This window comes from Protopterus annectens, chromosome 4.part0 (assembly GCF_019279795.1).
Source record: "Protopterus annectens isolate FY-2018-M chromosome 4.part0, PAN1.0, whole genome shotgun sequence".
NCBI lineage: Eukaryota > Metazoa > Chordata > Ceratodontiformes > Protopteridae > Protopterus > Protopterus annectens.
The window spans coordinates 141,465,794-141,609,972 of NC_056733.1; positions in this window are offsets into that span (position 1 = coordinate 141,465,794).

Genomic DNA, 144,179 nt, shown 5'->3' on the forward strand with positions numbered 1-144,179 from the left:
CATACACAGACATACTACATGTTATATATACTGTCTTAGTAATCAGAGGTGTTATTAACTAGTGTAATACGCGTTTTCAGTTAGTCTTTCAGTATTTTGTACTGTCCTACAGGTAGATACAGATGGTTTGAATGTGTGACAAAGCAACCTTTTATAGTTACAGATCAGTAACATGTGCTATCCCAATGGCCAATTGGTGTTCCTAAGTAGCTAATTACATGCACATCAGCTGAGCTGCTACTGCCTTAGCCAATACCATGGCTACATTGGAGTATAATTGAGTACTCCACTTGGGCGTTGTCCCTTTGCCTTACTTGTGAGGAAGACAGAGAGGAAGTTTTATTTGGAATCTATTGCAACAGCTGTATGGAGATGAACAGTAATATATTGTGTGTAATGTCTAGAGGAGTTGGTCTAAATGTGAGCACTGCTGTTATAGTTCTGAACATTTCGACTTGTGCAGGGTTTGTCTGTACCTAATACTTCTGCATATGTGTCAGTCTGGCCAGGTTGTTTGACAAGCTCAAGGCTGCATAGCTGTGCATATAATGTTAGGGGTTACAGTGTGCTTACCAGACATATTTAGTTTGGTGTTACTGTGTATCATACTGGGCTAATAATCAGTACTCGGTAAAACTTCCTGGTGTACGAATCTTTCAACCCTCTGAAAAGGGATTAGTTCATACAAATCCTGTTACATCAGCAGCTGTTCAATTGTATAATGGCAACTATTTCACATAGGGCCATGTTAGTGTGTCTGTGTCCAGGTATGTTAAGGTTTCAGAAGATGTTGTACAGTAGTTGCATAATTAGTTAGACAGTATGTATTGATGTAATTATTTCGGTTGTGGGGTAGATGTTGGTGGGTGTACATAACACATGCAGGTGTGTAGGAACCCCTTTTATACAACGTCTATATGTGTGTGGGTGTTCTTTCCCTATGTGAACACCTATATATATATATGTATATATATATACATATATATCAATAGGCTCTGGTGCCACTATCAGCATGATCAGGATATAATCAGATAGTGTGAGTCATCACCTACGATGCAATTATTACACATGGGCAGCTGTCTCCTACATCTTACACTCCTACTGCAGATGTTACTTGAAGCAAACACGAAGAGGCCAGCAAAAAGGTTCCACCATTTATTGAGAGGTACAAAAATGGACCAAAAGGTACCGTAAATTAACCAAAAATACTCATACTAGTTTCGGCACCCACCTTCTTCAGTGAGTATAAACAAGCTGATTCATTAAGGCACTATGAAATTGTTCCTGTATAGTATGCAGGCACTGTTAGTCCTTGAATCTTTTTGGCAATACATCGGAATGTAATAAATATTTGCAAAATGAAAGCTGTCTGTGTAATTCTGTCATGGATATTTGCAGTCAATGCAGTTGTGTTGGTGACTGTGTCCATAGAACATATTTGTAATAGTGTATTGGCATATACTCTTCATATGTTATGTTCATATTGTTTGGGGGGGGGTGAAATGTGTGATTGCTATGGACCACTTCGGATGCTGTCTACAGACATGTATGTCTGTGTATATATAGAAATATATCTATATATATATATATATATATATATATATATATATATATATATATATATGAGCATACACCTTTAATTGGGTACATGGCGGGTTGTCCTAGTTCAACACATTCCTCCCTTTTGTGTTTTAACCTGTTTGCATACACAACTGGGATAGGTACATCCCAGGTAGCTTAGTGTTAGGTTACTCTGAGGATGGAGTACATGGTTGCGGGTTCTACTCCTGGAAGGTGTTATTATTTTACCTCTCAGAGTAGGCACTGGTAGGGAAAGTGTGAATAACGCATATTTACACGGTCATGAGCAGGTTTGCCCGTGGTCTGCGCGATGTTAAGCAAAGGTCAAATGTGTAAAGCGCTTCCCCGTGCAAACATGTGGAAACCTGCTTACAACTGCTTAAGAGTGCTTTAATCCACCTGCATCCAAAAGCCCTTATTCTGCCCCTTAAAATAACCTAACAGACATTGCAGGGCTTGAACCCAAGACCATGAACACCACAGTCACTGACCTTACCACTAAGGCATCTGAGATATGCACAAATGTTATGGTGTTTAGAATATGTATTGTTCTACAGACATTCCTCACTACTGAAAACAAATGTGACAATCAGTTGGTGTACATATGTCTTATACATGTTAATGTTCATATGTTTGTAAAAGTAGGTGTTGCAATGTGACATGACAGGGTGTATTATGAATGAGTAAGGTTCTTGCTTTGTGTCCTTTTTATATTGTCCCCAACTCCATGTATGCCCCTCCAGTTCACTTATTGGACATCCGACCCAGGCCCTCTTTGATGCATGATTGCATTACCCATCATTCCTCCCCCAACCCAATCTTCACATACAGAACAACCACCCCTTCTATGGTGAATTAGGTTAATATTAATTGTTATAATACCAGAGCTGTATGTGTTTTGTGTACACTCCAATTCCTTTGGAGTGCTTCTGTGTCATGAAATGTGTTCATGGATGCTTATATATATATGGCTATTGATGTAACTGTATAATATGTATATATAAATATATATATATATATATATATATATATATATATATATATATATATATATGTGCAGACATCACTGACAAATATATACATATATATATATATATATATATATATATATATATATATATATACATTTTGTATTAGTTTGTAACAGTAATAGATCTGTTGACTGAAATGTGTTGGTTCACAAACTGCAGTACATTACGATGTACTGTACATATGTACACAAAGCCACTGTCTCATTTGTGATCATTACAGTGAAATGCATATGGTATAATGTTTAGTCTCAGGACCATGAAACATGTGTACACCTTGGATGGCTTAGTGGTACGTCCCATGACTATAGTGTGTTTGGTCCAGGGTTTGACACCTGCGATGCTTTGCGAATGTTTTTTACTTCAGAATAAGGTTCATGTAAGCAGTTGTAAGCATGTTTAAAAGGGTTTGTGTGACATTATAGCAGTGGTTAAATACAGTTAAACAAACGTTGCAACGTATAACCTGTGCGTGCAAACATGGCCACATCTGCCAACTACTTCGGATATATACCTGTCAGTGACATAACATCTCACTATGTGCTGACATGACATTACATTCTCTGTTGACTGTACTCTCCTGCACACATGGGTTTATATGGGTGATTCAAATGTTTATTATACAGACGATTACTACCTATATATGCAAGCTGTGGTTAAGGTATACTTTTGCACATGATAAACATCCCTGCCTTTATCAGGAATGTAACCTCGAATGCACAGATACTATGCAGATGCTGTAACCATTACACTGTTGACATTAATGTTGCTTCTGCCTATTTCCTATTTGGATGATTTTTATGTGTAAGCTAGGCTAAGCAAAGGGCGGGAGCCCCCAAACTCACTGAGCTTCACATACTCTTGACATAACAACATATAACAATGGTACTGTGAGACAATACATTACATTCCTAACTACATTAGGCATAGCCCCTCACTGACATACTTCAAGAGAAACCTTGCTGTGTGAATGGGTAACAGACTATACACCCCTGGGATCATGTGTCCCAGAACCATACAGCCAGAGGGTGAGGGAGCCTGTCCAGTTTGATAGCTGCAAGCCCTGTTGGGGGAATTGAATGGTGTTTAATTGTCACATTAAAATGCCCTCTTTGGATCACTAAGTAACCCTATCACCCTCCACAATCCCAGTCTTCAACAGCTTTCAGCAACTCTGCCTGGAATTGCTTCATTGGCTATGTTTGACAGAGGCTCAGTTACTTCATCAATGGTGCGGGGAAGGCTAACACACTGTTGCTATGCTTCTAATTGCACTTGGGCAGATAGATAGTAGGCTATCTGTGAACCTCTAATGTGCAGGCCATCACAGCCATAATATGTGAATAAACAGACCTGATCACAATATGCAGTGTGAACTCACCATGTAGTCAGGAAACAGTTGAGTACAGCAAGAACATACAGAACACTGATACTTAATCACTCCAAAAGCCTATCTTGGAAGCTAGAAGACTTGTATAAGTTTAAGGCTTTCGATTGCTTACCACTAGGTTACCTACAGGGGAGATGTAAAACAAGCACAGATGGGGAACATGTATGCAATGATACCATACCGGCCTATGTGTCAGCCTTACTTTATGGAATACTGGCCAAGGCTATTGGTGCCTCCATGGTGCCTTATTTAGGAGAGTCTTTAAGGTGAATACCAGCTCCGTAAACAGCATAATAGCAGATTCAATGAGGTTTATGCTACTCAACACCATGGGTTGTGATCACAACATGCAAGCACTCACAGCACTCCTCAGGATGGACAACAACAACATCTGTGCATTAACTGAAATCTGTCTTAAGGCTCCTGAGAGCACACTAGCACTACCAGACTTCAACCCATACCACACATTTCAGCCACAGAACATGGACAGACAGACATGGAGGGGGCTGTATCCATATTCATCAGGGATACCTACACCTCCAGGTTAGTGTGGCATCATGATACCTCTGTGATCATCCATGTGCAGCTAACATCAGCCACAACTGCAATGTAGAATGTGGCCTGCTATGGATCACCCTCCATGACCCAGGACCTCCGCTTCCCCTACCTGGAGACAGTGGAGAACATGACAGTCCTAACATACACCCTGGCATTGGTCAATATAAACTACCATACCATTAACTGGGAAACGTACTCCGGTACTCACTTCCAGGACCAGTGCTTCCTGGAATGTATCACCTCATATGCCCTGTATCAGGTGGTAACCTCCCTAACATGGGTTGGAAACTACTAGATGTGGTCATCACCAACATGGGCAACAGGTGCACCACAGTGGAGGTTACCAGTCACTGGTTAGATCTGACCATGAACTATTCACTGTTTCCACACCCTAGTATCTCCCCCACCCACAGATACCACAGTGTATACCTCTCCTACAGTTAAATGTACACGACTAGTGACAAGGGTGGGGGGGTTTCACAGCGCTCAAGCTAAGGGGAAACACTGCTCAAGATACAGACAGATTTACAAATGCAGTCTATAAGCACCTACATGGATGTATGGATCGTGCCATCACTGGTAAACCAAAACTCACTCCTCCTAGACAAGGACACCGGTCTGGTGGACCTCTACAATAAACAGGCTATACTACAGATGTAGGGCAGTGTTCCAGACACACAGCAAATCCCATGAAGGGCAGACATCCATGACCACTATTAGTATGATACGTAGGTCCCTCATGACATCATCCAAGGCTAACATCAGCAGGAGAATACGCAAGGATTCGAAAGATAACCACAAAACCCTTCTTTGGCTATGTCAGGGATCGACGTGGTGACACACAGATTTGCACTGTGCCAGTGAAATATAGCACAAACTATGTGGACCCTACTCATATCACCAATATCCTTGCAGATACATTCGGTGCATACTTCACCCCCTAAAGAGCCCAACAACACTACCCGAATGGTACAGTATCCCAACCATTAGAGACACACAGGTAGAAATGGCCCTCTCTAAAAGCAGAACACAGCGTCAATGGAGGCAGATGTTGACTCAGACTGCATCTTGCAAACTGTACAAGACAACTTGTCCCCCACCTAATTAAGCGTTCCTACCTCGGCCTTTCCACAGGCTACATGCCCATACAATGGCACGTGGCAATGGTTATTCCACTGCATCACAGAGAAATCACAACTGACCATGGTAACTACCACCCCATAAGCCTGACTAGCCTGGACTGCAATGGTATGGTTCGCATCCTCATGGCACTCATTAACAATGACATTGGTAACCTTTGAACATGTGACCCAACCCAGGTCAGCTTGGTTGAGTGCAGTTCATGCCTACTGAACCTGTTTGACGTCTTACATACAGTCACCAAGACATTAGATGACAGGGGAGGTGGTTCACACATACTACCTGGACCTCACCAAGGCTTTTGACACTATGGCCCACTCAGGTATTATTGATAAACACACAAGCCTGTACATCACAGGATGGGTTGCCAACAGGCTTACACACAGAACCCACATGATACAACTAGCAGTCTCCAGGTCCAACTCTTAAACAGTCACGACTGGTGTCCCACAGGACTCAGTCCTGTGAGCCCTACTGTTTGGCATATACGTCTCAGATGTACAGGCAAACATGGGTGGACTACGGTAGACCATGTTTGGCAATGACTGCAAACTGGGAGCCATGATTGATAGTCCAGCTGACACAGACATTCCTCAGGGGGCCTCACAGAGAACATCACAGGGTGCCAACAACATGGCCTCTAGCCAAGTTCCACTAACTGCATGGTCATTCCATTGTGGAATTGGCACCCACATATTAACACATGAGCGGCAGCCACTTTAATACAGATGAGGTAATGGGGTATCCGGGGACTAAGGTAGATAATGATCTCCCCTGTGACAATCATATCTCCACAGTAGTTAGGACATCCTTCTATGTAGGCCATCTGACTACTAAAGGATTCCCATCTAGACATACTGGGGTTATAGTGCCCCTTTACTCATCACTTCTCAATCCCATCATAGGGTATAATAACCCATGTGGGATGTACCTCAGAGGACACATCCAACAGGTGGGAGATCAATGACTGTACCTCACCAAGGGGAATACTGGCCTTCAACATATGGCCTATGCAGCCGGACTGAATAAACTCCTGCTTTACTCAGTGGCATCTCATTTACCCAGAGATGATCTCCACTGACCAACACAGCCATGTCAAACTCAGGCTTGATGGATATGCTCCACCTATGGGAATCCATGTCACAGTGAGCCACACAATTGTAGTGAGCTGACCTTGCCACAACAATAACTGGAAGATACTGGAGGGTCAGCTTGCTGTCACAGACACTCCCCATACTGTGGAACAACATCCCTAACTACATTATACAGAGCCCCTCACTAACACTCTGCAAGAGAAACCCTGAAGGGTGGATGGGAACAGTAGATGCACCCCAGGGATCCCACCATTGGCTCTGCTCCACAGAGGGATGGTTAATGAATCAATGGGGTGGAAAATGCTGACACATTTTGACTGGCCTTATGAATGGCCTCTGGCAGTTGGCCAAGTACCTACCTATGAATCTGTACATATAGTATCTGCATATGCTGATAGCTTAATTTACTGTTCAAGTATTGACTTACCTTGTGCCAGTGGCTGTTGTGTGTGCAATAGTTGAGGGCTGCCTATGTTGGAGGCACACAATAGACTGCCTATACATGACAATTTACAGGTAGTCTTGTATGTGTGCCATCCATTTTTAGTGTGCGTACAGGTGGAGAAAGGTGTCAGTCCCTAGGTGCCTACACTGTCAGCGTGTGTGCTATATGTTCCCTCTTTGCCAAGGCATGGGCATACTGGGCATGCCTCCATCTGCCTACTGGGGCTGGCTCAGGGTGTTCATGGTCTGAGTACCTCTGTGCCTGTGGGGCCCTTGGCAATGGTGGTGGGCTGTGAGGGCCTTCACCATTCTGTCCCTGCTGCAGCTGTTTCTGCAGGACCATATTGCGTAGCATGGCACACACTATAAAGATGTGGGCACACGTGCCTGGAGAGTACTGCAAGTCTCCACCAGATATGTCCGAGCACCGGAACCATGATTTCAGCATCCCAAACATGTTCTATGATGATTCTGGTTTGTGCGTGTGCCTTATTATGGCGTTCCTGCATGGGTGTGTGTGCATTTATGATGGGAGTCATCATCCACGGTTCCAGTGCATAGCCAGCATCCCCACCAGGTGGCCATTTGGGATGTCCCCCCTGGCAAATAACCAATACAGCTGTGAGGCATGTCAAATGTGGGAGTCATGATAGCTTCCAGGGCTGCCAGCACATACATCCATGATAATGCCCTAGGCATTGCACACAACCTGGCAGTTGATGGAGGGGTATCCCTTGCGGTTTATGTAGCGCCTACCTGCTCACTGGAATTGATGTGTATGTGCGTGCAGTCTATTGCACCCAGTACCTCTGGGTATTCTGCCACATGGTGGTAGAGACGCATATTGCTGGACAACTCCTCCTGCATTCGGGGGAAGTATATGTGCTCATTGGCATGTGGTAACATGGCATCCAGGAACTGTTGTAGTACCCTGGATGCTGATACCTGTGAGATACACATGATATCACCAGTTGATCTTTGAAAGGTACCTGTAGCTAGTATTCTCAGGCTTACACATACCTTCGTATCCACTGGGATGGGTTCCTCTCTGTTTGTTCTGGCTCTGAGGCATGGCCGGCATAGATCCACAAGTTGCTGTAGGGCGTCCCTCTCCACCCTGTAATGCTCTATTATCTCCAGATCATGTAGCCCCTGGTAGGTTAGCCTGGGTCTGAACACTCCCCTCCTCCTCTGGTGTCTAAGGTGGTCGTGTACATCATCCTCCACACCACCTTCAGTCTCCAACACATGCTGGTGGATCAAAGCTATGGCAGCCCCTAACATGTACATAATAAAAGCTCCCCGTCTGTATATACCACTGGTGCAGAGTTTATGGGAATACACAAATGTATGTGAGGTGCTTTCACACTTTATAGTATTGTGCTATGGATGCTGCTGATGTAAGTGGGTGTATATGAACTACTCCAGCTGCTGTGTGTCTTAATTATGGGTTTTGAAATGAGTACTGCAAGTGTGGAGCCTTTACTGAGGAGATCTACTTGCCTGCCTTGATTAATCTGTTGCCCTTTAATTCACTTTTAGACCTGGATCCCCTCCCATTATCAGGCATGCATCCACCTGCTGTCTTTCTTGTTTTGTACTTTCTCTACCCAGTCATGGCGAAATGTGCCTTTTAGCTGATATACTGCATATCGCCTTTGTTCTGTTTTGACACTTTGCTGTTTACTTTGCAGTACAGCCCCTCCACTTCCCTGTTCTGCAGGTAGCTGCTTGCAGCCTTGTTAGCTGTTGTCAATGGCCCATTGTAGGCTCCTAGGTGTTAATTAGTCATTTGTACTCCAATTTCACCACTGCAGCATTTCCTTACTTCTTTCCTATATCCTTCCTGTTTTGGCTGCAGTGTGCAACACTCATACCCATTTACCAAGTTTATGCGCATTTTCATCTCCATTCATATGCATACTTGGTTGCCTTGTGTACCCTCAGCTAAGCATAGCTATGGGCGATTTGACATACCTCTATCCTGCAGCTTTGCCTAGCTAGGGACAGACTGGTTTAGCAATGCTCCAATGTGCTTACAGCAATGACGACACACCCCTCTCTTGATGTCATCTTATCTCAAGGGCTCACCTCAGTGTTATAACGCTACACTGTGAGGTGCATCCTTACACCAGCGGGGAGTCTGCGATTCACTATTACTCCTCTCATTAGCATGGCATTGCCTACTAATTCCTAGCTACTGCGCATAACACTGTCACTGCCCCTTAGCAACCCTTGCACCATGAGTATGGTGTAGCATGCCTGCCATTGACTATTATGGGGAAATCATGATATGTGTTTCATTGCAGTTTTATTCTATAGTTTTATATATTCCTTGCTATCCTCTTTGTGCACCGCTGCCCTGCGCTTCCGCGTTGCGATAGTGCGACTATATATTGTAAATGTTAATTTTATATTTTGTATATTTTTTTATACCAATGGCTATGTATTTAGCCTTTGGCATATATTAACATTATAATACATGTGTTTGGTTGGCTGTCATCGCTCCGATTTTATGTTTTCAAAAATGTAAATCGTTTTCTATGGTTTACATTTCTGCATGCTTACACTATGCCTGCACCACTTCCTGAATCGCTACATACCTTCATTTGCATGCTACACTGCTGCAAATGGGGTAATTAGTATACATGGCTCAGGAGTTGTGTGGGCGTAGAGTACGCAGGTAGTGCACGTAGAAACAGCTTGTACCTGAATCGCCATATTTGGTGTTAGAACGCCGATGCTATGCCTGCACCTGGCGCAAGCTTCATGAATCCTGGGGATAGTCTTGCATGATCTGTTCTTGAGAAACCAACAACATTTAAGAAAGGAGACTCCAGAAACTAAAAGCAGGGAGAATATCAAAGTAACTGCAGCTGCAATTTGAACTATCTAAGGAGCTTAGTTTGCTGGCAATTTTTGAACAATGTACTTGCTGTAAAAGTCTCTAGTAAACTTGCAATGTCAGTAAAATTAGGCCTAACCTAAGGAGAGTGCTTTTAATTCCTGTATTCCCTCAGCCTAACCATACTTCTGCTTATCCTCTGACTGAATATTCCCCCTGCACAAGACCCATTCCAAAGGCTATAGTTTGTGACAACTAATCAGACTACTGCTGCCTTTTAAAAAAATCTACTTACTTTGCAGTAGCCTTTCATTTGTGACACAGTATTAGAATATTTCTGGGAACATCCTCTTGCTGTGTGGAAAGCATAGGAAAACATTATCCCACATTCTCACCCCCTCTGTAGCACTTCATGTACGTCAACATAGCAACCTATTCCCCACTCTCTGAGGATTTGTTCACACAAGGTAACATTTGAAAATAATTTAGCTTTACAAAAACAGCACAGCTCCTTAGACAGTAACCTGTTAATACTTTCTTTAAATACATGTTTGAAACAATTGTCTCTACTTTGCAATGGTTAAACTCTTCTGATCCTTCTGCTGTTGTCTGTGACTTAATGGCATGCACAGGCTGATTATCTACCAACACAGACTCACTAGAGACCTGCTTCACTGCCCTCCCAACCCTACGTCTTCAGCTGCTTCCATCTCCTCAAGTATATTCCAAACCACACCTCCCTTTGCCAACAACCACACACCTCCTTAAAGGTACACTCATCATCATTGTACCACTACCTTTCTACCAGTTTAGGCTGTTCAACAAGTACAAAGCAACTAGAAAAAATTACCTCCATAAACTAAACTACAACTTCTTAAACTTTAGCACATATAGTATATGACATGTTATACAGAAATGAGGCACATTCCCTCTACCATAACCTTTCTTGAAACACACACATACTAACCTCTAACTAATTCCTTAACACAGACAAAACACTATGTTCAACTATGAACACATCTACACATCACAAACTGAATGGTGACCCAGCTACTCTACACCTGCTGTAGTTACTATAAAAACATAATATGCATCACAGAATTTGCCTGTTAACTCTTACAAAATCCCAACTAAACAAAACCCCATCTCTAACAATCTTAATGTAACTATACCTGATCAACTCAGACAATAATGAGCTCAACCTAGATCCAGCCACAACACCCCATATCCAAAATTTCAATATGCACTCAAAGCATCACAATTTCAGTGTAGCCTTAGCCCACCTAAGAAGCATTACCAACAGATGGTTACTCCTAGAAAGTTAGGTAATGCAGCACAATCTTACTATATTGTCAAGCACTGAATCTTGGCTAAAGGACCAACATTGCACCCCAGGTTTCTTATATACAAACTGCCACTGCTTCTGCAATAACAGACCAAGACATACAGTGAGAGTTGGGGTCTTTTTCCTGTCAAAAGTAAAACCTCAATACAAGCCAACTTATTGCAGCAAATACATCCACTAACAAAAATGACCCAAATTGTCTCACAGATCAAGAAACTTATGGGAATTCCCTAAAGATCAATATTGTTGTTATTTACGGGTCTATATTATATTTTCAAAAGTTTCAAACGTCGAACATCATATGGTCGACACCATATGAGCGATGTTTGAAATTTCGAAAATATAATAAAAAATAAAAATAAAAAACTATACTCACCTAAACGCTGTAGGCAGGGGGGCAAGCCACCCTGCACCCCCACACCCCTGCTACTTAAATATTACTACTCTGAGATCGCACTGCATTGAAGTAAAGGGAAAATATTCCCTATGGCGATTTCCTTGTCATGTGTGTGACGTTTCGACCAATCATGTTCGCTCAATACATGTTCACCATTTACAATTTTCGATCACACGATAGGAACCCATTATTTACATTACCCCATCTGCCATGCTCATCCTTTATGGCTATTGCAGAGATCTTTTTACCACAATATCTGGTAAATCTAAACTAATTATTCTTGGAGATATCACACTGAACTGGTAAGGAGCACAAAAGAAACACCTATATAAATCCTTTTAAAAAAAATAACAAACTCAGTCAAAGAACCCATTACAATAGTACCTCAAACAAGATTTATTATATTAATAGACATTATTATGACAAACATCCCAGAAAAATGCCAGAACACAATAATGCAAGCAAACATACCAAGATACCACAATTCCATCTTACTGTCATTCAAAAAACTAAAAAATACACCACAAGTGACTACCATAAGACTCATCACAGACCAGTCACAACAGATTACAAGCAGAGAACTTGAATCTATCAATTGGGATATAACTTATAATGACAACATCTCCATTACAGCACTTTTCTATGCTAAATAAATGCACATCAATATAAAAATGACTTTTCCCAGAAAGAAATGTAGGACTAAAAGTTACATTATGCCTTTGGCTTACTGCAAACATGGAAAAGCCTCTTAAAACAATGTGATGATGTCTGGAAACTAAAAAGTAAACAAATTTAATGTTAACAAAAAATAAATCATTTTTTACAACCTCAAACAACAGGCATGGCTTACCACTAGTACAGTAAAAACAGCTTACATAAAGCTTAGACAATTGGCAAACAAAGCCCCCCCCAAACACTTCTAGATGATCCTTAAATTGATGACAAATAGCATCCAGCCCATTTCAGATAGACAGATCATCCTTATACTTCATAGTATAAAATCACTAATACCTACTACTCCCACTCCTCACTATTCATCACACCCACAGATAACAAATACCACTATAGCAGACATAGGATTTCCTATTTGTGATCGTCCACCTTTCTACTTCAAATCTGTATCTCCTAAACAAGCATTGAGGGAACTTGAAACTATAGACACAAGTAAGACAGTAAAACACTCAGTATTGTTTCTGCAGTTTAACCAAATGATGGCAAAGCACATCTGCAAGCCACTACAAGACATTAATGTTACACTTACAACAGAAATAATTTCTTACTCTGGAAACTCAATACCATAGTCCCAATTCCCCAAAGTAAAAAAAAAAATGTCTCCTTCTAACTACTGGACAATCTCAGTTATTTTTCATCTAAGTAAGGTAATAGAAAAAAAAAATGTGTATGCAAATAACAGAAATTATTTCCAGATATGACCCCCTAGCTAACAGACAATATGCTTTTTACACTATATATAGCAGATAAACCACTATTAATTGTAATTAACTTTATCTTTGAGGCTATGAAAAAAGGTCAGGTAATTGGCACTCTCTTTGTTTACCTAAAGTAATCTTTTTATTAATCATACTCTTCAGCTTAAAACACCAGCCACCTTCGGTATAAATGACACCACTACATTGGACAATCTGTACCTAACTAATAGAACCTTCACTTTAACACATGGGCCCAGTGTATCTAACAATCAAATCTTTTCAGCAGGAGTACCATTAGGGCTCAATCCTGGGTCCAATACTTTTTCCATATTCATTAACAGCCTATTTTGTGATATCCCTACTCTATAGATTAAAAAATCCACAATAGTAATCCAACAAAGCAGAAGGACTTTGTAATCTCTTCACCACAGGTTAATTCAAAAGATTTTAAGATTTTATTTAGTTGAGTGCCTTTGTTCCTTTTAATATATTAGGACTTCATCAGATCTAAACTATTCATAATTCCTCACATCGTTTAAACAAAACAGTCATAATCATGTGACATAGATGTTTAATTTAATTGACTATCTAAAATGTAATGCTGTTGGTTAATATACACATAAATACCTACATTTGTAAAAATATATGCTTTTGTATATAAATTATTACTTAAAAAATCAATGAATTCTAAATTTATATTAAAATCAATACATGTATAACAGCATAAAACAGTTCAACCATTTGAAAATTCTTCTTTTTCTTTTGGCTGTTCTCATTAGGGGTCGCCACAGCGGATCATCTCTTTCCATTTCTTCCTGTCCTCTGCATCTTTCTCTGTCACACCAACCACCTGCATGTCTTCTCTCACCACATCCATAAACCTTAACTTCCTCTTTTCCTCTTACCTGGCAAATTCATCCTTAGCATTCTTTTCCCAATATATTGAGCATCCCTCCTCAGCACATGTCCAAACCAACATAATCTCGCCTCTCTGGCTTTTTCTTCAAACTGTCCAACCTGGGCTGACCCCCTAATATACTTATTCCTAATCCTGTCCACCCTCATCACACCCAGTGCAAATCTTAACATCTTTAACTCTGCCACATCCAGCTCTGACTCCTGCCTTTTTGTCATTTCCACTGTCTCCAACCCATATAACATAGCTGGTCTCACTACACTTTTGAAGACCTACCCTTTCACTCTTATTGGTACTTGTCTGTCACAAATCACTCCTGACACTCTTCTGCACCCACCCCATCCTGCCTGTACGCTCTTCTTCACTTCCCTTCCACACTCACCATTACTCCAAACTGTTGAGCCCAAGTATTTAAACTCATCCACCTTCACCAACTCTACTCTCTGCATCCTCACCATTCCTCTATCCTCCCTCTCAGTCACACACATATATTCTGTCTTAGTCTTGCTGACTTTCATTCCTCTCCTCTCTAGAGCATATCTCCACTTCTCCAGGGTCTCCTCAACCTGCTCCCTACTCTCACTAGCACATAATATTTCCTGACATACATAATTTCCTTACTCTCTCACTTATATTATATTCTTTCATTATTACTCATAAGATTTAATGTCCAGTTGTCCTAAATATCTTATGATTTTGGCTTCTTTTTTCTGTTCTTAATATCATTCACAGTTTCTCTATCACTAACAATTCTTGACAACACTTTAACTTTATATGATATATGCTGTGTTCCATAATATTTTCCATTGTAGTTTCAAATCTCTTTTTATTATTTAATGCTATCAGTCTCCAGTTTAATTGTCTTTTGTCTTACTTCTTCGATATGAATTTAAGTATTCCAATACATAATTCATTATACATAAAACCTTCATTTAACCATTCACTCAAAATCTTTAAATAATATTTATTTTTCCAATCCCTAATTTTTTTATAAATTTCATAACATATCCCATCTGGACCTGCAGCTGAATCTACATTTACTTGTCCTAATACATTATCTAGCTCATTTAAAAAAATCTCCTTTTCCAACTCTTATTCCCTTTTTCTGTTAACTTTTGCTTTCCATGTTTTTCTCACTGCTTTCTTTTTCTTTAAACATTCTTACATATTATACTGCATTATTCATAATACTTTCCTGTCTCCTTTTCCATTTTTTATTTCTCTCATTACACTGCCATCTTTCTTTACTAATCTGTTTAAGTAACATGGTACTTATTTTTTTTTCTTCTAAAAATATCTTTGTTTATATAACAAATTTTGTATTTTTTCAATTAATTTTCCATAATTCTTTTTCTTTGACAAAGTACTTTCTACAACCATGGGCTAAATCTTCCACTTCATTATATTCTTTTATATTTTTTCTTTCTAAACTTTTCTCACATCATATTGCCACTGTAAAACATTTTTTATAATTTCTTTAAATATCGTCCATCATTCAGACCAATTTTAATAACATATTCTCATAGTAATATAATCATTATCTCCTATAACTAAACATTCTGATATGATAAAATAATCTATTTGAGTTCTAAACATACCCCTTCTATACGTCCATGAATTTTTGCCCCAAAGCTTTAACTTACCATATCTCATGACTTTCACGTTTTTCTTATATCATTTCCTTTCTTTTTATGCTTGCCTTTTAAATCACAGTTAAAGTGTCCTGTTATTATAATATTCACATTTATCTGTACATAGGCTAAAATCTGGTAAAATATTTCCCTTTCTTTACAATTAGTATAAGCATATAATGCTATAATTCTTGGTACTTGTTCTTTCAATTTTAAATCTACAATAGTTAATTTTTCCATTTTTGCCAAAGTTAAATCGAATATCTTTTTTTGTATTTTTACAGAATTTGGCTATACCAGAACATCTCTCATTTTCCAAATTCCAGGTAATCTTTCTTCACCATAGTTTCTCCATTTGTAATCATTCTTCATTTGTTAAAAATCTTGTGCCTTCTAATAAAATTACATCTACATCACATATATTACACCACCCCTAAATACCTATTCTTCTTACTATACCGTTAATACTATTTGCATTTACAGAAAGCACTCAAAAGTTTTCATTTTCCCTTTTTCTTAAATTCATGGTTTTATAAGTTCATACCTAGTTACTAACTAGCTTTATTAACAGGATATTCTAAGCCTAGCCAATTTCCTTCCACAAAGTAAGAATCAAAGTCTCTACCTTGTGTCTGCGAGTGAGACACATTAACCATTATACCAAGTCCCTTTCTTTTTTATTTTATATTTATCCCTTTTACATTTTCTTTTTCTGTCTTTTACTCTGTTACCAATAGATTTTTTTCCTTTTCCTACCTCCCAATGCATATCTTCTTCCTCATTTATTTCAGAAACCGCTTTTGTCTTCTTTATTATTTTTTTCTCATCTATTTTTTCTTTTATTTCTACTACCTCTAAAATGCCTTCTTTTTTCATTTTCTTTTTCCTTACTCTTAGTTTTATTTTTTACAATCCACCCATAAATGTCTAATTTTGTTACATTTATAGCATATCAGTTCGCATTTTTTGCATCATGTCTCATTTCCCCACAAATATAATACAATCTCACAATTCCAGCCACCAGTTCATGAACACCTTTTGTCATAAACTTTTGCAATGTCTGCTACTTCTTTACATAAAGCTTTCAAATGCCATTTCAAAGTCTCTCTTTCTGCCTCTGTTTGAAATTATACATGAATGTTCTTTTTTGTTAACCTGTTAAAAGCTTTTATCACATAAAGATTCCATAGTTTACAGTCTTTTTCTCATATACTCCAAGAAAATGTTCCATCGAAAAAAAAATAGTCTTAAATATAATGTCACAAAATGTCTCTGTTAATAAGAATGAATACTCTTACCTCATGTGTTTTTACACACAGAGGAGCTATTACATCTTCCCACACTTCATACCTGTCCATTTCTTTGTCTTCTTTACTTTGACTCCTTACCACATACTTCCTTTTTTTCATTTTCTTATACCTTCTTTTCTGCTACTCCACTCTTGCCTTATTTTACGTCCTCTGCATATGTTTTCCATCTTACTACTATCCTTCAGGATTGTCTCTGCATCCTCTTTTTCTATTTTCTCCATGATGTCCCTGCAGGAAACATCTTCATTTTCTGGATTACTCTGCACCACCATTTCTTTAAGTAAATCATCCTGCAAGCCTTCCAACTGGAGGATTGTAATTATACATCCATCATTTGCTGACTCATCTCCATCAAGCAGGGCTCTTTGAAACATTTCTTCAGAATCCTGCAGACATTCATCAGTCTCAATATTTGCTGTCTTCTTCATCTTCATTTCTTTCACCACTACATTATCTCATTTTCTCTCCATCTGCCTCCCTGATTGTGTGGTCCACCTCTGTGCCTGGAATGGAAACGGGAAGTCCTCCTCCAAAATGGATCCCACTCACAACAATGATGAGCCTGGTCATATTTCTCCTAGTAATATAAATACCACTACATGTCTGCCCTGAAATGAGGCTACTAGCTTAATGGGATTAACCCAGTCAACAAAGAATAAATAAAATAAAATAAAAATCTTCCATGTGACTCGTTGACATTCAAACTAATTCACTGCTCATACTGCCCATCTCTTGTACATACAATGTGGTACAGGCAGACAAACTATTCCTTATGCTCCTCTACGGAGAATCCTATTTGTTTGCCAAGACCTCATTCCAATAAGGTAATATGTGAAAAAGCCTTTTCAAAACTTGCATCTACAGTGTGGAACTCATTACCTCAAGATATGCAAAATCAACATGAATTACGTATGTTTAGAAATGAGCTACGTTTGTTTCTCAATAATGAATACTTCTTCTTCTTTCGGCTTTTTCCCAGTTAGGGGTCGCCACAGCGGATCACTGCCCGCTCATGAATGGCAATGGAGTTTTATGGTGTCGAGTTGCCAGCCCAGCACCCAACCTTCCACAGAAGGCACACACACACGCACACACTCACACCTAGGGCCAATTTAGAGTGTCCAATCCACCTACAGCATGTCTTTGGGATGTGGGAGGAAATCGGAGCACCTGGAGGAAACCCACGCGAACACAGGGAGGACATGCAGACTCTACACAGAAGGCACCCCAGCCGAGGATCGAACCGGAGAACCTCTTGCTGTGAGGCAGCAACGCTAACTGCTGCACCACCGTGGCTGCCAATTTCTCAATAAAGAATACAAGTGCCAATATTTCAACACTTACTAAATGAGGCCTATGGCAACTAGTTTGTATTTGCACAGCTAAACACTATTTTATTTATAAACTGCATTACTACAGTTGTTTGATACACATTGTGAATTTGCCAATACTACTTTCTATTCCTTATTTAATCTCTTCTAGCTCCTCTTTCTATAAATGTATAAACTGCTGCCTTAAAAGTGCAAACTAGTTCATACTGTATCATTATAGTCAGTATTTATCTTCCAAATGCCACTCCACTGTGTTTCTGCAAATGAGCTGTCACTCAGTTTGAATTGTACAAATGATACAGAATTGTAACTATCCATTGAAACTTGTGAATTTCAAACTAGCCTGGGAAGTGGCTGAAAATAGTATGTGGCCTAGACCAACTACCCACTCAACAAAGTTAGTAAATGAATGAATGAATGAATGAATGAATGAATGAATAATTGAATGAATAATTGAATGAATGAATAAATAAAGCAACATCCAAGCAGCTGAACTACCCAGATGAGCCATTGCATGACCAAAAAAGGATGGATATCTCACACTGTAGCCAAAGAAGTACTCAAGACATTAGGCTGAGGTGTAGCCAGAAAAGACCAGAATTCAAGTTACATCATTAGGCACTTTCAGTATAATTTGAGTTTTAGTGATATTGTCAGGCAATTTCAATATGAAAGAGTGTGAATCCTAAGCAGACTTAGCAACATACTATGACTGTGGCATGTAACAACACTATGGGCACAAGCTTAAGCAGAGAGATTTATATATAAGATGGTGGATGAATAGTTTAGATTTAGATCAGGATGCTGCACAACTGACCCACTCTTCTCAGTGGACAAATAACAGTGAAATAATTGAAGATAAGAAAAGAGTCCACATGAACATTCCTACACTTGGAGAAAGTATATGACAGGGTTCCAAGAAAGCTAATTCAGGCAATCCTGTAATTGTTTAAAGTCTTGAATATACTGGTGAAATTAGTACAGACTATGTTAAAGGACACAATAACATAATTATGAACAGTGTTCAGTCTCACAGAGGGTTTCCCAGTGGTAGTGGGTTTGCATCAAGGTTCAACTCTGAGCCGACTGCTGTTCATATTGGTGATGGACTACATCAGCAAATAGGATGTGGGGAACAGATCAATAAAGCTGCTGTATGCAGATAGGGCTGCATGACAAGCAGACTCTGAAAAGGGCTTTTGTAAATGATAGGGGAATCGAATGCAAAAATGAAGGCACGTGGGATGAAACTGAGTACAGATAAAATAGTTGTTAAGGCAGCAAATTGAGGAGTCAAAAGAAGAAAAAAATTGCAATTGAAAGGAAAGCATGGAACAGGTTAATCATTTCAAGTATCTGGTAGGGGTGGCTAAAGAAAGGGGAAGTCTGAATGAGCAAGTCAAAGCTAGAATCAGAGTTTACAGGCAAGTGGCACAGAGTGTGAGGGTTACTGTGCGACAGAATAATGTCAAAGAAAGTGCAACGTAAGGTGTACAAAACAGTGGTGTGATTAGTACTTCTGTATGATACAGAAACCTGGGCAGTTGAGGTGATGGAGATAAGGTGCCTGAGATCGGTGGTAGGATGCACACTGTAAGAGAAATGAAGAAATTCTGACATCAAAGCAGAATCTAAAATAGCTCCATTTACAGAGAAGGTCAAAGAGAACCGATTATGGTGGTTCAACCATATGTAAGAAAGCAGAAGGCAATCTTGTAAGAAGATTTGGGAGAGACAGGAAAAATGCAAAATGAAATGGGGATCTCCGGCAAAGAGATGGATGGATTGTGTGAAAGAAGACGTGTGACAGTTTGGCGTGACTGCCAAAGTAGGTGGAAGAGTAGCATTGAATTGACAGAAGTAGTGTCAGTTGATGAAACATCCCGACCCCACATAGAAAAAATGTGAAACAGGGGTCGATGATGATGATGTCTTGCTCTCATTGTTTTAAAATGTACCCTGCTTCAAATTAAATTATTTTATTTATTTATTTATTTATTGACAATTGGCATTTGTTTACCAGGAATGTCCACTGGGCCACGATAGCCCATTTTCAGTGGTGGCCTGGGGGCGAGGGGGGAGAGCTCCAACAGAGAAAGAAGTACAAAAGTCCAAAGAAATAAAAAAAAATGAGTACAATATATTTGCTTACGACTTATACCACATAAAATTCCAAGAAAGAGCATACAGAGAATAATATACCAAACTCAAAGATAACACAGGAATTATATAACATGATTTGGGCTGAGATGCAAACAGAGAGTGCTAAAGGCAGAACTGAAGTCGAAGTATATAAAAACGATGATGGGATGTCAAAAAAATGCGAAGACACATGAAAGGGAAAGTTTGATGGTAGAGTAATAGGAGTTTCAAGGAAGGAGCAAGTCTTAAACAGAACAAACACTCAGAAACATAGGAATATGACATTGTGATAAGCGGATGTAACATGTTACATTGTAAATGTAGGAAAGCGGAGGGAAGAAAAGGGAAGTAGGAGAGAAAGAAAGGGAGACAGACAAGGATAAGAAAATAATAAAGACTGTGACTAGAGAGAGGAGAGAGGGGTGTATGGAAGAAGAAGGGAGAGAGGAGGGTTTGGTTAGTTATAGAACAAGAGAGGAGTGGGGGAGGAGGGAATGAAGGAAAAAGGAAATGGAGAAAGGGGAGAGGAGAAGATAGTAAGTTACAGGACTCTGGGTAGAATTATGTGATGTCAACTTGAGTAACACAACAATTACATAGCCACTTGGAGAGAAGGTGGTTATGCAAAGCACTTTTAATGTTGGACAGGCATTGCTGTAGACAGACATAGGGAAGTAAGTTGTTTCAGATCTTGGCAACATTCCAGGAGTACAAGAATTTGCCTGCTAATAGTTTGGGTTTATGAATTTGGAGAAGAAATTGCTGTTCGGATCATAGAGTTCTAACCGGGTTATAAAGGGTGAGAAGGGAGCTGAGTGCAGAGCAGTCATGAGGCTTATAAATCAGTTTATGTGTGGCAGTGAGCTGTAGGAGAAGTAGATAGTGTGGGAATTCCAGCCATTCTAGTTCTTTTAGGGCTATACAATGGTGTGCAGAGTGGCGGCTATTAGTAGCAAATTTAGCAGTCTTGTTATAGTATGAGTCTAGTTTTGTTATCAGTGATAATTGAAGGTTGGTTAGGATGGGAGCACTGTAAGTTAGAGATGGCAAAAGGTAAGATAGAGATATAGTTTGTTTAGAGGGGTGAGAGAGGAACTTGTTATGCCTGTAGAGTAACCCATGTTTTTTGTGAGTTTTGTTGATATAATTTTGAATGTGAAGATCAAATTTGAGGTTCTCATCAATTATTACTCCCAGCAGTTTTGTATGTATTGCTAACTCAATCTTAGTTGAGTTGAGAGAAAAGATTTCAAAAGTATCATTATTAATACGTGTATTTTTCTTGGGACTAAGGGAGTTTGGTCTTTTTGGTATTTAAAGAAAGGTAATTTTTTTAAGTCATTTTTCTACAGTGAAAAATGCTGCTTGGGTGGATTGCATTAGAATATTTGAGTTAAGGGCCAAGCAGACTATGGTAGAGTCATCCACGTACTGGACTAGGGATCCCTGCATGATAATTTAGTGGAGATTTTTAATGAAAATATTGAACAACAGAGGGCCTAAAATAGGGTTTTGGGGCATACCTGGAGGGTTGAGAATATAAGTGGAAATGGAGTTCTGCCATTTAACGGCATGCTCCCTGTTGGAAAGATAGCTCTTGAACTAGTTAACGGACTGGGAAGATAGACTTATGCTGGGACTAAAGGGTGAGAGATAGTGTCAAAAGCTTGCTTTTGATAAGCCTAAATAAAGGGCAGAGACAATGTTTCCTGAGTCACGGGCCTTATTTACTATGTCTAAAAAAGAAACTAATGCTGAATATGTACTATGTCCTGGGCAGAACTCATGCTGTGTAGGGGATAGAATATTGTATTTTAGTAAGTAGTCTAACAGTTATTTTTGCACACATTTTTCTAGAATTTTAGAGATAGGGGAAAGTATAGTGATGGGACAGAAGTTTGAGATGTCGGTAGAGGTGCCACCTTTGTGAAGTGGTAGGATGAGTGCTTTTTTCCAGTGGTTAGGGACATGAGATTCTTGAATAGATCTGTTTATTAGGATGCTAATGGGATATGCCACTGAGTCTGCAGCAAGTTTTAGAAACATGGGAGGAATTTTTTCAGCTGAGTTGGAGCAAGGCTTTAATTTCAGAAGAAGTTTTTTGATGTAGGTGGTAGGGATAGGAAAGAGAGTGAGTTGTATTAGGGAAGTCTGTCATATGTTGTGAAGAGGGGGAGTGTGAGTGTAAGGAGAGGAAAGAGGAATAACGTTATTTGAAAGTGGGAATAATTCTGAGAGGGAGTGAGTTGAGGGGAGAGTGAGATGCAGAAATAGAGTTATTAGAGAGTGGATGAAAAAAATATGCAGTAATATTGGCAATGGTGTCAATAAAGTAGGAGTTGAATATGCTAGCTATTTGTTCAGGAGGCTTGTAAGGATGTGGGCAGGGGTTGGGTTCAGTGCCGGCATTCGGGAGTTTATTGATAGAAGACCAGAAAGATTTGTGGTTATTTGTTCTATATATTAAGAAAGATCAGGAACTTTGTGAATGTATTAAAAGGTTAAAATGGCAGAATGACTATTTTTGGATAACTATGGATGTGTCGTCCCTTTATATTAATATCGGTTTGTGATGGGGTCTGGAAGCTGTAGTGAAAATTTTAAGGGAAGGTTCATGAACCACTTACATTTTGGAATTGTTGGAATTTTGTCTCTGCCATAATTATTTTATTTTTGATGGTAACATTTATTTGCAGAAGTGGGATACAGCAATGGGTGCTGCATATGCTCCCTCATGTGCCATATTATATATGGATGAATTTGAGAGACAACTCATTTATGTGACTAAATATGTCAGGAACAGTGTGGTTATTTTTAAACGGTTTATTGATGGCTTGTTTTTCATTTATAAGGGCACTATTGGTGAATTTATGGAATTTTTTTGATTGCCTGAATAAGAATCCCCATGGTTTGAGTTTTAGTTATCAGATTGAGCAGATTGAGCCCAGGGCCATTAATTTTTGGATCTTTGTTTTTTTTTGTGGATTAGAAGGAAAGGGTACTATTTAATCCTTATTGGAAGCCTACAACAGTTAATAATGTTTTGCATGCTTCGAGTATGCATCTTTCCCATCTTATTGAATCTCTACCTTTTGGGAAGTTTAAACATGCTTATGAATGCCTCTGATATTAAGCTTCATGATCAGTTTTTGTCAGAGGTAGAGGTCCGACTCATGAACAGAGGTTATTGTAGAGAGATTCTAAATAAAGCTAGAAAAAAGTGGTGAATGGGGATGACGATGGGAAGTCTGTTCGTAAGTCTGTTCACAGCTCTTTTGGTAGGGACATTTGGAGTGGTACAAGGGAAGTTGATAGGTTGTTTTGTGTTACTAGGTGTAGCCCTTTTTCAGATTGTTTAGTGAAAATAGTTAAGGAGTTGTGGTCTATGGTTATTTCAGATGTTTTTTTAAGTACAATCTTCCCCAACGAGTGACCTTTTCCTTTAGTCGCTATTGTAACTTAAAGGAGCTTTTGAATAGACCTGCTAAATTCATGCAGTCTAGTGGCCAACAAGTGGAATTATTTGTGTGCGGTAATTGCACTGTTTGTAATAGAATAGACAACCTTTCAAATTCTGTCATTAATGGCCAGAGATATGTGGCAAATGAAAGATTTAATTCTAAGTCTTGTGGGTTGATTTATATTTTGGGGTGTGGATGTGAAAATGCCTGTTGGTATATAGGGCAAACAAAAAGAAAGTTGAGAATCAGGGTGTTGGAACACATTGCTGATATTAACAATCAGAGAAGGGAAAGCCCTGTTGCCGAGCATTTTTCTAAGAAACATTATGACAGTGGAGCATCTCTGTTTGTTAGTATTTTGGCTCAACCAGTAGGTTCTAAAGGGGATTTTCGCTTTGCATTAAATCAATTGGAAACTACTTATATTTTGAATTATGGAACCCTTTTCCCTGGTGGGCTGAATTTAGAATTTTCTTTGAATTTTTAAAGTGTATTTATATTTTGTAGTGCATTTTTATGTATTAAATATATTATGTGTATGTTATTTACATTGTATTAATGTTCAGTGGGGTTGGAATGCAATGGAATTTCTGGGGTGTGCATTGTTATTTCACTGGAGTGCAAGTCATTATAATATTTAATTGATTGAGTGAATGATTAATCAGTTAACACATGTATTTAAGACTGCTGGCTCTTTGTGTGAGCTATCCCTTGAAGGCGAAAGGCCGAGGTACCAGGAGAATAAAGTGGTACACTGGCTTCATTGTTGTTTGTTTATTATTTGTTCTATTAGTTTGCTGGTTCCAAAAGAAATGCTCTTTATCCTTGACGATGAGTTTCTTAACTTGGTTATGAAGCTGTTTATAATGAATAAGGTCTGAGCTATTGATAGATTTAAGCCAAAGTTTCCATGCTTTGTCTCTACTATTCAAGATATCATTAGTGGCTTTTGTTAACCAGGGGGCATGGTTAGTTTTGATCCTTTTGGTTCTAGTGGGGCCTAGGCTATCTAATTTTATTAGAAAGGTATTATTCAAATAGAATAGAGCCTCATCTAAAGGAAAGGACTTGAGAATAGTCCAATTAATATTTGACAGGATGTTATTAAATAAGATGGGATTAAATTTAGAGAGTTTTCAGGCTAGTTTGATCTTGTGATTTTTTAGATTTTTTTAAGTATGGATTAGCAGACTCAAACTGTAAAGGCAGGAAGATGATCCATAAGAGAGTTGGGCAAGGTCACTGAAGTTATGAACTTAAAGGGATCTGAGATTAAAATCCAGTCTAGGTTGGATCCACCATTGGTTTCATTGTTGTACCTGGTGGTGGTTGTAATAAGCTGGGTAAAGTGAAACAGGTTCATGTTGGTGGATGACTGTTTGGAAGATATTGAGGTCCAGTCTATTTCATTTTTTATGGTATAGGAGATCCAAGACAGAATATCTTCTAGAACAGGGATATTATTTCCAGGAGGGATATATAGGACAATTATATATAGTTTCTTGGAGCAGCTGATATCTAGAAAGGAGCTCAAATGACAGTATTTTGGAATTGAGGGATGTGGTCATTGAATGTAGCTAGATTGAGGGTATTGGGGTAAATTATGGCTACACCCCCTCCATTTTTATATAACCTGTCTGCCCTAAGTATACTAAAGTTTGGATGGAGAAGCTCATATCCCAAATAGATGGTTTTAACCAAGTTTCTGTGGTGGCAAGGATGGCAGTTTCACTTTGGCGTGCAGCTCAGTGGTTTTATGACACAAACTTTGGAAATTTAGAGTGGATAAGCAAAGTGACTTAGACTTTTTGGAGAAGTTGGAGGTATTATGGCAGTAGGTGGTAGCGGGTCCAGGACTGGGATGGATGTCACTGGAGCGAATAAGATTGGTAAGTGTGTGAGAAAGGCAAAGGCTGATGTAAACAATTTTAGAGTACATATAGTGTATTAATAGGAATTTGGAGAATAGTGTAGAGGAGAATTTGTGTGGAGGATGTAAGTCTTAGAACATAGGATTTCATTATGAATTATGTTCATTATGTTTGAGGAAGAATTGAGAAGGGGAGCAGGTTAAGGAATTTACTTTGGGAGAGGGAGATTGGGGGTTTATTGTTGGGTTATGTGAGAAGGTGAGAAAGAGTAATGTAGTAGTGAACAGGAATTATGATTGACTTATAAGAGGTGATATGGTAGGGAGTAGGAAAAAAAATGTCAGATAGGAAGTGATGTCAAGGAGGAGGTTAAGAAGAGAGGCAGATGGGAAGGGGGAGCGGTTAGAAGAGTGCAGGTTAGACTCAAGATGGAGCTACAGGGGCACTAAGAAAACAATCTGTTTGAAGTGCGTGGAAGCTGAGGTAAGAGCTTGGCAGTGAGGGGGTTCTAAGAAGAAGGCTCCTGCTATCAGGGCACTATTGGTTTGACCAAGAAATCTTTGTTGAATACCAGAATAAGGCACAAGGCAGAGAGGGTAACTAGTTACAAAAGGGGACAGATCTAAGTTTGGAGACTGGAGCTGTTGAGAAAGCTGAAACAGTGTATCAATGGGGGGGTCAGAGAGTGCTTTCTAGTGATGTGTGGTCACTATACAGTCCTATTGCAATAATAAACTAAGAACCTTTAATGAGCTTATAAAGGAACGTACAGGTTATTTAAGGTATGAAATGCAGAGGAAGGCAGCAGAGGCTTCGTGAGTCATTGCAGCAGGTTCCAGGCTGGCAATTTAGAGCAGTGGAGAGACAAGAGGCTGTTACCTATAAAAAGAAGATGGTAAGATATCAAAGTTAGGGTTTACTAGATAGGGGATAAAAGAGGTGTCAGTTATTAAAGTGAGTTAAAAATTAGAAACAGGTCAATCAAAAGACTGTAATAAGATAGATATGTAATAGAAGCATATGCAGTCACAATAAATTCAGAAATCAACTCCAACAAAATAATGTGGTGCAGCGTGCCAGCAGCATTTTAAGGTCGTACCATTGGCTGTATGTAAGAGAATGTTTTTGAAACATAGAATCCCTCTTTATACAAGGACTGTGACGGAGCAAAACCACCACAATTTGGTATACAAAGATGGATGGGAGAGAAATTAATCTTTTTGAAAATATAAAATTAAATTATAAAAAACAAATATGGCAACAGTCATGCAGTGCTGTCACAGACAACAATGCTAAATACAGATAAATAGATACAGAAATGGAGGTATAATATTATGTAGTGGTAAGCTTGTCTGGGAGGGTTTTATTATTATTTGCTTTTCAATGCATATTAGGCGCGTGCTCAATACAATAATACCACACCAGACATGTAAATGAAAGCATGTAAAATTGTGCAAACAACATTTTTGTGTAATTAATCCACAGTCAGTCAAGGAATTTGAACCCAGAATTTCACTGACCATCTTGGTGGACAAAGACTTATTAGAATTTCTGAGAGTGCCCACATAAAAGGCTTTAGCAAGACTAAACCCAGCTATGTATACTTATACAGAAGCTTCCCAGAGTGGTCATAACATGTACACTTTAGGAAGTAAAAGCAACCTTCCACTGTTGCTCAGTAAACACCATTGTTTTAGCTGCTTGACCTTCAGTTTGGAAATGCCTTAATTGTTTTCTTGCTAAACACAATGACTTCTGAAGTATGGTACATAAAATAAATCTTTGTCCTGGATATTTGGAGAAAGAACATGTCTAGTTCCACTTCCAGATGTGAACATACAGAATCAATAGCTGGCAAACAATTGTCTTGCAAAATACCACGTAATTATACTTCAGACAAAAGCACACTACATTACCTCCTGAATAATCTCCATCACTGAAATCCCTAGCCTTTATAAGGCACCTACCATTAGCACTGCCACAGTTACAGCTACAATAATTCTTTGCACTGTCATATTTTCTTGCACAGCCCCCATCTGCATTCCTTAAATACATTTATAGACATCAAAGGTTCCATGATCCAGCTCGGCCCCTTCCATGAACAAACGTTTACAAAATAAATAGTAAGTGAACAAAACACGTAACAGAATTATGAAGATACAAAGGATTTACAGAAAACATAACCTGCCTTCTAATAATGATGCTTCCATTTTGATGTTTAGCTTACTATATATAGTTGCATGATGCATATACGTTAAATGCCTCACACTTTGCAAATTCTCCCAAAACAAATTGTTGTGTCAGATAACAATAAAACCATTCAAATTATGTCTGCTTCTTACTAAATTAGCCTCTTCCCTCTCAAGTCAAGAAATACTAAAGATGCTTAATAATATTCTCATGCAAAATGTATGTATATGGCTTTTCTGGTTTCATCTCTATATTGGCTTTGTTTTTGTTGTTAATTATGTAAAATGTTATTTTTCTTATTCTCTGTATTGGAGCTTTTCCTGCTGAAAATGGGTTTCTTACCCAGCCGGACTTTCCTAGCAACCAAATGTCAAATAAATAACTAACTAAATAAATAAATACATACAATACTACTTACGACAAATTATTCCTAGTAACAATTTAGAAAGGGCATAATCCATCCATATATGTAATTAAGTTAACTAATGATACCACTGTTAACCCCAAATCAGGACCCCATACTATAACCACTGAAGTATCCTATCCATGACAACTATATACTCTAAAAACAACAGCATCCATGCAATGCTATGAAAAGCACAACAAACGCTGTTACATGAACATTAACAGCTTTAATAATACATAAGATGCACTAGAAACATTTCCCAATAACATAAATCCAGATGCTCTTGTATTAAGTGCAACATATTTTCAGGACACTACCTCCCCTTTCATTGTTCTGGAATAACCAGCTAGGTCTAAAACAGAAAACAGCCATTATTGTATTGATTTAAAGCAGTCCGAAAATATGAACCAGACAACTTCTACTACGATGTTCAATTCAAATTTGACAATTGTTAACCTAGATCCCCATTTTTACTAAAGTCCTACACTTACTCTGCTCTTCAACTGTTTCAGTAATGAATAAGGTTTCCATAACAGCCTAGACAGCCTTTGGCTAACTTCAGATCCCAATAAGTAAACCAAATGAGGAGACAAAACCTGGCACAGATTTGACTACAACACCTTCCTTAAACTTTGCAATTATATAAGTTAAATAAATCCAGCAATATATATATATATATATATATATATATATATATATATATATATATATATATACATATCCATCCTTCCACAACCCCTTTTCCATTTTTACAAATGGATAGAGTGCTGCTTCAACAGTGACAATCATTTAGAACTGAGACTCGCACAGCCAGGTGGCTAATCCTGACAGAGCTGCTATTCCATACCACATACCTATAGACAGTTCAGTGTGCCCAATCCACCTACTCTGTCTTTGGAATGTGGGAAGAAACTGCAGCACCCAGAAGAAACCCACACAAACACAGAGAGGACATGCACACTCCACACAGAAGGCACCCCAGCAGAGAATCGAACCAGAGAACCACTTGCTGTAAAGCAACAATTCTATCTGCTGTGCCACTGCACTACTCCCAAGGTCATAAAATCACAAAATAGGGAAAGTAAATCAGAACATAAACTTACAGACAAATTATAGATTTAAAAAAATAAATAAATATATATATATATATATATATATATATATATATATATATATATATTTCTGAAGCACTACTCAGTTTGTGTTTTATATAGTCTTAGAAAATAGTGATTTACGTATTTTTTTACACTTCATTATTCTGCAACTGTGTTTGTGAAAAATTATTCTATTTTTTGTTCCAGACTAAAACAATCTATTAATGCTAACATAACCTTAAAAGGTTTGCATCAAAAGTTAAAAGAGGAAGTGTAAAAATGCAGCACTTAAGACCTGCCTAAAACAGCAGCCATCCAGATTAGCTGTTTTAAACAACTGAATGCAAAGCACATTTTCTCATCTGAGAGTATATTTCTTCCTGCAGAATGGCCTTCATGCACTGCTACATATAAATAAACCAGAACTTGGCATTTATTCATGTATCACTTCTACATTACTCACCCTCTTCAGTGAGCACAAAGGTAGGTTTGCATGAAATTCAAAAGTTATGGGTACCTTCCCAAAACAAAGCTGCAAGAATGTGTTTCATCTTTAATAACCACTAGGACTTGTGCTGCAGGTGTTAGAACTGCTTTCCAGTGCTATCAAACTCCCATCTTCCCATGACGGACTAAACAGCAATCCTTCTTTAGTTCTTATATCAGTGAAAAAGCCAAAGAAAATGAGGAATAGAAAAGAGAGGGTGTAAAGAGAGGGTATCATATTCAACATGGATCTCCTTAAACAACGGTAATTATGAAGTACCCGTAACTATATAAGTATCCATAAAAAATCATGTCTGGAATAAAGAGATCTGTCTTCAGAAACCTCTAGGATAAAGTCACTAGCTAATCCTCCTGGGTGATCATTCTTATGGGCACATATTCCTGATGACAGCAGCCAAAGCAGAAGACTTTTTTTTTTTGATTGAAAAGAGAACATAATGTAGAATGATACTGTACAAGGCTTCCCAGGTGAGATCCCAGTGCATGGAGCACCATATTATCCATTCTTTATATATACAATACATGAACCAAAAATAAATCAGTTCTAATGGCAAAGGAGAAGAGCATGTGACCATTTAACTACTCTATGACAAAAGTGTATATCTCGACAGTTTCAACTAGTATATCAACAAGTTGCATGTTCCTTAAACTCTGTTTAAAAGTGATAGAATCTTTGTTGATCCCCATCTAAAACACTGGCATACCTGAAATAAAGAACAATGATGCTCCTTAGTTGTCCCCCCCATTGTCAATATATATATATTTTTTACCCTGCTCCCCAGCTTCATTTTCCCTTTATTTGTTTCCAACTCTTTCATTCCATCTATTATCACTATGACCTCTCTGAGGCAGGGAGTTGCTTCACTTTTCTAGCCTCTAGTTAGCACCTTTTTGACCACCAATAACATCAGTTTAATCAACGTGTCCTGGGGTCTTCATCTTCCCGCTCCATCTGAGATATAACCTACCTATTAACCTCTTTGGTTTGTGTTGCTAGATCTTGCATTTATCAATAGCCCATGCATCTCAGGTATAGTATCCCCAGCACTAAATAATGATCTATTGTGTTGGTCCAAATTAAAGCCATGGATCTACTGTGCTGGTCCAAACTGAAGCCATGGCTATTATTTATTTAGATTTATTTACTGGGAAATTCCAACTTGGAACAAGCCAATTTTTAGCAAATGTCTGGGGAGAAACACTCCAGACACATGTCTTTTTAACATGGGAGGAAACTGGATCACCCAGAGGAAACCCACATAAATGCAGGGAGGACATTAAGACTCCACATAGAAGGCACCCCAGCCGAGAATTGAAACAGAGAACCTCTTGCTATGAGGTGATAATGCAAACTGCTGCACCAATGTGCCACTAATGAAATCAAGTTATCTTCTTCTTGTAATTGGAGAACCTGTTTGGCCATATCCGACAGTATTAAGCTTTTCTTCCTCACTTATTTCTTCCCATTAGGCTGGTTATATTTTCTTAAGTGCTCAGTTACTTACTAATGGGCCCATCCTGGTGATCATGGGGTGTATTCAGATAGGTAGAAGATCTAATTCCAATCTATCCATTACACTGGCCACTATGTTTCTCTCACAGTCTAGCATAATCTCCCTTAAGCAAGGTTTTCACCAGTTTCCCTCGAGAACTGTGCCCACATATACAGCCTTTTCAGTTTTTGATTATGGGGACCCTGCAAAATTGCCATGGGCTTTCATCTGGCCTTGTATATCAGACCCTGAATGAGGTAGGCCTATCTTGTCTTCGTTGCCCTATGATAGTTTCTGAAATCCAGTAGAGCAAAGACCCTCTAATTCTTCAGGATGACATATTTTCTCTCAACTATCCTTACATTTATTACTCACTCCCTGATAAATATACTTCATGTTCTTTTCAAGTGCAGACCAAAAATGTAATCTTTGGTCATATATAAAGACTTGCTCTGTATATACAATCTGTAGTAATATACATATCTTTATAGCTCTAATTTTATTATGTAGATCAAGGCATAATAATTCCCACTTCTTGATCAGGGCTAAGCATCTGTTCAAGATCCTCTCGCATGTTACCTAGAGGATTTCTTATTTTGGTCAGCTACCCAGATATCCAGGTACTTCACTGAGAAATGACCCCACAAGAATGGATACTGTTGAACCAAATTGAAAGTTAGGACAAAATTGATGAGAATGGCCACTGTCTTAGTCTTCCTGATTTCATAACCTAAAATCGATTCATTCTTGTACAAGATGATCAACAGGAGAAGGAGGTCTTCTTGAGGGCAAGTCAAGTATATGATAACATGGTCAGCATAAGAGCAATCTTCTTTTGTCTTGACCTCATTAATAACCCTGGATAGCACTCTGTTCACACCAATCGTTCTACCCAAAAGGCAAAAAGAAAGGGGAAGCATTAAAAACCCTGCCTAGTACCTCTCTGCTATTCCATAGGCTCCATAAGTCTACCGCCAATCTTTAATTGTGCAAGGGAACCACTGTATAGTTGCCTAATCATATCTACAAAGGTTGCTAGAAACCCAGATTTGCTGAGAAGAGTGGTGGTTGTATCTTTAGCTTCTTTTTGCATCATGTGGCTTCTCACTATATTTTCACTATCTGCTAAGTTGGTACAAAGCCATACTCATCTATGTTAAGAAATTGGGGAGCTAACTGGGCTAGATTGGTTAGCAATGATTGTCATGAAAACATTGTAGTCAGGACTTAAACAGATATAGATCTATAAGAAGAGATCCTTGTGGGATCCTTGTCTTCTTTGGGTATAATTGTGACCACAGCTTCTTTTCCAGGAGCATGGCTAATGCTTATCCCCAAATACCTTGTTAAATTATATAATCCATAAGCTTAGCAGAGTCTCTTCCCTCAACACCAAAGCTCAACTGGAAAGCCGTCCTGGTCAAAGGTCTTACCACTTGGCTGTTTTGCTATACTAGCCTTAACATCATTCATAGTTATGGAGGAAATCAGACCAGTCATCTTGGACTTAGTCAAACTCGAATCCTCTTACTGTGATAGAAAGTCTTCTGTGTTCCTGTCCCACTGAGCTGCCATGTCTTGTGCACTATATATCTTCATACTAAAGGACCTTAGCATCTTTTGCTATCTCTCTGCTCAGGGCTGTAGGCCTCATCCTTTAATTGTGTGATCATTCCTTGTGTTTTTTGAGATCTATGCCAGTGTGCCAACACCTATTACCTTCTGGGAGTTGTCTCCAAGTAGAAGTGCCTGATACAAGCATTCTTCAATTCACTTAACACATTCTAATATAGTTTGATACTGTCGTGCAGCTCCCTTCCCTCCTCTTCCTGCTGCTGCAGTTCCTTAAGCTGTTTAGATTATCTAATTACTGCTACATTAATTTCTATTTTTATTGCCTCCCTACACTTAAACAGATTCACTATCTCTATCTCGCCATATGCCAGTCATTTAAAAAGGAATCTGGATTCTTATCTAGCTTCTCCAGTATGCCTTGTAGGGTACTTACAAAATAATATCCATACAGCTTAGAGGACGATCAATAGATAGAGTATCTCCAATGTCTCAGATAGCTAGTGTTATCACATACTTGAAGTGTGACTTTGCTTGTGAATGGTCAGATGGTATAACAGGGTGGATAATTACCTCATGAACAGTGTATAAGTGCTTTGGAGTGATAAATATCTGGTCTACCCTAGTGCAAGCCTGATGATGGTGAGAATGAAAAGTGAAAACCCTACTTGAAAAGGTCTGTGTCATCATGTCTGTTAGACAAAAAAACTTTACAATGACTTTTCAATTGTCTGTTTTTCTTAGTGATCTTCAAATGCCTAGGTACCCTACCTACCTCTTGCCAGTCTGCAATTACAGCAGATATAAAAAGTGTACACACCCCTGTTAAAATGCCAGGTTTTTGTGATATAAAAAAAATATACAACAATAAATCATATCAAAACTTTTCCCACCTTTAATGTGACCAATAACCTGTACAATTCAATTGAAAAACAAACAAATCTGTTAGGGGAAAAAATATAACAAATGCATACAATAAGATGGTTGTATAAGTGTGCACACCCTTAAACTAATACTTTGTTGAAACACCTTCTGATTTAATTACAGCATTAGGTCTTCTTGGGTAGGAGTCTATCAGCATGGCACATCTTGACTTGGCAATATTTGCCCACTTTTCCTTGCAAAAGCTCTCCAAATTTGTCAGATTGCGACTGCATCTCTTGTGCACAGCCCTCTTCAGGTTACCCCACACATTTTCTATTGGATTTAGGTCTGGGCTCTGGCTGGACCATTCCAAAACTTTAATTTTCTTCTAGTGAAGTCATTCTTTTGTTGATTTGGATATATGCTTGGGGTCATTATCATGTTGAAAAATGAAATTCCTCTACATCTTCAGCTTTCTAACAGACACCTGAAGGTTCTGGGACAAAAGTGACTGGTATTTGGAACTGTTCATAATTCCCTCCACCTTGACTAAAGCCCCAGTTCCAGTGAAGAAAAGCAACCCCAAAGCCTGATACTGCCACCACGATGCTTCACTGTGGAGATGGTGCTCTTTTAGTGATGCAAAGTGTTGTTTTTGTGCCAAACATACCTTTTCAAATTGTGTCCAGAAAGTTCAACCTTGGTCTCATCAGACCATAACACATTTTCCCACATGCTTTTGGGAGACTTGATGTATTGTTTTGCAAATTTTAGCTGGGCCTGGATGTTTTTCTCTGTAAGAAATGGCTTCCATCTTGCAACCCTACCCCATAGTCCAGACATATGGAGAATGTGGGAGATTGTTGTCACATGTAATACACAACTAGTACTTACCAGAAATTCCTGCAACTCCTTCAGTGTTGCTGTAGGTCTCTTGGCACCCTCCCTGATCAGTATTCGTCTTGTCTTTTCATCAATTTTGGAGGGACGTCCAGTTCTTTGCAACGTCACTGTTGTCCCATATTTTCTCCACTTTTTGATGACTGTCTTCACTGTGTTCCATGGTATATCCAATGCTGTGGACATTTTTTTGTACCCTTCTCCTGACTGATACCTTTCAACAATGAGATCCCTTTGATGCTTTGTAAACTCTCTGTGAACCATGGCTTTTGGTGTACCAGGCAACTGAGTAAATGTCAGGAAAACATACTAGGACAGCTGAGCTTTATTTGGGGTTAATCAGAGTCTCTTTAATTGATGGCAGGTGTGTACCCAAGAAGACTGAGTGTTGTAATTAAATCAAAAGGTGCTTCAATAAAGTATTAGCTTAAGGGCATGCTGCAACCAGCTTATGGTACATATTTTTTGTATTTTTTCCCCTAACAGATTTCTTTTTCAATTGAATTGTACAGGTTATAGGTTGCATTAAAGGTGGGAAAAGTTTTGAAATGATTTATTGTGGTCTCATTTTTTTTATATCACAAAAACCTGGCATTTCAGCAGGGGCATGTACACTTTTTATATCCATTGTATATTCCAGTCCCCTGCCAGGACCAACATACCTTGTTGGAAGCTAAGAATTTCATTCTTCATTTGTCTCATACATCCCAATGAAGCCATTTGGTGGTGTGTACATAGATTCTAAAGTTATTCTTGTGCCTTGAAAGTGGCTTTATATTGCCATATATCTACCAAACTCATCCTTTTCCTCTTTCATCATCAGGGTACTACCCCTTTGGGTGTATATGCCTACCGCTCTCTTACTAGCTTTATTAGAGAAAATAAACATAGCCTCAACTAAATCCCTTCCCCTGGAGTGTTAGGTGCTTCTGCTGATTTGGGAGGGTTTTCTGGAGCATGACTACCTGGGGGGTTAGTACTCTTATATGATCTAATGTATTTTGAAGTTTTTGACATCAGTTAACCTGTTAATATTCTGTGTAAGAATGGATATGCTTATTATTGCCAAAATAGTTCTATTTTTATCCCATTGCATTTCATCTGCTTACTACTATATGATGGGGATGTAACATAAATGAACTATTTGCTGTCAGTGTCAATAACAGTATAATCAGAACTTGAAAAAAATACAAAACAAGATAACTATGTCAAAAAATATCTTAGGATGAGAAATGATTATTGGGAAGTCTATATATTCCATGCAAAGCAAAAGACATGTTACCCACCCCCCCAGCCAAGTAACCAAACAGATATCCTGGCCAAGCATGTGTGCTACAGAAACAACTCAGCTACACAGCTCCATGGACATTGTCTCACATACCAGTACTGAGTAAAAAATGACTGCCATGCTTCAGGTCTTCTGCCATGCATACAACACCAGGAACTAGTTATTTTTCTGCAACTCTGGATATTTTATTCCCCCATGATTGCCCTACTCCAATTGCACCAGAGGGTCATGAAATTAAAAAATCACCATTCTTCAAATCTCATAAGCTCATTCAGCCCATTGAGAAAATATCATTCTGACTATGAACTTTGTTCAGCCAGTTTAAGAAAAGATAGCTCAATGTTAATAGCTTACCAAAGCCTCTACATCAGTGAGGTCCCTCGGGGTCACACCTGAGGGTGTGTGACCAGTCACCTGCCATTCCTGTTATCCTGATGGCATTCCACAGGAGACTCTGCAGGCACAGCATTCAAATTTATCTCTCATCATCGAGACGCCAAACAAAGGTTTACTACCTCCTCCAATTATGTCCCAAATCAAGCCAAAAGTAAGATGAGTTGTTCAATCCCATGTCTCAGAGTTCTTCAACTATCAGACCACACCAAGCTAATAAAAGTTATGCCTGGTATCTATACAGATAGCCAAAGAAGGTTATCTGTTGCTACACTTCTCTCTACCCAACTGCTACCACTTAGCATCTCCAAAAGCTTCACTCTTCTTGTATCTTTTCTAGACAGCACTGTACCCATTTTTGAATACACTCTCCCTCTTTCACCAGCTGATAAGAATCCTTCTACATGTACTTTATCTTGGCCTTCACTTTTCTTTTAAAAACTGGGAAGAACTTCTTTGGGATCCTTTCCTCTCCTCTAGTGGGCCTTATTCCAGACATCATGCTCTGATCAGTAGGGCAATTCTCCAGCTCACCTGTTTGTTTTAGTTACTGATCAGAGTAAAAAAAAGCTTTAGTTCCTATGGGGAAGACAATTTGATGTATAGCTGGGTACAAAGGCTTGAATTTCAGACCAGCTTGGCTGCATTTTCAGAAAATGGAAAGAAATCTGTTTCTTTTAAGTCTCATAGTAAGGGAGATGCTGTTATCAACATATACTCTTGATCTGCCTTTTGAATGGATTTTTCCCTTACCCTATAAATGGGTTAGAAGCTACTATTTCATTTCAAGAGACTGACATTACATTAAGAATGGTTGTGACAGTTTTTCCTTGCCCCTTCTCACAGTCTGGACCCGGTGCACTTTATCCAAGAGTATCTTGGATAAATCCATGCCTGTCCAGATGCTAAGTACCTCTTCACGAAAGACAAGTAGTCAGATCCTTCTGACTCTGGGTGAGGGTGATGTTGACAAATCAGAGCTTCTCCCTTCTGACTCTATTCTTAAGCTCTATCAACTTGTGTGAGATTTCTCCCTAAAGGGCAACTAACTCCACTATCCTAGTTGCATGATCCTCCTGGTTGTTGGTGGGGGTGCAAAGACACTTCATGACTATTTAAGGATTTCTCCATGTCCTCCAGGTGTTTATTATTGGATGAATGTATCAGCAAGTGTACAGCTAAATTTAAGGATTAATGTTATGCAACCTCTGAGTCACTGAGCTTAGATTTTCTTCACCAACCATTTCGGCAGCAAGATTAAGTCAGTGGCAATGGACGCCACGTGGTGGATCAGCCCAGAGTTGTTGGATCCCTTATTAAGTTATTGTTTGATTATTCACTATCTGAATAGCTTCCCTTTGGCTGACATTTGCAACAGAATAACTCCTCATCACTATTTTTGGCTTTACAGCTGCATGCTCACCTAGTTTTCACCAACTGCTTAATCTGGGGAAGAGGGAAAGGAATTCCCTCCAAATGAGCCACTGCCATACTGGAAGTCCCTGGAACAATCAGCTCCTTAAGCATAAAATGAGCTATTGTAGAAATGGTTCACTAAATGGGGATTTGAGATGAAAGGTACCTTTTAGTATTTCAGAGATGCCAGAGAAACCGAATCATGGCAATCATGAAAGTTACACGACTGCCAAATGGACATTTATGGAGAAGCAACTTCATCCCAGCATTGGAGACTCCTAACAAAACAACAATGAACCTACAAAACAGAGGCAGAAAAAAGGACATAAACCTCAAACGACTTCTAAATGGCAAAAAATTTGTCCACTTTTCTCAGCAAGCTTTCTGAACAGACAGCTTTGAGTTAACAAGAAATGTATCTCTATTTAAGAAACCTTGTCCCTTAGCCATCATCACAACTGAGTCAGTCAAGGAGATAGTCTTATGGAATGTAAGCCTGGGTAAGGCCTGCCAAAAGAAGGAGACAACTGTATCCTGGAACATGGAGCCTCATAGGTTTGTGGATGATGCAGAGCTGAAGAAGATCAAAGTATATCTGCAGACTCAATTAGAATCTATCCTTGAATAGCCAGAATCAAAATTATGAGAATAATATACCAGAAGAACGTAGAAAAAGCATAAAGGAAACCACATACTGGGCAAAGGACATCCTATGGCAGTAGAGTGGCACAGCTGTGAAATTACTGCTTCAGAGCTACAGGATCCAGGGATCAGTACTGACCTCCAGTTCCAGTTTGTTTATCCTTTGTTGACCAAGTTAGTCCCACTAGGCTGGAAGCCTCTTTTCAGGGGAGACCCGCATACTCACAATTACACATACACACACACACAGACACACACACACACACACACACACACACACACACACACACACACACACACACACACACACACACATATATTTATACATACACACACACACACACACACTTATATACTTATATATGTATACTGTATATACAGCAAACAAGACTGCTGAGTGATGTGTCAACAGAGCTGCATACTTGACACATATATTAACTGTGTTCTCAATCCTTATCTGTAAACTTGGAACAGGTCTGGAAATGGGTATTTTCATCTATTTTCTTATTTTCACCATTATGATATGGTAGCCAAACTTGGTCTTGACTGGAGGGTCAGTGTATACAGTTTCCCTTGCTGAGGTTTTCTATGGGTACTCAGGATTCCTCAGAAAAACATGCTGCTTAACTGGATATTAAGTGTCCATATTTGTCCTTATGGCCCGAGTTATGGCTGAAAACAATCCATGATACCAAATGTGATGACAAATTCACTAATCAGTTAACAAATGAATGCACAACAATAAATCTTTAGCACAAACTCCTAAAAGCAGAATCAAGGAAAAGAAACTTGGACATGATGGTAGAAAGGCAAAATAAGTCACATACCAGGAAAACCTAAAAGTGAAAGATTTCTTGGCTGAATAACCATTCTTGAGCTGGTTGAAACTAGACTGAAAAAATGTAAACAAAAAAAAAATCACTAAATATTGAGTGGAAAAAACAAGAATGAGGGACAGGACACTTTAAATGTTTCCTAATGCCACAATTCAACTGTGTTTTCAACCTCTTTTCAGTTATGCTCTTAATCAGAAGACCCATTGGGGCAAGACCTTTAATTAAGGAAGAAAGAACAAAGTGATAAAGCATAAATGTATGAAGGACTGTCAAACTCAAATGATTTCTAGCCTAAGCCTAGTTAGATTGCAAGCAAATTATTCAAAGAAGACAACTTTCTAATGAAAGCAAGATCACAGAGCTGAAGTTAGGCAGGAAAAGTAGAAGCTTAACAGATGGACCCACTTATATGGTTGTCCTGACAAAAAGATGCACTGAGTATCAGGCAGGTGTGTCTAGTGATGTCTTCAAGAGCTCCAAGTGTAGCTGTAGCTGAACAGATTTAATGACATTCTCAGAAGTCCTCAGTGGAGTTGTAGCAGATTTCCTTCTCCTTCTCTTGTTTGGGGAATCCACTGAACACATCTTCATGTCTCAAGTGCTCACAAAGTTCACATCTAGATCAATTTATGACATGTGTTAACTTGTTGTCTACCAAACAATAATCCCTGACTATGAAACATTCTGGCATAGTATCTTTATTTGCATTCCAGACATATCCCCACACCAGCTCTAAGTACACTCCATACTGTTTGATGTATTAAAGTAATCTGATGTGAAATGGTCTTGTCCTGGGTCTTTGTTGATAAATTTATTCTTCACATCCTAGTGATAAGCAATGCAAGTTTATTATACTGGTACTTAACTGATGTTGTTAATCTTACAACAATTTGTTCTTTTTTCACAATCTATTTTAATCACTTTTTCCAAACAGGATGTGAAACAGATTTTTAACCTTTCAATGAAGATCCTACCATTCATTCAGTGTAATAATACTATGCAGTCTGTCAAAGGTGCATTCATCTCATACATTGTCATAATCTGTCATCAGATTTCCCCCTTGACTTTTAAAAGTCAAAGACACCCACAAAGTACGCTAGAGGTTTACTCTTGCCTCTGCACTCTTCCAGCATTTATTTGTCTCATTCATCCTACACAAAATGTCATGCAGAAAAATAACTACCACTTTCCAGCTAAGTATCAGACTACAGTATTTCCAGCAAGAATTGTGGATTTTTGAACAGTTGTGTGCAGCCAAATTCATAGTTAACACTCCCTGATATTAAAGGTATATTTTAAACTTCAAGATGAGAACTTACATGCTGTTTATTGCATCGACAATATAAGGACACCAAACAAATTCTTGCCCTCGAAGTAGTGTCACAGATCCTTTTGATGCCACTAATTTGGCTGCAGCTCTGCACAACTGCTGCTATAAATATTCCTTTCTCAACAATCCCACCCTAAAACTGTTGCTGTATTGCGGGAAGGAACACATTGTTATATTGTAGGTTGAAGGTTACAGCATCAACAAACAAAATCATTGGAAGTACTGAAGCAGAAACAGAATAATGAAATGAAACAGCACACAACTCGATGTACACTACAAATCAATACTGTACTAGTAACTAAAAAATCCAATGTGGTCACAATTATCCCATCTGCCGCAGAGTAACTTAGCTGGCTGCTCAACAGCAAGCACATATTTTGTGGCACTGCTGGTTCAGCACTAATTGATCAGAGCAGAAACATATTTCCGGAAAAGGAGAACTCACATTCTTCAAAACAAAATCTGCCATACTTCAAACATGCATATTACCTTACATTTCTAATGGAAAACTGCAATAGGATGATGCCATATTACGCTGTCAATTATGATGACAATGATGAATGCAGTTTGATTCCTATGTCAGTACCCTTTCCATACACTGATACGTACTGCATATGGCAGCATCTCCCTGAAAACAATACCAGCCAGTTAGTTAAAGTAACACGTTTGCTTGTGGAAGATTTAGTACTCACAAATCTTCACATACTCTACTCTGTATAGTGTATGTCTTTTTGCTATAATTGCAACTGCAAATAAATCTGCAAATTGTAGTTTTCTAATATGTAGATACATCAATGAACTGTACTTGGGTGCCCATTCCTGTCCTGTCAGCCATAAATAGTTAGAAAAAAAATCTTTGAGAAGAGATGATTGTAACAAATCATTATAGTGGGTTAAACCACTTTCCATGCCTAGTTTTCCCTTGCCAGTAGTCTGAGAAAACATGACAAGGCTTGCACACAAAGGGGAACAAGTATTATTACATATCCTGTATTCTTTACTATCTTATAGTCTCGAAGCCAGTATTTCCACACGTAAGGGGTTCATAGTAAACTAATAGGTGTACTAATGTTGCTTATAGCTAACATGAATCACTAACAAACAAGAATATTTTTCTAGTTGCATTTTGCCCCAGTGCCTACAAGTTAGCATCTTTAATTTAGTGGGGCACACTAGCCAATAGGACTGGGCCTATTCACCCTCTTTAGGCAGCCCAAGTACAGGGAGATAGCTATCCAGATGAGCCAACATTCAGGTAGCCATGAGGGTTGTTTGCACCCTTACTAAAATCTGTCAATAAGGGTGGACTGGATAGGCTCCAATCCTTTTGCTAGGCAGGGGGACTAGCAACCCACATCAGTGCAGAGACCATAATATTCTTCCCAATGAGGTCACGCTCCCTGTGCACTCACAAAAAGAGCCACTGCCACAGCAGCTTGGCTACACTTTACAGTGTTACTCCTCTTCCAGGAGCTCAAGGAATTTAACAGCTCCAGTCACCCCCCTTCCCTCTTAAAATAGGCACAACAATCATCTTCATCGCAACCCCAAGTGACACTAAGCAGCTAATCAAACTCCAGCCATAAAGACTGCAGTCAGGGCTTGTACCCTATACAACAACAATTCTGATTATAAAAACTCAATAATATGTGGAAGCCTTGGCAATATTAAATATAACCTTATGGAAAAATAAAACAATTAAGTATTTACTATCAAACTAAGCAATATAAAGCTGAGCTGGATGAGTAGTTGGTGATTATATAGATATAAATATATATATATATATATATATATATATATATATATATATATATATATATATATATATATATATATATATCACAAATAAATTCATATGGCATTGTAACTAAGGGTCTTATGAAAGGCATTGAAGGATGCTGTGTACAAAGGAACAAGTATTTACTAACAGTAACCATAACTACTTACTAAATGAGTTAAAACACTACATCTTCTAGGCCAATATGTAGTCAGAGAAGCCCAGCCTTCCAAAACCCATCCACTAAACAATTAACCACTTCAGAACCCAAATTCAACAGACTACACACTAAACAACACATTTCATATTCTGTGTTCCTGATAGTTCGACAAAAACTATTTAAGAACACCTAGATAAGCTAAGCAGGAACAGCACGAGCACATATGATGTTCATTTTTCCTCCTTCTTATACATGGCATTTCCTGCTGTTGCCAGACCACTGCACCCATATTCAATATTTCTCCTGACTAAAAGTACTATTACCCCACAATGTGAGCATGTTTCAATCATTTTTATCTCTAAGGTGACTTCCCTATCCACTTTTAGGTATTACATGCAAATCTCCAATCTCTTTCCGATCACCAAAATCTTTGAAAAAATCATACAGGATGAGATTGTACCATATATTTATAAACACAGAGTTCTTTCGGTCTCACAATGCAATTTATAGTTTCATATGTTCATAGATGTGTACTAGGATAATGGTGCAGGAGCCTTTACAAGCCTAGCCCATAGGATTACCCTGGCATTGTGTCCCCCGACCTTAGGTCCCAGTGCCTCTGTCAAGTAGAGCCACTGGCATGATCCCTGGGGTGAATATTCTGTTTCCCATCCACTCATCAAGATTTCTCTTGAAGAGGGCCAGTGAGGTGCTCTGTTTGACATGTATGGGAAGTCTATTCCATTGCATGGGGAGTCTCTGGGTTATAGACCTGTCCTTCCAGCATTTTCTGTTCATTGTGGTAATGAGGTTTAGGTCTCTGAAGCATGTGGTGTGGAGGGATTGGGAATTCTTTAGATGTTGCATTTCTAACAGAGCTCGGTCAGACATGGCATTGTAAATCAAGCAGAGATTGCTTCTGAGTAGGTAATATGAGACAGAGAATACTTGGAGTTTTCTGAGTCTGTCCATATCGGACAAGTGTTTAAGGCCTAGGATCCTCTTTATGAGGTACTTTAGTGGCCTCTCCAGTTGTTGCAGGTGTCTAGTGAGGTACATGCCAAATGGGGCTTTGTACTCGATGACTGGCCTAATGAGGGAAGGGTAGAGGGAGACAATGACCTTTTTCTTCCTGGATACAAAACATTTAGTAATGAGATGTGCCACATAGAAGGACTTTCTGACCACAGTGGCAATGTGGTGGTCAAAAGAGAGGTTGCTGTCAACTTGTGTTCCCAGATCTCTTATAAAGCCTTCTCTGTTCAGTGGAATACCATCAATGTGGTATGTCATGGGACCTGGGTTTTTCCCAAAGGGGATGACAGTACGTTATTTGGCATTGAGCTTAAGGCCATGGTTCTAACACCAGTCGTTGGTCTCAGTGAGACCTTTCTGTAGGACATCAACATCACTTAGGGAGTTAATAATAGCTCCCAACTTGCAATCTTCTGCGAACTTTGTCAGCAAGAGTCTCTTCATGTTGACCTGGACTTCAGAGAAGTAGATACCAAACAGGAGAGGACCCAGGACCGAACCCTGTGGGACTCCACTCATGACTGGTCGGCAGTCTGAGTTGGAGTCAGCTACTTTCACACTGTGGGTTCTATCTAGTGGGCCAGTTTGCAACCTACCTAGTGATATATGGGTTGATGCCTAGCTTAGTGAGTTTTTCTATGATTCCTGAGTGGGGAATGGTATCAAAGGCTGTGGCCAGATCAAGGTAGGCTGTATGAACTACCTTGCCTTCATCCACAGCTCTGGTGACTGGCTCAAAGAAGTCGACCAGGTTGAGCAGGCATGATCTACCCTTCACAAAACCAAACTGTGTGGGATCTAGAGTTTGGAGATTCCCTATATCCTTGTTTATTAGGTCCATGATGATCCATTCCATAGTTTTGCATATCAGACTCATCAGGCTAATGGGGCGATAGTTCCCAGGGTCTGTAGTCAGTCCTCCTTTGTGGAGAGGGATGACTGTAGCAGTGCACCATTTGGTATGGACAAAGCCTGAGGTGAGGCTGTGATTGAACAGGGCACACAGGTGAGGTGCCAGTTCACTCTGTAGTTCATGTAGAACACAGCCAGGAATATTGTCAGGTTCTATAGAAGCTGTATTCTTGGCCTTGGACAGTGCTGTTTTAACCCGTGCAGCAGTAATACTGGGTGCCTGGTAATCTACTGGTATTTGGGGGGGGGGGGTAAAGTTGGCACTGAATCTGTCGGCCAGTATATTGGCAATATCTGTTGGCTCGATATATTTTATTTAGTTATTTTTTGGCCATAACAAACTTATTGCTATTTACACTAACACAGATCTGTACAGAAAGAGTAAAAATGATTGACAATGGATAAGATTGTTGCTGACCTAAAAAGAACTGGAAATGGTCAAACATTGCCTTCTCTTCCATAAATTCAGGCTCACGCACATCACTACATAAAAAAAAAAAAAACCAAAAAAAATAAAATAAGAACTTATAAAGTTTGTCTGAAATCACTTTTCAGAGTAGGAACATTTAAATTGGGGGTACCTCAGGGATCAGTATTAGGCCCAGTATTGTTCTTTTTGCTTCTTACTGGCAAAACCACTAGCATTCCTGTGTTGGCTTTAACTCTCTCTACTGATGACATATTGTTACTTTGATCTGGCCTAGCTCACACTGCCATGCAAAACCAGCTACAAATTCATGTAAAAAGTTTGTACCAGTGGATTGATGTTAACAAATTCACGCTAAGCATATCAATAACAATCCAGAGTGCTATTTGGTTATGATCAAAATGTAAACTCTGATATCACACTTCATATTACCAACCCTCTTCCAAAACATTAAACAAGTCCATCAACAGAATTATCTGGAGCTACTGATACACACCTAACTATCATGACTCATCCATGACGGATAGAGCAACAATAATAACCCAAGGCACAGTATTTTATATCCAATCTGTACTAATAATCAAATCCACTCTGTGATTTATGTTCAAATTCTGAATGCTCTCTTTCACTCTATAAGATCCCATTTCAGTTGAGCTAGTTAAAAAAAAAGTTTAGAAAACATTGTCAGTACAAAGTGAATCACATTCCCACTGAAAATCATACTAAAGCTAAGTAAAATTCAGGATCTAAACTATTAAAACTATGAACATAGCTCAAAGATACATAATTCTGTAAGTACTTTAAACACAATGGGAGGTAGCCAAAGTTCTAACGTCATGTCTGCAATAATTCAACAGTCAAAACAGGCAGTAATGCAACTTTCTGTGTAAGCCACAGAATCAGCCAGCTAAATTCTTTATTTGTAAATACATGAGCAGCTTCAAACTTATTTAATTGTGTATTTACTATTTATCTTTAAGACTGCAAATCAGCATTTTAAGGTAATTAGCTTTTTGTGTAATGGCATCTTATTTTTATCTTTTGGGTTGCAACTGTAATAAATTTGATAATGTATATTTATGTAATAGCTTTTTTCTTCAAGATTAGGATGGCAGAAAAACATTTTCTTGTTATCTGAAATATATTTGTACTCCATTCATGTTATGTGTCTAGTAATTTTTGTATTGCCAGGTGTCTTGGGTCCAGTTTGATAATTGTACTTGGACTAGCCCACCTACCTGGTCAGCAGATAAAAAATGAATACATGAATTCTGCAAGTAGGAAACCTTGTTGTATCATTGTTTAGAAGCAGTAACACACAGTCATATCTTTCCGTAATACCCAATGAGCATTACATTTGTGGGAACTTGTAACAAATATTTGGCTAGTGCTGCTTTGTCATGCAATCTAATTAAAATCCAAAAGTCCAGTTCTGCTATTGTGGACTATTGTAAAAATACTTGATAAGTAACATGGAATTAAACAGAGATGTATGAAAAATATTGTCTGGAATACCACTTGGGCAGCCAGCCAGCTATTGTCCCCTGCCCGAGATCTGGCTTACGTTGTTGCATAATTAGACCACTGTCAGCATTGACTCATGGTGCATGCTTGATGCCCAGTGTAGGCAGAACTCTTCTGTACCTGCACTGGTACATGATAAATAACTGACTGTAACTGATATCCTTCTGTGCCAGTTTTGACTGGTTATGCATGTTTACTGCTTAGTGCAAACAGAACACTTTTGTGTCAGTTCTGAGTGGTTATGCATGTTTACTGCTTAGTGTAAACAGAACACTTTTGTGTCAGTTCTGAGTGGTTATGCATGCTTATTGCTTAGTGTAAACAGAACCCTTCTGTACCTGCACTGGCACATGGTTAATATCTGGACAATATGAGAACCTACATGACCCACTGCTGGGACATGGTTATTATTTGTCAATACGAGAACCAACACGGCCCAATGCTGGGACATGGTTATCCGGCAATATGAGAATCTACATATGACAGTACTGGTATATGGTTAACTAGCACTTTGAAAATCTCTCTGAGTCAGTGCTGGGATATGGTTATCTGGCACTATGGGAACCTACATGTGCCATTGCTAGGGAATGGTTATTATCAGGCACTATGAGAATCTACATGTGCTAGTACTGAGACATGGTTATTATCTGACACTATGAAAACCTACATGTGCCTGTTCCTGGATATGGCTGTCTGGTACTTTAAGAACATACACAATCCTGTGTTAGGACATGGTCATTATCTGACATTATGAGAACCAAAATGTACCAGTACTGGGACATGGTTACCTGGCATCATGAGAACCTACATGTGCCATTACTGGGTCATGATTATTATCTAACTCTATCTGGACATACATATGCCAGTTCTGAAACGTGGCTATTTATCACTGTGAGAACCTACGTGTTCCAGTGATGGGATACGTTTCTCATCAGACTGTATCAAACTCTGTGAGAACCTACATGTGCCAGTACTGGGACCTGGTTATCCGTCTCTATGAGTACCTACATGTGTCATTGATGAGACACGGTTTTTATCTATCAGAATGAGAACCTATATGCCTCGATGCTGGGGCCTGGTTATCTGTCACTATTAGACTCTATATGTGCCAGTGCTGAGATATGGTTACCTGGTACTATGAGAACCTATATGTACCTGTGCTGAGACAATGGCTATCTGTCACTATGAGAACCTACATGGGCCCATGCTGGGACATGGTTATCTGGTACTGTGAGAACCTACATGTGTCACTGCTGGGACCTGGTTATCTGTCATTATTAGAATCACCATGCGCCAGTACTGGGACATGGTTACCTGGTATTATGAGACCCTACATGTGCCATTACTGGGTCATGATTATTATCTAACTCTATCTGGACATACATATGCCAGTTCTGAAACGTGGCTATTTATCACTGTGAGAACCTACGTGTTCCAGTGATGGGATACGTTTCTCATCAGACTGTATCAAACTCTGTGAGAACCTACATGTGCCAGTACTGGGACCTGGTTATCCATCTCTATGAGTACCTACATGTGTCATTGATGAGACACGGTTTTTATCTATCAGAATGAGAACCTATATGCCTCAATGCTGGGGCCTGGTTATCTGTCACTATTAGACTCTATATGTGCCAGTGCTGAGATATGGTTACCTGGTACTATGAGAACCTATATGTACCTGTGCTGAGACAATGGCTATCTGTCACTATGAGAACCTACATGGGCCCATGCTGGGACATGGTTATCTGGTACTGTGAGAACCTACATGTGTCACTGCTGGGACCTGGTTATCTGTCATTATTAGAATCACCATGCGCCAGTACTGGGACATGGTTACCTGGTATTATGAGACCCTACATGTGCCCATGGTGGTACATGGTTATCTGTCACTATGAGAACCTACATCTGCCCATGTTGGAATATGGTTATCTAGTACTATGAGAACCAACATATGCCAGGTATGAGACATGGTTATCTGGTACTATGAGAACCTACATGTGCCCGTGCTGGGGCATGGCTATCTGCTACTATGAGAACCTACATGTCCCATTGATGAGACATGGCTCTCATCTGTCAGAATGAGAACCTACATGCCTCAATGTGGGGACCTGGTAATCTGTCACTATTAGAATCTACATGTGCCAGTGCTGGGACATGGTTATCAGTCACTATGAGAATCTACATCTGTCCATGCTGGAACATGGTTATCTGGTACTATGAGAAGCTACATGTGCCAGCACTGGTACATGGTTATCTGTCACTATGAGAACCTACAAGTGCCAGGAATGGGGACATGGTTATCTGGTACTATGAGAATCTACATGTGCCAGTGCTGGTACATGGTTATCTGCCACTATGAGCACCTATTACTTGTGTCCATGCTGGAACATGGACACCTGGTACTATGAGAACCTACAGGCGTCAGTGCTGGAACATAGTTATCTGTCATTAGCTGAACCCACATGTGCCAGGTTTGGGACATGTTTTTTTGTTACTATGAGAACCTACATGTGCCATTACTGGGACATGGTTTTCTGCTACTATGAGAACCTACATGTGCCAGTACTGGGGCATGGTTATCTGGTACTATGAGAAGCTACATGTGCCAATACTGGGACATGGCTATCTGGTACTATGAGAATCTACATGTGCCAGTACTGGGACATGGTTACCTGGTACTATGAGAACCTACATATGTCAGTGCTGGAACATAGTGATCTGTCATTAGCTGAACCTACATGTGCTAAGTCTGGGACATGGTTTTCTGGTACTACGAGAATCTACATGTGCCAGTACTGGGACATGGCTATCCAGTAATATGAGAACCTACATGTGTCAGTGCTGGGACCTGCTTATCCATCATTATTAGAATCTACATGTGACAGTACTGGGACATGGTTATCTGGTACTATGAGAACCTACATGTGGCAGTACTGGGACATGGATATCTGGTACTGTCAGAAGCAACATGTGCCAGTACTTGGACACAGTTATCTGGTACTGTGAGACTCTACATGTGCAAGTAATGGGACATGGTTATCTGGTACTGTGAGAAGCTACATGTGCCAGTACTGTGACATGGTTATCTGGTACTATGAGAACTTACATGTGCCAGTACTGGGACATGGTTCTCTGGTACTATGAGCACCTACATGTGCCAGTACTGGGACATGGTTCTCTGGTACTATGAGAACCTACATACATGTGCCAGTGCTGGGACATGGTTACCTGGTGCTATGAGAATCTATATGTGCCAGTACTGAGACATGGTTATCTGGTACTGTGAGACCTTACATGTGACAGTACTGGGACATGGTTATCTGGTACTATGAGAACCTACATGTGGCAGTACTGGGACATGGCTATCTGGCACTGTGAGAACCTACATGTGCCAGTACTAGGACATGGTTATCTGTCAGTATGAGAACCTACATGTGCCAGTGCTGGGACATGGTTTTCTGGTACTATGAGAAACTACATGTGCCAGTACTGGGATATGGTTTTCTGGCACTATGAGAACTTACATGTGCCGGTGCTAATTAAGCATTCTTATTCAGCCACTGCTCACATTCATCTATCCTCTTCTTTCCTGTATAATAGCTCTATCTAAATCACTAACTTAATAATGTTCAGATGGAATCAACTGATGCTGCAACTTTCAAATAAAAAAAAAACCTCTTAACAGAGTAATTTTTGACCCGTTATGCACAGGAACACATGCACACATTATAACCACTTCTGTAATAAAGTATTTTGCTACACAATGGAAAAACAGAAACCCGCATTACCATACTGATGAGATTTAACACTCTGCATATGGATATGCTTCTGCCTTTTCAAAATAGCAAATTGAAAAAATAAACAATTTAGGAAAAATGCCAGAGCAAGCATGCATTCCCCATCAAGTCTTAATAATCGCAGTCAGTAAATTAACAACTTCCGTGGTTCTGAACCAATAACAGATCTTATGAGCTTTTCTCTTGAAGTCATCAGATTTCTAAAAAATGAGGCCATCCAATCATTATTCTGTATAGCATCTATGGAGTGAATAAATTGAAACAATGCTGCACAGTTATTAGCTGTTTGTTGCAATTTGACTGAAGTTAGCTTGATATCTGGCATTCCTGTTTCATATTATCTGTCTGTGCTAAACTGTCATATGTCTTCAAAACTGTAATGATTCCTCTATGCAAAAAAATGAAGTGTTTAATATACAACATCAGACGATGCAAAATATTAAATAACAAAAATTTAGCCAGCACAAACAGCCCCTAGGCAATGCCCTGCAAAATATTAAGTGCAAAATCTTCCTGACGTTGTTTAATTAGACCACAATCCAATGTTGGGAGTGATAGTATTAAAATGTCTGAGTCACAGGCTTAATGAAGAATTTCCATATGAAATGGTTTGCTGCATTAGTTTGTAAGCTTTTAAGAGAAGCTTTAACTTTTTTACTAAATTCTAAATCTTCCAATAACCAAACCACCTTAAGTTACAGGTGATAAATAAAGCACTGCAGACACACACCTCACTTGATCTCCTTGATTTTGCCTCATATTTTTGCCCTGTCCTCTGTAGAATTTTTGATCTTCTGTTAAATCGCTGAGAATTAGTCAGTTACTAATGACAGACATTAAAGTTTCACACTTCTTGTGGTTCAAAAAATGTATGTTGATGCAAAACATGTCATTTTATTAACCTTTTAAGTGAATTAGAATGTTTCAACATTCTCACTGGTATTGAGTCTTTGTTGCCCCCCTTTATTTTTGTTTTTGTCAAAATCTCTTGACCCAAAAAGCTGAGAGGAATGACTGCAGTAATGCTCTAAACCCAGGTGTAGTGTATTGTTTCAGTCACGCTACATATGTATGTAACTGAGACAGATGAAAATCTGTGCGAACATTATCTTTCTCAAATAGCATAGCTCTGTGAATAAATCACTCTTATAATCATACATAAAAGTGGTGTGCATATCGATGAAATATTCTCAAAATGAACTGCTAAACAAGTGGCTGACAAAAGTGAAACATGAACGCCTGCTTTCGATAATCCCTATCTAGTTATATTGCTGGAAATGGTCTGAGAAAATGGCAGCTGGAGATATTTTTGTCAAGCACTCTCCAGCAGCTGGTTTATCCAATGTAGAGTTAAAAAGAACCAGAACATATCCTACTACTCAGTGGGTATAAAACAGGGAATCAAATTCTGGACTGGACGCTAATTTATTGTAGGATGCACATGCATACAGATAATCACACACACAAGGGTAATTTGGAGGATCAGGATTTCACATATGAACTGTCTTTTGGAGGATTCAAAACAGGGGAAAGACAAGTACACTCCATACAAAAAGCAGCCCAGCTAAGAACTGTACTAGAGAACCATGTGTGTGAGGCAATGATGCTGAACATTGCACTACTGTCAGACCCAAACTAATTTTGATATACATTATTAGATGTACACTCTGCACATTCTGAGATATGTTATACATCTTAATTTGCCATCTCATCTAACCCTTGATTACCAAAGCTACTGCTGAACTGAAGTTTTAAAGCAGCAGTATGCAATGCCTGCACAATAACACCATGCAAAGTGTGCCCAGATAAGAAATCATGCATTTCTTCTAGATCCATGCCTCCACCTGGAGAAAGAGCCCGCCAACAGAAAGATGACAGAAGTTTTATACTACATCTTGTCCTAACTTCCTTCTATCCCCTTCTTTGAGTCATACAATACCATGGATTGCAGCACAGAATGCCGGACCATGTGCTCAACAGCATGACTCTTCATCTCCAGTTTGGGGTGCCATTGATATCTCCATATTTTCACATCTTCCCTAGTCATTGTAATTTGACTGCCTGTCCATTTATGTAAATATAAGAATAAAGCAAAATAACAAAATTTGCAGTTCACCAAGTCCACAAAAATATTACAGTTATGTCCTCTTCTGCTATCCACCCCCCCCCCCCATTTCCAATGGCCAAATCATTCTTTTGACTTTTTCAGGCAATGGAAGAACCTCATTACCCTTGTGAGATGGGCATTTAATTAAGCATTCTGTCTTTGTACAACACAATGTCAACTCATTAACACTGAGATACAGAGCCTTAACATTTATGTGACTGGATTATTGAAGTTAGTACTGCCAGTGTAAGGAATGAAGAGGTTACTAGGAAAGCCCTTCTGCTCCATGGTTGTTCAGCCATGGGCTTAGTGTATTTAAGTAACCCCACATAGAATTCCTGCCATGTCATTTTTTTCTTTTGTATGCAATTCATAGGATAATGTTATTGCGCTTTAAAATGAGGTGTTTATATCTGGGTTTTTATTTACATTTGTTTTTTTTTTACTTCTGGAGAATGACAATTAGAAACTTAGATGCATTTCTAGTGATGCTGTTTGAATTGTGAATTGCTATACATATATATTTATTCTAAGTGTCTAAGTGCTACTTCGTTGTCATTGTTATTGTCTTTGAGCGCTTCTTTGGGGTTTCATTTTTTAACTGATTTTTATCATTTAGAGTTTATGCATTCTTTATTCTGACGTGACTCTGTTATCATCTCTGAAAAATACTTTCCCTAAGTCAGTCGTAAAACTATTAATACTATCTGCACTCACACTTTCCCCCTTCTCCATTATTTTTCTTTATATTCAGCTATCAGCCCATTCTCTAAAAACATAGCGATTCCATATAGCATCCATTTTTCTCTTCACTTCATCATGATGTAGATACACAACATTCAGAATTTTCTTCATACTCTTAACTTACCATGTCACCTTATCATTTTAGTTACTAATATACACATTATACCTTTTTTGTGTCCTTCTACTTGTAAGGCCTACAGTTTAGCTTCCACATTTAGCCTTAACAGAGTACATATATTATCTTTTTAATTGACCATCTCTCCCAGCAATCTTACAGTACGTTCTATAGTCTTTTTAAGGAGAAATACACAATACTTCCAGATCATATTCTTTCACCATCTATAGTTGTACAACCCACTGGCAAGCATGTTATCTCTGAATGCTTAAAAGCAATAAAAAGTGAAAAGGTAACTCAAAACCAAATGAATTCCAAGCTATGAAATGTAATGTAATCTATACAAAAGAAGACTGGCTCAGAAAACTAGGGTTAAAAATGTATTCATTACAAATAAGCCTAACCATGCAACCTAAATATGCCTGACAAGTTTTGGTACCCTAATGTAATTTTAAGGGGTATATGTAGGCTTGGGCTTGGGTGGGCAAGCATTTACAAGCTGCCTTAGTTCATTAGAAACATAGATGCCAGACCGGGGATGAATTCTTAATTCCCCATCTACTGGAACAAGTCATGCTTGAACTGGGTTGGGGAAGAACTTTGCTTCTCATGGCTGGGAAGTCTGTTCCAGAGAAGGGGTAATCTCTGGGACACATACCTGTCACTCCAACATGCCCTGTTTATGTTGGAGGCAAGGTTTATGTCTCTCGATTAGGTATCTCTGATGTGATTTGTCTATTGCAAATATACAGAAGGTCTATCTGAGCAGGGTCTGAGGATGTCTTAGAGTCCAGATATTGATCACCCTTCAACAGTCTGCAGAAGAGAGAGTACAGGGATAGAGCTTTGAGTCATTCCATGTAGGACGCGCTTTATTCTTTTTGTGAGGAACATCTGTAAACATTCCAGTTGTTTCTTCTGCCTCTTCAGGTACATACCAAATGGGGTGTTGAACTCAATGATTGGTCTGATAAGGCTTCAGTACAGTCGAGCGATGACTGCCTTGGACTTAAATGCCATATCCTTGCATATAATGCTTGTATCTATTGTTGTAGAAGTCAGTCTATATTGCACAGCTTATAAACAAAGGGATTGTTTCTAGAACTAGGGATATCATTGTCCTCCTTTGCTCAGCCCTCGTTAGGCCGACATTAAATATAATGACCCCCTTTGGCATGTACCTGTCCAGAAACATGCAACAACTGGAACACACTAAAAGGACACAAGGCCTGAACAACATATCCTAAATGGACAGATTCAAAGCCCTGTCACTATACTTGGTATGCAGCAGACTACTAAGTGGTGACCTGTGCCTGGCATATAAGGCATCCTCTGACCCATTACTGATGGATTTACTGCGCCTCATCAAGTCAAATGGCATCAGAAATACTTGGACAAGGGATCTAAACCTTTTCTGCACCATCAACAGAATGGTTTGGAGGGACAGGTATATTTCGCAGAGGATATCGCTGGTGTAGAATAAACTCCCTTCCACATAAAACAAAGTTCATCTCTGTCCATTTTCAAGTGCAGCTTAGATCTATGGATGGGAAACAGAAAATTTGCCCCAGGATTGCCCCCTGCACTACTAATGAACAGATGCCATTCCTATTCACTTTATCCCATGAATGGCTCCCCTCAAATTATCTATGAATGATCGCATTTATTCTCATTAGGGGTAGTTATAATAATTGACCACTGGATGAGTAAGACCAGTCTATAACCAAATGGGATAGGTTATTTTGAGAACAAAAATGGAAATTGGCTAGGCTTAAAATGGCTCATAAGGGCAGCTGGACTAGTACTTACCTATAAATCTATAAGCCTGTAAGTTGTGCAACACAGAATTATTTCCTTACTACTGTAGACACGTGATAGTTGAAGGTCAGGTTACTGTCATAGGTTCATAGGTTCATAGGTAGGTACTATGCTATTGTCCCTAGGGCCTATATAAGCCTAGCCAAATAGTACCCTGGCTTTTGCCACCCAAGAAAATTATTTTCCTGTGCCCCTGTCAAGCAGAGCCACAGAAGTGATCCCTGGGGTGAATTTCCTATCTCCCATCCAATCACCAAGATTTTTCTTGAAGAGTGCTAATGAGGAGCTTTGTTTGATATAGATAGGTAGTTTGTTCCAGAGTATGGGAAGTCTCTGGGACAGAAATCTATCCCTCCAGCATGGTCTGATTATTGTGGTGACAAGGTTTAGGTCCCTAGAGCGTGTGACTCGGAGGGATTGGGATTTCTTTACATGGAGCATGTCCAACAGCTGTGGGTTTGACATAGCTTTGTATGTTAGGCAGAGATCACCTCTGAGTAGGCGATATGTGACAGAGTAAACTGGAGTTTTTTTTAGATGGTCTGCGTAGGGCATCTGTTTGAGGCCGGTAATCCGCTTTTGAGGTATTTCTGTGGCCTTTCCAGTTGTTGTAGATGTCTTGTGAGGTACATACCAAAAGGGATGTTGTACTCTATAATGGATCTAATGAGTGATGAGTAGAGGAGAACAATGACCTCTTTTTTCCTGGATGAGAAACCTTTTGTGATGAGGTGTGCCATGTAGAAGGATTTCCTGACTATTGTGGCGATGTGATTATCAAAGGAAAGACTACTGTCCACCTGTTTCCCAAGGTCTCTTATCACACTTTTGGTGTTAAGTAGACTATCGCCTATGTGGTAGTTCATGGGTACAGAGTTTTTACCAAAAGGGATGACAATGCACTTTTTGGCATTGAGCTTGAGGCCATGGCTTTGACATCAGGCATCTGTCTCAGTGAGGCCCTTTTACAGGATGTCCCCATCATCAGGAGTTTTGATTATGGCTCCTAGTTTGCAGTCATCTGTGAACTTCATTAGCCAAAGACCTTCTGTGTTAGCCTGTACTTCAGAGAAGTAGATACCAAGCGGGAGAGGACCTAGGACTGAATCCTGTGGTACTCCACTTGTCACTGGTCTGAAGTTGGATTTTGAGTCTGATACTTTCACAGTGTGGTTTCTGTCAGTGAGCCAGTTGGCAACCCATCTTGTTACATAGAGATTTATACCTAATTTAGTGAGTTTATCTAAAATTCCAGCGTTAGGGATGGTGTTGAAAGCCTTGGCAAGATCTAGATAGGCTGTGTGAACCACCTTCCCCTCATCTACGGCTTTGGTGACCGCTTCAAAGAAGTCTATCAGGTTTAGGAGACATGCTCTGCCTTTTGCAAACCCGAACTGGGTAGGGTACAGAGTTTGGAGATTACCAATGTCATTGTTTATAAGTTCTATGATGATATGTTTAAATGCATTTACATCAATGTGGTCATTTCCAGAAGTAATTGACTTCCCAAATGATACTATTATGCATTCCTTGGCATTTAGTTTAAGATTGTGTCTCTTGCACCAGCTATTTTTCAGTTTCAGCCCTTCTTGGAGGGTACTAGTGTCTTGGGGGGATTCTATGACTGCACCTAGTTTGCAGTCATCTGCAAACATGGTCAGCCAGAGGCCCTTGATGTTGGCCTTTACTTCAGAAAAGTAAATACAAAAAGGAGTGGACACAGCACAAAGTGACTCCAGCACTGACTAGCCTCTTTGTGGAGATAGACTCCCCTATCCTCACTTCTTGGGTCCTATTTGTGAGCCAGCTGGCTATCCAGTGGGTGACATAGGGATCTATACCTAATTTTGTGAGTTTGTTTGCAAAGCTTGAGTGGGGTATTGAGTCAAATGCCTTAGCTCTGTAAAGGTAGACAATATGCGCTGCTTTTCCCTTGTAAATTGCTTTGGTGATCTTCTTGAAGAAGTCCACCAGGTTGAGTAAGCATGATCTGGCCTTGATGAAACCAGACTGGGACAGATCCTGAGTCTGAAGGTTTCCTAAGTCATTGTTAATCATTCCATAATTCTTTCCATAGCTTTGCAAATTAGACTAGTCAAGCCTATGGAGTCTGTAGATGGCCCGAGTTTGTGTAGAAGGATGGCAGTTGCAGTTCTACATTTGTATGACAAAAAGCTTGTTTGGAGGCTACAGTTAAATATTGATTTTCAGGGATCTTGATAGGTCAGGTTTCATGCTATTTAGGAGCCATCCTTGGATATTATCAAGGTCCTCAGTTCAGTGTTCTTTACCTTAGAGAGTGCATTTAGGATCTGTTCCCTACTGATAGTTGGTGGAATTATGTATGGTGGTATTTCCTAATGGATAATTGAGGGATAGTGAGGGATAAAACTGGAGCTGAATTTGTTGGCTATATCTTCTAGCTGTGTTAGTGGTTCTATTTACAATCAGTTCTGTACATTGCTGCATGCTGCCTTTGAGGTTGTGAGCAGAAATAAAGTCTTTTGACAACGTTCATCTCTTTCAGCTTGTTGTCTTTTATCTCTCTTCTTTTTACAATACTGCAAAGAACTGTGCAGCTTGGTTTCTTTTCTCTTACACTTGATTTCCTTCCACTGTTCTCTACTGGTCCCTCACAAAGTAACATTGCATGCTTTGCTATAAGGATAGTGATGCACTTGGGGTAGGCTGAGGGAGGCAGTCTGTCAGGATAACTTCTCATCCTGCTCCACATGTTAAAGAAGGAGCTCTGCCAGTGGAGATGGGGGCTTAGGCCACAACCAGAAAGATCAATTCAGCCAAGTAGACATCCTGACAATACATTGTTGCTTCTACACCTTCTAAATGACCCCTTCCTTCTGGATTTCCCTCACAGCTGACAAACATCAAAGAAGTACAGCAAACTGCTCCTCTAGGTTCAAGGATATACCTGATCTAAACTTTAATGGACTTCCCTAAAGTCTATATTCTTCCATCTGTTTTACCCAGATATTAAAAGCCAGCAGGAAAGATTCACTACCAATTTCACAGAGAGAAAAAGAAGTCTCAGTAGAAATGAGATGTCTAGTTACATACTCTGTAATACATGCTGTCAGGTAAAATCCATCCAGATGAGGTGTAGTTTTATAATCTCACCACATTCAACAGTCATATAATTGCATTACATCACAAATTAAAAGGTAGGTGCTGCATTAACAGGATAGCATCCCCGTCAAGACAGAGTTGTTCTTAGTTTGGCAGTTATTTAGTTTAATTTTATGACTTGGTATGTTGACTGTACAGGTAGAGTAATGCAGATGCAGTGGAATAGCATAAGTTAGTGCACACCATGCAGTGTTATTCTGACTGCTGATATCATCAGTGTCACGTTGATGGTCTCTATTTCCCATTTGCCCATCTATCTGCATTCTGGATTAGGTGTGATGGCACTGTTAAATTTAATTTCATGAGTGACAGCGCTATCCTCAAAGCCCTGTTTTCTGTTTAACATGCTGAGTGGCTTGGAGAAAAGCATAGTTTTCACTCAAATAAACATAGATCAGAACAGCAAGGCAGGCCCTTATCTATACTATTCATATACCTCAGAGAAGTTTTCTCTGTTCAGTACCAAGTCTACCTGCTTTCATAAATATCCATCCAAATGACTGTTGAAAAATGAGAATCAGCAAAGACTACTAAAACAGACTAGGCTGGTGATACTGTCAGTGAAGAGAGAGAAGTAGTCGAGATACTAGGAAAACAACATTTAAACATCTACAGCTGTTACGAGATCTTAAGTACCCAAATGGAATAGAAACACATTACACTGCTTTCGATAATATTGCTGGCCTTGAGAGACTCCATAGTAACCATTCATTATTCTCTCTAGTGTGAATAATGCACTCTGCTTCCAATTTTAAACTTAAAAAAATATATGTCTGCTTCTTCATGCAGTGACTTTCTCCTTCCTATGATGGTTCAGAGGTCAGCATTTGACAACTTTGGATTTTTATGTGAACTATAACTACAGTTTTTGTCAAACCATGTCATGCACTCCCTTCACTTCAGTGCCTCTGATTTCTACCCCACAGATAAAGATTACTGAAAACCAAAAACAGAAATGTATATCAATATTTTTCCTGTCAAGCTGTGGTGTCAAAAAGTCTAATTAAATTGACATTTGGAAAGACATTTAAATTTTAAGTCACCCATCTGCAGTACACAGGGGAATAAAAATGAAAAGTCAAACAGGATAACTTTTAACAAGGAGAAAAATGCATGCAATGTGTCCTTCTTTGCAGAAGAAGCATTTTACTTTGCTTTTCTGTTATTTATATCATATAACATACATGAAAAGATCAATTGTACTAAAAATATTTTTACAATAGATTTAAAGTAAGGGTGTTGCTAAGGCATTTTAGAATATAGTGTTGCGGAAACATTTCTTTTGCAAGATAATAACCCTTGCGGTAGCATTGCCGCCTCACAGCAAGAGGTTCTCCTGTTCGATTCTCAGCTGGAGCGCCTTCTGTGCGGAGTCTGCATGTTCTCCCCACAGTCGAGTGGCGTTCAAAAGACATGCGTGAATGGGCATGCCTTTGTTGAAGGTTGGGTGTTGGGCTGGCACCTTGGCACTGTAAAAATCTACTGCCAATCATTAGCGGACCTGAGTTTCACTGTGGTGACTCCTAACTGGGAAAAGCCAAAAGAAGAAGAAGCAGAAGTATACCCTCCTGTTCATCAATGTGCACTTGTCAGAAAGACCAAGTGCAGCATTTCAGTAATTCCACTGAGGTTAAGTATATTCTTCGCAGATAACATTTCATCTCCTCTTCATACTAAACATCTGTCTGCCTAAAATCAATAGGCTGGCGGTACTTAAGCAGGTACAGGCTTTGTCACGTATCTGTTAGTGAACACACAAAAAAACAAGAACCCACTCTAAGAGAATGACAATACATTTATAAAATTAGCTTATGTCTTGTAAACTGTGCAATACTAACATAGGCATCCTCTTTCTCCTCCTAAGAAAAATACTGAAATCAAATTCATAAAGTTTTTTTTTTCACTCTTTACACCCACTGTCTGTTGACTATCAGCCCCTTAAAGCCAATTTGCCAGTTTCCTATCTATAGGGTGAGGGTTGACCAGGAAGGGCCATCAATTAGAAAGTCATCGGGGTAGTTCAAAGGTTTTCTTTACTGCAGCCCTAACTCAGCATTCGAGTAGAAGGCAGGCATGCTGGTCATCCCTCATTACTGCAAGGGATGTTGCCAGTAAGTCACCACACATCATTCCTTCAAGCAGGGGATGTGTTTTCTCCCAGCTTTCACCTAAGAAGGCATACTTCTGTATGATCTCTGTAAGCACCCTGCAACCACCTCCTTCCCCAGGGAGTAGCAAGTGACCACTTCCCTTTACTCTTCTCCCTGTCTGTTTGGCTCTGGCCACTAACTGAACCACAAGTCACATGGATCACCATTAAGCCCATCCCTCTGCATCATGGAGCTAGGAAAATAAATTATTTATTTATTTATTTAACATTTGTTGACCGGGAAAGTCTGACTAGGCTCCACAAAGCCTATTTTCAGTGGAGGCCAGGGGAGGAATGCTCCAGTCGTATGTCTTTTAGAATTCTTACAGTGTTGGGTACGAAAGAGTTGCCAGCTAATGGTGCCTAAGTTTGCTATGAAATAACTTAAAGTTGTGCATCTTTAATTAAAATGTTAGTAAGTAGATAGGGATATTAGCTTATTTATATTAAGTGCACAGTTTAACTTACAAATGTGTAAATGTGTTATATTAAGATAAACAATGACTTTTATGGAAGACAAATAATATATTTAGCTACTTTCCCAGTGGTGTAGAAATTGTTAGTCTAATAGATTTTTACTGTTAAAAACACCTTACAATCTGTTTTCTACTGTCTTCCAGACACTATTATCACAGTATATGCTATTTTATTAATTTGTTAGTGAGATTAGCCCAATAGACTCAAGTTGCTTCTTTCTTGGGTGATCAGGGAGCACTCTCCTCTTAAAATGCTTCCTTGGATTATAAATGGAGATTGAAAGAATTCATCTCAAGATTACAAGATCAATTTCATAAGCAGCTCATAGCCTTAATCCTCAGCAATTAATTGTCATGCAGTAAAATTTACACAAATTGAATGGTTAAAAGTATCCATCCATAGATAGGTATGCACATAGGTTCATGGGTAAGTACTAGGCTAGCTGTCCTTGTTGGCTATTTTAAGCCTAGCCAGTTTTCCTTTTGATACCAGAATTAACCTATATCATTTGGGTTAGACTGGCCTTATGCATCCATGGTAAACTGTTTTAGGAGCTGCCTCTGTCCATTAATAGTACAAATAGCAGTCCTGGGGTAAAGATTTTGTTACCCATCGATAGATCCAAATTGTGCTTGAATATGGGGACTGATAAGCTTTGTTTTATGTGGATGTGAAGTCCATTCCACAGCAATGGTATCGTCTGCAAAATCTGTCACTCCAAACCACTCTGTTGATGTTGCAGAAGAGATTTAGCTCCCTAGATCAAGTATTTCTGATGCCATTTGACTTGCTAATGTGCAATAAATCTATCAGTATTGGGTCAGAGGATGCCTTGTACGTCATACACAGGCCACCTCTACCGAGTAGAATAATAGGACACCGAGTTGGTCCATGTAGGACATATTGTTTAGGCCTTGTGCCCTTTTAGTAAGGTATCTCTGTTGACATTCTAGTTGTTGCATGTGTCTTGAGAGATAAATGCCAAAGTGAACATTGTACTCATGCCTAAAGAGAGCTCAGTAATGGGGGGCAATGGCATACCTAGATCTAGGCAAAGCTCTTTTGTTTATAAGATGTGCAAAATAGAAGGCATTTTTTTATGACAGTGGGCACATGTTGGTTAAAACTTAGGTCACTGTCCACATAAGTTTCTAAATCCTAAACATCTTGGTTCTGTCTTAAATACATATTATCAATGAGAAAGTTTCTCAGGGAAGATGACTTCCCAAAGGATGCAGTAATGCATTTTTTTGTATTTAGCTTCAATCCATGACTTTGGCACTAGTTATTTATTTGGGACAACCTTCCATGCAGGATGGCTAAGTCATGTGGGAATTTAATGACTACTTCTAGATTGCAGTTGTCTGCAAATATAGTTAGCCAAAGCCCTTTGGCATTGCCTTTTACTTTAGAAAAGTAGATGCCAAATAAGAGAGGTCCCAGTACTGAACCTTGGGGGTCTCCACTGGTGACTGGTCTTTTTGTGGTGGTAACTTCCCATATTTTCATTACCTGCATCCTACTTGTAAGCCAATTGGCAATCCAACCAGTGACATAGGGGTTTATTCCCAGTTTATTTGGCTTGTTTACTATCGTGTGTATCATTTTAACTTCAACCATTGCTTTGGTGACCTTTTCAAAAAAAGTCCAATGGGTTGAGTAAGCATGACCTGCCCTTGACAAATCCAAACTGAGATGGGTCTAGTGTTTGGAGGTTTCCTATATCCTTATTGATTAGTTCCATGATAAGTCTTACCATGGCTTTCAATATGAGGCTGGTCAGACTTATGGGTCAATTGCTGAGTCTGTTAAATGGTCTCCCTTATGCAGCAGAATGACTGTAGCTGTTCTCCATTCAATTTGTACAAAATCTGTATGGAGGTGGTTGAAAAGTTTTTCTAAGAGGGTGATTAAATCATGTTTAATGTTACTTAATATGCATCTAGGGGTATTGTCAGGGCCCAATGATGATGTATTTTAAGTTTTTAGATACACAGATATACAGCTACAGATATAGATATAGATATGAATATGGATATATATGTCAGTGTTTTTAGTAGCTTGAAGTTGTAGGACAAACTGAAATAAAACAGAAGAAAATTAAATATTTGCGCAAGCGCTTTTAGACAGAAATATTGTTGAATCTGTCATTTCTCAATACATGTTTGCTGGCATGCATGAAGATGAATACTGCAGTGAAACTGATGAAGTATTTATTTGACAGAATATATTGTGTAGAATCTCTTTTATTTATTTATTGAGTTTCAATAAACACAGAAACACCGTGTATCTTGTACCTGTTTAAGCCACTAATACCACAAAAGTAAATTTAAATTAATTTCGGTTCAGAGGCTTCATGGCACAGTGAAAGGAATCTTTGACTGTGAACCAGATGACATAGAGTTCAACTAGCAAGAATGGTACTTGAGTAGCCAATTGGGAGAGCAGGGAAAGCAGTGGTATTTTACTGGCTCACCTACCCTTGAGGGAGAGGAGGAGTCTAAGCTGATATGGGAGATACTGTACCGGGGGGGGGGTGCATGCCATCCTTAAAAACACCAGGGGCATGTGCCAACAAGAAGTTCGCGAACATAATGACCTTATGTCATAGCCCAGTAGGTGCTGGGATGAGGAAATGTGTAGGGCAGATAAACAATACCTATGACTGTGAGCAGGATGTTTGCACTGAGATGCCTAAATCTCCTCTCAGGCAATGGGAGGATGCTGCATTCAGTCTAGGGGGTCAGAAGAGACTCCCAGCATCTAAGATCAAGGAGAACACCAACAGCACCTGTTGGTCAGATGCACAGGGGCCAAAAAAAAAACAATTTATTTCAGTTTTCCTGCTTGTGATCCTGTCTGCCATGCAGTGATTCTCTTTTCATCATAATTTATGTTTAACTCTCTGAGACACTCATATGTTGCACTTGCCATGAGACTCCAAGCACTGTTGTTGGCAGTAACTTTCCATAAAAAGGGTCAAGTGGCTGGAAGGAATAGAACAGGTGGGAGTTACAAGAAAAACACATAAATTGCTAGAGACCTGTTTATACTGATGTGCTGCTGTACTGAAAGTGTTTCTTGTTTGTTTTTGTTAAAGACCATATGCAGTGTTTAGCTTTTCCAGTTTATACTTACATACATAACAGTAATATAAGCTAGGCCATTATTTTGTTATCCTCATATCATTAAACAAATAGAGAGATGCATAAATAAACAAATACATAACATACTTCACTGTTGTTCCCTAAAATCCTCAGTAAAGCCTCACAGATCACAAACAAAAAAAGGTCTAAGTACAAAAAGAAAAAGATATTGCACTTAGTTTCTCCTATGCAGGCAGCATCAGAAGATTATGCAGTGCTGGAATGTATGAATGTTTTTACTATTGAGACATTCACTACAGAATTCATAGTTTGGTTTGGATTTTGCATCTCTCCTTCAACATCTTGTCCTATCTCTGCTGTAAAGTTGACTTTTATAGAGTGTCAGCTTGTGTATTAAAGGCAGCTGCTGGTCTGAGCATGTTCTAAACAATTTCCTAAAAGTCATAGCGTGACATGTCCTCCCATGTGTGGTATGGATGCACAGCATTATAGCATTAGCTAGCTTAAAATACCAGTTCCTCCGGTTAGTCAAAAATTAAATCATGATAAACTGCCCAGTAATGGAGAATATTATGACTCTGTGCGTGAGTGTGTGTGGGTGTGTGTGTCTGAGTATATTATTAATAAACAAGCAAAACTGTTGAATCACAAAATATTAAACCATTTACTTAACTGCTCAAGCATTCAAAAATAGTCCAAATCGTCATAAGATTTTTTTTTTTTTTGCTTGCGGTAAACATCCCTGCAACTTATATATGCCTACCCAAAAGATTGCACAATTGTGAGGAAGATGGGAAAACCCTCCAATCCCCATTTTGTGACAATCTCACACAAAAACAGTGCACATATACGTATCTGTGTACACCCACATGTATATGTATATATTTATATGCATATACATACACACATATTTATATATATATATATATCTATATATATATATATATATATATATATATATATATATATATATATATATATAAAATCACTACTAAATACCGAACGCCCAAAATCCTGACGCATAAAACACCAAGACCACATGCCCGAAACCCCACGATACCGAATATGTAAAACCGCGAAATTCAAAATCATGAAAGTTACACAACCAAACAACACACACACACACCTTCCCCCTACAACCAAACAATGCATCCTACACTAGACATAGGCAGTGGGGCAAGCCCCCCTGCACCCCCATGTGGGGAGCTGCCCCCCACCCCCCACTTTATTATCCTAACTCCGAGATTACACAAACAGACACACAAGGCAAACTCACACCCACACATTATGGTTCCTCACATACACACACACCACAGTCACAACACACACTTACACACACTACACCCCTCACAAACACACTTACACACACATACTTACCTGAACCGCAACACCAGAAGTGCTAACGCAAAATCCCTTAACATCGGGATTTTGCATTTCGCACTTCTGGTCTTTTGGTAATGCGGGGTTTCGGTCATCTGGTCTCGGTATCTTCAGCGTCGGGATTTTGAGCGTTCGGTAATCCATAGTGATCCCATATATATATATATATATATATATATATATATATATATATATATATATATATATATATATATATATATATATATATATATATATATATATATATAGTTACACTTCATAATCTCGAATTACTGAAATCCCGAATTTCAGTAAAGCGAGACCATGAAGCTGAAAACCAGAATGCCGAAAGTGCATAAGAGTGAATTTGAATATATGTTGCGTATAGTGTTATGGTGTCTGAGACTGCAGGTGAGTGAGTGTTTGTGTGTGTCTTTGTACGTTGTATGTGTGGGTAAGGGTAGGGAGGTGTAAGTGTGAGTGTTGGATTTGCTGATGTTTGTGTATGTGTGATGTGTATTTGTGTGCGAGTGAGTGGAGGATGGCGTGGTGTGAGGGTTTTTTTTTGTTATGTTATGTGTGACCTTGGAGTTGGTATATATAAGTAGGGGGGTGTGGAGGGTACAGGTTGGCTTGCCCCCCCTGCTTATATGTAGTGTAGGGTTGTGTGGTTTGTGTGCTGTGGGTGGAATGGTGTGTGTGCTATGTGGTGTATGGTGTATGTATGTTTGTGATTGTGTGATTTGAGATTGTGGATTTCGGTATTGTGAATCGTTCGACTTTATACTTTTGGGTTACTGAAATTCGGGATTTCAATAATTAGAGATTATGAAGTGAAACCATATATATATATATATATATATATATATATATATATATATATATATATATAATTTTTTTTTTTATGTTGTGTGAGCCTATGTCTGTGCATAACCACACTATATAGACATTGAAGGATATTTGACTGAAGGCCTTGATTGATGACATTATAGACAATGTAACTGCTTAGAATATGCAAGTGCATACAGTAATCATAGGAATGACAACATATAAGAATCATAATGTTAAGCCAAGGGACAGTCAGGTAAACTGGCATCATCGGCTGACAAGCTAAAACAATAGCCTGCTTAGGCCAAGAATGGAAGCACAAAGTATGCAGACTTACTTCTAATTGTGTGGTATCGTCCTCTAAATACAAAAACTGATGGCATTCTATATCTGTTATGCTGTCTGGTGATGTATTAAGATCTACTAAATTTGTTACTTTCTTGTGTACTGAGGGTTCAGTCCCTAGAGTATGTTGCTTTTATTTACATTTGAGTTCTCATTTTTATTTGTGATAGAATCAGTTTCTCTCTTGTAAATTGCATTCTAGTAGAGTTTCTCATGGTTTAAGGTGTGAATAAACTTGCATTTTGCTCTGTAGGTTCTTGTCATAAAATGCTCCTGTTTGACCACAAGGAGTTCATGTGCAAAGCCAGATAGTTATAGTACTCCAATGGCTTTCACTGACCAACATGAACTTAGGGTAGTATGTCTTTTTCTACCATGAGCTTCAAACAAAAGAACAGCTTTAATCAAAGACTTCACTGGAGGTTGCACCTGGACTACGCAGTGTCAATGACATGACAGGCTGCACACTCACCATTGGAGAAGAAGGTTGTGGGTTCTATTTCTACCCCAGGTAAATTTATTACTGTCACTGCATGAGGGGAGTGTTGCATTCCTGAGTGTGCCATCCTTTAGATGAAGCATTAAACTGATGTCCCATCTACTTGAGTTGGTGGTAATGCCGATGGATGAAAAGGATCCAATGATACCTACTGAAAAGAGAACAGTTTATTTATATATGTAGTTTATATGCAATGCTTATTATTTACATATCTGCATTATTTACATATATTTACAAACTGTTGCATTTTATACATTGCTGTAAGTGTGTTCCCCTACCTTTTTTTCCACAACCAAAATCATATTTTCCCCAAAATTTTTGCCAACACCCATTTTCCATTAAACTTGATTTCATTAACTCTTTCAGTCCATATTGTCCATATAACATCAGCTGTGCTGACAACACAGGTGTGAAGAACTTGTATATAATTTCTGTGAAGGGAATCAAAGAACATCTTCCAGCTGCCGGAGTGGGTGACATGGTGATGGCAAAAGTCAAAAAAGGCAAGCCAGAGCTAAGGAAGAAAGTGTATCCTGCAGTTGTTATAAGACAGACCCCGGGATTCATAAGGCTTGCACCAGCTGCAGGCGTAGCATCGACGTTCTAACACCAAATATGACCGCCGAGCAATCCAGGTATGAGCTATTCCCACGTGCACTACCTGCGTACACTAAGCCCGGACAGCTCCCGGGCCTTGTATGCTAATTACCCAATTTGCAGCAGTGTAGCATGCAAACGAAGGTATGTAGTGATCCAGGAAGTGGTGCAGGCATAGTGTAAGCATGCAGAAATGTAAACCGTAGAAAACGGTTTACATTTTTGCAAACATAAAATCGGAGCCATGACAGCCGACCAAACACATGTATTATATTGTTAATATATGCCAATGGCTAAATATATAGCCATTGGCATAAAAAACATGTACAAAATATAAAATTAACATTTGATATATATATATATATATATATATATATATATATATATATATATAGTTGCACTATCGCGACGTGGAAGCGCAGGGCAGCGGTGCGCAAAGGGGATCGCAAGGAAAATATAAAAATATAGAATAAAACTGCAATGTAATACTTATCATGATTTCCCCATAATAGTCAATGGCAGGCATGCTACACCATACTATGGAGCAAGGGTTGCTAAGGGGCTGTGACAGTGTTATGCGTGGTAGCTAGGAATTAGTAGGCAATGCCATGCAAATGAGAGGAGTAATAGTGAATCACAGATTCCCCGCTGGTGTAAGGATGCACCTCAAAGCGTAGCATTATAACACCGAGGTGTGCCCTTGAGATAAAGATGACATCAAGAAAGGGGTGTGTCGCTGTTGCTGTAAGCACATTGGAGCATTGCTAAACCGGTTTGCCCCTAGCTAGGCAAAGCTGCAGGATAGGGGTGTGTTGAACTGGCCATAGCTTTGCTTAGCTAAGAGTACACAAGGTAACTGAGTATGCATGTGAACAGAGATGAAAAAGAGTGTAAACCCGGTAAACGGGTTTGCGCGGCTTGCACTGCAGCTCAAACAGGAAGGATATTGGAAAGAAATAAGGAAATGCTGCAGCAGGGGAATTGGAGTACAAATGACTAATTAACACCTAGGAGCCTACCGTGGGCCATTGACAACAGCTAACAAGGCTGCAAGCAGCTACCTGCAGAACAGGAAAGGGGAGGTGCTGTACTGCAAAGAAAACAGTAAAGTGTCAAAGCAGAATAAAGCCGATTTGCAGTATATCAGCTACAAGACACATGTTTCCATGACTGGGTAGGGAAAGTACAAAACAAGAAAGACGGCAGGTGGATGCATGCCTGATACTGGGAGGGGATCCAGGTTTAAAAGTGAATTAAAGGGCAACAGATTAATCAAGGCAGGCAAGCATAACTCCACAGTAAAGGCCCTACACTTGCAGTACTCATTGTAAAACCCATAATTAAGATACTATGCAGCTGGAATAGCTCATACACACCCAATGACATCAGCAGCATCCATAGCACAATAGTATAAAGTGTGAAAGCACTTCACACACATTTGTGTATTCCCATACACTCTGCACCAGTGGTGTATACAGATGGGGAACTTTTAGTATGTACATGTTAGGGGCTGCCATAGCTTTGATCCATCAGCATATGTTGGAGACTGAAGGTGGTGTGGAGGATGATGCACATGACCACCTCAGGCACCAGAGGAGGAGGACAGTGTTCAGACCCAGGGTAACCTACCAGGGGCTACATGATCTGGAGATAGTAGAGCATTACAGGGTGGACAGGGACATCCTACAGCAACTTGTGGAGCTGTGCCAGCCACGCCTCAGAGCCAGAACAAACAGAGGGGAACCCATCCCAGTGGATATGAAGGTATGTGTAAGCCTGAGAATACTAACTGCAGGTACCTTTCAAAGACCAACTGGGAATATCATGGGTATCTCACAGGCATCAGCATCCAGGGTACTACACCAGTTCCTGGATGCCATGTTAACACATGCCAATGAGCATATATACTTCCCCCGAATGCAGGAGGAGTTGGCCAGCAATATGCATCTCTTCTACCGTGTGGCAGAATATCCGGAGGTACTGGGTGCAAAAGACTGCATGCACATACACATCAAGTCACAACCCGGTGAGCAGGGTAGGACTACATAAACCACAAGGGATACCCCTCCATCAACTGCCAGGTCATGTGCAATGCCCAGGGCATTATCATGGATGTGTGTGCTGGCAGCCCCGGAAGCTATCACGACTCCCACATCTGGCATGCCTCACAGCTGTATCAGGTATTTGACAGTGGGGACATCCCAAATGGCCACCTGGTGGGGGATGTTGGCTATGCACTGGAACTGCGGATGATGACTCCCATCAGAAATGCACACACACCCATGCAGGAACACCATAATGAGGCACACGCACAAACCAGAATCATCATAGAGCATGTGTTTGGGATGCTGAAATCACAGTTCCATTGCTTGGACATATCTGGTGGAGCCTTGCAGTACTCTCCAGGCATGTGTGCCCACATCTTCATAGTATGTGCCATGCTACACAATATGATCCTGCGGAAACAGCTGCAGCAGGGACAGAATGGTGAAGGCCCTCACAGCCCTCCACCATTGCCAAGGGCCCCACAGGCACAGAGGTACTCAGACCATGAACACCCTGAGCCAGCCCCAGTAGGTAGATGGAGGCATGCCCAGTATGCCCATGCCTTGGCAAGGAGGGAATGTATAGCACACACACTGACAGTGTAGGCACCTGGGGACTGACACCTTTCTCCACCTGCACACACAGTAAAAATGGATGGCACACACACAAGACTACCTGTAAATTGTCATGTATAGGCAGTCTACTGTGTGCATCCAACATAGGCAGCCCTCAACTATTGCACACACAACTGCCATTGGCACAAGGTAAGTCAACACCTGAACAGTAAATTAAGCTATCAGCATTTGCTGATACTGTATGTATAGGTTCATAGGTAGGTACTTGGCCAACTGCAAGAGGCCATTCAAAAGCCTAGCCCAAATGTGTCAGCTTTTGCCACTCCATTGATTCATTAACTGTCCCTCTGTGGAGCAGAGCCAATGGCGGGATTCCTGGGGTGTATCTACTGTTCCTCATCCACTCTTCAAGGTTTCTCTTAAAGAGTGTTAGTGAGGAGCTCTGTATAATGTAGTTAGGGATGTTGTTCCAAAGTATGGGGAGTGTCTGTGACAGGAATCCATCCCTCCAGCATCTTCCAGTTATAGTTGTGGCAAGGTTCAGCTCACTACAGTGTGTGGCTCACTGTGACATGGATTCCCATAGGTGGAGCATATCCATTAAGCCTGAGTTCAACATGGCTGTGTTGGCCAGAAGAGATCATCTCTGAGTAAATGAGATGCCATTGAGTAAAGCAGGAGTTTATTCAATCTGTCTGCATAGGGCATATGTTTGAAGCCAGTAAACCCCTTGGCAAGGTACATTCGTGGACCTTCCAGCTGTTGGAAGTGTCTTCTGAGGTACATCCTAAATGGGTTATTATACCCTATTATGGGACTGATGAGTGATGAGTAAAGGGGCACTATAACCCCAGTATGTCTAGATGGGAACCCTTTAGTAATCAGATGACCTACATAGAAGGATGTCCTTACTACTTTGGAGATATGATTGTCAAAGGAGAGATCACTATCTACCTTAGTCCCCAGATACCCCATTACGTCATCTGTATTAAAGTGGCTGCCACTTATGTGTTAATATATGGTTGCTTAATATTCCACAATGGAATGACCATGTAGTTAGGGGTACTTAGCTGGAGGCCATGACTTTGACACCCTGTGTCGGTCTCTGTGTGGCTGCTTGAGGAATGTCTGTGTCAGCTGGACTATCAAACATGGCTCCCAGTTTGCAGTGCAGTCATTGCCAAGCATGGTCTGCCATAGTCCACCTGTGTTTGCCTGTACCTCTGAGAAGTATATGCCAAACAGTAGGGCTCCCAAGACTGAGTCCTGTGGGACACCAGTCGTGATTGGTGAAGAGCTGGACCTGGAGACCGCTAGTCGTACCATGTGAGTTCTGTGTGTAAGCCTGTTGGCAACCCAACCTGTGATGTATGGGTGTATGTACAGGCTGGTGTGTTTATCAATAATACCTGAGTGGGGCATGGTGTCAAAAACCTTGGCGAGGTCCAGGTAGTATGTGTGAACCACATCTCCCCTCATCTAATGTCTTGGTGACTGTATGTAAGACATCAAACAGGTTCAGTAGGCATAAACTGTACTCAACCAAGCTGACCTGGGTTGGGTCACGTGTTTGGAGGTTACCAATGTCTTTGTTAATGAGTGCCATGAGGATGCACTTCATACCATTGCAGACCAGACTAGTCAGGCTTATGGGGTGGCAGTTACCATGGTCAGTTGTGATTCCACCTTGATGGATTGGAATAACTGTTGCCACGCGACATTGTATGGGCATGTAGCCTGTGGAGAGGCTGAGGTTGAAAAGTTTAATTAGGTGGGGGGTCAGGTTGTCTTGTACTGTTTGCAAGATGCAGTCTGGGACAAAATCTGCCTCCACTGATGCTGTGTTCTGCTGTTAGAGATGGCCATTTCCACCTGTGTGTCTCTGATGTGTGGGATACTGTACCTTTTGGGTAGAGTTGTGGGCTCTTTAGAGGGTGAAGTACGCACTGAATGTTTCTTCAAGGATGTTGGCGATATCAGTAGGGTCAGCATATTTTGTGGTATATTTCACTGGCACAGTACAAATCTTTATGTCACCACTTAGATCCTTGACATAGCCAAAGAAGGCTTTGTGGTTATCTTTCGAATCCTTGCATATTTTGAGGTTGATGTTAGCCTTGGATGATTTCATGAGGGACCTACATATCATACTAATTGTGGTCATGCATGTCTGCCCTTCGTGGGATTTGCTGTTTGTCTGGAACACTGTCCTACTTCTGTAGTATAGCCTGTTTATTGCAGGGGTCCACCAAACTGGTATCCTTGTCTAGGAGGAGTGAGTCTTGGTTTACCAGTGATGGCACGATCCATACATCCATGAGGTGCTTATAGATTGCATTTGTAAATCTGTCTGTATCTTGAGCAGTGTTTCCCCTTAGCATGGGGGCTGCGAAACCCCCCACCCCTGTCTCTAGTAGAGTAAATTTAGCTGTAGGAAAGGTATACACTGTGGTTTCCATGGATGGGGGAGATGTTTGGGTGTGGAAACAGTAAATAGTTCATGGTCAGATCTAACCAGTGACTGGTTAACCTCCACTGTGGTGCACCTGTTGCCCATGTTGGTGATGACCACTTCTAGTAAGTTTCCACTCCTCATTAGGGAGGTTACCACCTGATACAGTGCATATGAGGTGATAAATTCCAGGAAGCGCTGGGCCTGGAAGTGAGTACTTGAGTAAGTTTCCCAGTTAATGGTAGGGTAGTTGACATCGACCAATGCCAGGTTGTGCGGTAGGGCTGTCATGTCTCCAGGTAGGTGGAGTGGTGGTCCTGGGTCATGGAGGGTGATCTGTAGCAGGCCACAGTTTACATTGCAGTTGTGGCTGATGTTAGCTGCACATGATCTCAGAGGTATCATGCTGCCCCACTAACCTGGAGGTGTAGGTATACCTGATGAATATGGATACACCCTCTACATGTCTGTGTCAGTCCATGTTCTGTGGCCAAAATGTGTGGTATGGGTTGTAGTCTGGTAGTGCTGGTGAGCTCTCAGGAACCTTAAGACAGGTCTCAGTTACTGCACAGATGTTGACATTGTCCATCCTGAGGAGTGCTGTGAGTGCATGCATGTTGTGATCACACCCCCTGGTGTTGAGTAGCATAATCTTCATTGATTCTGCTATTGTGCTGTTTACGGAGCTGGTATTCACCTTTGAGACTCTCCTAAAAAAGGCACCATGGAGGCGCCTATAGCCTTGGCCAGTGTTCTAAAGCCTAAGGCTGACACATAAGCCAGTATGGTATTGTTGCATGCGTGTTTCCCATCTGTGCTTGTTTCTCATCTCTCATGTAGGTAACCTATTGGTAAGCAATAGAAAGCCTTAAACTTATACAAGTCTTCTAGCTTTCAAAATAGGCTTTTGGAGTGATTAAGTATCAGTGTTCTGCATGTTCTTTCTGTACTTAACTGTTTCCTGACTACATGGTGATTTCTCACTATATATTGTAATCTGAAAGTCTGTTTATTTACATATTATGGCTGTGATGGCCTGCACTTTAGAGGTTCACAGATAGCCTACTACTTATCTGCCCAAGGTAAATTAGAAGCATAGGTACAGTGTGTTGGCTTTCTCTGCACTATTGATGAAGCAACTGAACCTCTGTCAAGCATAGCCAATGAAGCAATTCCAGGCAGAGTTGCCGGAAGGTGTTGAAGACTGGAGTAGTGGAGGGTGATAGGGACACTTACTTATCTAAAGAGGGCATGTTAATGTGACAATTCAACACCATTCAGTTTCCCCAACAGGTCTTGCAGCTATCAAACTGGATGGGCTCCCCCACCCCCTGGCTGTATGGTTCTGAGACACATGATCCTAGGGGTGTATATTCTGTTTCCCATTCACACAACAAAGTTTCCCTTGAAGTGTGTCAGTGAGGGGCTACGCCTAATGTAATTAGGAATGTAATTTATTGTCTCACATTACATTTGTTATATGTTGTTATTTCAAGAGTAAGTGAAGCTCAGTGGGTTTGTGGGCCTCCACCTTTTGCTTAGCCTAGCTTACACATAGAAATCATCTAAATAGGAAATAGGCGGAAGCAGCATTAATGTCAATAGTGTAATGCTTACAGCATCTGCATAGTATCTGTGCATTCGAAATCCCAATCCCAATAAAGTCAGGGATGTTTATCATGTTAAAAAGTATACCTTAACCACAGCTTGCATATACAGGTAGTACTTGTCTGTATAATAAGCATTCGAAACACCCATGTAAACCCATGTGTGCTGGAGATTAAAGTCAACAGAGAATGTAATGTTATGTGAGCACATAGTGAAATGTTACTTCACTGAAATGTATATATCCTGAGTAGTTGGCGGATGTGGCGTGTTTGCAAGCACAGGTTATATGTTACAAAGTTTAACTGCGTTTAACCGCTGATATAATGTCACACAAACACTTTTAGACATGCTTACAACTGCTTAAATGAGCCTTATTCTGGAGTAAAAACACTTTTAAAGCATCGCAAGTGTGGAACCCTGGACCATGAACACTATAGTCATGGGACTTACCACTAAGCCATCGGAGGTGTATACGTGTTTCACAGTCTTTAGACAACACCTTATACCGTATGCATTCCACTGTAATGACCACATATGGGACAGTCACTTTGTGTACATATGTACAGTACATTGTAATGTACTGTAGTTTCTGAACCAACACATACAAGTCTATATATTTATAAATTAGTACAATATATATATATATATATATATATATATATATATATATATATATATATATATATATATATATATATATATATATATATATATATATATATATATATATATATATATCAGTGATGTCTGCACATAGATAAAAATATAAAGATATATATATATATATATATATATATATATATAGTTACATCAATAGCTATATATATATATATATATATATATATATATATATATATATATATATATATATATATAAAAACATCCATGAACACACTTTGTGACACAGAAGCAATCCAAAGGAATTGAAGTGTACACAAAACACATGCAGCTCTGGTATTATAACTATTAATATTAATCTAATTCACCATGGAAGGGATGGTTGTTGTGTATGTGAAGATTGGGGTGGGAGAGGAATTATGGGTAATGAAATCATGCATCAAGAAGAGCCTGGGTCGGATGTTCAATAAGTGAACTGGAGGGGTATACATGGAGTATGGGGACAATATAAAAAGGACACAAAACAAGAACCTTTCTCATTCATAATACACCCTGTCATGTCACATTGCAACACCTAATTTTACAAACATATGAACATTAACATGTATCAAACATATGTACACCAACTGACTGTCACATTTGTTTTCAGTAGTGAGGAATGCCTGTAGTAAAATGTATATTCTAAACACCATAACATTTGTACATATCTCAGATGCCTTAATGGTAAAGTCAGTGAATGTGTTGTTTATGGTCCCGGGTTCAAGACCTGCAAGGGCTGTTAAGTTATTCTGAGGGCCAGAATAAGGGCTGTTGGATGCAGGTGGATTAAAGCACTTTTAAGCAGTTGTAAGTGACATCGCTTAAACACAGTTAAATGGAGAAGCTCTTCACAGGTTTAACCTTTGCTTAACGTCGTGCAGACCATGGGCAAACCTGCTTACAACCGCTTAAATGTGCGTTATTCACACTTTCCCTACCAGTGCCTACTCTGAGAGGTAAAATAATAACACCTTCCATGATTAGAACCCACAACCATGTACTCCATCCTCAGAGTAACCTACTACTAAGCTTCCTGAGATGTACCTATGCCAGCTGTGTATGCAGACAGGTTAAAACACAAAAGGGAGGAATGTGTTGAAATAGGACAACCCGCCATGTACCCAATGAAAGGTGTATGCTCATATATCTATAGATATATATATATATATATATATATATATATATATATATATATATATAAAGAGAGAGAGAGAGATACATGTCGATATATACAGGTCTACATATATATGTAGATATATAGATAGGTTTAAAACATCTACACATCTATGGAGGTACAGATAAACGTATGCAATAATATATATTATATATTATATCTATATACATATACACATATATAATTTATATATATATATATATATATGTGTGTGTGTGTGTGTGTGTGTGTATACACACATATATACATGTGTGTAAACAGCATCCGAAGTGTTCATATCTGAGTATAACATGGACCATAGCAATCACACATTCCGCCCCCCCCCCCCCAAACAATATGAACATAACATATGAAGAGTATATGCCAATACACTATTTCAAATATGTTCTATGGACACAGTCACCAACACAACTACAATGACTGCAAATATTCATGACAGAAATACACAGACAGCTTTCATTTAGCAAAACTTTATTACATTCCGATGTATTGCCAAAAGGATTCAAGGACTAACAGTAAATGCATGCTATACAGGAAGCATTTAACAGTGCCTTAATGAATCAGCCTGCAATTACCACAGTATTAGTCCACTAAGGGATAGGTGTTCACATAGGGAAAGAACACCCACACACATATTGAAGTTGTATAAAAGGGGTTCCTACACACCTGCATCTGCTATGTACACCCACTAACATCTCCCCTACACCCAAAATAATTACATCAATACATACTGTCATACCATATCCAATTATTCAACTACTGTACAACATCTGCTGAAACATTAACATATCTGGACACAGACAGACTAACATGGCTCTATGTGAAATAGTTGCTGTTATACAATTGAACAGCTGCTGATGTTACAGGGTTTGTATGAACCAATCCCATTTCTGAGGGTTGAAAGGTTCGTACACCAGGAAGTGTTACCAAGTACTGATTATCAGACCAGTATGATACACATTAACACTAAACTAAATATGTCTGGTAAGCACACTGTAAACCTCCTAGCATTATATGCATAGCTATGGAGCACTGAGCTGGTCAAACATCCTGGCCAGACTGAAACATATGCAGAAGTATTAGGTACAAACGAACCAGCACAAGTAGCTATGTTCAGAAATATAACAGCAGTACTCACATTTAGAACAAATCCACTAGGCATCACACACAATATATTACTGTTCGTCTCCATACAGCTGTTGCAATAGATTTCAAACAACACTTCCTGGCTGTATTCTTCACAAGTAAGGCAAAGGGACAACGCCCAAGTGGAGTACTCAGTTATACTCTACTGTTGCCATGGTATTGGCTAAGGCAGTAGCAGCACAGCTGATGTGCATGTAATTAGCTACTTAGGAACACCAATTCGTTATCGAGATAGCACATGTTACTGATCTGTAACTATAAAAGGTTGCCTTGTCACACATTCAAACCATCTGTATCTACCTGTAGAACAGTACAAAACACTGAAAGACAAACCGAAAATGAGTATTATACTAGTCAATAACACCTCCAATTACTAAGAAGGTATGTATAACATGTATGTCTGTGTATGCAGTACCTGTTCTGTAAGAATTGCAGTGTAATCAATGCATATAGTGGAAATAGCTATCTTGTAGCGATGTATTGTTGAGCAGTAGTAATGCTTGTAGTATTCTATGTGTGTACTACTGTAGGTCACAAGGCAAACTCCTCATACACCACAAGGGATGATATGGGCTTGGAACTCACCAATTCGCTTCCAGCCACTGTCAGTGTTAGGGTTGGTCCAGCAAGTATGTGCTATAACAGGGGATAGTATATGTTGATATATTGTAACAGTAGGCATATGTATGGGTATATAAGTAAGATGAACATGTCAAAGGTGGGCTTACTGTGCAAATATGGTTTGCATTGCGGGATATTGTGCCAATAACTGTGTAATGTACAGTATTTTAGGCAAATCTGTATTCCATTCTACATAACTACTGTTTGCATAACATTACAGAAATGCTATTGACAATTACAATACTCAATGACAGGATACATATCACTTATATTCATCTGAGAGTTTTATCAGCATGATAGCAAAGATAATTGGAAAAGCTAGGTAACTATCCGTGCACATAACACATGTAATATCCAACTCTCTAGTAACGTTTGCAAGCAATAACAGCTGTGCATGTGTACATGTTATGCAAATGTGTAGTGACCCTTGTTACAGGGCTGGACCTCTCTAGTATCATTTGCAAGCAATAACAGCTGTGCATGTGTACATGTTATGCAAATGTGTAGTGACTTTTGTTACAGGGCTGGGCCAAAAGGCTATGTGCACACCTACATAGAGTGGCTATTGAGAGTAATGACACACTGGTTGAACTACCGAGTTTGAGTAGCCTAACCTCTCATTGTCAACCTAACAGCCGTTTGCACATAATGTATGTAAGGTAGTGCACAGTACTGGTAATGAAACAGGTTGCATATCATCTTTAACTCCAGTGTAACATCTGCAGTAGGAGTGTAAGATGCAGGAGACAGCTGCCCATGTATAATAGCCGCTTCACAGGTGATGGTTTACACTATCTGATTATATCCTGATCATGTTGATAGTGGTGTCAGAGTCTATTGATACATGACTCTGTTTGGGGAGTGGGTGTCTGTGCCCAACAGAGCTCATGGTCCTAGTGGATATGTGAGTATATACCTAGAAAAGGAAACAGACCTGTAGACACTTACATCATCTGTAATGAACTATCAGGATGTGATATGCTCCTCAGAGGAGGATTGCTGCTAAAGGTAGCTACAATGATTCTGTAATAGCCAGTGTTTTCACGTCCATAACACAAATATTTACATGTCAGCATCACTGTCTAAAACATATTCATAAGCAATAAGTAAACTAAATACAGTACTTGGTACTTGTACTACTGAATGCTCATAGAGGCATGTTCACTAGTCAGCTACTGCTGTTTCCTAATGTCAGCTTTGTGTATGTGGCCATCCTGGGGGAATGTAATCTCTATGTCATGTACACTGCCAAACCCACCAAACACCACACTCCACACATTGTCTGGGATGCAGCTACAGGGGTAAGCTGGAAGACAGTCCAGTCTACAGCCATGACTGGACTGGACAGTCATGAGGTGTAGGTTAACACATGCATCTCATCATCACAACCCACATATACCCTTACCAGAACACAGTAAGGACACCTACGCACACTACCAGAAATCACACACATTCACAGACGCTTCTAAGTAAACAAGTGACCTCCCAAGCTGGAATAGACAGACAACGAAATACACAAACTGCATGACATAATTTGTATAATTGTGTCACACCTCAAAACACGTGGCCAGAAACATGCCCAACAGTACTCATTTGTGAATGTAAACTCTAGCACTATGTTACACACCGACCTATACAAGGGCATACATATTGTCAGCTGCCTGTCTGCCATGATTAGCCACATACCCATACACTCAGACCACCTTTTGAACTATACACATGGCTCTGGCATATTCCATGTTGTTGTGCAGGACCTATGATGCAGTAGCCTGGACTGCATAGAAACACATGTAGGAAATGTCAGGTCTTGTAGCCCATGCAGGTATGTCCCAAGGCCTGGGTAGCATTCTGCCATTGGCCAAAATGATACTGCAGTACAGGGACAAAAGGATTGTATTCCACAATTGTCTAATGTAGTGGTGCAAGTCAAATGGTATCCAGTATCTGTCTGCCTGGGATAACATGGTTGACAGACCATGATGCTTTGTCAGACAGGGCCTGCACCTTTCATCCCTGGGAATCTGGATACTGGCTAGGGCTCATGCTTCCCCTATATTGCCTTCATCATGAACAGTTCAAGTGAAGGTCTACAGCTGTTACAGGGACATTCAAGCAATAAACAGTGGGTCTCGCTACTCAATGATACATGTCAGAAACACTATATGGACTTACATATGTTAATCCCTAACATGGGGAACATATCTGTACAGTGGCTGAGACATGTTTCAATGCTCCAGAGAGCACAATTGCATGACCATGTTATAACACATACCTCACCTCTTGCCCATTATCCTGTATTGGAACACATGGACCGCAGGTGTGTCTATATTCCTGAAGGATATGTACACCCCCATGCTAGTTGCACTTGCATAACTTCAGATGCATTATGCTGAGCAACTACCTATGTGCCAAAGTGGAATTCAAATTGCACCTTGCGACAGATCACCCACCATGCCACAGATTTCCCAACTGTCATAATGTGCTGTAATGGGAAAGATTAGGTTTGAGACAGAAAACCATAATAATGGCTACTCTCAACTATTCCATTATCAACTGGGAAGACTCCTCATGTACCAACACCTGTGCTCAATGCATGTGGGATTCCATCAACCCCAATGACCTGGATCACAACAGTCACACAAACAGGGCTAACAGTATGCTACGCATAGTTAGTCTCCAAAGCCAATGTTATGCTTCCTAAGAGCAAAATGGTGACTGTCATGGCACCCATGCAGATGGATAATGTATGTGCAAATGCTGAATCCTATAAAAATGAACCTTAAGCAGTCACATACGTGCAGTGATTGTGCCATTGAAACAGAACCAAGATTCAACCAAACACAAACAAGAAGGTAAACTGCTGGCACCATGCTTTAAACTGTATCACAGAACATAGAAACTGTTGCAAGAGTGAACACACATGAGTGTAGGTGATTCCTGGTCAGCCTCAGTAAGATGCAGATACACCATATAAAACCACACAAAGCTACTGTGAAAATAATCAGCCACATATTATGAGGCCAACCGCAGAGCATTCTATAGCTGTGTCATTAATCATAATGGCAACGACAAGACCTGCCGTGCTGCACAGCACTATGGCATGGGAAGTATTGCACCTACAGAAATAGCACCTGTTCATCCAGATAGGGTCTTGGAGAACCTAAAACCACTCCCACCCCCCACCCCAATAGGTGCACATAGTCATATATCCATGTACACTAGAGAGCCCCTGTAATAACAACTATGCAGGTACAAGCTGCACTCTCTAAAACCATACATACAGCTTTCATGGGACCTGTCAACATCCCAGGGTGTATCCTACACAAATGTAAGAACAATCTGCTCTCCACATACACATCATGTTCAATCATAGCTCCATGTCAGGCTGTGTACACACTGAATGGTGCACAGCAACAGTTATCACACCCCACAAAGGGGGAGACACCATTGATAATGGGAAATAGTGCACTACTACCCTGCTGAGTCTGGTCTGTAAGGCCATGAACCGTGATCAACTAATTTGATGTACTCAGTACAGATGTAGATGACAGTAAGGTTGATTCATACAGCATATCATGACCTTGCCAGGTCTTAGGACACCATCACCCATACTGTGTTCCAGCTACACTCATGTGTATATTCCTATGTCACAGGAGTGGTTGGCAACTGGACTGCTGGCAGAACCAACACTACAGAAGATGTCTGACTAATACACACACATCAAACCAGTGCCAGCCACACTAATACAGGGTTCATTCCTCGTACTCCTCCTCTTTGTTATCTATACCACACAAACTAACACAGAAGGCATTTGCCTATTAATGTTTGCAAATTACTATGAACTAGGAGCAATAGTTAACTCAATGTGTGCTGCGTTCAACATACAGAAGGGCCTTTGTGTGTCAGATGTGTGGTGTGTGACATATGGCCACAATCTGACAGCTAAGTATTGCATTGTCATCCCCTATGTTAAAAACCCTGTACCCATGAAATACCACCTAGGCAGCGGTCAATGTAATGGCAACTGTGTGTGGATGGGATGCAGCTGGACAGTAGTCTTTCCTTTGATAGTTACTTCATCACACCAGTCAGGTAGTAGTATGTGGCACCCCTAATCATGACAGGGTGCCATCCATGAATATAGAGATAATTGTTCAGCCATACTCAACACTCATGTGACCCATAATAGATAACATATTTCCTTTAAAGGTTATTGCCCATGTGTAGATGGCCTACACTTCCCTTCCCAATCCCTAGCTGGACTATGTAGCATGCAGCCTACCCTGAATAAAGCCATGTCCAACCCAGAGATGTTGGACATGCTACACTTAACACATCCTAATTCCAAATAAACACATACTTCATGGACATCCACCATTCTAGTACAAGGATCACAACATGCCTGACAGATCTCTGTCCCATACACTTTACATACTCTTGCCATACTATGCATCCCTGTCCAGCGAAGCTGCACATCTCCCCTCTCTGTGACATGGTGGGATGACCGCATGCCAAATGTATCAGTAACCCTGTGGATCAGTTCTGTGGCACTGCTTGAACTGGCCACTGAAACTTACCTGTCTGTTGGCTACAGCTAGGTAACCTTTCTGCCTAGGCTCATAAATGGCCCAGGGCATATAGCCTACTAGTTCACTATGACCATACATGCTATAGTTGATATCCAACCCTGCAAATACCATCAGGCTAGCTATTGTCCCATGTGTCTCACATGTGCAACAGAGGCAATACATGGCAGGATGCTACACAGCTGCACATTGCCATGTAGATGTATATGGCAAAACACATACATGTAAAACATTCTGTGAGCAAGTCTACAGGGTCACAGGTCATGTCCCTAAAGGCTGTGTATGACTATATATGTAACATATACACAGCATTAAGGTCTATTGCATTAATGTGAACACATCCAGACATGCGCTGATAGGTAAAGACACCAGTACAGGCAAACAGACATGCCCATGTCAAGACAACACCCACATGGAGTATGAGCAATGTCATCACATGACACACACACATATATATAGTGATAACATCACATCACCAGTGTCGTGACTTAATCATGTCAGTGGTGTTAGTGTCATGTAGATTTGCAAAGGCTTATTTGTAATCTTAATAAATGTGATACACATGTATGTTCAGCTGTACTTCTGTACTTCTCTGTGAGTTACTGTGACCTGTCTCCATCATTATGTCTTCCAGGTATGCCACATGGCAGGCTGCCAGCATACACCTGCTTGGAGGATGAGGTCCTCATCCCATACCTCCTTGACAACCATTTAACACTCTTCAGCCATGTGCCACAGCATGCACAGCAGTGGGATGCCCTGTGGGAGGAACTCCTTAGGAGGGTAAATGATGTTGGCAGTCAAAATCGCACCTATCAGCAGGTGCGTCAACACTGCACCGACCTCATAAGATGGGCAAAACAGTGTGCTAATGCAATCACCAGAGAACAAGGTGCAACAGGTGGGGGGCCACTTATCCAGCCCCCACTCACACGTACCGAGGAGCTACTGGCCAACCTGGGGACACCTGCAGACCTCCATCCACAAGCTTTAGCTGGTATTGTGGAGGTGGGTGTCTCTCAAACACCGAGCCTGGAGTTGCCTGGTAAGTTAGTACTGCACATATAACACAACTATATTTCACATAGTTACATGTGTTACTGTACAATATGTAATGTAACATCATATGCAAGGCATGTATGCACACATGCCACATACTATAGTCTGCTACTCTATGTATGCACAGATGTGCATACTCCATAGTATAGTGTATTGTACTGGCTTATGTGCTAACATGGACATTGCACCCTGTAGCTATCACACAGGTGTGGATAATGATCTTACTGCTGTGACACTCCTGTTTATGTACCTCTGGCATTTTGCAGTGACAGCAGCCTGTGTCAGGTGAGATTGTTATTATTTACCAGGCTTGATAATGCACCGATCATATAAATTGCATGCTATCTGCCAGAACACATGTACACATACTGTATGGTGATCCTGTTAATAGATACTGGTCAGACCTGCAATGCATCACAGTGATTACCCATGTGAAACAATTGAAGACTGTATGAAACACCTACACTAAACCTTCCAAACTGTCATTGCCAGATGTGTGGACAACTGTGAATACAATGGTGGAGGTGTGGTTCACTGTAGGGACAGGTACTACAGATCAGCATTACACATGTTGGGAATACAAACAGTACTGTACAGAGAGCATATGTGTGCACACACTCTAAATGTGTTGGAGCTGGAGTATAATCAGCCCACAGGATACACCCTTGTGGATTATACCATTGCTATGAATGTCACATAATGTCATGTGCTATTTGACATGCCCATGACATGTAGGGGGCTGACTGCAACACTGCTCAACTATCCTGCAAAACATGATATCTCACATCCCATACATACCACCCTTTGTCTGCATAGCCCTGTCCTCAGTGGAGCATATGATAACTATGGGTGTATGTCATATGGGATAACACTGACATGTGAAATAGATGGCCATCGCAACCATTGGACAGAATGTGTGTACACATGGCCACGGAGGATGGCCAGAGACATGAAGCAACATGCACAGTAGAAGTGATGTACATCTGTGTACACCCTGTTGTACATTGGCTTGACACAATACAACTATGGCCTTTGTGTAATGGTGATATTGCAGATGTGAAACACTAAACATCATACAGGCCTGTGCATAGCTTGTGTAGGCATAACATGAAACCATCACATAACATGTCTTGAACATCTTGAGTGTGTCACAACATGAAAACATTCACCTATACAGTATCCAAATACATACATGTGTTGCACAACATACAAATACAACCACATCAGGCCACAGATACAGTACATTCACCTTGCTGGTGTCAGGCATCACTGTCATGCCTGCTCCTCATGTGTGTGAAGTACACAGATGGCATGTGGGACATAGAGTACTGCTAAGTTAGCCATGTGTGGGCATAGTTGCCAGGCATCAGTAATATGGTTGCAGATGTGCAGGGGTGTCATCTGTATACCCTTCTGTGACCTGTGTCACACATTCCACATTAGGGTTTAGTGTGTATACACCTCAGTGACGTGGGTCACATTCCACATTAGATATGTATTATATGTGAACACACTCATGGCTATGAACTGTGTCAGTAACTCACACTGTATAGCAATAGTGAAGCCACATGATGCTCTGCAATGGTTAAGCACATCAGCTCAATGTGCAGTATGTCACTGCATATTTGTAGGGTGGATAGACAACACTGCGTCAGCTGAAGGCCCATGTTAGTATAACATGTCCCTGCATTGGGACACCATTACTGTACTGTAGATTGGAAAGGACACCATTGTGTTACACATGTATGCATGTCATTCAACATGTCAGTAGAAGACATGCCATACTACATGTGATTGGCAAGGTCATACACCACACATCAGGCTGGTGTACTGTAAACCTGTGCTGGTCTTTGGCACCATTGTAAAGTAGGGACAGCCATGGCAAATATGTGTGTACAGCCACATGCACAATTTTTTGTAGACTCAGCTCAGGAGTGGGCGGAATAATGTTGAACAGACATGCACTGCTTTGGGGGAGATATGCAAGCTAGGGCTCAGGCAAACATAGTATTCAGTTGACATACCCTTCTGCTCATGTCCTCACACATAGGGGCAGTGGCCAACACAAAGCATCAGTGGCAGATATACAAAAGTCAGCGATGGTCTGTTAACACATGGTGAATGTTGCACACACCATGGCAGTGCGGTGCAACGGTGCATAGTGCATGCATTGTGTTGCAGGTATGGGGCATAAGCTACTAACACAAATGGTGCAATACAGCATTATTTCATGTCATGCTCCTACAAACTTTTACTTGACAGTTCCATGGTGAAGCCAGGACACTGTAATGGTCAACAGTGGGCACATCATATTTGCCACACACACCTTATGCTTACTGGAAGAGTGCCAGCAATGTGATCTGTTAGAGGTAGGCAGTACACTCATTCAAGCATGTGTGAGGTCTGTGACTTGTAAACATCTCACCCCAGTACATACTGGCTATTGTGGTGCTAAGGCTAATGTCCAGACAGCACACAGCATGCATGGCTTGCAATTGTTGATATGGGTTATATGTAGAAGCTGTGGGCACACATGGCTGTACATGTCATGACATATCACCTGTGACTACGCAGGAACATACAGAGCAGAGCTGGATTTTTCTGAGTCTGTCAATACAGGCCTTGTGTAGGTCCTATGATCCTGTTATTTGGGTATGTTTGTAGGCATTGCATTAGGTGGACATGTCTAATGACATACATGCCACATGGGTTGTTGTATGATATAATAGGTGTCATGGGTGACTAGTAGAGAGGGAATATTACCTCTGTTAACAAAGATATCAAACCTTATGTACTGTTAGCATGCTATCTGCCATGTGCATGTGTGTAATGAATGTAGCCACCTGTATGTAGAAAGGATAACGAAAGCTATGGTAATGTCATTTATGTTGTATGAGTGTGGGATGTCCATATCCAGGGCAGGTACAGTTAGGTCATATAGAACCATGAGGGCATTGTTTACTGGTGTACAGCAACAGTCGACTGTGTTAATGCTGACAACATCTGCGGGACGTTGGTATGTGTACAACTGACCTGGTTAGAAACAGTGTTTTTATTGCATTGCATAACACATTATGCAGCTGTGTCTGTACATGGGTACTTTGCACAGTTGATGTAGGCCTAGGTACAGTCCACCAATCGAAGGTTATCTGGTGGTCTGCCATACTATATCATACCACATTTGGATGTGTGTTGGTAGCCTGGGGACAAGGTGGTGGATGTATATGAGGATACAACCTAGAATGCAGTGTTTGCCACTGTCACCTGTATCTGACTCATCTGTGATGAGTTATGTCAGAGTAGTGGTCTTTACATGTGAGTAGCCTTTATAAATATGTGGACACCACCACCTGGAATGGTCCGTACCAGTGTTATGGCCCACATGTCTGGATCTGAGTTGTATGGTGGTAGTGCAATTGTGCACTACAGAGCCTTCAGACAGGGGTTCCTCACTGCACAGATGTCAGTATTCTCCATTGTAGGTTTTACATTGAGCAAATGGATTACGAAAGCCACACATCTAGCACTGGTTAGCATAAGCATCCAATGCAATTGTCTTGTAGGTGTCAGGGTGTTACTTCTGTGTGTAGGACATTTGCCTTGCAATGTGACTGTATGGGTAAATGTGACCTAGATATTATCCACACTCACTTGAAACATGGATGCATGTGCTATGTGTCGAAGGTTTGTCATTCAGTCATGACAGCCTGGAATGACAGACACTGGGCAACCTCATAATAACAGCAGGATATTGGCTCATTGTTTTGGTCTAGCAGTTGCCACTCATACCATGACATCACTGCAAGTGGCAGTAATGTGCTTGGTAGCAAATGCCACATCTAAGGTGACGGACAGCAGCAGACATTGTGTATATGACCAATGTAAGATATACTTAGTGTAGCAGTTCTGCTAATAATGACAGCTACTAACATAGCCAGGAGAGGTCATCTTGACATCTGCACCTCAGTACCATTACACAATGGGGCTCACACATTATGCTTGCACATGCCACTGTTCCAAGAATAATGCCACTGTCCACAACCTGCTATCAATGTATGCCTTTCAATGCAGCAAGGTGCGTGACACATGCTGTAGGTAGCATCTGCCTGTGTATCCCAGTTAACTTATCATCTGTCACGTCCACACATGCATGATTGTGTATATTTAACATATATATGTCAGTACTTCATGTACATGTATGCATGTTTATCACACAGTACAGACACAGATATATCATTTACGGGCCACATACAGGTATCTGGTAGTAAACCAGTATGATGTGCATATATACTGATGGGTAAGATGTACATAGCTGTAAATATGTTTGTTTCCAATAGGAGTCCATTACAATGTGTTCTGTACATGTAAGTGTATGAGCATGCACACATGTGGCCTTCTGTGGTTAGAATCAGAGTGCATCCTAAACAGCCCTGTGCTACTAAGTGTATGAGCGTACCCACTGACACATTGTGTAATTTGAGTCAGTGCATCCAAACAAGTCCTTTGTTTCTAAGTGTATGAGCATGCCCAGTATAACCTTGTGTAGTTGTATAGTTGTAGTCACAGTGCATCCCAAACGGCCCTGTGCTACTAAGTGTATGAGCATGCCCACTGTCACCTTGTGTAATTGGAGTCAATACATCCAAAAAAGTTCTGTGATTCTATGTGTATGAGAATGACCACTGTAACCCTGTATAGTAATAGTAGTTGTCCATTTCACAGATGGGCATACTCCAGTTCAGGGCATGTTGTGCTACAACTATACCTCTCAGGCCTACCTATGTCTTACCTGCAGATGATGTGTCTTGTTTGTGCTTACAGGTTGTAATGCACTCCTACTTTAAACACACAGGTTTACAGCTATGTACATCTTTGCTGTCAGTATCCCTGTTGTTGTCTTCAATCTTAGTAGGGCATTCTGACTGCCATGGAATGTGTAATCTCTGTGGCGCGTCTCATAGCTGCATAGTATAATAGTGGTCTGTAGATAGACAGGAGTTCTGATCCCACCACTGGCAACTGTTTGTGTGTGTGTGTGTATGTGTGTGTGTGTGTGTGTGTGTGTGTGTGTGTGTGTGTGTGTGTGTGTGTGTGTGTGTGTGTGTGTGTGTGTGTCAGCAAATGGCTGAGTGTGGTTGTGTGTGTGTATTTGTGTCTGCATCCTGTCATGACAGTGGGTTTTGCTGCATTCCAAAGAGATACCACCTTTTGCAGTGACCTTTATCCTTGTCAACTGCTAAACCTCTCTTTTCCCCCCTCCCTCCTCCCCACTGCAAGTAATCAGTCCTGTGATGTCACCCAGCTCAGAAGTGGAATCAGAGTAAGTGTAATTGCATGTGTTCTGTGGCACATACTCCAACTGCATACCACAGTACTATTCAACTTTACATAGGCAAGACCTGTATGTACAATACTGGCAGGTGGGTGTGTGCTTGTGTGTGTGACTACCCTGTAGCCAGGCATACACATGTGTAATGTCTTTTAACATGCTGCACACCATGGTAGCCATCTGTGGTGATGGGAGTCTAGAAAGTATTACATAGTAAGGAATGAAAAAGAATACACAGTCAAGAACGACTACAGTTGGGTATGTTATTTTCCTGTGCCACTGTCGAGCAGTGACACAGAAGTGATCACCAGGGTGTAAGTCCATACCCATCATTCCCCCACCCAAACTTTACAATCCCCGGGGTAGATTACATTAGCCATCATTCCCCACCCCAAACTCGACATACACAACAACCATCCCTTCTCTGGTGAACTGATTAAGATTTAAATGTTATAAAACAAGAGATGCCTCTGTTTTGTGTACACGTCAGTTCCTTTGGAACCCTTCTGTGCCACAAAGGGTTTTCAGACGTATATATATATATATATATATATATATATATATATATATATATGGCTATAGCTATGTCTGTGTATATGTATATATATATATATATATATATATATATATATATATATATATATATATATATATATATACACACATATATTTAGTTATGACAGTTGTACAGCTGTAGACTTGTCTTTATTGTTTCACAGAGTACAGTACATTCAAGGGTACTGTACATATGTACACAAAGTGACTGTCCCATTTGTTTTCAGTACTGTGGAATACCTGTAGTAAGATGTGCATTATAAAATCCATGAAATATGCATACAACCCAGATGGTTTAGTGATAAGTCCAGTGACCTCAGTGTGCATGGTCCAGGGTTCAAGACCTGCAAGGCTTGTTGATACTGTCAATTAGGACTGAATAAGACACTTGTAAGCAGTTGTAAGTGGGTGTAAATGTGTTTTTCTGACAGTAAGCAGCGGGTACACACAGGTAACAGACATGTACAACTCACAGTACACTTGAAATGCCCTTCTTTGGCAATCCTGCTTATGTCACCCACCTACGAATACACTTCTGTGACTACTGTAACCCAGTAATCTCCGTAGCATGTGCTGTAACTGCATATAGCTATAGTGTGATAAACTAGTTAGACAGGGGTTCTATTCCAAGACATGGCAGGTGTGTGTGTGTGTGTGTGTGTGTGTGTGTGTGTGTGTGTGTGTGTGTGTGTGTGTGTGTGTGTGTGCGTGTGTGTGTGTGCTTGACAGTCCGAGCCTGTGTAGAGGTGGCTGTAAGTGTCTAACCACTGGACATGTTGGGGAGCAGTTTTTGTAGTTTTCCTATATGGTGCCTATATTGTATGTCACAATGTTCACCTCACGAAGAGTACAGATGTCAATCAGCCAAGGGACTGGGTTGGCAAGCCATACTCCTACATCTGGCAAAAGTCCTGGTGAACAAAGTATGCAAATCTACTATTACCCGGAATACATTCTGAACCCATGTGTCATATACAAACACACTTGCCTAGATTATCCCACTATGTTGCTAGTACCCTGCACATTGATGACAGATAGTAGGCATGGTGTGATTGCAGTGGGCTGCAGAGGGCATGGCACCCTGTCCAACAGTGCAATAGGCACATAATTGCGGACAATGTGCCTTCACTATGTTCCCCACTGGATGCCTGCAACATATGTGGTGCCATCAAATGTGATCCACAAAGGACATACAATGCCTTACACACATGCCCTGTATGGACAGATGCCACTGACACCAGGGAATACCTGCATCATGCTATCAATGCAGGTGCAGGGTCAACCTGCTGTCTATTAGCAGGTCCTGCCACAGCAGGCCAGTATTGGCATATCTGATGATAACAGTCTGTGTACACAACATGTGCCAGCCAAACCAGGTACACTTGTATATGTCATTGTACATTATTGTGGGACATGCACATCCCAGGCAATGTCCATGTCAAGGACTATCAAACACAGACATGGCATGCATTGCAAAGCAATGGCCATAGACAATGTTAACCAGGATGACAGGACAGTTCATACAATACCCATCTGTGTGGGACATTGCAGACACTACATCCCTGAACCACACTGCACACCACTGTCGGGTGGCATGATGCCAAGGATTACCCCTCACCCATCCTTGTACAGCCATCTTGCACAGCCAACCACTACACACCCATGAAGCAATGCACACATGCATGTCAGTACTGGCACCTTGTGTCTGCGTGTGGGGTATGATGCTCCGAACCACAGTCACACCCAGTATAACTCCCATTGGCATACTGACTGATGTCAGACACGTTCACGTGCCCTAGCCCATAGAAACTCAGGATATCCCCTGTTATGCATGTAGTACCTGTACATTACTGCAGTGTGGCAAAATAAGTAGTTAGGAAGTGTATTTGTGAGCCTGACAAAGTGTGGCAATGTGGCTGAGTCCTTTAGAGATTGTGGTTGTGTTGACAATGACATCTGTTCATGCGGACAGCCATGTGTGCTACACCTCATGTATGTCTACTATATCTCTGTTGCAGATGTCGCTCACCAGCACACATATATGTTCTTACAGCACACCAACATCTCAGCTATGTGGCACATGGAGTAACTGCATGCACTTGTAATAGTAATGGCTAGTCAGTCAGGGGTTTCAACCCCTGTACTGGTAGATGTGTGACAGACGATGCTTAGGTTTTAGTCTCCAAGCCCTTCTCTGATGTACTTTGCCTCTGTCTGTCCCTCCTACACACTCTCTGGTGGATGTGGAGTTGTACACCTGCTCAGCAGCAACTTTTGTTTTGTAAGTGATGGTCATGATCAGGTGATGGCCTCTGCACCTATTGCAGCCCTCCTCTAGCTGATTGCATGTGGAACAGCTGTGGTGACATTCCCATAGCCAATCACATGGAAACAGTACAATATCTAGGAACATCATGTTGGTGTTTGCCCATGACAGTCGCTGTGAGTGGAACCTGGATCTGGTGTTTAGTAAACAGCATCACAAATGATATCTGGATATTCCTCAAACAACATACACAGTGGAAAATAGCCTAAAGACCGGAGGGTGATGTGCCAGACATGACTACAGCATGTAAGTGTAGCTATGTTTCATTGAGACTACTGCCAGTTTAACAAGTTGTGTGTGGTAATGGCTAGTCTGCATGTTTTAAAATTAACAAGACAGTGCTCTGTTTGTGAGGGAACCCCCAACTGTAGGGCCATCTATGGACTTGTCAGTGTGTGGGACCATTTGTTTCTTGTGTTACTCACTGAACACACATCTGTGAACTGCAGACGCATAGTGTGAGGATTGCAGTCAGTACATGGTGATAGTGATGAGAGTTACTGTCATTGCATCCCTGATTGCACATATGTCACATGAAACATTGGTATGACAGTCACTGTCTGAGGTTTTCACAGTGACATGCCAATAATGGGCCACTGTTCATAGTTGCAGTCACAAGTCTTCTACACTTTGTACAGATGTCATGCAGTATATATGCATATGTTGTGCTCCCTCTGTAAATGTATGTCATCTGTTGTGTTGGGTTGATGGTCATATCTATGCATGCTGTTGACTATTACTAAGCCATATCTGTGTTATAACTGCAACAACATAGGCTGTATGGGATTGGAGGTCACGGCGGAACCTAATGTCCCACTTCAGCTGGCCATGGTACCAGGCACCAGCATGTCTGGGGCCCAGCCTTGGACCTTCACCTCTGTTGGCTCTGCACCACCTTCTGATGGAACCGCCACAGTGGATGGGGCTTTTCCCCACTGGGAGCAGGTCCAGACAGGAACTTGTCAGCCATCGTACAGTCCCAGACGTGGTGCGTAGGGGGCTCAATAAGGGATTTCAAGGCCAAATACACCAGCTCGAGGGCAGAGTGTCATATTTAGAGGGTGAGCCTGCCCCTCCTAGACAGCCCCCAGCACAGCCACCTTTGCGGCTGTTTAGGTGCAGTGGTGGCTGCCCATGGGTGGGGACCTCTGTCCCACTGTTTCCATCTGGGGGCTCATGGGCTTGTGACTGCCGAACGCCCCTCCCAGTCCAAGGTGTATCCCCCCACATGTGTCCTATGCCAACCCTGTATGCTGTCTTGTCTGCCATCCTACCCAACCTATCCTCCATGAGCATACCCACTCTCCTTCCCCAACATCCCACTCTCACCTTACAGAAACAAAAGGCCAATCTGTTCCTAGAACAACATTTGCTCCATACATAGCTGTCCATTTCAGACACATGTCCACTGGACACATGTAACCTTTTTAATTTGCATCACAACATACTACTGTTGTCCTCACCCCTGTCTCTCAGGCACATGATCCTGGTATGCACATGACTCTTAAAGGTTCCAGGTACATGTGATGCAGATAATCCCACTGTACACACAACACTACCAGTCCCTCTATGGTTACCCCACTTACCTTTTTCATGATGATGATGTCGCACACAGTACCTTGCAAGAGTACTGTTCTCACATAATGATTGGGCAGGAACTGTTGTGTTAATGTAAATAAAATGCACAGAGTAACGTATTTGGCCAATGTACAAATGTTTGTGTGTATTAATGACACATGTCTGTCTGAGGGAGTCTTGATATTGCATAGGAAAACACCACTACATAATACAGGAGTTGCTGGTGTTTCCCTCTTCATTCCTTTTTAATGCTTTGTTGTCACATGGGATGTTCTTGATATATATATTTATATATATATTTATATATATATATATATATATATATATATATATGTGTGTGTGTGTGTGTATGTATCTATATATGTATATAAACACACACACATACATCTACATGATGGAATACATTTTCTATACTGTTGAATGACTGTGCTGGATGATATGTTTGTGATAACATCCAATGTTTGTATAACTGCCATGGCTTAGTGGTAAATCACATTGCCTGTGGTGTGCAGGGTCTTCGTTTCAAGACTTGCAGGGGCCATTTATTTTGTTGCTGGGCAGAACAAGGCCGTTGGATACAGAGTGATTAAGGCACTTTTAAGCAGTTGTGAGTGGGTGTGCGTGGGTTTGCACGACAGTAAGCAGTGGTTACTTTTCTTTACAGTTCCTTACACTCAGTTACCTTCTTGATTGCTTAACCTGTGTAGGCAGTGCTTACCCCCTGCGCAAACAGGCTGAAACCCTGCTCACTGCTGCTTAAAAGTGCTTACTCCCACTTACCCCAGCACTAATTTCTTTAAAAGAAAAGAAAAAAGGGTTGATAGGAAAGTGGTGAAAAAGGGGCACAAAGAGGGAAAGACAGTAGGGAAAATAGCTAGGGATGTGCAGGAAGGGTGTAGGGAAGGTCCATAGCTGTCTATTTCTTCTACAGCAACGGCTGTGCATATGCAATAAATTTGGCAGGACATTTGGACACTCACAACCCTGAGAGAGGAATGAGGACAAAAATAATATGTTGTGATGCCAATTAGAAATGTTTACATGTGTCCAGTGGACACATGTGCGAAATGGACAGCTATGTATGGGGCATGCTTTTTTTGCAGGAACAGATTGCCCTTCTTTTCTTTTATGTTTAGGTGAGAGTGGGATGTTGGGGAAGGAGAGTAGGTATGAGCAGGGAGGATAGGTTGGGTAGGATGACAGACAAGACAAACAATACGCATACAGGGGCTGTATATGGCACATGTGGAGGTGAAACACCTTGGATGGGGAGGGGTGTTTGGAAGTCGCAAGCCCATGACCCCACCAATGGATACAGTGGGACTGAGGTCCCCACCCATGGGCAGTCACCACTGCACCTTCACAGACCAGAAGGTGACTGTACTGGGGGCTGTGTAGGAGGGGCAGGCTCACCCTCTAGTTGTGCCACTCGGCCCTCAAGTTGGCATAGGTGGTCACGAATCTCCCTGTCGAGCTCCCTATGCACCACAGCCCAGACCATACCACGGATGACAGGTTCCTGTCCGCTCCTGTCCCGGGGGGCCAAGCCTCATCCCCATGCGGCGGTTCCACCTGAAGGTGCTGCAGGGCCAATGGATTAGGAGGTCCCAGGCTGGGCCCCAGATGTGCTGGTGCCCAGTGCCATGGCCAGCTGAGGTGGGACAGGTGGGTCCACTGGGACCGGCCTTCCCATACGAGCTATGTTGTAGTATGTTTAAGGCAGATATGGGTTAGTAATAGTCAACAGCATTCATGATTAGTTATAACAGCATGCATAGGTATTCCCATCACCCAGTGTACCAGATATAACATAGTTGCAGAGCAGGCAGAACACATGCTTATATGGGTAAACAGTGGCCATTACAACCACATGCAGGTTTCATTGATGGCAACAGGCCACCAATATGGGTGTATTTTAACATGGCACATGCACAGAAACAGATGTCAATATTTATAAACCAATAGAACATATGCCCCAACAAAGGGTAGGAGTGTAGACATACCAAATGAGTTGTGTAAAACAGTGATGTTTGCACATATGGTAGGGGTGAGAGAGAGAGAGAGACTTCAGTTAACAACTAATAAATCCTTGTAGTTTTCACAACATTCATAGTCACTGCAGTGGTCTCCCCCTTACATGTATTATTACACTACCCAATGGCATTATATTGTACAATGGTATGTTTGTAGATTAGTACATACGGGACCTGTGTGTTATGTACAGGCTTGACAAGATGCAGGTGTTAATGCAACATGTTTTGAGACTGCTCTCATACACTTTGGGTGAGATGCTGGGATGACAAGTATGTTTGCATGTACATTCTCTGACTGTGTACAAGTCTGACTATCAGTTATATGTCATTAACAGCTGTCTGCATTTCTTGGATCTTCACACTAATTTGTCAGGGGAACAGGGCGAAAGGCAGGTGATGTGGGCCATTTATCAGGACATACTGGGCAGATTGGAACAGCTGAAGGGTATGAATATGCATACCACTCTCTATTTAAGCATTCTAGCAAAATCTGTACAGGTCTTAAGTGTAAATATGCATACAGCTTTCTCTCTGAACATTCTAACAGACTGTGTGCAGTTGTGTGGAATGATTATGCATACAACCTATTAGCACTCCTGGGATCCAAAGCCCTGCTGTGTGTGACAAAAGCATTACAGTTAAGATCACTGTACACTATGCTATCAGGCAATTGTTGTGAGGCTTTGCAATGTATTTTGTGCAATATGACTGAACTGTTTGCACTTCCGACATTGTTATACATCACTTCATACACATTGTATCTGCATACCACAGTGTGGGTAACACTGTTTACTACAACCGTATCATTTAATAACTGCAACAGTCCAACAACATATGACTGCAGAGTAAAGAGAAGCAATGCAGGGATTACACCTTTATTCGCAGCATATTACACTATTCTGTATACTGGTACAACACTATCTCAGGCTCTTACATTTATTTGTTATGACAGTACGTGCAGGCTATTTACTAACATGCCTTGCGACACATCCTTTGCAGCCTAGCATCATAGGCTTGCTGGTTCACAGTATGCTCATCTGCAGCTGTCAGGGAAATACAGTGATATTTAACCATACCTATCCATAGTATACACAAGCTAGGTAATTATCAACTATGTAGTGGAAGGAGTACTTAGTTCTGGGGCATTCTGCATCTGCCTTGCTTCCTGGATCCACTGTTCCAGGACATCCTCCCCTCCGCTGCTTCAGGTCTGCATGGTGGTGCCTGACCTACTCACCAGTCCGGGGGATACCTGTGGCACTAGTGAGGTCATAGGCAAGACTGTCCCAAGCCTCCATTTTGTACTGCAACCCCTGGTACTGGCCCTGCAGTAGTCTCCTGTTAAGGTGCTTTATCAGGAGCCATACCATGAATTTGTACTCCTGGATGCCCCAGCGCTGCACTCTAAAGCGAGTGCCTTCTTCTACTCCATTCTGCCTGCAGGGGGATGCTACAACCAGTTATGAGCCATATTCCCACCTCTTCAGTTTAAGTAGGGCCAGATTCCCATGCTTTTCAGTAATTGGCCAGTTTTGAAAAGGCTAAGCTATGGGCACACATGCTTACTTCAGGTTAGCACTGCTTAAAGAGGTGTACCTGTGGGCATATTGTATTGGCTTCCCTATACATTGCTTACAATTACTTAGTTGGGCTGTGCAGTGGTTAGCATTGCTTATTGGTTATCTAGCATTATATTTGACTTTTGTCAATGATGTCTTACTCATTACAGGCTATATATGTGTCTGGTATCTGTCATTCATGTGTCTATACACTGTACGGGGTCCTGGGGACTTCTGAACCTTATTACAGTGACAACTCAACTCTATGCTTACTGCAGTACTCCAATTCACATGTTTATGGTCTGTGGCAGGTTATAGAACATTACACTGTACATAGATTCAGTTCACATATTTGATTTGTTTCCCTGTTGTAAGAATTAGTTTGCTGATACCTCCTTTATTTGTATTGTTATCATGGAGTAGTGGTTTACTACTATGACTGATGTGCAAGGTCCTGTGTTCTAGCCTTGCTGAGGCTGGTTCTTCTTTTGCTGATAATCAGTAATTTTTGGGGTGTCCCACAAGGGACATTGACATCTTTGTTTTAAGATTAGATCTGGCAGGTCTCTCCCACTGGTAGTATCCTGCTGGTGGTCAGGGAAGCAGTAGTGTGTTTACTTTTATTGTGTGTCTGTATGTCTCACCGGTCTAGCTGGGGGAGGGGGGGTTGATGCTACGTGTTACACGTTTGTTGATTGGACCCCTCACCCGCATATGCACGGCCTGTGAACATATTTAATTCGTAACTGCTGTATCATATTCTAGCTATATACATGTGTATATTTACAGTCACACACACATGTGTATATATATATATATATATATATATATATATATATATATATATATATATATATAGATATATATATATATATATATATATATATATATATATATATATATATATATATATTACTATAGACAGATATATCTGTATATGTATGCATACATGTATATATTTATATATTGCTATCTATATATATATCTAACAACATATGGGTCTATGGGTGACTGCATATGTATATATATCTATATGTAGGTATGTATATGTATTCTGTCTCTGTATGTATACATTTGTACTATGGAGATGGAGAGGTATATCTCTATGTCGCTATACATATACCTCGAAATATATACATCTACATCTGGTTATTCCATTCCTTGCCATGTAGATTACACTTTGCTGCAGTGGGATTTGTAGTGGGTGTGGCTGCTCGCTGGGTGACGTCTCTGCCCAATGAACACATTTGCTTACATCCCTGGGGCTGTCCATATAGGTCCACATCAGCCAACACCTGCAGACCTAGACCCATAACTAGCTACCCGTAGTTCCCACACCCACACCTCCTCTGCAGTACCCATCCTTACTCTGGGTTCTGGTCGGGTCTGAACATACCACTACACACTGCCCGCTCTCCACTTCACAGGACCCATGTTATACATTGTCTCGACCCATGGGTCATCAGGTTTTCCCACCCTTGTATTCTGGGTATGTACACACCCCAACAAAAATGGTCGGCGTATCACCTTCCTTTGGTCTTATGTCAATTTTTGGGGCATCCCGCAAAGGATGCTCCTGTCTGTTTTCCAAGATTAGATTTCACGGGTGCACTGTGTACCCCTCCTGGTTGTATCCTGCCTGTTGTCTGGGGAGCAGTGGACTATTTACATTGTTTGCGGGTTTGTGTATATGTTTCCTATGTCTGGCTGGGGGGGTGGAAGGTCATGCTACGTGTTTCATGTTTCTTGCTAGGGCCCCTCACTTCAGTTGGCATAGCCTGTGAACATATGTCATTCTTGTGTGCTGTTTCCTATCATAGCTGTATATCTGTGTATATCTATGCACGCACACACACACACACACACACACACACACACATATATATATATATATATATATATATATATATATATATATATATATGTATGTATAAATATATATATATATATATGTATATATATATATATATATATATATATATATATATATATGTATATATATATATCTAATTTATAAATATGTATATATATATATATATATATATATATATATATATATATATATATATATATATATATATATATATATATATATATATATATATATATATATATATATATATATATATATATATATATATATATATATATATATATATATATATATATATATATATATATGTAGATATATATATATATAGATATATATATATATATATATATATATATATATATATACATATATATATATAGATAGATATAAATGTATATGATATATATATATATAAATATATATATATATACATATATATATATATCTATATAGATATATGTGTCTGTAAAGCAATGCATACCCCCGCGCAAACGCACTTACACACGCTTACTGGTGTTTATATATGCTTAAACCTGCTTACTAGTGCCTTATTCAATATGACACTGACACTTCGCTCCAGTTCACTTTTAATTGTTATTTTGCAGGTTATACAGCAGACAGATGTCTAAATATGTTCATATACAGATTACCGATGGAAAATGGCATGTGCTGCAGTGGGATTCGGAACGGGAATGTCTGTACCTTAGGCGGACACTCTAACCAATACACTATTGCTGTACTGCTTAATTTGCATATATACCCAAATACCCATGACTCCTAGTTCCCCAAACACCCACCCCAACACCTCACTAACACTGCAGTCATCCACTCTCCAGTTGGATTCGCGGTGTATCCACACCACTACACATTGGCCACTCCCTACTCCTGTAGACCCATCCCATCAGTTGACTCACTCCATGTATCCTCAGAAATCCCAAACTTTTAGTCCACAAACATTGGTGACATGAGCGACCAAGGACACTATTCGCAATTTTTGGGTTGTCCCACATGGGACACGCATGTCTTTATTTCAAGATTAGACTCTATATTTCATTGCATCCTTACTCCCGTTAAAATGACACTACAAAAAATGAATAAGTATGACTATGTGGTAATGCACACATTACACATGAGAGCTAATTATGTACGAGTTTGGCGTAATTCTTTTACAAAAAGACCGGTTTAGTAATTGGCGTTGCCGTAGCAGGCAGATCACAGGAATGATTCCATATATGTGAAAGTCCTCACATTTGATTTTTTTCAGCACAGCAATGACTTCGGACATTGTACACACTTCTGTATTTTAGCAGTTTCGTCCCTTCCCTCTTATATACAACCTATTATTCTATCTACTGTCGAGGTTTGTAAGGGTACATTCATGTTATTTATGTCTGCAAATAGAATGAATGTGTTACAGGGAATGTACTTCTAGATATAGATGTATGCATGTGTATATGCATATATACTTATAACAAACTTGCTGACCTCCACGAGGTGGTCCAACTAGAACCAGCCCATCCAACCCTGACACGCCAGGATCCATAATTTCATACCCATAGTTCCTCCACCCCACCCGAGTTCAACATACACACATACCATCTATTGTCCAGTTGCTATCGCTGCCCTGACACACCTCCACACATTGCCCTCTCCCGAGCATTAGAGGCCCTACACGTATATTGTCCCAACCCATGTATTATCATGCTCTCCCAGCATTTAGTCCTTGAACATACCTGCCCTTGCTTGTGTAATGGTTGAATGGCCAATCATCCTATCAGTTTTTGGGTAGTCCCACCAGGGACTACCCTCTGATTGTAAAGTAGACTTAGCAGATCAACAATGTTACTCCCACTGGTAATATCCTGCCTGTGGTGTGAGTCGCAGTGCTTTGCTCACTCCTGCCCAGCTTGATATGACATACGCTGACAGAGCTATATAATACTGGGGTTGCTGTTGATTCCGTTCTCATTCCTTTTGTATGCTTTATTGTTACGACATTCAATCTTCATATATATATATATATAGATTATATATCTGTACATACTTATATACATTTCCTATTCTGGGCACTGCTTACACCCGCGCAAGCACACTCAGACTTGCTTACTGGTTCTTATATATGTTTACTGCTGCTTATTTGTGCTTACACCTGCTTACTAGTGCCTTATTCATTATGACAGTACCACTTTGATTGAATGAAATTTAGTTAAACATGTCATGCTATTATGTCGGTTTTACAGCAAAACGACATTCATTCCACATGAAAAATGATATATGCTATAGTTGGACTCAAACTGTGAATGTCTGTTCATTAAGCAGATGCTCTAACTACTACACTATTGATGTTTACGTTGCTTCTGCATGTTTTTCTCTATTTAAATGATCTGATGTGTAAGCTATGCTCGGCGGAGGGCAGCGACGTGCAAACACACTGTGCTTTGCTTAGGCAGATGCTCCAACTACTACACTACTGACGTTTACATTGCTTCCGCATGTTTTTCTCTCTTTGAATGATTTTGATGTGTAAGCTATGCTCAGTGGAAGGCAGCAACGCGCAAACACACTGCGCTTTGCTTACACTTTGATATTGCAGCAATACAAATGTAAAATAGGGACACAGGGAATCTAATTGTGAATGTTCTAGGGACGGGACTCAACATTCCACTACGTGTTTGTGTGTTTACTACTTCGATTTTATTTCACTGTTCATGGACACTCTTGTATGCTTAGCATACATTTCAGTATCCATGGACACTGAATTACTGGCTTACTATTAGAGGCGGGTTCTAATAGTAAGCATAGTAGGTTGTGCAACTGTCGGGGCATGTTTATGCCTCCATAGAGCACTTGTACATGCCTCCTGCACTCGCACATGTTTCCTGTGCACGTGGAGGGAGCGGCAGCACACCCTCATAAATATTCATATGGCGCTGCTGCACCATCTGTAATGAGGACGCTCAACTCAAGGCTAAAATCATCCTTGCGCCGAGCTAAATGAATCCCGGGGAGAGAAAATCACATCAGAGGAAAGATGGAGTGTTTCTTTATTTTGAAGATAATGCAGATGTAATTGTAAATAACAATGGTGAAATGAAAGGTTCAGCTGTCACAAGTCCAGTTGCCAAGGAGTGTGCAGATCTGTGGCCCAGGATTGCCACCAATGCTGGCAGCATTGCTTGAATGGAGTACTTTCATTTTGTTTAAAAATAAAGCCTGGAAAAAAAAATATATATATATATATATATATATATATATATATATATATATATATATATATATATATATAATGTGGGTCTACTTCGTTTCACTGAAAGCTCATTTCACTGACACTCATTTGACTGAGCACACTTGACTGAAAGCTCACTTTACTGAAAACTCATTTGACTGCAACTCATTTCGTTGAAAGGTAAATGCCCTTTTCCCCATTGCAGTGCCATCCTGGTTCCATACCGGATCGGTCGAGGCCCGGGCTAACAACGACCACCACCAGTACTGTTAGCCAACAGGGTGCTGGCAGAAATTGGGCTACTGTTGGCCGAAGGAGAAGAGGAGGATGAAGGCATGCCCAAAGGCAGGAAGAGAGGAGGAAGGTTAGGAGTGTAGCAGTTAGGGTAGGAACTTTGAACGTTGGCAGTATGACTGGTATAGGAAGAGAGCTAGCTGATATGATGGAGAGAAGGAAGGTTGATATATTGTGCGTGCAAGAGACCAGATGGAAGGGAAGTAAGGCCAGGTGTTTAGGAAACCGGTTCAAATTGTTTTATCATGGTGTGGATGGCAGGAGAAATGGGGTAGGGGTTATACTAAAGGAACACTATGCCAAGAGTGTTTTAGATGTGAAGAGAGTGTCTGACAAAGTGATGTTTATAAAGCTCGAAATTGATGGTGTAATGATGAATGTTGTTAGTGCATATGCTCCACAAGTTGGGTGTGCGATGGATGAGAAAGAGAAATTTTGGAGTGAGTTGGATGAAGTTGTGGTGTGTGTACCCAAGGGTGAGAGACTAGTGATTGGAGCAGACTTTAATGGGCATGTTGGTGAAGTGAACAGAGGGGATGAGGAAGTGATGGGTAGGTATGGTGTTAAGGAGAGGAATGCAGAAGGTCAGATGATTGTGGATTTTGCGAAAAGGATGGACATGGCTGTGGTGAATATGTATTTTAAGAAGAGGGAGGAGCATAGGGTGACGTACAAGAGTGGAGGAAGATGCACACAGGTGGATTATATCCTATGTAGGAGGGCCAGTCTGAAGGAGATTGGAGACTGTAAAGTGGTGACAGGGGAAAGTGTAGTTAAGCAGCATAGAATGGTGGTCTGTAGGATGACGTTGGTGATCAAGAAGAGGAGGAGGAGTGTGAAAGCAGTGCCAAGGATTAAATGGTGGAAGTTAAAAAAGGGTGATTGTGAAGTGGAGTTTAGGGAAGAGTTAAGACAGGCACTGGGAGGCAGTGGAGAGTTACCAAATAGCTGGGTAACAACAGCAGAACTAGTAAGGGAGACTGCTAGAAAGGTGCTTGGTGTGACATCTGTACAGAGGAATGAGGACAAGGAGACCTGGTGGTGGAATGAGGAAGTACAGGAGAGTATACAGTGGAAGAGGCTGGCGAAGAAGAAGTGGGATTGTCAAAGAGATGAAGAAAGTAGACATGAGTATAAGGAGATGAGGCGCATGGAAAAGAGAGAGGTGGCGAAAGCTAAGGATAAGGCGTATGGAGAGTTGTATGAGAGACTGGACACTAAAGAGGGAGAAAAGGACCTGTACCGATTGGCTAGACAGAAGGACAGAGCTGGGAAAGATGTGCAGCAAGTAAGGGTGATAAAGGATAGTGAGGGAAAGGTACTCACAAGAGAGGAGAGTGTGTTGAGTAGATGGAAAGAGTATTTTGAGTGGCTGTTGAATGAAGAGAATGAGAGAGAGAGAAGGTTGGATGATGCGGGGATAGTGAATCAGGAAGTGAAACAGATTAGCAAGGAGGAAGTAAGGACAGCTATGAAGAGGATGAAGAATGGAAAGGCTGTTGGCCCAGATGACATCCCAATGGAAGCATGGAGGTGCTTAGGAGAAATGGCAGTGGAATTTTTAACTATATTGTTTAATGAAATTTTGGAAAGTCAGGGGATGCCTGAGGAGTGGAGAAAAAGTGTTTTGGTACCTATCTTTAAGAATAAGGGTGATGTGCAGAGCTGCAGTAACAACAGAGGGATAAAATTGATCAGTCACAGCTTGAAGTTATGGGAAAGAGTAGTAGAAGCTAGGCTAAGAAGGGAGGTGATGATTAGTGATCAGCAGTATGGTTTCATGCCAGGAAAGAGCACTACAGATGCAATGTTTGCTCTGAGAGTGCTATTGGAGAAATACAGAGAAGGTCAGAAGGAGTTGCATTGTGTCTTTGTAGACTTGGAGAAAGCATATGACAGGGTGCCCAGAGAAGAGTTGTGATATTGTATGAGGAAGTTGGGAGTGGCAGAGAAGTATGTAAGAGTGGTACAGGATATGTACGAGGGTAGTGTGACAGTGGTGAGGACTGCAGTGGGAGTGACAGATCCGTTTAAGGTGGAGGTGGGATTACATTAAAGATCAGCTCTGAGTCCTTTCTTATTTGCAGTGGTGATGGACAGGTTGACAGATGAGATCAGACAGGAGGCCCCGTGGACTATGATGTTTGCAGATGACATTGTGATCTGTAGTGAGAGTAGGAATCAGGTTGAGGAGACTCTGGAGAGGTGGAGATATGCTCTAGAGAGCAGATGAATGAAGGTCAGCAGGGATAAGACAGAATATATGTGTGTAAATGAGAGGGAGGGTAGAGGAATGGTGAGGATGCAGGGAGTAGAGTTGGTAAAGGTGGACAAGTTTAAGTACTTGGGATCAACAGTTCAGTGTAATGGTGAATGTGGAAGAGTGGTGAAGGAGAGTACAGGCAGGGTGGAATGGGTGGAGAAGAGTGTCAGGAGTGCTTTTGTGACAGACGGGTACCAGTAAGAGTGAAAGGGAAAGTCTACAGGAGGGTAGTGAGACCAGCTATGTTATATGGGTTGGAGACAGTGGCATTGACAAAAAGGCAGGAGTCAGAGCTGGATGTGGCAGAGTTAAAGATGTTAAGATTTGCACTCGGTGTGACTAGGATGGATAGGATTAGGAATCAGTATATTAGAGGGTCAGCTCATGTTGGACAGTTTGGAGACAAAGCAAGAGAGACGAGATTGCGTTGGTTTGGACATGTGCTGTGGAGGGATGATGGGTATATTGGGAAAAAGATGCTAAGGATGGAGCTGCCAGGTAAGAGGAAAAGAGGAAGGCCAAAGATAAGGTTTATGGACGTGGTGAGAGAGGACATGCAGGCGGTTGGTGTGACAGAGCAAGATGCAGAGGATAGGAAGAAATGGAAAGAGATGATCCGCTGTGGCGACCCCTAATGGGAAAAGCCGGAAGATGATGATGATGAGTAAGGGGGGGTCTTCTAAAAAGAGGTATTCATTGGAGTTGTAAGTATCCATGTATATGGTTTAAAATGTATAAAATAGGTGGAGGGCTACAACCCCCACACCCCCCAATGTGGGGGGCTGTGCCCCAACACCCCCCCTTACTATATATACTAACTCCAGGATCGCACTACAATAGGGAAAAGGTCATACACCTTTCAACGAAATGAGTTTCAATGAAATGAGCTTTCAGTGAAGTGAGCTTTCAGTCAAGTGTGCTCATTCTAATGAGTATGAGTAAAATGAGCTTTCAGTGAAGTGAAGTAGACTCACACTTGTGTATATATATATATATATATATATATATATATATATATATATATATATATATATATATATTTAGATGGTTCCACTTCATATCATCGAATTATCATTTCATCGAATTGCAAACCATCGAGACCAAATCGTCGAAAACCCATTTAATCGAAAACTCATTTCATTGAATCTCAAATCATTGAAAACTATGAAGCAACTACAAATAACATCCCAGACACTTTGTACTATGTGTGTAGGGGCAAGCCCCTGCACCCCCGTAATTAAATATACCAACTCCAAGGTTGCACTACAGTGGGCCACTGTAGTGCAACCTTGGAGTTGGTATATTTAATTACGGGGGGTGTGGGGGGTGCAGGGGGGCTTGCCCCCCTGCATAAACGTAGTAAAAACATTGTGGAATGTTATTTGTAGTTGCTTCATAGTTTTCAATGATTTGAGATTCGATGAAATGAGTTTTCGATAAAATGGGTTTTCGACGATTTGGTCTCGATGGTTTGCAATTCGATGAAATGATAATTCGATGATATGAAGTGGAACCATTTAGATATATATATATATATAGATATGTATGTATATAATTATCTCTGTTTCTTTAGCTTCTTCTTGCATTTTACCACCATAAAAGCCAAATTCAATCATATTCATGTTTATCTGTTCCACGTTTTATATTCCTTTAACATATAACGTTTACATATTCCATTCCATAAACCTTTTACCCTTATAGAATTCAAAAACACATATTCTGTAGTTTCATACCCCCGGATTTACTAAACTTCCATGCAGGACTAGTTTAGTCCTGCACAGAAGCACCCATTTAGGAGCAGGATGGCAGCGTGCCATGCATAGTAATGAAGGCACGCTGGCCAAGCTCCTAGGCTTACATGGAGCATGTATGAGTGCAGGGGGCGTATCTGAGAGTAGAGCCCTCAGAATAAACACGCCCCTGCAATGTCGAACAGCGGAAGCTGTTAAGAAATGAGATCGCTCACAGGTGTCCCCATATCCCCACCAACAGACCCCCACGCGTACAACAGCAACAGGACATATAAAGTAAAAGATGAAACCCTTCGATAGCATTTAAAACACCGATCAAAGCTAACCGTAGGTGTGTGGGTGTGCCCATCGCTTAGCTATGGTTAATGTAGCTGAAATAGCAAAAGGAGGATAAAAAGCAGGATATGTGCACAGGAAGCAGTACAGCAATATTGTAGTGGGCAGAGCATTTGCCTCACGGGCAGTCACTCCCGGTTCGAGTCCAATTGCAGTACATTCCATTTCCATGCCAAATACTGTTATGATCAATATATTTAGTTGTATAACCTAATAAATAACATATATGTGTGAACTGGAGTAGGAAGCAGTGTAATGAATGATAACCCCATTCACTTGCCAAATCCCCCCCCCCAAGAACCAGTAAACTATTACTGTCGAAAATAGATCAGTAGTAAGGATAAATAAGCACAACTAAGCAGGTGCAAGTCTGTTTGCATGACGGGAAGCAGTGCTTACACAGAGTAAGCAATAGAGAGGCTAACCATGTATAAGCGGATGTCACTAGAAGTTAGCAGTGCTTACCGTCACCCAAACCCACTGACAACAGCATAAAAGTGCTTTAATCACGCCGTATCCAACGGGCCTCATTCTGGCCAGCAACAAATTAAACAGTCCCTGCAAGATCCAAACCCAGGAGCCTGCACACCATAGGCGATGTGATTTACCACAAAGCCACCACAGATATACATAACCCTGATGTTTCCACAAACATAGCATCCAGCAATTCCATTCAACATTACAGGACATGTAGCTAAATATGTAGATGTATGTGTGTGTGTATATATCTATAACTAAATAGATATATACCTCACCCTCCCTGTATTATATATGTATACATATATAGACATACATATATATATATATATATATATATATATATATATATATATATATATATATAAATATCTAGATATAGATATATACATATGTAGACAGCCATACACCTATATGTCATTAGCTATAAATACAGCAATATATATATATATATATATATATATATATATATATATATATATATATATATATATATGTGTGTGTGTGTGTGTGTGTGTGTGTGTGTGTGTGTGTGTAAACACAGATATATATCTATGATATGTGACATCAGATAAGAATGACATATATGACCGCAGACACCGCCAATGGGGATGAGAGGCCCAATCAATATACGCAACAAGTACCGTTATCCCTCCAGCCAAACAGGTGAAACATACAAACAAACAAACAAAGTAAACAATCCACTGCTCCCCAAACTACAGGCAGGATACAACCAGTTGGGAAAACACTGTGGACCCGCTAAGTCTAATCTAGAAACAAACACAGGAACGTCCCTTGTGGGATAACTAAAAATTTTGGTTATTTGGATTCCCGTCCGTACACTGACTCATCAAGGCAGGGCGCATATGTACTCGATCTACAAGGTTGGGAAAGCCTGATGACCCATGGGTTGAGACAACGTACGAGACGGGTCCCGAGAAGTGGAGAGTGGGCAGTGTGTAGTGGTGTGGGTAGACCCGACCTGCACCCAGAGAAAGGATGAGTGCTGCTGCAGAGGAGGAGCGGGGGGGGGGGGCTATGGGTATGAAATTATGGGTCAAGGCGTGCAGGTGTTGGCTGGAGCAGTTCTAATCAGACCACCTCATAGATGAAAGCAATAGTGTGAATTGGGCAGAGCTGTCGCCTAACAAGCATCCATTCCTGGTACGAGTCCCACTGCAGCACAATCCATTTTACATGGCAAAGCATGGTATAACCAGATTTGTTGTTGCAAAACCCACTAAATAACACCAAAGAACACATGGTTGCAGCACCCCACTGTAGGCATGTAAGCCATTCTAATTGGCATCACAACTTATTATTGTTGTCCTCACCCCCACCCAGGGGTGTAAGTGTCCAAATCTACCTCCAAAGTCAGTGTATATGCACAGCCGTTGCTGTAGAATAAATGTCCAGCTGTGGATCTTCCCTTCAGCCTTTCTGCACATCCCATTCTATTTCCCCTACTATCTTTTCCTCTTTGTGCCCCTTTAACACCCCTTACCTTTCAACCCCTTTGTCATGTCTATTAAAGTTTACAATTACAAGTAGGTGACACCCTCTTCCCCAACTATATTGGCAGAATCTGGAACTCCCTACCCTCATGTATTACCTCAGCTGTCCCAAAGGACACATGTAAATAACACTTAAAGGAACACCTCAAGCACACTTGGATCAGCACATGCTCACCACCTGGCTAAATCCTCCCTTCCCACCTTACACTCTATACCCCTACATCAACTACTGAAACTGACACCTCTTGTCCTGCCTCACATACATATCCCAACATCCTTTAAACATTCCTTATTGCTCCCCTACTAATTATTCTCACAGCCTACTATACAGTTACAATGTCGCCCCCTCTACCTACCTACCTACCTACTCCTTCACTATTCTCTTCTACTCTACCACACAGGTATGGAATAACTAAATTATAACCCAAACACCTGAGTGTATCCTATCCAGAACTGTTAAACTGGAATCTAACTTCACCTTAAACTGACCATTGTCAACAGTCATACCTGACATGTAAACCTGACCTAAGCATGAATAATACCAATATGTTAATGTAAAGTAAGCATGAAGAATATGTTACTTAGCTATGTTAAGTCTGTTACTCTCTATGAATGTGAACACCTCTGTATTACTTGTAATGTGTAGCTGGGTTGTACAGTGGAGCTCTACTCCCCGGGCCACTGCTGAAAATGGACAAGCATCCAGTTGGAGGTTCTTGGTCAACAAATGTAAATTAAATAAAGTAGTGAAGAGGTAAGTGGGAATAAGCACATTTAAGCAGCAGTAAGCAGGTTTATGCCTATTTGCACAGTGGTAATCAATACCTACAGTGGTTAAGCAATGTAGAAGCTAACTCAGTGTATGAAGCCATAACCGGAGGTTAGCATTGCTTACCCTTGTGCAAACCAGTGCAAACCTGCTTACTATCGCTCAAAAGTGCCTTAGTCGCTCTGTAGCCAACAGCTGTCGTTGTGCCTAGCAACAAATTAATCTGCACTCCCAAGTTACAACCCCTGGACTCTGCACACTCTAGTCAAAGTGAGTTACCACTAAGCCATGGCAAATACACATACAGTTGCTGTTATCACAAACATATCATCCAGCGCAGTCATTCAACGTATAGGAAATGTATGTAATTATGTAGATTACTACGAGCAACCATATATACATTGCTCAAATACAGTATTATGAGCAGTCTATGTGTATCATAAAAACAGTGCCTGTCCAATCATACTGGGAGAACAGTAGTCTTGCATAATACTTAAGAGAATAATACAAAATGGTGCATGTCGAGGGGGCATGTGGGCATGCTTTATGCACAGAATGTCAAACCTGGGATGTCAGGCTGGTATTAGTAACATAGCATGCAGTACAGTGTGGCTCCCATAGGAAATATAAAAATTTTAAATATGGCAGCTGTCAACATCCCCAGGGTACATATACACAGACACATATATGCAGATACAGATATACAGATATATATAGCTATATCTATCTCTCTCAATATATATATATATATATATATATATATATATATATATATATATATAGATATACATGTGACTACACAGACACACGGAGAGATATGTACAGTAAGATACATATGTAGAAGGTGCACACACTATGGGACAGCCGCTATGCCTACAGTTAACACCTTAACAACTGGACACTATATTGGCTACCCATACAAATGACAATCATTGCCTGCAACATATGCCCACAGAGATGTCATAGGATAAAACACCACACACAGGTTTGCAAACATGGATAACCTTTATTTGTGTACTATTAAAGTTGTATATGCCATGTACTATAGCTGTTCAGACACTGACATCCATATAAACAGAGTAATGCACCTGTGAAACATTTATACTAGTACAGTAGTCTGGAAAGGTTCACAGCTGTTGCTGTCCAGGCCAAGCCCTAAAAATTGTACAATAGTAAAGACAGACTGGGCCACAGGATAACAAACTATCAACAGTAAGTAATGCAGGTGTATAGTCCAGCAGCCTCTATCTACACTCTGTACAAAATCACTAGGTGGTAAAGACGTCAGGTGAACAAATGGGATGTCACTGTTACATAACAAGGCATAACTGACACCATCACAAGCAGACTGACAAACAGAACAGTCTGTATGGCAGGAGGCAGTAGGCCTGCATTAATCCAATGTATGTAAGCAGTGTAAATATAGGTTCAGTGTATAGTATTGTACATCCAGATACCTTAAGGCAATGCACCCCTGATGCCCACACATTTTGTAACAGCCTAGGGTATTTATGGTGCATCCCCCCTAGACTCATTAATACAGGCCCATATACTCCTGTTACATACACTTGCCTCTGGATTGCATAAGGGCACACATGTATTGTGTAGGTGAAGCCCACACATATATGCCCACAGCTCCACCATATGTGTGAGGGATACAACAGCAGTGGACTGATGGCAGCAATGGCAGCGTTATATACACACAGCCCACTACAAAACAACCCCTGATGGCATGTCATATCTGCAAAGCTTGGTATGTAGGTGGAGGACAGAGGCTGGAACACAGGCCCATATGTGGACAACTGTTGCCATACACTAAGCAAGTCGCTGGTGTTACAGGATAGTCTGTAACATACCCTTAGGGAAAACTGAGGTTAGAAACATAAATGGATGTAGCCATGTACTGATAGCACTCAACACACACACTGCCAGTGAAATATCTGACACAGCACCTGTGTGGTGGACAGACAAACATGATAGGCACACCTCTGGCCACCAAGAGGATAGGCCCACAGTTGAGAGCTATGCAGACAGACTGCATTCCAAGGTAAACTAGTATGTACACACACACACCCTGTAACACCAATACTATACAAAACATAACACAACTCTACTCACGCTCTGTCTGCAGTTCTGGAACCTCCTACAAAAATGTAGCTGGCCTGAGTGTGCTGGCTCTCCTGTAAGAGGTATTGCTACCTGCTGTCTGTAACACTAAAGCCCACATACAGGAAGGATGTCCATCACACAGGAAATGTAAAGGGACCACACCCACATGATGTGGGGATTTATAGTAGGTGGTTGCCATGACAGTGGTAATTGGAAGTACTACACAGCAAGCTGCATGCAGTTAGCAAGTAGAGGACACTGACTGGTGCAGAGGCTATCACCTGATCATATGCATCACCTGCTAAAGCCAGGCTGCAATCTATTCAAAGCCACTGAATCCATTTACTGGAGGGAGAGAGAGAGAGAGAGAGAGAGAGGAAGAGGAAACACATAGCAAACAAACAAAAAAAATGACACAGCACTTAAGCTGACTTCATAGCAGTTTAGCCAGCTGTCATTCAAGAAGACATCATTCCCACAACAGATATGTGTGGTATATATACATGTAATAAAATGTAGTACCTGGTCCATCATAATGGGATAGATGACGTGGAATGATTTATATGTGCCATCAGGTGTTGTTGTGATGATGTTCAACTGAACAACTGCTATGGACAATAGTGTCTGTTCCTGTGTGTAGTGGGCCATAGCCATTAACTACATGTCAGAACCAACAGACAAGATGTAAGCCATCATATTGTGTGCTGTGTAATGGGAAGTATGCATATTACATGGCCAAAAGCTGGTGGTGGAAGTAATGCCATTATGATTGACATGTAGGAGCCACGGCCCACCACTGGTAGGATACTCAGGAAAATCTGTAGTGTAGCATGCCTGAATGCCATAGGTGTGTAATAGGTTTACCTACAACTGGCCCCTACATATACCCCCCTAATGTCAGGCCTTTCTATATGTGGCACCTGTCTGTGTTGTAGCAAGGCAGAACAGTGCAGCTGTGCAGGAAGGTGTTGTGAGATTGTGGAGCTGATGTCTGAATGTACCCCACATATAGGTATGCATATGTGTACATATGTCACATATATAATATTTAAAGATATATATGTATATCAGCATGTATGTCCAGAAATGTACATATACCCATGTGTAGACATATATATGTGCAAATATATATGTAGGCACATATATCTACACAGATATAGATAAATACTGATATGCAAATGTCAACATCTCTACAAATATACACACAAACAGATATGTATGGTAAGACATGTCCCCTATATGACTACCACAGTGATGTGTGTTATGTGTGAGGCAGCAGCACACATAGCAATACAGACAGATATCTACAGCTGGCAGTGTATGCACCATGGACGGGTATGTCACATGTTAGTTCCATCCTAGCACCACAATGCCCCCCATCTGTGAAGTATGCAATGGGAATATGGGGAAGTATGGCAGATATACATGTGGAGGTGGTGAGGATTGGTAGATATAGAGGACCGTCTACAGGGGTGGTATGTGACACATGTGGTGAGTAAACACCATGGATGGTGTGTGTGGTCTGTGATGTGGACACCCCATGGTCCCCAATATGGCCACAATGGGAACAAGGCTCCCTCCAACTCCCACTCACAACAGCGGTCCACGGCCTGAAGGTGCCAGGTCTGGTGGCTTATCAGGGGGAGCATGTTGGCCGTGTGAATGTTTACTGGGTGCCTCAGACAGATGTAGCACATCCCTCATGTGTCTGTGGAGCCTGGGTATGGAACAGACCCAAATCTGAGCTTAGGGGACAGGAACATGTTGGTGTGTGGCCAAGGGGGGTGGCCCAACATTCCCTGGGTGGTTTCACCTGATGGTATGGCTGTAACAGTACATGAGGAGGCCCCAGATTGGCACACACATGTGATGTGGCCAGGTATCCTGGTCAGATGGGTGTGGAGAGGTGGATCAACTGGCCAATGGAACATATACATGTTAATGTGTCACTGTCATAGTACATATATAGGTAGTAATAGTCTACACAATCCCGGTACATGTCCAACAGCATGCATAGAACCTCCCTATAACACAGACTGTCAGATGTGCAGCAATCTCAGAGCAGCCATACTACTGTCATATATGTAACCATAGTGGCCCTGACAATGGCATGCAAGTGAATAGTCTATAACAGGCCCTCAATGTTAGTGTCCACACAGGGGACATGGCTACAATCACATAGCAGAAGGTGTGGTACACTACACAATCTGTCAAAACAGTAGTTAAGCTGTAGCCATACCTAATGAGTTGTGTGTATAGTCTGTTGAAGCTGATGGGGGGTGACAGAGCTGTGTATTATGAACCGGGGTAACCTTGCCATATGAGTCACTCAGGTCTGTTCTCAACCTCATGTTTTTCAGGCACAATGGCATACAGCCGCCTACCAATTTATTCCGCAGAGGAGAATGAAGTGATAATCAGCCACCTGGTGCTGCACTACCAGGTCCTGTTTAGCAGGACAGCAGTGGAACAGCAAGAGCGGACCACCCTGTGGAATGATCTCGTCCACAGGGTCAATTATGTCGGCCTGCGTAACCTCAGTTATGAGCAGGTTCGGCATCATTTCACCAACCTGCTTTGCAATGCCCATCTGCATGCTGCTGCAGGCTGGGGGGATCATCCTGCCATGGTGGCCATGCCATCCATCCCCCCGACACATGTGGAGGAGCTCCTGGCCAGCCTCATGGCACCTGCCCAACCTGAACAACATCTACCACTGGACCCCTTTGTGGAGGTGGGTGTCACCCACACAACAGCTGAGGAGCATGCAGGTAAGGACACAGGGCACATCAGTAGACCACTGTTGTGTAAATATCCACAGTGGTACATGTAGATTGTGCATATCTGATATGTTATACAAATAATGTGTTGCTGCATTGTAGTGATAATCAGATGTCCAGATGTGGTAGTATTGTGTGTATTTAAAGTAGATTTATGGTAGTACTGCACCCAGCTTGTAGCAGTGCCACAGGTGTGGGCACTGACATTGCATCTCTCACCCACTTATGTAGGTCCCTCCGGGCTAACAGAAAGGCAGCAGCCTGAAGCTGGTGAGTATATATTATGTAGATGCATGCCAACACACCGGACTTGTAATGGTGATGTAATATTCCATGCACACATCTAACACACCTACCCTGAATGCATGCAGTACATGTGCATGTATTGTTGCTGTGAAATGCATGCTCTCACAGGGACGGACATGATGGAGTATTGAAAGGGTATGTCACACACCTGCATGACAACTAACATCCTGTCACTGTGGAATGTGTCCACAGGGGGTAACATACTGTTGGTTGATATGGCCTACAGTAGCGACATGTTCTGGACAACACCCATAGACAGTGCAACACCAGTGTACATACTTGTAGGGCAACTGCTGCTGAGATACACTATGGCATACAGCATTACACTAGTCCACATTATCAGCTGGGTCTAAGCTGCAACATGTGGTGTGCAGTGTATGGGACACTGCAAGCTGACACATATGTGTAAGGCTTACCTGTCATGCATCTGCATAAATGCTGAGAGGGGGGGTCTCAGTATGAAACACCAGTGCACTGCAGCAGGGATCCTAAGGATGGTAGTAATGGTTCTATCTAATATAGTCAGATCCAGGACTTGTGGCAGCCATAACCCTACCCACACTGCATTAGTGATGACATTGTGTGAACACCATGGGATGTGCACATGAGTGGACCTTGCAAACATGCAGAATAGGGGGACATGTGTATGGTAGGCTGAACATACACTGGAAATTGTGGAAGGCCTACACTGGTATACCCCTGCCATGAGCAGTGACTGCTGTAGTACACACAACAAGAGGTGTGATAAACCATCACGATAAGGGTATGCACACACATCCCCACATGGTGTGTATGCATCGCGGTCAGCAGCCCCACACCTACCACAATCTGTAGACACTGCATGTGAATGTACAGGACATATGTTACATACTGGGTGTGTGCACAGCTAAGATCTGCAGTGCCGTGATCCCAGGCCAGATCATGGATGCGTGTGTTAAAGCGATAACGGTGTGTACATGCCCCATAGCCATGGTATGCTGTGATGGTTGTCAGTGTTAGCATTTCTGCAGTGGCCATACATGGTTTGATGTTGACATCTGTAAATCAGGCATCCGGGATACACCAATGACAACAGTCCACATATTATCCCAGGTATGTGTTGCTGAAACATATAGGGGCTGTGAGAGGTACAGCTGACATAAGTGACACGGTACAACACATTCCACAATGGGCTGGACACCTGTGAGTTGTTGGGCACAGTACACAGCAAGGTGCAGAACAGGTGCACAGCAATAATGTGTACATGAGTGCAGAGGTACCAGGGGAAGGGGCATCACCTAGTCACAGCACATGCATCATATACATGTATACCACTGCTAGTATGGTGTGAGTATAGCTGAACCGTATGCTGTTCTGTACCATATGTTCTGCATGTTGGCAGATGGGTAATTGGAGGACTGTGTGTACAATCATTGTGCATCCTCCCCTGTATTTGTGTGTGTGCGTGTATATGTGTGTGTGTGTGTTTGTGTGTGTGTGTGTGTGTGTGTGTGTGTGTGTGTGTGTGTGTGTGTGTGTGCGTGTGTGTGTGTGTGTGTGTGTGTGTGCATCCTGGTGGTTAGTTAGTTTGCCTGCATGGTCACTCTGGCAAAGTGGTGGGAGATAGATGCATGTATGATGCGTGTGTGCATGTGTGTGTTTGTGTGTGTGGCCATGTATGCACGTGTGATTGTGGGGTGTTCATATGGCTGTACCCCCCTTTGTGACCGTGCAGTACATGGACATGGAGTGCCACATTGCACACCAGGAATACCTGTCATGTACTCACAGGATGGCACATAGTATAATATGGCCTGTAGCTTGGATCTGGCATCCAGAGGGAAGGTAGACCCCAGGTACACAGATAATATTGCTGTCAGGGGAAAGGTCACCTACAGCCCATGTATGCAGCTCTACAGATGCATTTGGGAAGGAATAGTCAACACCAGGGAGTGTATCCACATATTACAGCTGACACTTGATGGGCCGACGGAGCAGCATATCCCACATGTACTGAGCATTAGATACACATGACACACCAGTGGAGGTATTATGGCTACAACATAGTAGCCCACACATATAGGGGCCATGCACATCATTCTGGCCATACAGAGGGTGCATACTGAATGACAGCATTGGGGCCATGTTACTCCACTACACACAGTTCAGGCAGGTAATGTAGCAACAGGCCTTGTGTCATGGCCATTTGTGTGGGAATTTAGAGGACTGTGATGTTAATGAGTGGTAGCAATGTGTGTATGTTAACAAGTGTGATGCAGGATGGGTAACACATGGACATATACGTGGGGCTGTCTGTAAAGGCATGGACAGGTAGGTAGTACGGAAATGTGTGTGTGTGTGTGTGTGTGTGTGTGTGTGTGTGTGTGTGTGTGTGTGTGTGTGTGGGTGTGTGTGTGTACTGTTAAGCAATGCTGTACAGGTTTTAAAGTGTGGTTATTGTTTTTCCCCACAGGTGGCAAGGTGGGTCAGGGTCCCTCCTGCACCCAATCTGAGGTAGGTGTCCATACAGACACTGATGATGATGATGATGATGATGATAATGGTGAAGCACAGGTGGGGATGTCAGGGGCCGACACTGCACATATATTTGACATCCCCCTTTTAACCACCCCACCCCCACACAAAGTTACAGTGCCTATAAACACCCCAGCACCAGTGACCATAGCAGAGGGACAGCTGGCATTCAGTGACATTGCACAGGAAGGTGTGGTAACCCTGCCTACTATGTCCAGTCACAGCAGGCATAGCTGGATGTCCAGCAGGCTGCCATATAGGTGGATGACCCAGGGTGCTCATGATAGGGCCACTGGACATCATGCCCCTGGCATAGGCAACATAGCTGCAACCAGCAGACACATGTTCCAGGCTGTAATGGTGGTGCAGACATGTATTGAGCGTTACACCAGACAGGGCCTTAGGCTGCAGAGGGCTGCACTTGCTACTGTAGGTGACAACCTCCGTGAAGTGGCGGTTGCCATCCCTGCTTCTAACGAGCAAGTTGATAAATGGCATGATGAGCTGATGGCCTTCATCAGCCATGGTGTGTCCGTGCTTCAACCTGTGGTGGGGATGTGGTGTCACCTACTTGGACGTGGCCCAGCAACACCAACAGCTGGCAGTCAATGTGGGCATGCTAGGACACGAAGGAGCTCCCATAATGGCAGAAGCAGTCCCAGCAGTGTGGGGGTGTGCTGTCCACACCACACCACAGCAGGCCACATGCACGTGGTCCTGGCCAGTCCCAGGAGGGATGTGGTACCAGCGGACAAATGTCATCTGCAGGTGAGAGTAGCACTGCAACATCAGTACCTGCATGTGCCCGCGGAACCCCTGACAGGCACAGTGCATGTGTCTGTGGCCAGAGACAGTGAACTGCACACCCTGCCAGGTATGGTCTGCAGCTGTCCATGAACACCTGTGTAGGGCAGCCACAAGGCAGAACTGTGTGCATACATACCCACACACTATGCAAACACACCTAGGGCACCTCATACCTGCACTCGCCAGATCACCTCAGCCAGCTCCCCAGAATACACCCCTCACCCACACACATGGTGTTAAATGTATGGCCCAACCTCAGCCTCTAGCAGACTAACACCACACCCTGTGCATATGATGATACCTGTGCCCCTTCCCTGTCATCCATACCATTAATGCAGGGACAAGCAGAAATGGTTCTGATGCACAGGGAGAGTGTACACCAGTGTACTACAATCCTGTAGTGTAACATGTTCTAGGGTGTAGAGTGTGGTGCATAATTGGCAGGTGGTGTAGCCATCCAGCAGTGATGCCTTCTAGCTGTTAGTAATACTGCTTGGTTGTGGTCTGTAAACTGATATGCAGGAGTGTTGTAGGTGTACATGTGTCAGCATGAGGATGGTCTGCAGTCATAATGCACAATGGGGGTATGTCACTGTGCTGACACCATGGCAGTGACATATCTGGGGTAAAGATGGACACATTTCATAGGTTACAATACCGGGTATTGCCTGTACCACATGGACAGGTGGCCTGCTGAGGCATGTTTACCCTGCAACCTGATGTAGACCTATCCACATACATGCACACAGTTACTTTCCAACATTGGGACTAGACCCCGAACTAGCTATGTTGTGATACTGATGTGTATGGCCTACATTGCACAAACACTGCCTTAACCACTCTGCATCCAACGATCCTTGTTCTGGCCAGCAAAAAAATGTGTAGCCCTTGCAGGTCATGAACTCAGGGCCATTTACACTGCAGTCACAACACATGACCATTACTCCATGACCACTGTGAGGACAGCTGTTGTGTTACCAGTACATCTGTCATTACCCAAATTGAGTGGTATTGAACACTTGCCTTTATGTCCTAGATTGTGTAGTCCTTGTCATTAATGACTGTTGCATCACATATGTTGTTTCATCATACTGTACACATAGCAGATACATACGGTGGGATACATGTGGGAGGGTATATGCAACCATGACATTTACTCATGACAGGTATATGGTTGTATACACATAGGTGCATAGATGTCTACATGTACATACACAGGTATACACATACATATGTCTGTATACACATCTGTATAGTGCTACATGTATATATGGCCATGTATACACCTCTTTGTATGTACATATGTGTGCATATCTATACATATATGTATCTATACATATGTGTATATGTAGGTATACATATATGTACATATAGATATGTGTATAAAGCTATATATGTATGCACATCCTATGTGTACAGATGCCTAGCTATGTTGGTATATGTATAGATATCTATGACTATATGTGCATACATATCTATACCAATATACCTACTGCTGTTGATATATCTGTAGATATCCATACATTTATGTGCATATGTATCACTATCTGTATATGCGTAGACATATATTGCTCTGTATATGCATATATCTGGGTGTGTATATGTATATCTATGTACTTATACATACCCATTTATATATGTCGATATGTATATGTGTAATCATAGATATATGTCTGGATGTATGTATGTACAGATGTCCTCACCATATCTCTTGGACACAGAGTGTAGATCTACCCCAGCCCCTACAGTCCCAATGTCGTAGTGCAAGTGGATGTCAAGTACGTATAGTAGGTATATTGGTAGACTATTGCTAATGTAATTGTGATTGTCTTTACAGACATGGAGTGAGTGGGAGGTCACATCTTCTTTCCACATGTGTGCTATTGGCTACTGACAGATAACCTAAGGACATCCTGGTAAAGTACCACTGCTAGCATGTAATGCCCCCATGGACTGCAGCACAGATATTGGCCAATATATGTGGACATTCTGAAACACTCCTAACAGTCTGGAGGTATACACAGAACCCCTTAGTGCTAAACATGTGTACCAGGCATGCAATATGGATATTAACAGCCATGTAAATGGGTATAACACATAATGACTGGTATACATATGCCACCATGGGTATGCATTCACACACCCCTGTGTGGCCTGTCACATAATACCACTGGTACAGGGGTGCCATGGCCACATACTACCCTTTAGATAGTGACATACATCTGTACAGCATCCAACTGCTCTGTCTGACATACATGACTGTTAAGGTAAATCCGGCACCGGTACATCCGGCAAGTATCTCCACATGACATCTCACTGGATAAGTACATTAAGCTGCTAGACATGTAGCAATGCACTGTGCAGGCTACAGGCAGACTGGCTCATCACTGGCCAACATCTCCTATGGGGGAATGCACATGTACCTGCATATATAGCAGACTCTGTAGGCATGCCACACCACAGGGTACGATACAGCTGTGTGAAGGTGCATAACCACATCTAATGTGAACATAGCCACATATGGTAAGCTAGCATAAAAGTACAGTATATGGACTATTTATTCAACAACATCCTCATATGTCCCACTCACAGACTAACCCTATGTATACTAGGTTGCTACACAGTGTGGTCTGCTGTCTGTCTGTGGTATGGGACATGTGTGTGTATGGCCGTACAAACATGTAAACCAGTAAGGTAACATACAGTGGAGCAGCATGTAACATCAGATAGGATGGGAACTATAACTATGACATCTACCACAGTCTGTACACAAGCTAAAGAACATGTTCACAATACACACACTGTCGACATTCGCCATTGTTACACAGATCTCAGTACTGTACAAACGACCACAGAATGTCCTGGTAATGTCAGCAAATATTACCCGTACTGTACATAACATGTGCAGCAGTCTGATATCTCCCTGTCTTGCCATAAGATATGATGACACTTATGATGGTGTACAGCACACATGCACCTCATAATGCATGACATATGTACAAAGGATGACAGAGTTGTGGCTGGAAGCACATACACAGGGCCAATATAGACATGTTGCTGTGTTAACCTCATACATGTACTGTCGTAACAGGGTTTGTTGCAAAATGTGTCCTATGAGGGATATGAAGTCAGTAACTGTCAGGGCTTTCACCATTTACAGACTGAAATCCTCACACTACCTTCTGAAGTTCACAGATATGTGTTCTGTGGGTAACACATGACACCAAGGGCACAACACACTGCCCAGCCTGAAGATGACCCCGCAGATGCAGATTCCTCATAAACCCAGTACTAACATGGCAGGTATTACAACTTGTAGGACAGCCATATCCACACACAAACTGTGAAACCAACATTACTCCACATGCAGTATAGCAGCACTTACAGTCTGTATTCAGGCCAGGCACATCCCCCTCCTGTGTGTTGCCCTGTTTCCACAGTGTAAGTTGATAGAGGTAAATCGCCAATCCATCTGAGCTACATTTTGCCAAACGACAGTACTGGTTCCTGCCCACAGTGGATGTAAAGGGCCAACACCAAAATGATGTTCCTAAATATTGGAGTGTGTTACCATACAATTGGCTCTGGGAATGTTACCAAAGCTGTTCCACATGCACTCAGCTAAAGGAGGACTGCAATTGGTGCACAGGCCATCAGCTGATCATGACCATCACTTACAAAACACAAGCTGCTGCCTAGCAAAGCAGGTGTACATCCCACATCCACCAGAGAGGGTGTGGGTGGGACAGACAGAGACAAAGTAAGTCAGGGAAGGTGTGGGTGTGTAAAATGTAAGCATGTTTGTGTCACATGCCTACCAGTATGGGGTTTCAAACAACTGACTGCTATGCCTATGAACCTATATTGGACACCATGGCAGTGACATATCTATCTGTATTGGATGGGAGATAGGAAATTCACCCCAGGAATCACTTCTGTGGCTCTGCTTGACAGGGGCACAGGAAAATAATTTTCTTGGGTGGCAAAAGCCAGGGTACCATTTGGCTAGGTTTATATAGGCCCTAGGGCCAATAGTCTAGTACCTACCTATGAACCTATGAACCTATGTGTATGCAGTTATTGCATTCACCACATAGCGTACATGTTGGTGAGTTGTCCAGACCTATATGTTCTGGTGAGTGACATCTGCAACACTGTTACAGCTGCATCAGATGCCAGATGTGGGAATCGTGATAGCTTCCAGGGCAGCCAGCACACATGTTCATTATTATGCCCTGAGCATTGCACACGATCTGGAAGTTGATGGAGGGAAAGCCCTTGCAGTTGATGTAGACCCTACCCCGCTCACTGGGTGGTGCTTTGATGTGTATTTGCGTGCAGTCTATAGCACCCACTACCTCAGGGTATTTTGCTATTTGGTGGAACAGTTACATATTGCTGGCCAACGCCTCACAGGTGTTGGGGAAGTAAACGTGCTCACTGACATGTGCTGTCATGGCATCTAGGAACTGGTGGAGTACCCTGGATGCTGATGCCTGTGAGATCCCCATCATATCCCCAGTTGGCCTTTGGAAGGTACCTGTAGCTAGTATTCTTAGGACTACACATACCTTTGTATCCACTGGGATGGGTTCTCCTCTGTTAGTTCTGTGTGTGAGGCATGGCTGGCACAGCTCAACAATTTGCTGTAGGAGGTCCCTGTCCACCCTATAGCGCTCCACTATCTCCAGCTCATGCAGCCCTTGATAGTTTACCCTGGGTTTGTACGCTCTTCTCCATCTCCTCACTGTGGGTTGCTCGGCAGCATTCACATTCTCAACACCCTCAACCTCTTCCACAATTAGTTGTATGGTAGCTATTGCAGCCCCTACCATTTTGCAGTTGTGAGTGTTAAAAGTTCCTCGCTTGTTTACACCGGTGGTGCAGAGTGTGGGAAAAACCAGAGGGGTAGGTGTTTGCATAGTGTATTGTAGAGTTCTGGGCTGAGCTGATCTGCTGCCTGTGTAATTGGCTGATTCTGATACATTTCACCTGCCAGCTAAGCTAGTTCTCCTTGATTACCTTCCTACTGCTGTTTTCCCTTCCCATTACCTTCCTGTTTGAGCCCGTGTGCATGCACTTGCAAACAGAGTGCTCAAATGTGCACACTGCTGCTATTTCCAGGTTTAACTTATTTTTTCTTCCTGTAAAGCCTGGTGTGAGGCATGCACCTGCTTAAGCTTTGTAAAGAGTGCTAGGCAGGTTTAGACACAACCCCTAGCTTAGCTGTGGTAAGCTAGGAGCAAACCCGAGCCACAGGGCTCCAATCCACTTACAGTATGCCTGACACACACCCCCATGATCTTACCTACCTCCTAGGTTTGCACCAAGCTATTCCTACTCTTTTACTGTTGGGACCTGCCTCACATGCTGAGGAAAATTGTGATTCACTATCCTTCCTCTCATTTGCATAGGATTGCCTGCATAGTTACATGTCTCACACTGAGCATCCCCCCTTAGCAACCACTATTCACTGGCCAGGTTGTCTTCTGCCTGCCATTGACTTGCATGGCAGAATACTGATTTTAGCTAGAATGCTTATTTTAGGTTTATTTTATTATTTTCCCCCCGATCCCGTTTGCGCGCCACTGCCCTACGCTTAAACAGCCGAGATCAGCTAAAAAAAATAAAAGTTCTTTATTTTCTTTTCTTTTTTATGTTTGCAATGCAAATGTCCTTATACTTAGCCACTGGTATGCTTACTACTTGAAATGCAGCCTTTATTCAGAGCTGTCATAGCTCCGTTTTGGATTTTGCAGAAATGTACTCGGTTACTAACCGAGTACATTTCTGCAGATAGCACTAGTCTTGCACGGACTATTGCAAGCTTCCTGGATTGCAAAATCACCTCATTTGCATGGATTTCACCTGCAAATGGGGTGATTTGCATACCAGGGCTTAGTCCGTGCAAGATTAGTGCAGGAGTGCTCGTGCACGCCCCTGCAGGCTGTTCCTGGATCGCACGGCAGACATATTGCCTGCTTGAGCTCCTGCACTGATCTTGTACTCCGTGCAAGCTTTTGAGAATCTGTGGAGTATTCTCCACATACATGACATGTTCTATCTTGTGTTTTTTATATAGCATATTTGCCTTAACAGGCAAATTTCTTATGGATAACATCCATATGAAATCATTGCATTCATGAATCTTTTTGTACCATATAAATCTCATTTTTATTGCCTTCTTTTTCTCTATTTCTATATCCTTCTGTGGATCAGCATAATAAAAGTCTTTCATACTGTTCTGATGCCATTCTTTTCTCACCTTCTCTATTCTATTTTTAATTTCCGTAACATAATTGTATTTTGATACTCTTTAAATTCTTCATTTACATGTTTAAATCATTTACCTGCCTCCATTTTTCTCAAAACACGTGATATTTATAAGAAAGTGATATTTATAAGAAAGTGATTTTCCAGCAATCTGGAAGATATCACACATCATACCCTTACATAAAGGAGGCAAATCCACTGACCTCTCTAACTACCGCCCAATAGCACTATTATCTCCACTAGCTAAAATCATGGAAAAATGTATACACAAACAACTACTTAACCATCTCCTTCAAAATAACCTACTAGCAAACACGCAACATGGATTTAGATCCTCACATAGTACAACCACTGCACTACTTTCCTTTACTAACACAATAAACTGTAACCGTAATAATAACAAACTAACTGCTTCTCTTTTCCTAGACCTGTCAAAAGCCTTCGACATGGTCAACCATAAACTTCTCCTACACATACTAAACTCACTTGCCTTGGATTTTTCCTCCTTAACGTGGTTCTCATCCTACCTTGAAAACTGACAACAAGCAGTACTCTGGAAAAATTCTCTATCTGCTCTACTACCTATCTCCTTAGGAGTACCTCAAGGATCAATATTAGGCCCACTCTTATTCTCTATCTTTATTAATGATCTTCAATCATCTATCCATAACACTACCTGCATACAATATGCAGATGATTCTACCATCATCTGTACAGCTCCCACCCAATCTGAACTCCAGTCACTCACACAATCTACCTTTTCAACCGTTGAACAATGATTCTCAAAAAGATGTCTCCTTCTCAACTCCAAGAAAACAAAACTATTACTATTCTCACCTACCCACAAATCTCCTCAACTAAATTTTACTATTACTGCAGCTGACAATTCTCTTATCTCCCCAGACTCTACTACCAAACTGCTTGGTGTTACTATTGATAATAATCTTAACTATGATTGTCATATCAATAACACTATAAAAGCAGTAAATAAAAAGATAGGTTTACTGTACAGAATAAAACCCTTCCTTACTCCAGAAGCACGGACCACCTTAGCTCAATCACATCTTATCTCCACCCTACTGTATGCTTCCTCTATTTACACCAATCTCTCTAAAGGTAACCTGAAAAAACTAACTACATCCTATCATAATATAGCCCGTTTTGCCACAGCATCCCAGTACAGAACTCACCACTGTAATAACTTAAAACAATTACAATGGTTAGAACTACCTAACAAGCTTATCTATCAACAACTCTTAATTACACATAACATTCTTTATCAACCAACAAAAACACCAGCTCTCAGTAACCTCCTTACTCCCTACAAAAACTTGAAACAGTTGCGATCTGCCGAAAAGATACAAGTCACCACAACTAGAATTACAAATTCAGTAGGTAACTGTCTATTTTCAAACTCCATAGAGAAAATATGGAATAACCTCCCCCCACACATTACCTCACTAGACTCCTTTCAACTTTTCAAAAAACAACTTCTATTACATCTTAACAACTTCTGGCTCTGCTCCTGTACCAATCCAGACTAAATGACTTCTTCGCTCTTCAGCCATACCTCCCTACGTAAAAATCACTATCTTTCCCTGCTATTTCAAATGACTAAATTACTGTACTGTTCTAAAAAAAAAATATATGAATATATAGCTTAGGCTATTTGTTTTTTTACCTGTTTTTTTTTTCGCTGTATTTTCTACTACACTAACATGTATGCATTGTTGCTTAAATGTTTAACCTTGTTTTAATTGTGGAGCTTTTCTCCCCGGGCCTCCACTGAAAATGGAAATTATCCAGCTGGACTAGCCCGGTCAACAAATGTAAAATAAAATAAATAAATAAATTATTTTTGACAATAGTATCAATAATATTTTCTCCTTTTATACAACATTTCAAGGCATTATATACATTTATTGATGCTGCATACCCTATAGGTTTCAACAATCCCAGTCTTCCTTGTTCTTTTTTCATATGCAGTATTCCTCTCTTAACCAGATTCAATCTGGAACTGCACATAAAAGAAAATAATGTTTCATAGGTTTCATAGGTTCATACTAGGCTATCTGCCCGAGGGCATTTACAAGCCTAGCCCATCGTTTTGTGGCTTACGCCACCCCTTTAGTATGGGGAACTATACCCATTATTTTGCTGTGCCTCTGTCGAGCAGTGACACTGAGGTAATCCCTGGGGTATATCTGCGATCTCCCATCCATTGGTCAAGATTTCCCTTGAACAAGGCCAGCGAGGTGCTCTGCCTCACATGTACCGGGATTTTGTTCCACAGCATAGGGAGTCTTTGGGTGATGAATCTATCCCTCCAGCACGTCCTATTAATAGCCGTGTCAAGGTTTAAGTCTCCCGCCCTTGTGGCTCTGATGGATCTAGATTTTTTGAGGTGAAGCATATTCATCAAATCTGGGTTTGACATGGCCTTGTATGTTAGGCAAAGGTCACCTCTGAGCAAGCGGTGCGACTGAATAGAGCTGGAGTTCTTTCAGTCGGGCAGCATAGGACAGATTTTTGAGACCCTTTATCCTTTTGGTGAGGAACTTTTGTGGCCTCTCCAGCTGCTGCAAGTGTCGGGTCAGATACATTCGAATGGGGCATTGTACTCAATCATTGGTCTGATGAGTGATGAGTAAAGGGAGACTATGACCTCCCTTGATCTAGATGAGAATCCCTTCATGATAAGGTGGGCAATGTAGAAGGTCTTCCTAACTACTTTAGCTACATGGGTGTCGAATGACAGACTACTATCAACCTGGGTCCCCAGGTCCCTGATAACTTCTTCTGTGCTCAGTGGATTGCCACCTATTTGGTAGCTAGGGGTAACCTTGTTTTTCCCGAAGGGTATGACTATGCATTTTTTGGCATTTAACTTTAGGCCGTGGCTCTGGCACCAGTTATCCGTTTCTGTGAGACCCTTCTGAAGGATATCTGTGTCAGATGTGTTTTCTACTATGGTGCCCAGTTTGCAGTCATCTGCAAACTTTGTCAGCCATAACCCTCCTGTGTTTGCTTGTACATCGGAAAAGTAGATGCCAAACAAGAGTGGGCCCAGAACTGAGCCCTGTGGGACACCACTTGTGACAGGCTTTGAGTCTGACATGGCGCCAGCAGCTCTGACCCTGTGGGTTCTGTCACTCAGCCAGTTTGCAACCCATCTTGTGATGTATGGGTTGACATTTAAGCTGATGAGTTTTTCAATGATACCCGAATGGGGTATTGTATCAAAGGCCTTAGCCAGATCGAGGTAGGCTGTATGGACTGCCTTTCCCTCATCAATGGCTTTGGTGACTGTTTCGAAAAAGTCAACCAAGTTTAAAAGGCATGATCTGCCTTTGACAAAGCCAAACTGGGTTGGATCCAAAGTCTGCAAATTCCCTATGTCTTTATTTATGAGGTCCATTATGATCCTCTCCATGGCTTTGCAGATAAGGCTTGTCAAGCTAATGGGCGGTAATTTCCAGGGTCGGTGGAGGCACCGCCTTTGTGAAGTGGTACCACAGTTGCAGTGCGCCACTCCTGGGTACGTATCCAGAGGTAAGACTTTGATTAAACAGCTGTCCTAGCTGTGGGTTTAATTCCTCATTGAGTTCATGGAGCACACAGCCGGGGACACCATCAGGTCCCATGGATGCTGTGTTTTTGCTTTGGAGAGAGCAGTTCTCACTTGGGCGCTGGAGATGTTTGGGGGCTGCAATCGTTTGGTATAGATATCTCTCCTTTTGGGGAGGGGAGAAGTTTGCACTGAACCTGTCAGCCAGTATGTTGGCAATGTCTGTAGGATCAGTAATCTTCACATCATTTTGAACTAGCTCTGAGCATATCTGGGAGTTTCCTCCCAGGTTTCTAACATAGCTAAAGAAGGCCTTATGATTGTCTTTTGAGTCTTTAGCTATTTTTCTCTCGAAATTTGCTTTGGATGATTTTATGAGAGCTCTTAGTTTTTACTTATAGTGATCAAGGGTGTCTTACCTTTTAAGGATTTTGCTCTATCTTGTAGTAGCTTCCTCCTTTTGTTGTAGAGTTTGTTTATGGCTGGGGTCCACCAGACTGGACGCTTGCCTTTGGTACAAAGAGTCTTTGTTTTGCTTGGGATTGCCTTATCCATGCAGTCCTGCAGGTGCTGGTAGAAGGCATTTGTAAGTGATTCAGCGGCTTGAGTACTGTTTTCCGCCTCGGGGCCTTAAAGGAGACCACACTAGTCTTTAGAAGTGTGAAGTCGGCTTTTGAGAAGTTCTTTACTGTGGTCTTTTTTATTTCAGGTGGGGGTGGGATGAGGACCTCCAGCGAGATTAGTTTGTGGTCTGATCTCACCAGTGAGGGGTACACCTCCGGTGTTGAACATTGTGCTCCCATGTTCGTGATGATGAGATCAAGTATGTTCATTAACTCTTTTTCATATTTTGTAGTCATTATATAATTATTTGCTAGATAACCAATTTTTCTTATCACTATCTTATTTATCAAGTAAGCGTTCTTTCTATATGAAAATCAAAATTATTTCGAAAATAATGTCATATCTGTTAGTTCTTTGAATAACATTTTCCATTGTTCTTCTACATACACATTTTGTCCAAACTTAATTCCCAAAAGTTCTATAACCTCCATAGTAAATACCTTTATGTCTTTTATGTCTCCTATCAGACCAAAACCTTTATTTTTTCTTTATTTAGACATAATCCAATTTCATTTAATAAAACATTTTGCTTTTGAATTACTGTTTCCATATGTTCTTTATCACTTGTGATTACTACAATGTCACCAGCATAGATATACATTACTGGTAATTGAAGTTCATTGAATATTACATATCCTGCCTTCTCTGTCATTTTATTGATCTTGTTTACTATCATATTCATAATCAATGACAATGTGATACTACTAGCTGGACATCCTCGCCTTATTCCAGATCTTATTAGAAGTTCTTCACTAATCCATCCATTAACATTAAGTTTAACAATATTTCTATCATAAACAGATTTAATTACATTTATTATTTTTTAATAATGTTACATGCATTTAAAATATCCCATAATAGTTCATGTTCAATACTATTATATGCTTTACTTAAGTCTCCTATCAAGATTTTGGCATTAACATTTTTATTTATGATATCATCCACCACTTCTTCGATAATCCATAACAAGTCTTGTGCTCCTTTTCCTTTTCTGCAAAATACAGTTTGCTTATATAACTTTTCTATACTATTTGTTAATATTTTAGTTATGATTCTCATAAAAATCGTATAATCTGTATTATTTGAAGTTATAGATCTCCAGTTCCTTATATCATCTATGTCTCCTTTTTCCATATAAACATTATAACCCCATACATATTTCTTTATTGTCTATTCCCATTTCCAGCCATTCATTCAATATTTCTATGAATTCAGCTTTTTGCCAATATTTCATATCATTATACATTTTATATTCAAAACCATATAAACCTGTTGATGTATTCATATTTATGTCTTTCAACACTTCATTTAATTCTTCAATATTTATGCTTCTCTCTCTCTCTTTATATATATATATATATATATATATATATATATATATATATATGTGTCTATCTGAAAACGCTGACATGTCAGAACACTGACAACAAGAACACGGACACTGGAAGATCGACAATGGAGATGACTGACAGTTGAAAAGCCCGATGCTGAGAACACCGACGTGTTAAGGTAAGTGCGATAGTGACAGACTTTAGGGTTAGGGTCAGGTTAAGTGAGTTAGGGTTAGGGTGCAGGTAAGGTAAGTGTGCTATAGTGACACACTTTAGGGTTAGGGGCGGGTTAAGTGAGTTAGGGTTAGGTCACGGGTTAGGTGAATGTGCGATAGTGACGGACCTTAGGGTTAGGGTTTGGGTTAAGGTTAGTGCATAGATAGTTGTGTATGCAAGGTTTAGTGTAGGTTTGTAAGGTTTTTGGTGTGCTTATCTTGTGTGTGTTTTTCAGAAAAGGTATTTGTTTTGTTTTGTTGATTGTTGGGATTGTGGTTTGTCTGACATGTGAAGTTTCGTGCTTTTGAACTGCCGGTTTTGTGGTGTCGGTTATCTCATTGTCGGTGTTTTGGCGTGTCAGTGTTTTATATATTATCCTCCATATTTAATTTGCTTGTTTCATATTTTCTTTTGTTTTTTGTTTCTTTTTTGATATGTAAATCAGATACATATTCCTTAGCAATTTCTTGTATGCCTTCCTGTGTTTTTACTTGTATTCCTTCTTTATTCTTTAGCTCTCTTATTACTTTTTTTTTTCCTTGACTAATTTAGTTAAATAAGGTGCTACTCCTTTTTTCTCTTGTAAACAAAGGGTGGACTTTTATAAAGCCTACACATTTTTTTCCATGTAGTCATCGCACCTCATGATTAACCTCTTCGCAAACATTTTTAGATTCAGTAAGTGCTACTGAGTGAATTGCATGAGCTTGCCAACATGGAAACTTCAGTGGCATGCAAATCACATCATAAGCAGGTGAATCTCATGCAAATAAGGCAGGTAGAGCTATCCAGCAAGCAGATAGGTAGCTCTGAAGACACTGTGTCAGTGTCCATAGTGTACATGGAAGAATCCCATGTACAGGACTGTAGACAGACAAAAGGGGCTGTAAAAATGTAGGTAGATAGACAGAAATGGCATAGCACACACAGATATGAGCAAAACTATCCCCTGTGTGTTCCAAAAGTTACAGTAAATATATTAATTTTTTTTTTAATAATCTTAGCATGTTTAACATGTTTGTGCAGCATGCCACAGTGTGCAAACATGCCATATTAAAAAAAAGTGGAAAAATCAAATATTAATATGATGAGAAAAATCAAATATTAATATCATGAGGCAGAAATGTATTACAGGACCCTGCATGGAGTATCTACAATGGTGCATTGGTACTATTGCTAATGTGGAAAGGCTTGGAAGCATGTAGTATCCATGGATCCCTATGCAAATGAGGTGGAGTTACTGGATACCATAATGGGGTAACCATGTCACCATATCCCCTCCGTGTAGGCAGAAAACCATGTTGATGTCCACACAGGAGGTAGCTGACATCAGGAGAGGGTGTGATCAATAACATCTAAGCTGACTGGAGCTTAGCTGAGCCTGTCAGGCATGTCACCATGCTGAGCGTGGAAGCCTGAGGGTGTGTGTGCACTGATGTCTAAGCAGTGTTTACTTACAGGGCACATGTTTGCATGGTGCACCACAGTGTTCAGACTATCTAAAAGGCCAATGATGTATCAATTAGTGTTGATCCTTGGTTAACTTAAACTAGGGCCACTAAATGATATCAGTGATAGATTAGGCAGGTACAATGCATCATAGGTAGCCAATCACACAGGCAGCACCTACAGTAGAGCACTATAAAGTATGCATGCACACCACAATCTGATTTTCTCCCCATACTCTGCACCATTGGATTACAGACTTGGAAATTTTAACTGAAAGAATGCTAGGGGCTGCTGCAGACCTGCTGCATTTGTATGTGTTTGAATCTGAAGTCAATGCTGCTGCTGACAATAGGCCTAGGCAGAGAAGGAGAAGAGTGTTCAGGCCCAGGGTAACCTTCCAGGAGTTGCATGAGCTGGATATTGTGGAGCACTACAGGATGGGCAGGGACATATTACAAGAACTCACCGAACTCTGCCAACCTCAACTCAGGCCCAGAGCCAACAGAGGGGAAACAATCCCAGTGGAAACAAAGGTATGTGTAGCCCTTAGGATAATAGCCACAGGTACCTTCCAAAGACCAACTGGGGACATGATGGGGGTCACACAGGCATCAACATCCAGGGTACTCCACCAGTTCCTGGATGCCATGCTACCACATGCCAGTGAGCACATATATTTTCCCCTCACCCCAGAGAGGAGGGCCAGCAATATGCAACACTTCTACTGTATAACACACTACACTGAGTTACTGGGTTCCATAGATTGCACTGATGTACACATCAAAGCATCACCCAGAGAGGAGGGTAAAATCTACATCAACTGCAAGGGGTACCACTCCATCAACTGCTAGGTCATGTGCAATGCCCAGGGCATTATCATGGATGTGTGTGTTGGCAGCCCTGGCAGCTATCATGGCTCCCCATATCTGGCACACATCACTGCTGTACCAGATTTTTGCTATGGGGGACATCCCACCAGGCAATTTAGTGGGGGGGTGTTGGCTACTCACTGGAACCATGGATGATAACATCCATCAGAACTGCACACACACCCATGAAAGAATGCCATAATGAGGCACACACACACACAAACTAGGAACATCATAGAGCATGTGTTTGAGTTGCTGAAGTCATGATTCTGGTGGAGCCCTGCAGTACTCTCCAGCCACATGTGCACATATGTTCACAGTATGTGCCATGCTACACAATATGATCCTGCAGAAGCAGCTGCAGCAGGATTAGCATAGGGAAGGGATACACAGCCCCCCACTAGTGCCTAGTTCACCACAGCTACACTTACAGGAGGACTCAGAGGAGAAGTGCCTGATGATGTCCCTGTAGGCAGATGTAGGCATGCCAAGTATGCCCTAAAATTGGCTAAGAGACAACACATAGCACATTCACTGACAACCTCAAGCCCCAGGGACTGGCACCTCACTTCTACTTACATACATATATTAAAATATTTGATGCCATGCAACCCACACAACCTATACCTAACCATGTATTGGCTGTGTACTGCTTGCATCACACAGAATCAGCCCTGTATTCTCAAGGTAAGTCTCTAACCTACACACTAATTGTAAGGGTCACTATACTAAGGTATCGTATATATGGATCTGCTGCTCTTATGCAAGGAAATACAGTGGGCTATTTGATCAGAGTTAGCATCCACATGGGGCAACCAATACCCAGTCCAATTGCATGTGTTCCTTAATTTTAACTAGGCCTCATGGTTGGAATATTCAGACATCAGGCAAGGGAGATGTGGGCACACATGATATTTGAATGACTGTCTTCCCAAGCTGATCATGTGCTATTGTCCCCTAACCCCAACACAGCACTGTACCCATATAACCGCTTTAACAGAAAATCATCTATGGTATAGCAGTGGACCAGGCAATCACAGGGCTATAACACAACACTCACACATTGTAGGTCTCTTTTCCTGCAGGATAACAATGCACATATGTATGCTGATGATTGTGTGATGGATGACCCCTCTCTGTCTAGTGACCTGTGTGGCTCAGTGGACTAGGGAAGCTAGTATGGGTGATGGTATGGATGGTTCACATCTGTAATTACTCACATATATTGCATGTGAGGTAGTAGTATGTTGGTGTTTTCACAGAATTCATACCTCCCAACCTCTTAGTACAAGAAATCTGGACAAAGCCAGAAAGATAGGGGTGACAAAGGTTCAAACATAGGGACAAAGTTTAAATATTGTTCACATAAACCTTGCTGGAAGTAAAGGTGTTGAATTAGTACAGATATTCTGATGGATATAAAATCTGACACACAATTGTTTGTCTGTAGTTAGTAGAACGCATTGATGTCAACATTCAATAAAGCACTAGAAGGCCACAAATGTATGAGGAAGAGACCAAACATGAGGCAACACTCTGGACATTCTATGAAAATCAGGACAGTTGAGAGGTATGCAGACTGTCAGTCTGTTGGTGGAGTAACATTACCAACCCCAGTCACATATTTAGTATGGCAGAGAGCTGGGGAATGCTGTGGACATTTTGAGTGAAGTGCAGTACTGCAGAAACAGGAAGGATGATAATGTTTGTAACATACAAAATCCTGAACTGGAATACAGGTAGGTGTGGCCTGGAGTCACTTTATAAGTACTGACAGTCCATTGAGCATGCCTGTACAATTTAGTTAAAATGACTGCAATTCTATTGGCCCTTCATTGAAATGACCTATTATGTATAAATGTTTATACATACAGAAATATCCGTATACATATCCATCTGTCACTATTTCTCTCTCATATGCATAGTATATCTATCACTATGTAGTGTCAAATATATATAAATAGCTATATACATTAAAATGATACATAGACTCCCTCCAGTATATCTACAGAACACATGTACATATCATACACACACACACACGCACACACACACACACACACACACACACACACACACACACACACACACACACACACACACAGAGCTACATTTATATGTACATCCCTGTTATATACAGAAATATGTGTGTGGATGTTTGCATTGTCTGAAATACCCTAATAATTGTGAGTAAACTGCACTATCACACAGCCATTATATTTCTCAAAGGATCTAAACTGAGGGTGCAACAATACATAATCCACTTTACCTACAGACCCCTATACTTACTGGATGTCACCAAGTAGACAGACACAGGTGAGCAGAAGGTGTAATGTGTAGTGGTACCAATGCACATATGGACAGGGCACATTGTCTATGCCCACAGTGTTGCCTATCAAATTGCAAGTAGCCATATATGGCCATACTGGTAAGTGTATACACACACACACACACACACACACACACACACACACACACACACACACACACACACACACACACACACACACACACACACACACACACACACACACACACACACACACACACACACACACACACACACAGCTAGGATAACATCAGTTACCTCACTGCTAGGATACTAGATATAGATAACAGTGTGGAACAATATCACTTTACAGGCCACAGATGCTGTTCAACACAAGCCTAGTTTCTGTAATGCACAAGTACTGTGCCTGTACTCACATATACAACAGACTTAATCTGTGGCACATGCGGAAAGTACTGTGATCTACAGTGTATAAAAAACGGCACTGAAACTGATAAGCAACAAGAAGTGACGAACCAGCTCTCTGACTCAGGATAAAAGTTTAATCCACAAAAAGACACCAGATAAAATCTGTAAAAAACCGACACTGTAGTTAAAGCGCTTTTCGTTTGACTTGTAGCAAACTTCTTCAGAACATAACAAATAAATCAATGATCAGTACATTTAAATGAAAAAGTGCGGGAACCTTACTCAAGAATTAAAGCTATACACATCTAAAAATACAAATAAGTATATACACTTCATTCTTTTGTAATATAAAAAATGACTTAGTATTAAATAAAAACCATGTCTAAACTGAAAAAATTGTGTGTCATGAAAAACCCATTCTATGTAAAAAAAATATATGTATATATGTATAGATGAATACTTATATAAGTGAATTTGATGAAAAAAATAATTAAAAATTATCTACATAAACTATTTATTTTTAATATACAAGAGATGGAACATGCCTCGTTCAGTCCTGGATAGTTGAAGGCATTCAATCTAATCTGCCACAACAGTTCCAGTTCCTCTAATTTGAACGAGGCAGGTCCACCTCTAACATCTTGTACATGTTGATCGATAGCCAAAAATTAAAATTTATGACCAGGAAAAAAATGGAGATGTTTAGCCAAAGCGTTGTCAAGTTTGGTGTGAGACATTGCATACTGATGCTCATAGACTCTGTCTCTGAGTCGACGCTCGGTCTTGCCTACATAGAATGCAAAACAGTCAGAGCATTTGGCTAAATAGACTACAAATTTACTATTACAGTTGAATTTTGATTTCAACCTGTAACAAGTACCATTAATCATAAATTGGTTAGAGCAGTCAACATGTCTACAATGGTTACAGTTTTCACACTTAAACATTCCTGTAAGTCTGGGGATAGGTTTGTTACCGCTCTCTATAAAGTTTTTGATGTTCCTACCTTTACTGAATACAAAATGTGGTTTAGTGCACAGTATACCAAAAATTAAAGGATTACTCCTAAACAAGTCCCAATTCTTCAACACGATTTCAATAATAAATTTTGATTGTGCATTAAATGCTGTTATAAAAGAATGCTGAAAAATTTTTTCTGGAACTATACTAAGGTCGACTTGAGATATGGTACTTTGTTCAGCAAAAAGTACCTCAACGTCTAAAGGTCTATTTAGATGTAACAATGGATGGAATTGTTTAGATTGTCTCTTGATTTTAACTTCGTCTATTAATGAGTCAACTAGACACTCAGGGTAGCCACGATGGAGAAACATGTGTTTTAAAGTATTGCATTCATTATTAAAGTCTAGATCAAGACTACATATATGGCTTGGCTAAATAATAGTTTTAATTTCGGATGTGAGCAAAGATCTTTTGTACCAGCTGAAAATCATTTAAACGACAACGTATCCGAGACTGATATAGTTGCTAACTTGAAACTGTTAGATAATTTACTACTCAAATACAAAAAGACGCAACTTGAGGTTGCATACTTGAAAGAGTGTTTTCAGCAAAAAATAATCCCTAAAGGCTTACGTAAGGTGCAGTACCCGACAGGTCTCATCAAAGACTCTGCTTTTCATTTAGAATTGACTAATTTATTTGACAAACATGGGCTTGAGTTATTGGAAGTCATGATTAAACATTACTCTATAATGTCAGAAAAAATTTTAACTTTTGTCCAAGACATTGACGCTAAAGTGTCCAAGGATGTACAATTTGAGAGATACAAGTTCGACTATAATAGGATCTTTTCAAGTATAAACCAACATCTTTTAAAGTTGAACAGCAACAAAGTCAAAAAGCTTGAGCGTGATAGATTGGCTTATAAAAAGGGCCTTGCCTACCCACCTCCTCCACCAGCACAAATTTGGCAACTGGGTTACTCTCTGTTTGATATGTCCTCGAATGATTTACACCTAAATTTTGGAGCAGAATTTACACCCTCTGAACAAGTTGCAATACAAAAAACTGGGCAACTCAGACACCAACCTGACAACGATCCCAGTCCCAGTAGTCCAACAACTCCACTTAATGAACCCTGCCAGGACCTTCCACGTAGGAGTGAGAGACTCATGAATTCTTCCAGGGTTAATTATAATTACAACTCTAGGCAATATAACCAAGGTGGTTATCCACAGCATGACCCAGTTGATAAGTCTAATAGGTTTCAACAGGAGTTTCGCAATTACAATTCAATGGGTGCCAGGCCAAAGTATCAGAAGGGTCAGAAACCACCAAGGTGACATATCCTTCTTTAAGGGTAGAGGTGTCTTTGCCTATGGACAAAGAGGGTCAAAACCCCCCCTCACTTGAGTCAATCATTCCACATTCCTCCATGTTTCCAGTCTTATTGCTTGATTCACCAACCACCTATTTACTGCCTGACAGTTCAGCCATGGATTGTAATGGTTCAAGTTTTGACAATGACTCTATCACTGACAGCATTGAACTAAGTGCAATTGATCCAGTCATTGAAAGTCCAGATATAATATTCAACAGGGACAATGACTTTAAAGTCTATAATTTTTCTGATAGTACTTTGTCCGTAGATCTTGTGGACTTTCTTTCGAAAGGTTACACTTATGTTCCTTGGTTCAATATGGACATTTCTAGGACTATTCTAGAACTTAAGGTGTATATTAGAAAGCTCAATCTAGGTGTTTACTTCATGGACAACAATGACTTCCCAGAGAAAAGTCAATACCACGTAGCAAGTACATTTAATCCACCTCTCCACCCCCTTCTTCAAATTTTTGAGCAAGTATGTGAACTCGATATGAGGAATTTAGCACATACTAAAAAAGCCACAAAAGGCAATTTTTCGGGTTCAGAAAGAGATTTTTTAAATTACATACAATCTCAAAATATTAGAATTTGCAAACCAGATAAAGGGGGTGGTCTTGTGGTTTTTGACAACTTTGACTATATAGCTCGTATGTCGGCTTTACTTGAAAATGAGACATATCAGGTCAGTTCCAGGTCTGAAACAAATAGGGATTACAATCTTATAAAATCATGTTTATATGACCTTTTCATAGAAGGTCGTATCGACCAATCCATGCTTGACTATACATGTACAATGTTTCCGAGATTTCCAACATTGTTCGGAATACCCAAAATCCACAAGGACGTAAAAAAACCCCCAATGAGACCGCTCATTGATGGGCGTGGTTCCCCTACTTACGCCATTTCTAAAGTTGTGGATGGCATATTGCAAAAATATGTGGCCCTCGAGTCTCAGATTTGCAAAGACTCTTGGTCATTCTTGTCTAAGATCAACGAGTTGACCTTTAATAGTGAGTACAATTTTTTAACAATAGACGTTAAAGATCTTTACACCTGTATCCCTCACGACATTGCTTTGGAATGGGTGGCTGACACTATGAAAAAACACGATGCTCCACCATCTGATATTTCTTTAATTTCCGAGTTGTTGGATTTGATTTTGACTAACAATTTTTTCATGTTCGACAATAAATTTTACTTACAAAAATTGGTTTAGCCATGGGTTCACCATGTGGTGCCAGTGTGGCAAATTTAGTCATGACCCACTGGGAATCCCAAGTTGTTTTTTCATCAACTTATTCACCAGACGTCATCATCTATTACACTCGTTTTCTTGACGACATTTTTATTCTTTTTAATGGTGATGAGAGTTTGTCTACCGACATTGTCAACTTTTTCAACTTGTCTACCAACTTTTTAAAGTTTACTTTTACATTTAGTACTAATTCCATTGCCTACTTGGACATATTGCTAGTCAAAAATGTCACTTTATCTTGCTTTACAGGACAAGTTTATAGAAAACCAACATATTCTAACTCTTTCTTGCATTTTTCAAGTTGCCACCCATTCCACCAAAAAAGATCGGTCGTAAAGGGACAACTTGTGAGGGCTTCACGTATATGTAGTCTTGATCTAGACTTTAATAATGAATGCAATACTTTAAAACACATGTTTCTCCATCGTGGCTACCCTGAATGTCTAGTTGACTCATTAATAGACGAAGTTAAAATCAAGAGACAATCTAAACAATTCCATCCATTGTTACATCTAAATAGACCTTTAGATGTTGAGGTACTTTTTGCTGAACAAAGTACCATATCTCAAGTCAACCTTAGTATAGTTCCAGAAAAAATTTTTCAGCGTTCTTTTATAACAGCATTTAACGCACAATCAAAATTTATTATTGAAATCTTGTTGAAGAATTGGGACTTGTTTAGGAGTAATCCTTTAATTTTTGGTATACCGTGCACTAAACCACATTTTGTATTCAGTAAAGGTAGGAACATCAAAAACTTTATAGAGAGCGGTAACAAACCTATCCCCAGACTTACGGGAATGTTTAAGTGTGAAATCTGTAACCATTGTAGACATGTTGACTGCTCTAACCAATTTACGATTAATGGTACTTGTTACAGGTTGAAATCAAAATTCAACTGTAATAGTAAATTTGTAGTCTATTTAGCCAAATGCTCTGACTGTTTTGCATTCCATGTAGGCAAGACCGAGCGTCGACTCAGAGACAGAGTCTATGAGCATCAGTATGCAATGTCTCACACCAAACTTGACAACGCTTTGGCTAAACATCTCCATTTTTTTCCCGGTCATAAATTTTAATTTTTGGCTATCGATCAACATGTACAAGATGTTAGAGGTGGACCTGCCTCGTTCAAATTAGAGGAACTGGAACTGTTGTGGCAGATTATATTGAATGCCTTCAACTATCCAGGACTGAACGAGGCATGTTCCATCTCTTGTATATTAAAAATAAATAGTTTACGTAGATAATTTTTAATTATTTTTTTCATCAAATTCACTTATATAAGTATTCATCTATATATATATATACATATATTTTTTTACATAGAATGGGTTTTTCATGACACACAATTTTCTCAGTTTGGACATGGTTTCTATTTAATACTAAGTCATTTTTTATATTACAAAAGAATGAAGTGTATATACTTATTTGTATTTTTAGATGTGTATAGCTTTAATTCTTGAGTAAGGTTCCCGCACTTTTTCATTGAAATGTACTGATCATTGATTTATTTGTTATGTTCTGAGGAAGTTTGCTACAAGTCAAATGAAAAGCGCTTTAACTACAGTGTTGGTTTTTTACAGATTTTATCTGGTGTCTTTTTGTGGATTAAACTTTTATCCTGAGTCAGAGAGCTGGTTCGTCACTTCCTATCTACAGTGTATAAGCCTAGATAGGTAGTGGTTCAAATCTCACTACAGCTCACTCTGTGTGTGTGTGTGTGTGTGTGTGTGTGTGTGTGTGTGTGTGTGTGTGTGTGTGTGTGTGTGTATGTATATACCCCTGAAAATCAATGGACATGCCCTCATGGGCTATCCACCTGCAATGGTTTTGCACATTTTGGGCCCATAACTTGTTGCTGGCCTCCACACTGTCCTATTCTATAAGGCCTGATGATGTCAACCACTGACAGGGTAGTAGCAAGACTTAAGCTGTGTTGTATGTGATAAATATTGTGATCTACAGTATGTAATACTAGGTAGGTAAGGTGGTGCACATGTGCATGTGTGTGTGTGTGTGTGTGTGTGTGTGTGTGTGTGTGTGTGTGTGTGTGTGTGTGTGTGTGTGTGTGTGTGTGTGTGTGTGTGTGTGTGTGTGTGTATACTCCTGCGAAAGTACTGCCATGTCCTCATGGGCTATCCACCTGCAATGGTTATGCACTTCATGGGCCCATAACTTGCTGCTGGCTTCCACAATGCCCTATTTTACAAGGCCTGATTATGTCAGCCACCTTAAGACTACCACTGACAGGGCAGTAGCAACACTTAAGCCATAGTGAATGTGATAAATACTGTGATCCATAATGTGTAATACTAGATAGTTAGGGGTTTTAATCTCACTCTGCCCAACATGGTGCATGTGTATATCCATATGGCATACATATGATAACCTTTGTAAAGTTGACATAGTTAGGGTTTTATATCATTTTATTTGTAGGCAGGGATGTGCCCCCCAACTGTCTGACCACAACAAGGCTTGCTGATATCAATAAGCATTATATGTTCTAAACTGATAGTACTAGCAGACATGAGTTGTACTGCATGCATCAGGTTCTGTGATCTGTAGTGTGTACCAATACATAGGTAAGTGTTTTAATCTACATACAGTCAACTTGCAATATATGTGTGCCTTGGTGTGTCCTGATTGCAGAGACCGAAAGTGGTGCTAGCCTAATTGTGGCCGTGTTTGTGTGTGAGGCTGTGATCTATAGTATACAGTGACAGTATACATCATGTTATGGAGCCATAGGATATGTGAACTTAACTAGGAAATATAGAGCCATAGGACATGTAAACGTAACCAGCATAATGACCATTTAGCCCTCACAATCAGAGACATCTGTATGCCTTGGTACAGGAGCAGCACATATTGCCCCAGTCCAAGAGGCATTCAGGATAATGCCGTGTGTTGAGAAGATGGCTGCCCAGACAATCAAACAGATAACATGTGCTTAGGTGCACTGAAATTCTCTGTGTATTATTAGGCTGTTTTAAGGGTGTGCTTATGTCTGCTAGACAAATGTCTCTAACAAGCATGTAGTACTAACGACACATAGTAGCTTAATGTCCTTACTGTGAGTCTTCCATCTACTATGCTACCTACAGATAGGTAGTATAGGCACTCCAGCAAGGCCACACTGTGCCCTATAGCAGACCTTATCACAAATTTTAAATGCATGAGTATGCTGACCACCATCATTTTCCTTGGTAGATGGTCATACAGATGTGAATCTATGCAGCCATACACATATACTGCTGTACCTTGCTGATGTCATATTTTTGCTGTGCTCCCATGCCATTCTGTGCCACTTCCCTGCCACCACGTGTCCATGGGTTATCTCCTTAGACTTCTGGAACAGAAACATTCACAGGTCTGTGACATACCTGTCATTGTGTAACAATACCGCCAGTAGAACATCATACAACATAAAGTCCACAAAAGTATGTTGCGTATTCATGACACATGCCAGCATACACTGTATGTTGGTGAACACTACTAGTGGCATGGCAAAACAATACTGCATTACACAAGTACATGTCAAGTAATATAGACACCCTGTGTATCAGACACTTAGCTTCATTCTCCTGCATTGATAGGAAGGATGACAGGGATGTGGCACAGGTATCATCACTTGCACAGGGTGATGTTTGGGGGTGCTGGAGGCCTAAGCTGGCCAAAAGGCTGGCAGAATATGTCTAAGTCAGGAAGGGGAGTGGGCTAGATGGAGCATGGAGAGGTGCCATGTAGGTCTGTAGGTGACCTGCATGTGACAGTGGCATGTGATGATGTGCATGTACACAGTCAAGCTCAGGGCTAGACATACGCATGTGTACGTTGAACAGCAGTGGACCATATGTAGTAGAGTTGACAGTTCACCGGGTCTACTTCATTTGCCCGAACTTCCATTTGCCCGACACCCATTTGCCCAAGACCAAATGACCGAAATTTCATTTGACCGACACTTCATCTGACCAACACTTCATTTGACCGACAAGTATTATTGGCAAGAAAATGGGATATGCCCACTTCCCCACTGTAGTTCGACCCTGGAGTTATAATATATAGTTAGGGGGGCACAGCCCCCCACAATGGGGGTGTGGGGGCAAAGCCCCCCACTTAATTTCATATTATATTGTTTAGTTTTGCTTTAATATTGCTTAGTAAAACAAAAGTAAGTGGGGGCTTCACCCCAACACCCCCCCTGTGCCCCCACAACCCCCTAACTATATATTCTAACTCCAGGGTCACACTAAAATGAGGAAGGGGGCATATACCATTTTCTTGCCAATAATACTTGTCGGTCAAATGAAGTGTCGGTCAAATGAAATTTCGGTCAAATGGGGTCGGGCAAATGGGTGTCGGGCAATTGGAAGTTCGGGCAAAGGAAGTAGACCCCAGGTCACCATCTCTGGCCCTGAACATGTGATCTTGCTCTGCCAGGAGGTGCACTGGCACAATCATGCCCAAGATCAGATACGGTGCAAATACCTGACAATGACTGCTGTCTGCTGGGACCATGTCCCCCACGGGACCACCCAGGACCATGTGTCCATGGCCTGCCATATCATGGTGTAGACAGCACACTCTCCTCTATAGCACTGGATGTACTGCCATTACAGGACCATAACTGTTTATGGCATTGTGGACTATCAGCAGATAGTGCTGCTGCCCTATGTCCATGGGTCCAACACCCATCTCCAACCACACATTCCTGCGCAGACAATGTTCAGTCCATGACAGACACTGTCTCAGCCCATCATCTGTCCACTGCATCAGTGAACCGATCCAGGGACACCCCAATGTGGTGGAGGTAGTCACGGATATCAGACTGTGCTGCATCCATAACCCTAAGTATACATCTGGTGTTCCATTCATAATATGTCTGTGCCTCCATGATGGCCTGAAACATGTGCAGAGTAGCTGTGATGTAACACCTGCAACAGGTGATGGACAGACAGCAGTCCTCCTATGAGCACCCCTATCAATCTGCCTGTGTGTACCTTGCCAGCTCTTTGGTTGTGGCCATTGTCTACACTCACTGAAGTCATAGTTGTCACACTGGCCTGTTTAATGTTTTCACCCTCTGACTGCCCCATATTTGAGGCCTTTGGGGACTGGGTATGTGTGGGCATGCTGACATTGTGCAGTGACAATGGGGGCAGAAGAGGGATATCAACCTCTGGGACAAATTCAGCCCCCAACAACCCCATCTTTGCCTCACTGTGGCCATCATCATCAGAGTCTGAAGAGACACTGACATCAGGTTGTGTGGGGGAGATACCCCAACTCTGGTCACCTGTTTAAACCAAGACAAAAGCAATACATTACTACCTGCACTACTATGTATGGAAAATCCAGAAAGAGTCATAATAAAGAGGATCCACAACTGCATTACCACTCTCACATCTTCTCATCTCCACTTTCATGCAAAACCGATTTCCTCACAACAAAA